This window comes from Ailuropoda melanoleuca, chromosome 7 (genome assembly GCF_002007445.2).
Source record: "Ailuropoda melanoleuca isolate Jingjing chromosome 7, ASM200744v2, whole genome shotgun sequence".
NCBI classification, from domain to species: Eukaryota; Metazoa; Chordata; class Mammalia; order Carnivora; family Ursidae; genus Ailuropoda; species Ailuropoda melanoleuca.
Genome location: NC_048224.1, coordinates 116,361,433 through 116,480,951, shown reverse-complemented (window position 1 = coordinate 116,480,951; position 119,519 = coordinate 116,361,433). Strand labels below are relative to the sequence as shown.

Sequence of the window (119,519 nt, the reverse complement as noted above, 5' to 3'; positions counted from 1 at the left end):
GGGGGGGTGTTGTCATTGCACACTGTTATACATACATATAACTTTTGATATATATGGTGAAATAAAAAAGAGCAGTACCTTTTAAATTTGAGTCTATTTAAAATTTTTGCCATCCATCTAGAAAACTGCTCAGTAAATGTCTCTTGAATATATAAATGGATGTAGAAACATAAGTTTGAGGAATAACATGAAGGCTACAGGTTTTTGTAAATATCATCTGCAAAGCTAAAAATAAAAACGACCTATCAGGGTCACCTGGGTGGTTCAGGTGGTTAAGCTACCGACGCTTGATCTCAGCTAAAATCTTGATCTCAGGGTTGTGAGTTCAAGTCCTATGTTGGGCTCCACGCTGGGTATGGAGCCTACTTTAAAAAAAAAAAAAAGGCCTATCAACCATACAGCTCAGGTGAAAAAAATAATAGAAAAGAACAAGTAATTGAGGCAACTTCTTTTTTATAGTAGTGTCTGAGTAATGATTTTTCTTTAATGAATTTTACCATGTCCTTGTCATATAATTATTATTTTTTTAAAGATTTTTAAAATTTATTTATGAGATAGAGACAGCCAGTGAGAGAGGGAACACAAGCAGGGGGAGTGGGAGAGGAAGAAGCAGGCTCCTAGCAGAGGAGCCTGATGTGGGGCTCGATCCCACAACGCCAGGATCATGCCCTGAGCCGAAGGCAGACGCTTAATCGCTGTGCCACCCAGGTNCAGGGGGAGTGGGAGAGGAAGAAGCAGGCTCCTAGCAGAGGAGCCTTATGTGGGGCTCGATCCCATAACGCCAGGATCATGCCCTGAGCCGAAGGTAGACGCTTAATCGCTGTGCCACCCAGACGCCTGTCATATAATTATTGAGTAAATAAAATATTCCAATCACTAAATGGTTCCAATTATTTTCTGTATGGGGACAGTCATTGTATGTTCTTTGGTACTGAAAATAGAAACCGTATTATATAGAGAGTATGATTTTTTTCCTTGGTTAATACATTTTACATTTTGTCACATTTGTTCAAAATATACTCTGTGGTTCTGAATTAGTATGTGTTAATATATATTATATACACACACAGCATACTATTACATTGTTTGAACACAACATTTAAAAGTCAACATTCTGAAAGCTGAAATAGAAGTCCTTATTTCTAGGACAAAATTGAGTACCTATAATCAAAAGTTTATAAACATTAATGTTCTACCACTGTCAATGAAAGCTGTCAATACAATAATGAGATTTAAAAATGAGAGATTAATGGATTTAGACACTAAACTATATAAAAATGACGAACTGTATATTAACCGACATATTTTTTAGCACATTCTACTGAAATGCCTGGAAAAGCCTATTAACAATGCACATTACACGATCGGATTTTTGTTAATGGCTACTATTTCAAATAAGCTTTTCACTTTTTATTATAATGCTACCTGAAGAGTAGATACTCTGAAATTGTGTCTAAGTTACTGGAAGAGATGAATTCCAGAGAAGCCAAAATAAAATTTATGAGGCAACCAGAAAAGATGGTCATTGAGAACAGATAATAAAAATGCCAAATCACCAATTTCCTCTTCTTCCTCCCCCTTCATTAGGTCTCCTGCATCTTTGTCTTTTCTCTTCCCAAGAGAACAAAAATTCCTTTAAAAACGGGTTTCATACTTCTTTTTATCTCCAGTATTTGCTTTAGAATGTAATAAAGTATAGGTACTGTACTAATGTTTATCTCTTCTGCTATTTATTAATCTTGGACCAGTTGATAAATATAAACTTGACAAATTCAGAAGGTATAAATTAGGATGTCTTTTACTTTCAGTAGATGGCTCAAGTTATTCACCTTCAAAAATCTTGTCCTATACTTTGCCTCAGTGATCCACTATTGTAATGTTTGTGTCTCACATTTTTTACTAACCGATAACTACACTGATATCAAATTCCAGTATCAACTATTCTATTCCATACAATTCCTTTTGTAAAGTATCCCCATTGCTAAAACTCTTCAACTCCCACAGGGTCTCCAATCCTGTGAGGCGGACACATTTTTAATTTCTGTACCACACAACCCTGCCATTTTCGTTATTCCCTAGTATAAATGAGTTCACAAACCATCAAATAATGAATCTATTGTATAATATTATCAACTCTTGTGTCTTACTTTCTTCCCACCTGACTCAGCAAAGTCCTTACCCTATTTACATTCAACTTTACCTACTTCATTGATGCACTAGAGAAGTTTCTCAAAGCTGAAGAAATTCGTACAGCCATGCAGAATGGATTCACTCTAAATTTTTAACTACAAATCTTAAATGGGAAGTATCTCTGTTCCCTGACTTCTACTACATTTCCCTTTTGAATTTATTATCCAATTTTTAAAGTATATCTTCCACATCGCCTCCTCTTCCTCGATTGTTTCTCTACCTTCACTCCATCCTGATTACCTTTTAAGTTCACACACACACACACAAAATCAATGAGAAGAGGATTTTCATTTCCATCTAAAACTATATCCAGCTACAACCACACACTCTGTCTTCCCTCTTGGATACAATGCATTTGTACTCAAAGGCACTGTTCAGGACATTATTCCCTTCCTTTATTAATTAATGTTCATTATTATTAATTATTATAATAATCCTCTATTATTAATGTTCATTTCTATGAGACAATTTTCATCAAAATAAAAAGCTGCTGGAAAACCTCTTCTTTATTAACAAAAAATCTATTTCTTTTATTATGGTATAGGAAAACACAAGTGTCATATTTATACTACTAAGCCCACTTATTATTATTCCTTGAATCTACTTCAAGAAGTCTTATATTGACGTCTCTACTGAAAATGTTCCCATTGAGCTTACAGATATAATTTATTTTGTCATGACAAATGGTCGTTAACTTTGTTGATTTCCAAGCAATGCTTGATGCAATTGATCTCAACTTCCTACTTGAAATACTATTCATCTAGATTCTGGGAAATCACAATTTCCTGATACTTATTTATTTTTTTACATAGCATGCTGCTCTTTTTAGGCTTCTTTGATGAATATGCTTGCTTTTTCCTACTTCAAGAGACTGAGAACCACAGAGCTCAGTTCTGGAAACTCTTCTCTTCCTTTCACTATGTCTACTGTCATTACCTAGGTAAACCAGAACACAACAGTGGATTTAAATTCCACTTCTAAATTGAACAGTCAGATTTTTTTGGTCAATCTTCAAACCAAAATTCTTTCAGAAATGCTAGAAAACCAAGCACGAATATCCAACTGTTTCCTTGAAATTTTTACATGGAGGTATAGCAGACATCTCAAGCATAACATACCCAAAATTAAATTTGTAATTTCTCTCAACTAAAACTTTTCCATTATCAATGTTCTCATTTCAGCTCTCATCATTAATTCCTCTCCCCCTAAAAATGTTTCATCTCTAGTTACTGATGAGACAAAAATTCTTAGTGTTAAGCTTGACTACTGATTTTTGGCTTACCCTCCATAACCAAGCTATAAGGATACAATAAATCCAGATTCTCACCACTTTTCACTACCTCTGTGACTACCACTCTCAAGCCACCCTCAACACTTTCCTGGAATACTCCTAAATAATCTATTTGTTCTCTTGCCACTTTTATCTACTCCTTTTCAACAATTCCTGCTTGAAACAGTATCAGTTCCTGTCAATTCCCTAAATAAAAAACCTCAATGGGCTCTCTTAGATTTTAAAGAAAATTTAAGTATCTAACATGGCTTACCATGATCTACACAGCCTGGTATTACATCTCTGATCTTTATTCTCATTTTAAGATGCTCAAGTTGTACTTGTTTCTTGTGAATCCTTGCACGTTCTAAGTATGCTCACAACTCAGGGTTATAAATTTTTTATTTCTTCTGGAAAGCTCCTTCCTATATACCTTTAATAACTGTATCCTTTTTTTCAGATGATGCCACAGAGAAGCCTTCTACATCACTATTTAAAATGTCATCCCTTTTCTATGTGCTTAATCTAATTTATGTTCTTTGCCTTCTTCATTGCTCTTATCTTTGCCTGGGCTTATATTTCATATTTACTTATTGCCAATGTCCTGAAACAGACTGTAAATTCCATGAAGGCAGAGAATTTATCTCCAGCACAGATAAAACTAGGCACATAGTAAATGCTCAACAAATACTCCTAATCAATGAATGAAAACTTGCTTTCATCTATGAAGAAAATTTTAAATTTATACAACTGGATTTTTTTTTGAAGTTCCATGGAAAGTTGGATTATGGCTTGTATTAGGGCTTGATAAAGGAAGTAAATTTACTATGAGCAATATTGAATAAAAGATTATCAAGATTAGAAGTTTGCAGTTATCAGAGCTGGTTGGTCAATTCTCTGTACATCCTCAGGACATCTGCATGTGCTCTTTCTGTGTGGGCTAATTTGGGTTTTCTCACAATATGGTGACTTCAGTGAAGTAGGACCTTTTCTTTTGTAAACTCAAGGTTCCAAAGCAAGAGGGCTAGTGAACCAGCAGAAATTGCATTACCTTTTATGACATAGCCTCAAAAAACATTTTCCTTCATTTCTCTAACATTCTGTTGGTTGCAAGTGAGTCACAGGCCAACCCAGGTACAAATGGGAAGAGAATTAGACTTCCCTATTGATGGGGCAATGGTAAAGTCACATTGCAGGAGACCATGGGACAAGAAGCATATTGTTGCACTAATCTTTTGAAAATATGACTTTCCACAATTCACCCTCTAGCCACAATAAGTCACATAACTTTCACATGCAATACACATTCATTCCGTTCCCCATGTCCCTCAAAGCCTTATCATCTTATGGAATCATAATAGAAAGTCTGGAAGTCATATTCATTTACAAGTCCAGATGAGCACACATTCCTCTGGTACAAGTCTTTCTATATCAGTCTTATTTAGAAGATCTGGGAGCTAAATAGACAAGCTATGTGTCTCCCCCCGCCATCTCATCCCCACTCCAAAACACTGAATAATGTCACAGGGTTGGGATAACCACTATAGACATTCCCATTCAAAAAGTGGGAAAAGGGAAGCTCAAAGTAGTCAATGTCCACAGCACCTCTCAAATTCAGCAGGACACATATTGCCAGTTTCTTAATTAAGGCTCAGTCCTATTCTTTGGCAATTTCTATCTGTGAATATTCGCATCTAGAATCTGCACTTTTTTTAAAAGATTTTATTTATTTATTTGACAGAGAGAGAGACAGCCAGTGAAAGAGAGAACACAAGCAGAGGGAGTGGGAGAGGAAGAAGCAGGCTCCCAGCAGAGGAGCCTGATGTGGGGCTCGATCCTGTAACGCCGGGATCATGCCCTGAGCCGAAGGCAGATGCTCAACAACTGAGCCACCCAGGCACCCCTAGAATCTGCACTTCTGATTCTACTTTGTGCTTTTCATAAGAAAACAGAGTTTGCAACTGAGTTGATTTTTTACTATGCTTCCTGCCATAAACATCTAGGAATCCAAAGGCCTCTTTTCATTTTGTATATTTTTTGTCATTTATAGTTATGACTGTAGGTAACTTCCACCAGGAAAAAAAATCTTAAAAATGTGTGGGTTTTTAAATAAATTGTATTAGAATGCATTCAATCAGAAAAAGGAAATACCCGAAATTCTGAGACAAATACTTCCCGAATTAAGGCTCTGGGTAACACTGATGTAGGATGATGTTTTTTAATTTCTTGTAATCCCCATTGTGTAAGAGAAAGGATCTTGAAGGAACACTTTTAAGGTCTACTGAAGGATTCTGGTCTATTTGAAAATGTTTGAGTCATTGGTTAAAATCTTTCTGAAACCTTAACAAAAGAATTTTACAATCCCACTCTGATTTTTATTTTTTGCACTAGGGCTCTTGCTTACTTTCAGAACTCTTTGCTGGCTGAAAAGATTGTTCTGAGCCCTTCACATTTCCTCCAAATTCACTCCAATGCAGAATAACTCATTCTTTAGTTATAAACTATCTTATTCATTTTTGTTATAAACTATCTCTAAGAAGTAGCTTCAACATTCTGCCTAGAAGTGTCCTTAGCAAGATCTTCAAGTCATTAGGTACATTTTACTATTTTCCATGTTAGCACAGGCAACAATTTAGCTGTGTTTTCTGGCCCTGTAACGTGGTCTCCTTTCTATAACCTCCCCAAAACAATTTCCTCATTCTTTTTTAATGCCTTACTGACCATGTCTTTAAGTCCTTTTAAACTTCTGCATTTACTCTGATGAAGGCCGTACCTCCTTCACCAATTAACTGTCTCCTCAATTAACTGTCTCCTCCAAGGCCTTCCAGCTTTGACCTAACAAGCAGCTCAAGAGCCAATGTCATATTTTTTAAGGTTGTTTTTAGGGTATGTAAAAACATACCCTTCCCTGTGATTAATTTAGATTTAAGAATGAGACCCAGCTCCTGCTAATGAACTGGAGATCTGCCAGTGGGATATACAAGAATTTTTTTTTTCAATTTTTAAACAGAAAAACAAAGTCATCGGATTTATTTTTCTGCTTACTATTTTAATGGAAAAATAAACTGGAACTAAAATATCCTCACTACATTTTGAAGGAAAATTGTCAAGTAAAAAGAGAAAAATAGTAAGTGTATCTGAATTCTTGATGATGTCTTTGAACTGCTTAATGAATCAATCTTGGAGTAACTGCACCTTGAGTGACTTGGATGAGCTGATGGATATTAAGAAGAAGCAAATCTCCTCTACTGCAGTCACACATCTCTGTACTACATGTATAAAAAAGGATAATAATTCCACACAAATAGGTCCTTCATGAGGAACAAAGAAGCTTATAGGAGCTTTCCTGTCAAATACTATCTGCTTAAAAGCTTATAATTCTCTTTATTTCCTCTAGGAAAAATTGGCTTTAAGTATAGGTTGAAGTTATTTAGATCTTCACATGGAATTTGGTCTACCCTGTGGGGACTATTCTTGGTGCCTCAGACTAAATAGTTTATGATTCATTCATATTCTATTAATAAATACTTAAATGCTTTAAAAAACGACATGACTTACAAACATACAAATCCTTTAATTGCTCTGTATGAATAGCTTAGGGATCATAAAATAACTTCAGAAAGTTGCAAAATATGGAAAGGCTTAAACATTAGGGAGTTTGGCCATTTATTGAACTGAGCAAAGTGCCCCCTTGAATAAAATAATCTAAAATTACCAAAAACAAGACTAAAAATTTGTTATTTATGTTAATTTCATCTTATTTGAAGAAAGTAAGGAAAGCAAGAAGGGGAGATAGACTGGGTACTTCTTATTTTTACTTCAAATCTTTTCAGTTCAGGACTGCAATGACAATCAGCTTTTCTCAGGTGACTACATTCTCACCAAGTTGTACCAGATAAGTTCTCACTTTCAGCCCCAGCTTTGCTAACACGTAAGTATGGAGTTAAACCCCCCGGTGCTGACCAATGTGATCATATGCCCTTGTATTACATTTCCATTCTCATCTTTTATATTATATAGACACACACAAATATACATGTATTTACATATAAATATACACATATGTATGTATACTTTATTTTACAGCAGTTTAAGGTTCACAGCAAAACTGAGTGGCAAGTACAGAGTTCCTCCATTCTCTTGAACCCACAGATGTGTAGCCTCCCCCACTATCAACATCTCCCACCACAGTGGTATATTTATTACAACTGATGAGGCTGCACTGATACATCATCACCCAAAGTCCATAGTTCATGTTCTGTTTCAGTCTTGGTGTCATATGTTCTATGTGTTTTGACAAATGTGTAATGACAGGTATCTACAATTAGAGAATATAGAGTATAGTCTCACTGCCCAAAAATCCACTGTGCTCCACCTCTGTGCTCCCTTCCCACTAGCTCCTAGCAACCACTGGTCTTTTGCTGTCTCCATAATTGTGCTTTTCCAGAAAGTCGTAGAGTTGGAATCATACAGGATGTAGCCTTTAAAGATATGCTTCTTTCACTTTGTAATAGATATTTAAGTTTCTTCCAAGTCTTTTCATGTCTTCATAACTGATTTTGAAAGCAAGACCCTCAGGGTAGAATTGTGGAACTGGATCACTCATTAGTTAGATAGCAATACCATTCATTGTTGATGGTAAGTAATGTAGTGGTCACTTCTGATACACAGAACATCACAATTACAACCATATTTCCTGGTGGCAGATTGAGATGAATTGCAGGAAGAGAGTGAAGCATATGCATTAGCATTACAGTTACTAAGACTTTCACTGGCTGTCCATCAGAAAGAGATAAGAGGGAAAGTGAAGCATTGGTTTATAGGGCAGCAGTAGCATATAATTCTGATAATTACATGGATTATGAGTTGATTGGCTTTCCATTCAAGACTCTAGAGACCATAAAATAAGTCCAGAATAGCTAATTGTCAATTCAAATAATTCTTTGAGAATCTGAATACTCTTATGACTGACCGCATGTAATAATACCCTTACCCCCTGCAGCTGTGGAGCAGATTACTGAAAATCAGGCCCAGGATTTAAATATGAGGTCAAATGACTACAAAGGTGCTTCAAGCACAGTGCCAACATTCTGCTTGTGCCCAAATCAGGGCTCTGAGTAGAAACCTAGCAGGACTCCAGGACGAGGGTAGCAACATTTGAATGGATGTAACTGAGAACCATGCACCTCCAGATTCCCATGACCTCTCTAGACCAAAAGAAATGTCTTTCACATCTTGCTAGCCATCATTTTCCTCAAACACTATTCTATCCATCAGCTTCTCGCAACTCAAGTAGCAGAGCACCTCAACTCAGATGGACCAGTTACTTGTCCCAGTATTTCTCTGACATCTTAGAGTTGGACACCTACAAACTAAGCATTGTAGAGATTTAATACCCCACTAGTCAACTCTTGACTTGTGAGAAAGGGAGTCAGTGAATAAAGGGTATGCTCAAAAATGCCCTCCCTCTTCCAGACTTTAGGTGGACTATTGTGAATTTCATTCTACAGGGCACCTTAAGAGATCCCAGATGGATTGAGCCCCAGCTATCCACACTGATGGACCAGCTTGATAACATACTCCTGTGTTGACTCACTCTGTCTAGTATTTTTTAGTCCTCTAATCCTGGCCCCCAGATTTTTCTAAATAAACAATATTATAAATGACTTTAGCTTAGGCTTTGAGTCTCTGGGGGAACCCAGGAATAGATGCAGACCAAATGTTCAAGGGAGTTTATAGTTTATTCAATCTATTAATAACAGGAATTAATTCACTATTCGAAAAAATGATACCTCATATTTATAAACCCAGAAATGTTTCTCTCTCTCTCTCTCTCTCTCTTTTTAACCATGGTCCATCTGTTTGGTGCTTGGCTTGTCAAATAAAAATTAGTTTCTTTAGTCTCTGGGCCCATACTTAATTACTACAGCATCTAGATAAACACTACGCCTGTCTGCTCAATAAGCAAAGCTTTGGGAGCTCTTCCTAATAAAGATGTCCTTTCCCCTATCAATTTAGATTGCAAACTGTTGCTGCAATAAAAATGATTCAGAAAAGAGTAACCCTGCTAGTTAAAAAAAAAAGGAAAAATGGGACATGGAGTAGAGGCAATGCTTTTATATCTCCAAGACAACAAAGACTGAATAAGGTCTAGTTTATTAAAGCAAGACAACTGATACTAAATCTCTGGTGTTCATAATTTTTAAAGAGCTACGTAGAAAATGTTGATATTTTTAATGCTTTCTTATTAGATATCTAAAATAACATAATATTACAAATTCTTAGTAAAATGTGAAGATTTGTAGCACAACAAATCTAATAACAGAATATTAACTGAATTGCATGATAACTTCTCCAACTTTTTATGGAACATTCCATTTCATTAATTCTACAAGTGAAACAGATGAATTATTTTAAAAATTCAAAAAACTATTGAAACAGAACCACTTGTCAAGTAAATAATTTTGCATAATCATTAAAATATGAGAAACAGTAAAAAGTGAAGAAAAAAATCAAGACTCAAATAATTCAGCATATAAACTCAAGTTATCATTGTCATATATTTAAAGGTATTTTAAGCCATATACGTCAGATTAATGTGATTCCAATAAAACAAGAACAAATTGAAGAATACCCTAATTAACAAATGCAACAAAAGCTCTACAGTTCTCTAGGCCCAAGAGGGCATTATCATTTACATAACGTGCGACTGAGTCAATAACAAGGGCCATTTTGATCTCTCAGAGAATGTGAAGAAAAATAAGGTAAAGGAAGGATATACAGGAAAATAGAAAAGAACAGCATCCATAAAACAGATTGTGCATTGATCATGGGAATTTCAATTACTGGGAAAATGTCTTGTGTAATAGCTCTGGAGTCAATAAAGTAGAATGCATAGTCTTAGGAGGAATGCTGGATGATTTTCACACACTGTTTATTATAAAACATCAACAGCAAAGTAAAAACAAGAACTCCTGAATAGAATTCTGCTGAACGAAATCATCATGAAATTCCTAGACTCTTGTGATCACTGAACTTTAAAATATTTTCAGTTTTTTATTGAAGTAGACAATGTCTGCTGTTTTTAATAAACTATGTAAACTATCACAGCTTATATTTCCTTGCCTTGTTACCCAGAAGTCTTCAAGTTCTGTTGTCTTTTAAAGTAAAAGTTGTTCTCATGCATCAAACTCAACAATTACAAATAAAATGACCCACACTTTTGGATAATTTTTTTCTCTGAATTAATTTCCTACAATTATCCTAAGCCTAAATAAGGTGATCATAATTCAAATATCTTTTTGATATCCACATTCTAGATAATTTCCGTATTTTTCTGCTTTAAAGTATATTCATATGACAAGTTTAACATAACCATTTTAAAAGAGAGATTGCTATTTAATGTAATTTAAATTTGAAAAAAAAAGGGACATACGTTTTATTCATGCTAAGTCTAAAACTAAGTATTTACTATGCATTAACGTTAGCTTTAAAATTAGAACTTTTCAAATAGCCACAGCTACTAACTTATTCAGGTCAAAACTATTTTGTGTGTATGAACAACTCTCATATACCTATGTATATAAATATACATTTCACGTTCTTTTCAGTGAAGAAAACGTAAAATTCTAATTTCCGTTATCTTGCTTTTCAAAATCAAACATCAACCTGAAATGTCTCAGCAATGTAAGCAAATATAAGTGGCAGAGATAATAATGATGATGATGATAAGAAGAAGAAGAGGTTAAACATAACTAAATTTTAAATAGTGGACTCTGATATAATAAAATTATATTTTATATATAAGAACATTTTTATGATTTTTTAAAAAGATTTATTTATTTAATTGAGAGAGACAGCATAGCAGGGAGGGGCAGAGGGAAAGGGAGAGAGAGAATCTTAAGGAGGCTCCATGCCCAGGGCAGAGCCTGACAAGGAGCTTGATCTCACAACCCTGAGATCACGACCTCAGTCAAAACCAAGAGTCACACACTTAACTGACTGCACCACCCAGATGCTAAAAGAACATTTTTATGATTCTTTACACAATAAACTAAAATTAAACTAACTGCAAAATTAATGAACTCAGTGAAAATCAAATTTCTTTTTTAACTGAATTACCCGATCATCTCAGTATAAATGACTGATCCCCAAATAAAAGTAAATTAATTATGATTACTATTGGTATTAAAATATACAGATGGAATTATACATTTGAACAGTGATTATTATATATAAAATTATATATGAACTACATTTTTGAATGCTAAGGGACATGTGCACTAACATTCCCTTATTCCTTTTTCGAACACTAATTTTGAGTAGAAAATAATGAACATTGTAGGAAACCCATTTTGACATTTTACTGACACTTTTTTAAAAAAAGATTTATTTATTTATATGAGAGAGAAAATGAGCACATAGGGGGAGAGAGAGAAGCAGATTCCCCACTGAGCAGGGAGCCCGACGAGGGACCTGAACCCAGAACCCAAGGATCATGACCTGAGCTAAAGGCAGACACTTAACCAACTGAGCAACCCAGGCACCCCTTACTGATACTTTTGCATACAGTATTCTAAACTCTGATATAAGGATTATAGTGAAGATTCAAAACAAAAATAATCAAACCAAACAAAAATTTAAAAAGAAAACTTAAGGTGAGATTTGATGAAATTCAAATATTGAGCTATTTTTTTTTAAAAAGTTAAATACGCAAACAAGTCTACACTGGACATTTTTGACTAAAAACTAAGTAGCATCTTTATAAATGGCATTTTTCTCTGAAGAAATACATTATACATTTTCCTGTAAGAAGGCACTTGAAGAGCATATGTTCCAAATAACTGAGCTCTTAAATCTGGCATGGCATCTGTTTCAGGCTCACTCAAGGAGGTAACAATTGAAGGGCTGCTTGGACTGAAATCTGTTGTCTTACTTACGAAGAACCTATCTAACTATGCAACCAAGAGACAAATGCATTAACATTCCCTTTTTGCTCTGTTTTCTCTTTGTTATTTTGCTTTTCTTGATTTTTCTTCCTCTTTGTCTATTTCCTCATTTTGGTAACTATTTTCTAGGATACATTTCCTTTACTTAATATAATATATAAACAAAATCACATCATCAAATGGCTGGCTTCTAATTCCTCTGGAATTCAGTCTAAGAATCTACCTTTCACGCCCTGTTGTGGAAGAAGAATGGTGGATATACAGAAACATGCAGAAATTCAAATAAAACAGACAAAAAAGAATCTAGAGAACATCATGAACCATGAAAGAAGACAACGAAGCCAGGAGGGTAAGAATTCTGAATGAGTGCTGAACCAATGTAAAGTTAAAATCTTCGGGACACATGGGTGACTCACTCGGTTAAGCGTCTGCCTTTGGCTCAGGTCATGATCCCAGGGTCCGGGATCAATAACGGCACTGGGCTCCCTGTTCAGCAGGGAGCCTGTATATTGTATACATCATATATATTGTGTGATGAATGGTTAAAGAAGTTATATACACACACACATATATATGATATATATACATCATATACATCATATATATCATATGTGTGTGTGTATGTATAATAGGATATACTCAGCCATAAAAAAGAATGGGACCCTGCTATTTGTGACAACATAGATGGACCTAGAGGGTATTATGCTAAGTGAAAATAATTTAGACAAAGACAAATACCATCTGATTTCACTTATATGTGAAATCTAAGAAAAAAAACAAACACCAACAAAAGAAAGCAGAAGCAGACCCATAAATATAGAGTACTGGTGGTTGCCAGGGGGAGGGATTTGGAGGTGAAGAGTGAATGGGAATGGGAGGTGCAGTTTTCAAAAAAAAGAAAAAAAAGGAAAAAAGAAAAAATTGTATATAAGATAATAGGACCATATTCATAGGGTTTTATGAGACTTCGATGAGATAACATGCAATAATTTTAATATTTTATTGACTGTATATTATGTGTCAGATGCTGTGTTGATAAATGTTTAACAAAAAGTTGTTTCAACTGTTGTCCCATCAGGAATCAAATGACAGTAAATCAAAAGACACAAGTTTGAAAATGACTGGAGTCTATCAGGCAAAAAATGCTAGAAAGAAAGCCCTTAACAACTCATCAAAAAGCAGAAGGATAGATAAACCAATAGAATAATCAAAGTACAGTGAGAATTCTGACAAAAGATCTGACAAAAGATCTCTTAATAATAGTATTAATAATGAGGAGAATAGTAAATATAATAATGCTGAAGATGATAATGATATAGCAAGAATAATGCACTCATTATTGCCTTGTATTGCAGTAGAGGACTTGAAATACTAAGGAAAATATAAGTGACTTGATTATATTAGCATAAAATGTCAGGACTTTAGAGACTTTCTTTGTATCTCAAGAAATACATAGGTAGAATTACTAAGAATACTTTGAATTTCTAGTACTAAAGGAGAAAAAAAATCTGCTTTAATAGTTATGAGTGGGAGGTACAGGAAGTATGTGTATGCTAGAAGGATAAACAGAATTCTGTATTAGGTACTTGTCATCCAGAATAATGATGAAAATCTAAAATAACCAGAACTCACTACAGTTTGATGACAAATCATTCATAATTATGACGGATCACCACTGAATGAGGTTCAGGTTGTATATTCTCCCTTCAAATATGGTACACAGAAGAAAATACTATTTTTCAGATGTAGTCATGTCATCAGACTAGAATTATTAGTTCAATTTTTCAAGATACTACTTTTTCATAAAAACTGCCTAAATTCATGTTCACATTACATTGTTGGCTCATAATGGAAATGAACGTCATTCTCCATGGAATTACTTAATCAAACTCCTTCAAGAATCACTATTAATTTTTCATCTATGATTTCATCTTGCACCATGCCCTCTACTATGTACTTAAAGAATGAACTTTTTCTTCTCTAGAAAAAGTGCTCCTAAAGAAATCTGAACATACATATTTTTATAATGCATCACAATTTATTATGATGTATTAGCATAAACAGCTAGGCTGTGCTCATTTTTGGTCAATTCCATGTACCTAGCTTGTAGTTCATGCTTACTGAACAACTGAATGTGTATTTATGTACTGACTCCAATTATCTAACAATTTAGTCAAGTAAAAATTCTTGTAGTAAAATATGCTCAACTTTTGAGAAAATACTAAATTAAGGTATAAGAAATTTTAGTTAAAGGGTGGCCTGGATGGCTCAGTTGTTTAAGCCCCTGACTCTTGGATTTGGTTCAGGTCGTGATCTCAGTGTCCTGAGACTGAGCCTGGAGTCTGGCTCTGAGCTGGGCACGGAACCTGCTTAAGATTCCCTCCCTCCCTCTCACACGCCCCCCCCCCCCCCCCCGTCACCACCAACCCTGTGTGCGGCACATATGCATTCTCCCTCTAAAAAAAAAAAGAAAGAAAGAAAAGAATTTTTAGTTGTATGAAACAGTATTTTATAAGGAAAGACTTATCTATCTTATATTTTACAGGAACACTAGGACTCACAAATACTGTCGAAATACTGACATCCATATGTGACATGTAATAAAACTGGATAGCTATCTTTTTAATATGGATTTGTTTGAGGAGTGGTATTTTTTAAATTTTTTTAAAGATTTTATTTATTGAGAGAGAGAACACAAGCAGGGGGAGCAGCAGAGGGAGAGGCAGAAGTAGATTCCCTGCTGAGCAGGGAGCCTGATGTGGAGCTTGATCCCAGGACCCTGAGACCACAACCTGAGCCAAAGGCAGACGCTTAGCTGACTGAGCCACCCTAGGCATCCTGAGGCGTTGCATTTTTAAATTGTATTTATTCAAATGTAGACATAATTTTGGTAATAAAAAAGCCTGAATTTTGAGGTACCCTATATTAAACTTTTGCCAAAAATTAATACTGCTAGTTATAATATAGTTATTTACCTTTAAACGTTGTTTAAAATACGACCCATTGTATAGAATATTAAGTTCATCTTTAAAAAAAAGGGGGTAATGTTTGCCTTGTTAGAATTTAGTGGCAGCAGAACTTGTTTGCATGTACCTTTAATTACTAATTTGATTTTTATTATTTAAACTCAGATCTCTGAATTTTTTTCCATGCAAGTTGAGTTTCGTTTATAAATTTTCATTACACATGATTACTTCTAGTTAACGTTTTCTTAATACGTTCTTGAACAATTTTGTAATACTGATGTACATTATATCCAAATAATTTGGCAAAACTTTAAAATACTTGGTTTTTTGATAATTTTATTACATAATTAAGAATTTCTTTTATAATTTTAAAAATGAAACTAATGACTCTGGAATTCCTATTCCTAAAACTAAAATAAAACATACCATTTTTCAGCCACAACTTGATCATATTCTTCTTTTCCCAGGCATTAAAAAACATGCCAAAAGTTCATGATTGATTACAAGTATTAACCTAGATTTGGTTCTCACATTATTGGCTGGAGGAGTGAACTGATTGACAGATGCAGTAATGCCATGTGAGTCTTCCTGTGGCAGCCATTCTAATGGAAGTAATGATTATATAAGCAAAAAACACCTGCCCTGACTGTTCAACGTTCACAATGTCCCCAGACGTTATAATTACTTGGAGCCTACAGGGACAGAATTTATAGATAATACTTTTGAAAGAGAAAAGTTTCCAAATTTCAAAAGGTTTGACCTTTGGTTTGGTGGAGGGGTCTTCTCTGTCCCTCAATAGTTACTCAATAAGCAAAACATGGCAGCTGAAAAGGAAAAAGACAGTCCAACTCAGTTACTCTTTCTTAACATGATTTAAAAAATCTCATCATTGAGTTCAGTGGAACATATGTGTCTTGCATGTTTAGGAAGATATAAAATCACCGAGTGCAACTGCCTATAATAACAGTAAGTATGGACTAACTAATATTTGATACATTCATCTGTGTTTCACTTATGTTTTCCCCCTTAGGTTATAAAGTAGTTTTAAAAAAGCAATTAAAATCTTGCAATATGGCTTACACTAAAAGAGGAGGGGGGATAAATAAAAAGTGGGCCAAGGAAATTTTTAAAATGCCAGTTATTGGGCTAATACATTAATAGCATTTCTAAGCTCATTTGCTAGAAAAATACAAAAATAACTGATCTTTAAAAGGATCAGTATAAATTAGTGAAAAAAAATCTGGTTTTTCAATTCAATCCATTATTTAACTATTTCAACAGATACTTGATTTGTTTTCCAGAAATACAAATAAACAGGGACATTTTCAAAGAAATATAGCCTAAGGTTTCCTACCAACAAATCCTAACTAGAATAAATGCTAAAGGATTGTGACTGAGTTGGGTACAAAGTGGTTCTGAGGTGGAAGGTTCTGTTCTCTGTCAAGAAAGAATGATCAAGTAACTGCTTTTAGATAAATATCAAAAAAATACTGACCATATGTATTAGTTTCTTAGGGCTGCCATGACAAAGGACCGCAAACTGGTTGACTTAAACCAACGGAAAATTATTCTTTTACAGTTCTGGAGGCCAGAAGGATAAAATCAAGAGGTTAGCAGGGGCACATTTCCTCTGAAGACCAGGGAAGCAAATTCCCTAGCCCTTTCTTAACTTCTGGTGGTTGCCAGCATCCTTGGTTTTCTCGGCTTGCAGCCGCATCATTGATGGCTACCTCCATCTTTACACAGCTGTCTTCCCTGAGTGTGTGACTGTGTGTATCTGTGTCTCATTAAGGACACCAGGTAGTTTAAGGACCACCCCAACCTGTGATGACCTCATCTTACCTAATTACACCTCCAAAGGGCCTATTTCCAAATGAGGTTGCATTCATAGATACCTATGTTTCTTTCTCTTTTAAATTTATTTCTTTTTCAGATAATATTTTCCAAGTAAAAGTTCAACTCCCATAAAACATGGCACAAGCTTACTTGGGCAAATTTACCATCCTCTTAGCGGTGCAGAATCTAAAATCTGATCTGTCAGGAAGGAAGACTGTTCCTTTACATTTACTAGTTTTATCAGAGCTAATATATATATAAATATAAAATAAGGGTGCAGAGTAATTATTGATGGGATGATTATACCTGCTGTTGGGACTGGATTCTCTGAGTGATACATTATTTACATGGAAGGCAAATGATAGTTATGAAAGGCTGTTTTATGATCATAAAATAAGAACAGGAAATATTTAGACAACAAAAACACCCCCTGTCTCTCTCTGCCTCTGCCCCTTTCTCTGACTTAGCCAGTCAAAAATCTCGAGGGATGTAGGTCATCTTCTCTAACCACTGACTCTTGGTAACACTGATTGATTCCATTTTCACATAGAATTTTGATATTCAATGTAGGATTTACATATTTAAATTGGAGACCTATGTATTCTCAGAATTGTTAAAAAGTATATGATAAAGTATATGGTATAAAGCCCATAAGCATCCATAAGCATAAATGGGGCCTAATAAAAACCTACTCTATCAATGTGAAATGGAGTTCAAAAAAATAGATATGTAATTTTTAAAAGTTTTTAGGAGAATTCACTGGAACTACTGGAAATGACTAGCATCTTCTATAGGACATACCAGTTTGTGTTTATTATCTTCATGCTTCAGGTACACACAGACATATATGCATATATACATGCCACATACATATGCATATATACATACGTATTATATACACATATATTTTCACACACACACGCTTACATTCCATTAAGATTTTGTTATAGAAACACACCACGTGGGGTACCTGGGTGGCATAGTCAGTTAAGCCTCTGCCTCCAGCTCAGGTCATGATCTCAGGCTCCTGGGACTGAGCCCCACGTTGAGCTCCCTGCTCGGTGGGAAGTCTGCTTCTCCCTCTCCCTCTACACTTCCCCCTGGCTCATGCTCTCTCTCTCTCACTTGCTTCTCTAAGTAAATAAATACAATATTAAAAAAAAAAACACATTTTTAGCAAACCCAGGAGTGTAAACACTACTTATCTCCATTTAAGACATTTTTTTTTAAAGATTTTATTTATTTATTTGACAGAGAGAGAGGCAGCCAGCAAGAGAAGGAACACAAGCAGGGGGAGTGGGAGAGGAAGAAGCAGGCTCCCAGCGGAGGAGCCTGACGTGGGACTCGATCCCAGAACTCTGGGATCATGGCCTGGGCCGAAGGCAGACGCTTAACGACTGAGCCACCCAGGCGCCCCATTTAAGACATGTTTTATATTAATATATTGAACTTCTCCAACATCCAAACCATTTGTTTACAATGTATGTAGGCACTTCACAGCTGGTCTTTGCAGGTCTTATTATTTAAGACAGGGTTTCTGAATGTGCTTTATTCAAATACTTTGTACTGTTCTGAATTCACTGCTAATGATGTAGAGTAGATATTTAAGGATAAATGTACTTGTTAAAAATACATACAGTTGTCGGAAGGTTGCATGCTCATGAGTACAGCTATGCTGGGTTATCCATACTAAATAAATCCAGAGATTGTCTAAAGAATATGTGCTGGTACTGTAGGGTATCATTCTCTTTTGATCTAAAATGCTGATTTGATTGTGGAAAAATCTTCAAAGAAAATAAAAAATTTTACCNTATATTTAAAGGTATTTTAAGCCATATACGTCAGATTAATGTGATTCCAATAAAACAAGAACAAATTGAAGAATACCCTAATTAACAAATGCAACAAAAGCTCTACAGTTCTCTAGGCCCAAGAGGGCATTATCATTTACATAACGTGCGACTGAGTCAATAACAAGGGCCATTTTGATCTCTCAGAGAATGTGAAGAAAAATAAGGTAAAGGAAGGATATACAGGAAAATAGAAAAGAACAGCATCCATAAAACAGATTGTGCATTGATCATGGGAATTTCAATTACTGGGAAAATGTCTTGTGTAATAGCTCTGGAGTCAATAAAGTAGAATGCATAGTCTTAGGAGGAATGCTGGATGATTTTCACACACTGTTTATTATAAAACATCAACAGCAAAGTAAAAACAAGAACTCCTGAATAGAATTCTGCTGAACGAAATCATCATGAAATTCCTAGACTCTTGTGATCACTGAACTTTAAAATATTTTCAGTTTTTTATTGAAGTAGACAATGTCTTCTGTTTTTAATAAACTATGTAAACTATCACAGCTTATATTTCCTTGCCTTGTTACCCAGAAGTCTTCAAGTTCTGTTGTCTTTTAAAGTAAAAGTTGTTCTCATGCATCAAACTCAACAATTACAAATAAAATGACCCACACTTTTGGATAATTTTTTTCTCTGAATTAATTTCCTACAATTATCCTAAGCCTAAATAAGGTGATCATAATTCAAATATCTTTTTGATATCCACATTCTAGATAATTTCCGTATTTTTCTGCTTTAAAGTATATTCATATGACAAGTTTAACATAACATTTTAAAAGAGAGATTGCTATTTAATGTAATTTAAATTTGAAAAAAAAAGGGACATACGTTTTATTCATGCTAAGTCTAAAACTAAGTATTTACTATGCATTAACGTTAGCTTTAAAATTAGAACTTTTCAAATAGCCACAGCTACTAACTTATTCAGGTCAAAACTATTTTGTGTGTATGAACAACTCTCATATACCTATGTATATAAATATACATTTCACGTTCTTTTCAGTGAAGAAAACGTAAAATTCTAATTTCCGTTATCTTGCTTTTCAAAATCAAACATCAACCTGAAATGTCTCAGCAATGTAAGCAAATATAAGTGGCAGAGATAATAATGATGATGATGATAAGAAGAAGAAGAGGTTAAACATAACTAAATTTTAAATAGTGGACTCTGATATAATAAAATTATATTTTATATATAAGAACATTTTTATGATTTTTTAAAAAGATTTATTTATTTAATTGAGAGAGACAGCATAGCAGGGAGGGGCAGAGGGAAAGGGAGAGAGAGAATCTTAAGGAGGCTCCATGCCCAGGGCAGAGCCTGACAAGGAGCTTGATCTCACAACCCTGAGATCACGACCTCAGTCAAAACCAAGAGTCACACACTTAACTGACTGCACCACCCAGATGCTAAAAGAACATTTTTATGATTCTTTACACAATAAACTAAAATTAAACTAACTGCAAAATTAATGAACTCAGTGAAAATCAAATTTCTTTTTTAACTGAATTACCCGATCATCTCAGTATAAATGACTGATCCCCAAATAAAAGTAAATTAATTATGATTACTATTGGTATTAAAATATACAGATGGAATTATACATTTGAACAGTGATTATTATATATAAAATTATATATGAACTACATTTTTGAATGCTAAGGGACATGTGCACTAACATTCCCTTATTCCTTTTTCGAACACTAATTTTGAGTAGAAAATAATGAACATTGTAGGAAACCCATTTTGACATTTTACTGACACTTTTTTAAAAAAAGATTTATTTATTTATATGAGAGAGAAAATGAGCACATAGGGGGAGAGAGAGAAGCAGATTCCCCACTGAGCAGGGAGCCCGACGAGGGACCTGAACCCAGAACCCAAGGATCATGACCTGAGCTAAAGGCAGACACTTAACCAACTGAGCAACCCAGGCACCCCTTACTGATACTTTTGCATACAGTATTCTAAACTCTGATATAAGGATTATAGTGAAGATTCAAAACAAAAATAATCAAACCAAACAAAAATTTAAAAAGAAAACTTAAGGTGAGATTTGATGAAATTCAAATATTGAGCTATTTTTTTTTAAAAAGTTAAATACGCAAACAAGTCTACACTGGACATTTTTGACTAAAAACTAAGTAGCATCTTTATAAATGGCATTTTTCTCTGAAGAAATACATTATACATTTTCCTGTAAGAAGGCACTTGAAGAGCATATGTTCCAAATAACTGAGCTCTTAAATCTGGCATGGCATCTGTTTCAGGCTCACTCAAGGAGGTAACAATTGAAGGGCTGCTTGGACTGAAATCTGTTGTCTTACTTACGAAGAACCTATCTAACTATGCAACCAAGAGACAAATGCATTAACATTCCCTTTTTGCTCTGTTTTCTCTTTGTTATTTTGCTTTTCTTGATTTTTCTTCCTCTTTGTCTATTTCCTCATTTTGGTAACTATTTTCTAGGATACATTTCCTTTACTTAATATAATATATAAACAAAATCACATCATCAAATGGCTGGCTTCTAATTCCTCTGGAATTCAGTCTAAGAATCTACCTTTCACGCCCTGTTGTGGAAGAAGAATGGTGGATATACAGAAACATGCAGAAATTCAAATAAAACAGACAAAAAAGAATCTAGAGAACATCATGAACCATGAAAGAAGACAACGAAGCCAGGAGGGTAAGAATTCTGAATGAGTGCTGAACCAATGTAAAGTTAAAATCTTCGGGACACATGGGTGACTCACTCGGTTAAGCGTCTGCCTTTGGCTCAGGTCATGATCCCAGGGTCCGGGATCAATAACGGCACTGGGCTCCCTGTTCAGCAGGGAGCCTGTATATTGTATACATCATATATATTGTGTGATGAATGGTTAAAGAAGTTATATACACACACACATATATATGATATATATACATCATATACATCATATATATCATATGTGTGTGTGTATGTATAATAGGATATACTCAGCCATAAAAAAGAATGGGACCCTGCTATTTGTGACAACATAGATGGACCTAGAGGGTATTATGCTAAGTGAAAATAATTTAGACAAAGACAAATACCATCTGATTTCACTTATATGTGAAATCTAAGAAAAAAAACAAACACCAACAAAAGAAAGCAGAAGCAGACCCATAAATATAGAGTACTGGTGGTTGCCAGGGGGAGGGATTTGGAGGTGAAGAGTGAATGGGAATGGGAGGTGCAGTTTTCAAAAAAAAGAAAAAAAAGGAAAAAAGAAAAAATTGTATATAAGATAATAGGACCATATTCATAGGGTTTTATGAGACTTCGATGAGATAACATGCAATAATTTTAATATTTTATTGACTGTATATTATGTGTCAGATGCTGTGTTGATAAATGTTTAACAAAAAGTTGTTTCAACTGTTGTCCCATCAGGAATCAAATGACAGTAAATCAAAAGACACAAGTTTGAAAATGACTGGAGTCTATCAGGCAAAAAATGCTAGAAAGAAAGCCCTTAACAACTCATCAAAAAGCAGAAGGATAGATAAACCAATAGAATAATCAAAGTACAGTGAGAATTCTGACAAAAGATCTGACAAAAGATCTCTTAATAATAGTATTAATAATGAGGAGAATAGTAAATATAATAATGCTGAAGATGATAATGATATAGCAAGAATAATGCACTCATTATTGCCTTGTATTGCAGTAGAGGACTTGAAATACTAAGGAAAATATAAGTGACTTGATTATATTAGCATAAAATGTCAGGACTTTAGAGACTTTCTTTGTATCTCAAGAAATACATAGGTAGAATTACTAAGAATACTTTGAATTTCTAGTACTAAAGGAGAAAAAAAATCTGCTTTAATAGTTATGAGTGGGAGGTACAGGAAGTATGTGTATGCTAGAAGGATAAACAGAATTCTGTATTAGGTACTTGTCATCCAGAATAATGATGAAAATCTAAAATAACCAGAACTCACTACAGTTTGATGACAAATCATTCATAATTATGACGGATCACCACTGAATGAGGTTCAGGTTGTATATTCTCCCTTCAAATATGGTACACAGAAGAAAATACTATTTTTCAGATGTAGTCATGTCATCAGACTAGAATTATTAGTTCAATTTTTCAAGATACTACTTTTTCATAAAAACTGCCTAAATTCATGTTCACATTACATTGTTGGCTCATAATGGAAATGAACGTCATTCTCCATGGAATTACTTAATCAAACTCCTTCAAGAATCACTATTAATTTTTCATCTATGATTTCATCTTGCACCATGCCCTCTACTATGTACTTAAAGAATGAACTTTTTCTTCTCTAGAAAAAGTGCTCCTAAAGAAATCTGAACATACATATTTTTATAATGCATCACAATTTATTATGATGTATTAGCATAAACAGCTAGGCTGTGCTCATTTTTGGTCAATTCCATGTACCTAGCTTGTAGTTCATGCTTACTGAACAACTGAATGTGTATTTATGTACTGACTCCAATTATCTAACAATTTAGTCAAGTAAAAATTCTTGTAGTAAAATATGCTCAACTTTTGAGAAAATACTAAATTAAGGTATAAGAAATTTTAGTTAAAGGGTGGCCTGGATGGCTCAGTTGTTTAAGCCCCTGACTCTTGGATTTGGTTCAGGTCGTGATCTCAGTGTCCTGAGACTGAGCCTGGAGTCTGGCTCTGAGCTGGGCACGGAACCTGCTTAAGATTCCCTCCCTCCCTCTCCCTCTGCCCAACACGCCGCCCCCCCCCCTCCCGTCACCACCAACCCTGTGTGCGGCACATATGCATTCTCCCTCTAAAAAAAAAAAGAAAGAAAGAAAAGAATTTTTAGTTGTATGAAACAGTATTTTATAAGGAAAGACTTATCTATCTTATATTTTACAGGAACACTAGGACTCACAAATACTGTCGAAATACTGACATCCATATGTGACATGTAATAAAACTGGATAGCTATCTTTTTAATATGGATTTGTTTGAGGAGTGGTATTTTTTAAATTTTTTTAAAGATTTTATTTATTGAGAGAGAGAACACAAGCAGGGGGAGCAGCAGAGGGAGAGGCAGAAGTAGATTCCCTGCTGAGCAGGGAGCCTGATGTGGAGCTTGATCCCAGGACCCTGAGACCACGACCTGAGCCAAAGGCAGACGCTTAGCTGACTGAGCCACCCTAGGCATCCTGAGGCGTTGCATTTTTAAATTGTATTTATTCAAATGTAGACATAATTTTGGTAATAAAAAAGCCTGAATTTTGAGGTACCCTATATTAAACTTTTGCCAAAAATTAATACTGCTAGTTATAATATAGTTATTTACCTTTAAACGTTGTTTAAAATACGACCCATTGTATAGAATATTAAGTTCATCTTTAAAAAAAAGGGGGTAATGTTTGCCTTGTTAGAATTTAGTGGCAGCAGAACTTGTTTGCATGTACCTTTAATTACTAATTTGATTTTTATTATTTAAACTCAGATCTCTGAATTTTTTTCCATGCAAGTTGAGTTTCGTTTATAAATTTTCATTACACATGATTACTTCTAGTTAACGTTTTCTTAATACGTTCTTGAACAATTTTGTAATACTGATGTACATTATATCCAAATAATTTGGCAAAATTTTAAAATACTTGGTTTTTTGATAATTTTATTACATAATTAAGAATTTCTTTTATAATTTTAAAAATGAAACTAATGACTCTGGAATTCCTATTCCTAAAACTAAAATAAAACATACCATTTTTCAGCCACAACTTGATCATATTCTTCTTTTCCCAGGCATTAAANTCCAGGCGCCCCTAGTTAACGTTTTCTTAATACGTTCTTGAACAATTTTGTAATACTGATGTACATTATATCCAAATAATTTGGCAAAACTTTAAAATACTTGGTTTTTTGATAANGGCAAAATTTTAAAATACTTGGTTTTTTGATAATTTTATTACATAATTAAGAATTTCTTTTATAATTTTAAAAATGAAACTAATGACTCTGGAATTCCTATTCCTAAAACTAAAATAAAACATACCATTTTTCAGCCACAACTTGATCATATTCTTCTTTTCCCAGGCATTAAAAAACATGCCAAAAGTTCATGATTGATTACAAGTCTTAACCTAGATTTGGTTCTCACATTATTAGCTGGAGGAGTGAACTGATTGACAGATGCAGTAATGCCATGTGAGTCTTCCTGTGGCAGCCATTCTAATGGAAGTAATGATTATATAAGCAAAAAACACCTGCCCTGACTGTTCAACGTTCACAATGTCCCCAGACGTTATAATTACTTGGAGCCTACAGGGACAGAATTTATAGATAATACTTTTGAAAGAGAAAAGTTTCCAAATTTCAAAAGGTTTAACCTTTGGTTTGGTGGAGGGGTCTTCTCTGTCCCTCAATAGTTACTCAATAAGCAAAACATGGCAGCTGAAAAGGAAAAAGACAGTCCAACTCAGTTACTCTTTCTTAACATGATTTAAAAAATCTCATCATTGAGTTCAGTGGAACATATGTGTCTTGCATGTTTAGGAAGATATAAAATCACCGAGTGCAACTGCCTATAATAACAGTAAGTATGGACTAACTAATATTTGATACATTCATCTGTGTTTCACTTATGTTTTCCCCCTTAGGTTATAAAGTAGTTTTAAAAAAGCAATTAAAATCTTGCAATATGGCTTACACTAAAAGAGGAGGGGGGATAAATAAAAAGTGGGCCAAGGAAATTTTTAAAATGCCAGTTATTGGACTAATACATTAATAGCATTTCTAAGCTCATTTGCTAGAAAAATACAAAAATAACTGATCTTTAAAAGGATCAGTATAAATTAGTGAAAAAAAATCTGGTTTTTCAATTCAATCCATTATTTAACTATTTCAACAGATACTTGATTTGTTTTCCAGAAATACAAATAAACAGGGACATTTTCAAAGAAATATAGCCTAAGGTTTCCTACCAACAAATCCTAACTAGAATAAATGCTAAAGGATTGTGACTGAGTTGGGTACAAAGTGGTTCTGAGGTGGAAGGTTCTGTTCTCTGTCAAGAAAGAATGATCAAGTAACTGCTTTTAGATAAATATCAAAAAAATACTGACCATATGTATTAGTTTCTTAGGGCTGCCATGACAAAGGACCGCAAACTGGTTGACTTAAACCAACGGAAAATTATTCTTTTACAGTTCTGGAGGCCAGAAGGATAAAATCAAGAGGTTAGCAGGGGCACATTTCCTCTGAAGACCAGGGAAGCAAATTCCCTAGCCCTTTCTTAACTTCTGGTGGTTGCCAGCATCCTTGGTTTTCTCGGCTTGCAGCCGCATCATTGATGGCTACCTCCATCTTTACACAGCTGTCTTCCCTGAGTGTGTGACTGTGTGTATCTGTGTCTCATTAAGGACACCAGGTAGTTTAAGGACCACCCCAACCTGTGATGACCTCATCTTACCTAATTACACCTCCAAAGGGCCTATTTCCAAATGAGGTTGCATTCATAGATACCTATGTTTCTTTCTCTTTTAAATTTATTTCTTTTTCAGATAATATTTTCCAAGTAAAAGTTCAACTCCCATAAAACATGGCACAAGCTTACTTGGGCAAATTTACCATCCTCTTAGCTGTGCAGAATCTAAAAGCTGATCTGTCAGGAAGGAAGACTGTTCCTTTACATTTACTAGTTTTATCAGAGCTAATATATATATAAATATAAAATAAGGGTGCAGAGTAATTATTGATGGGATGATTATACCTGCTGTTGGGACTGGATTCTCTGAGTGATACATTATTTACATGGAAGGCAAATGATAGTTATGAAAGGCTGTTTTATGATCATAAAATAAGAACAGGAAATATTTAGACAACAAAAACACCCCCTGTCTCTCTCTGCCTCTGCCCCTTTCTCTGACTTAGCCAGTCAAAAATCTCGAGGGATGTAGGTCATCTTCTCTAACCACTGACTCTTGGTAACACTGATTGATTCCATTTTCACATAGAATTTTGATATTCAATGTAGGATTTACATATTTAAATTGGAGACCTATGTATTCTCAGAATTGTTAAAAAGTACATGATAAAGTATATGGTATAAAGCCCATAAGCATCCATAAGCATAAATGGGGCCTAATAAAAACCTACTCTATCAATGTGAAATGGAGTTCAAAAAAATAGATATGTAATTTTTAAAAGTTTTTAGGAGAATTCACTGGAACTACTGGAAATGACTAGCATCTTCTATAGGACATACCAGTTTGTGTTTATTATCTTCATGCTTCAGGTACACACAGACATATATGCATATATACATGCCACATACATATGCATATATACATACGTATTATATACACATATATTTTCACACACACACACTTACATTCCATTAAGATTTTGTTATAGAAACACACCACGTGGGGTACCTGGGTGGCATAGTCGGTTAAGCCTCTGCCTCCAGCTCAGGTCATGATCTCAGGCTCCTGGGACTGAGCCCCACGTTGAGCTCCCTGCTCGGTGGGAAGTCTGCTTCTCCCTCTCCCTCTACACTTCCCCCTGGCTCATGCTCTCTCTCTCTCACTTGCTTCTCTAAGTAAATAAATACAATATTAAAAAAAAAAACACATTTTTAGCAAACCCAGGAGTGCAAACACTACTTATCTCCATTTAAGACATTTTTTTTAAAGATTTTATTTATTTATTTGACAGAGAGAGAGGCAGCCAGCAAGAGAAGGAACACAAGCAGGGGGAGTGGGAGAGGAAGAAGCAGGCTCCCAGCGAAGGAGCCTGATGTGGGACTCGATCCCAGAACTCTGGGATCATGGTCTGGGCCGAAGGCAGACGCTTAACGACTGAGCCACCCAGGCGCCCCATTTAAGACATGTTTTATATTAATATATTGAACTTCTCCAACATCCAAACCATTTGTTTACAATGTATGTAGGCACTTCACAGCTGGTCTTTGCAGGTCTTATTATTTAAGACAGGGTTTCTGAATGTGCTTTATTCAAATACTTTGTACTGTTCTGAATTCACTGCTAATGATGTAGAGTAGATATTTAAGGATAAATGTACTTGTTAAAAATACATACAGTTGTCGGAAGGTTGCATGCTCATGAGTACAGCTATGCTGNTCTGGGATCATGGCCTGGGCCGAAGGCAGACGCTTAACGACTGAGCCACCCAGGCGCCCCATTTAAGACATGTTTTATATTAATATATTGAACTTCTCCAACATCCAAACCATTTGTTTACAATGTATGTAGGCACTTCACAGCTGGTCTTTGCAGGTCTTATTATTTAAGACAGGGTTTCTGAATGTGCTTTATTCAAATACTTTGTACTGTTCTGAATTCACTGCTAATGATGTAGAGTAGATATTTAAGGATAAATGTACTTGTTAAAAATACATACAGTTGTCGGAAGGTTGCATGCTCATGAGTACAGCTATGCTGGGTTATCCATACTAAATAAATCCAGAGATTGTCTAAAGAATATGTGCTGGTACTGTAGGGTATCGTTCTCTTTTGATCTAAAATGCTGATTTGATTGTGGAAAAATCTTCAAAGAAAATAAAAAATTTTACTATCTCAACCTATATATTTTTTAAGCCCACCAGCAATGATAGTAATTACAAATACATACTTGGTATGTATAACAGACTGACGTTAAAGAGCATCCTCTAATTCAGTGAAGTTCTACATCATGGTATCAGATAATTACAAAAATTAATATTATCCTTGTGTGTCTTAGGAATTGGCTAGACTGACAACGAGAATATCAACAAAGTCTGTTGAGCCACTGTCTGGTTACAGTTGCATGAAAGATCTTGAGCCAAAACCAGCTAGTCAAGTCCTTTCTGAATCCCTAATGCATAAAAAACTATGATAAGAAACGAAATCATTGTGGTTGTTTTAAGTGATCTGTTACGCTGCTGTAGATAACTGGAATAAATCAGACCCAAACCCAGTATGGTAAATGCCGACTTCCACATTGTAAGATATCAGCCCATCTTCTTGTTGGTAGTATACTTTTTGAGTAAAATACCTGGTTGAAGGTAAAATGTTTTAAGAGTGCTCTGTCTTTCTCTGTCCTGCTGTCTCTCTCTCTCAGCCAAGGATGTATCGTTGAATTCAGGTTAAGACATGGGCATACCGTCCCTCCACTGTATTTTACTCATAAGTACAGTGGGAGTTAGATATTCGATATTAGTCACATTTATACATTGGTAAGTGGAGTTTGGAGTTGTTGATTAATTTAGAAGTGAAAAACAACATACCTCATATACGACTGCAATGGGAATCAAATTCACGGATCTCTTACTCAAAATACTGTGTTAGCGTTTTTAACGAAGTTTTTAGGATTTCTCAAATACTAGTCGTTTATACATCTTATATATTTTTGCCATGTTAAGTACCACTTGTGTTCTTATTTAATTAGTAATTTTCTTAATTGAATTACTTTAAAATTTTAGTCTTTTCTAAAACACATCAATGATATCACAAGTTTAATATATTTGTAATAAATGTTATTGGAAAGCAATTATAAACTTATGCTTCTAAATATAATTGAGTAATTAGTATCAGAATGGTGCCCCTGCTGTAAACCATAAAATTTGACAAATATATGAAGCAACTGTTCTTACGCATTACATGGCAAACAACAAAGAATTTAATTATTTAAAAAGGGAAATACATGAGGGAGCTCCACATTTTCCCTGGCTTCTGAGGGAAGTCTCCTTTCATCGCATAGGGAGATAAGAGTCAATGCAGAACGTGCAGCTCTCAGTGGGCTGAGGAAGCAGGCTTCAAAGTTCACTGCTACCCTGCAGGTGGATTTGTGGGCCAAGATCCTGGAGAAAAGAGAACTGGGCAGAGCAGGAAACAGACAATATTTGCGGAGGTTCACTGTGGATCCCCAGATAAAGGCTAAGCTGCATAATGGCTGCACGGCTGAGATGTGAATGAAGACACTCATTCAGGGTTTGAGATACAGGGAGGTGGAATGCTAACCAAGCCAGGTGACGCAGACCTCATTGATTTTTTTCGGTCATTCATCTGAGAGCCCAAAGAGGCCAAAATTTTGGAGTTTATTAACACAACCTGGGTAAAGAAACATGCCCTAGAACTAAGGCCAAAAATGAAATTTATCATTCCTTAAAAAAAAATCTTCATGTAAATAAATGAAACAAGTATGAAAGGCCAATAATATCTGTCAGTTATGTATCTGACTATTAAAACAAAATTCACCACACTTTAAATGGAGACAACATAGCTGGGACTTCCTATGACCCTACAACATACCACCCATCATGTCCAGCATACAACTAAAAGCTGTCAGGCATGAAATTTGTCAACTATTAAAAAAAATTACGACAGAATCAAAGATAACCCAAATTTTGCAATTTGCAAGAAACAATAAAAATAAATTAGCAATCAAGAATGTCAACAGATCTAGAAAATTATCAAATATATTTAAACTGGACAATACTAAATGAGCAACTGATTAAAGTAGAAATCACAAAGGAAGTTAAACTATGTTTTGTTAGTAGTTCCAATGATAGGAAAACATCAGAATTCGAGAGTTGCAGCTGGACAGTTCCTAAAATGAAATTACATAGTATAAGTGGTAACAACAGAGAAGGTGAAGAAGATTGAAAAGAAAAGAAAAAACAAAAGAAAAGGAGAAAGAGAAAGAGAAAGAGAAGGAGAAAGAGAAGGGAGAAGGCAGAAAGGAGGGAGAGGAAGGAGGAGGAGGAAGAGAAGAGGAGGAGGAAGACGAGGAGTGGGAGGACTGAAGGAAAGAGGGAAGGTGGAGGATATGAAGGGAGTAAAAACTACTGATTTTATTTCACCTAAAGAAGCTAGAAAGAGGGGCACCTGGGTGGCAGCGCTGTCAGTTAAGCATCTGATGTTTGGGACTCTTGGTTTTGGCTTAGGTTGTGACCTCAGGGTCCTGAGACTGAGCGTGACCCTCAAGCTCAGTGTGGAGTCTCCTTAAAAGACTTTCTGCCCTTCCCCTCACCTGCCCCCCCACAATAAATAAATAAATTTAAAAAACAAAAGAGGCTAGAAAGAGGAGAGAAAATTACACCCAAAGCAAGTAGAAGGAATGAAATTATAAGAGTAGAAACCCCCTGCCCCCCAAATCACGTAATAGAATTGTTGGAAAGACAGGTCAGTTGTTAAATTTCTTTTAAGAAAATTAGGCAAGAACAAAGGAAATATAATCTACCAGTATCAGGAAGGGGAGACAATCCTTTAGATTTTATAGATGCTAAAGAAAGAATAAGGTACTATTATAAACAACTTATGCTAGTGTAATGATAAATTAAATAAAATACACAAGCTCCTTTAAAAAACAGCCTAATGATGCTAATAAAAGAAGGGACAGAATGAGGTATACATTATATATATATATATATATATATATACAACCAATTTTAGATGAATAGATGCTCATTTCCACAAGATAACACTTTGTATGGTTTCACTGATGAATAATATCACAAATTTAAGAAAGCAATAACGTAAGCATTATGATTACATGACTTTGCTCATTTTATTCGAGTTAACGTGGTGCTTTACACTGCTGTTGTGGCTATTGTTCTGATTTTAGGTAACAGTGAATTTCTGGGATAAGCCCTGTTTTCTTATGAAGTATTACCCTTCTTTATTAACCACTGGATCCAATTTTCTCATAGTCTGTTGAAAGACTTCTGCATATATATTTTTCACGTATATTGGTCTGCTATTTTTTTCTTGTAAGTTCTTAATCATTTTAATTTACTTTATTTTTTTAAAGATTTTATTTACTTGCAGAGAGAGAAAGAGAGAGCACATGAGCACAAGTAGGCAGAGTGGCAGGCAGAGGGACAGGGAGAAGCAGGGAGCCAGAGGGGACTCGATCCCAGGGGATCAGGACTTAAGCCAAAGGCAGATACTTAATGGACTGAGCCACCCAGGCACCCCTGTAAGTTCTTTATCATTTTAATAATAGGGTTGATACTGGCCTGATATGACTCTCTAAAGGCCAGCTATGAAATAACTACTTCCATTATAAACAAATATTTTGGGTAATAAAGATATTCAATATAATGAGGTAAAATATACCTTAAATGAAGCAAGTAGTGTTTCAAATTCCTAGTTTTGCTAAAAACATAGGATTTCTTTCATGATAATATTTTAATAGAATGTGTGTGTGTGTGTGTGTGTTTGTGTGTATTTAGTTTTTGTTAGAACACTGATGTCAGCTAAATTGCAGATTTGTGTATTTGTCTAGTTCTTATGCTGGCTATGTAATTGACATTAGTGACAACTATAAAATGTAGCCTGAAAATAGCTGGTTTTCTTTTTCTGAAAGACCAAAGCCGCAGATACATTTATATTTACTTACTTGATATCCATATTAAGGTTATTCAAAGCAAATTTTTTAATTCAAATAACACTTGACATTAAAGAAATACAAAGAAGGTCATTCCTGTATATTGTACCCTAACAAGGACTATCATGTCTTCCATGCTGCGTGCATTTTTATCAACTTAATTCTGAAAATATCTCCTATATAAAATTATACAATTATCTATCAGATTAAATAAAGATTATTTTCCAGTTCCCATTTTAGTTCTCTTTGTGTGGTAGCAAATATTTCAAAAAATCTTCAAGTGAGATATTACTTGAATGTAGTTTTTACAGTTTAAAATACACAATTAACAATTCCAGCTGATACTAGTCATTGTACCAAAATCGAAATTGTTACAGTTGATAAAATCAAAGGCAATCGTAGTTGTGCATCATTTTACATGTTCCAAATACATATTTTGCTATATATAGATTCAAAATGAACAAGTATTGAGTGAAAATTTAATTTGCTGCATGATTAGAAAGGATTTTAAATAATGAATTTTTATAACTTTATTGTTTAATTATACTAAATTAACATAAAACCTCAGCAAGACTTAGGATGTGATAAAAATTTAGTAGCTGAAAGTTCTATAGATATAGGGCCTTTATTTTATTCCAGTAATTGATTGGCTGTAAGATTTTATTTCTATATGGAAGGCTTATAGTTGTACAGTGGCATATGAAAGAAAAATACATAAATACATATACGTACATATCTCTTGTCTATTTTTATGGATATACATACAAATTTTATATTTATACATACACATATATGCAGAGATATATGTATATATATAATTATGGATATGTGTATATACATATATATTATATATACATGCACATATATATGCAGATAAATACATATATGCAAATAAATACATATATTATATGTGCAGATATATGGATATATATATCCATATATATATATATCCGCTATCACATTTTATATCTCAGAACTTGAATACTATGTTTACACACACACAGGTAGGTAAAAAATACAGTGTGTGGGTTTGCATGGGTTTGCATGGGTTTATGCAGATGCATATATTCCCCCAGCTCTATCCACTAAGATGTACTAGAAGCAGTGAAACTGCAGTAGTGATGATCATGATGATCACGACTACCCATATCCTGGTTCCTAAATACCATTTCCAATGAGAAAAATCTGAGCTCTTTGAATAGCTAGTTGAGTTCAGTGCTGGTGGAAGCAAAGAAGGAACAACTTGAAANTGGGTTTATGCAGATGCATATATTCCCCCAGCTCTATCCACTAAGATGTACTAGAAGCAGTGAAACTGCAGTAGTGATGATCATGATGATCACGACTACCCATATCCTGGTTCCTAAATACCATTTCCAATGAGAAAAATCTGAGCTCTTTGAATAGCTAGTTGAGTTCAGTGCTGGTGGAAGCAAAGAAGGAACAACTTGAAAAACAGAAAAAATAGCATGGACTGTGATTATAACCCAAAGAAACAAATATTCATGAGTCTGTGCTGATGTATACAAACAAAAGAATAAAGATAAGAAACAACTCCTCCTTAGAGAAAAATTTCAATTAGTCAATAGAGAATGAAGAAGGGAAGTAGAAATTTACTGGTGGAGATGTCACATCAGAAATAACTGCTCTTGGGGCGCCTGGGTGGCACAGCGGTTAAGCGTCTGCCTTCGGCTCAGGGCGTGATCCCAGCGTTCTGGGATCGAGCCCCACATCAGGCTCCTCTGCTATGAGCCTGCTTCTTCCTCTCCCACTCCCCCTGCTTGTNATATCCACCTTCTACAAAAGAACTGATCAGTGCTTTGCTAATATATGTTATGAAAAATACACAAATCAAAGACTGAGTAATTGTCACAGATCAGAGGAGACTAAGGAGACATGGCAGTTCAATGGGGAATCGGGGTGAAGGGCTTATGGAATTCTCTAGTATTTTTGTCATCTACTTTTATATTAAATTATCAAAAACAGAAAGCCAAAAGAGTGAAATAAATGAAGAATTGCATGACAATAGTCTTTCTACAACCTTAAATCCTTAAACATGTTTTATTTTTTAAACAAATGTTTTAAAATATTTAAAAATCATGTTGTGACATAGAGAAAAAGATTATAACAGCTAACTTTTATTTTTTATAATTAAAACAACTATTTCTTAATATTACGTTAGGAACAGAAGAAGGACAAATTATTCTTAAATCAGAAGAAATTGTTTACCTAAACCATCCTATTGTTTTTAAATAAATAAATAAATAAATAAATAAATAAATGTCTTTAGTAGCTGTTTTCTGTCTGATTCCCTCATGTACCCTTCCATAATGTATTCTGCATGCTTCCTACAATGATGGGCATGTGGCCAAGGCAGGGTCAGAATAATTACTCAATATTCCTAACCATAAATAGAACAAAAAGAGTCTCTCACTGAAATAACTGGATCTGTTTCCTCTCAACTTTTTGGGCTCTAAGGCTATAAATCCAAATGACCTTGTAAAGCTGATGGGCTTTCTAGTATGAGTGTATGTGTGTGTGTGTATATATATATATAGAGAGAGAGAGAGAGAGAGAAAGAGAGAGAGGAGTGTGTCAGGCAAACAGAAGCAAATAAACACGAGACGCCAGCATTACATCTATTCCCTACTCTTTAACATTGGGAGGGTGGGGTGAAAAGTGGCTGGTATTGTAAGCCAATAAATTTCTCCTTTTTTCTCCTTCCCCTTTAAGCTAGTTTCTCTAATATTGAGTTAGATTTCTGTCCTTCGCCTATTCTATCCTAGTATCATGCCCATATATTATGTTCAGTTTAGTATGCTAAAACACTTGCTTGTAACAGCCTCAATCTCTGCCTAGTTTCCCAGAATTAAGAGTGCCCCTTTCACTTTCAAAGGTATCTTAGATGGATAAATTAATTATTATTTTCACAGAATATATGAAATATTGAATTATCTAGAATTTTGGAATCTTAAAATGGCAAGGGCATTTACAAAAGTTATCCTGATATATTTTGAAACTTGTGATTCTGGTGTGGTATCAAGCTTTGGACGGTGATGGTACTCCAGACACTTGAAGTTGTTCCAAATCACTATACTATGTTAACTTTCCCAGATCATTTTGGATATGCCAAGTTGTTATGCTCTGATTTAATTTCTAAATATACAGGAGGAGGCCATATTTCCAAGCTATGATATTGGTTTCCAATAACCTATGACTGGCCAGATTTTCAGGCTGTGATGATGCCATTTCCAAATACATTTAGGCATGCCAAAATTGTACACTCTGATTTAATTCCCAAATAGTTAAGAATATGCCAGACTCTTGGACTCTAAAGTCATTGTCAGAACAGTACATTTCTTGGGAGAGAAAAATCTCATATGAATAGAATACTTTAAAGTTTGTAGTCTTGTATCATTTATATATTTGCCTTTTTTCCCCCGAAGCAACTATTGTGTCTTTGTGTTTATTATTGACAATCTTTTTACCAATTCCAAAAGTAACAGTTTCAATTAACACAAGTGTTATTTTACCTAAGTTAATTATTAAGAAAATTTCAATAACCCTATTGTTTTTTACCTAATTATTAAGAAAATTTTAAATTAAAAAATTGCAAAATTAATCTATCATTTTCCGATCTCCTACCAAATTTGTTCTACTTTGTGACTTTTTAAATTCCTAGCAAGACCGGTACCACCCCTCCTTTCCAAAATTTTGTGTCAAGCCACTTGGCTTTTACAGAAGACCTACCTTATACCTGTTCTCACTAACTGAAGATTTTTACTTTTATGAAAAAAGCCATTACCATAGGTCTGAGAGATTAGATTTTTGTTTGACTTATTTTTTTTTTTTTGCTTGTTTGTTTCTATTATATCCTGGTTACTGCATTTATAATATTTTTTGGCTTCTACATAAGGAAAGATACTTATCCACAAATACAATTGATTTATTTTTGTCCTCTCATATCTTTATTTTAAATTATCTTAAATATCAATCCTTTTGCTCTTTTCTTACACATCTCAGGGAAATCTGTTGCTACTCTTCCACAAAATACTGTTTTTATTTTTTTTAGTGATGCACTTTTAAATTTAATTATATTAAACTCCCTCTCCAGATAAACTCACTCTACTAAAATGTAAGCCTTTTTGTCATCTTCCCTTATCTTACTCACTTTGTTTATTTAAGTTTGCTTTAGACCATTTCCTTATCAATTGGATCTGCTATTTTATCATCAGGTATTTGGGGTTTTAAGCTTTTGTTTTTTTTTTTCAATTATGCCAGGTCCACAACAGATTCTATTTTAAAAGTCCTTTTAAATTTTTCTTTTGCCTCTGATTACAAATATTTTTCAAATAAAAGCCCCAATTTCACCACAAGTTCAGTGTTGGACTCATACTGAAGAATGTTTTCATTTGTATGTCTTCATTGGAAAAGTGTCTGTTCATATCTTCTGCCCATTTTTTGATTTGATTATTTGGTTCTCGTGTATTAAGTTTGAGAAGTTCTCTGTAGATCTTGGATACCAGTCTTTTATCTAAAGAATGTTTACGAAGTTCCATCATTAAAAAGAAACTGGTCTCAGGGTGCCTGGGTGGCTCAGTCAGTTAAGCGTCTGCCTTTGGCTCAGGTCAGGACCCTGGAGTCCCAGGATTGAGCCCCACATCTGTCTCCCTGTTCAGCAGGGAGTCTGCTTCTCCCTCTTTCTTTGCCCCTCCCCCTGCTTTGCTCCTGCACACGTGCTCTCTCTCTCTCAAATAAATTTTTTTTTAAAAAACTTAAAAAAAAAAAGAAATTGTTCTCACCATTTAAAAAGAAGAAATCTATTTGGGCCTTGATGGCCCTCAATATCTAATAGATCCTTTATCAAAATTTAAAGCTGACAGGCTGGTAAGGATAAATGTATTACAATTTTCATCTTCTATCAATTAGACAGTAAGAATAGATGGATTAGATGACCTTAAACTAAGAATTACTTAATTTTTTCTTCCTTATGGTGTTTTTAAGGTATTATATTGGCATTTGTTATTTTTTATCTAGTTTTCATTTGAGTCTGGCTTCTGTTCAAGGTACTAATTGTGGCTGTGAGCTGCCTATTAGCTCTGTCAAGGAAGAGTTTTGTTCTTTTTCTTTTGGATATAGTTCCTACATAAACCAGGCCCAATCTCACGGTTTCTTTTTTTTTTTTTAAGTTTATTTTTATTAACTTTTGTTTTTCAATGTCTCTGCTTTTAATGTTGCAAATCTGTAGCAAGTAATGAGTATATAAATGCCAGGCCCCACAAGAGCCTCATCATTGGGTATTGACTCCATTACTTGGCCTTCCCAATAGGATTCAGTTGTTCAATGTTGTTTTACTTTCCAAAGTGGTCTCTTCTTAATCTTCAGCAATCCTTCCTTTTCCCAGAAGAGAGAAGCTTAAGTCCATCTTCTGAGCCCATCTGTCTTCAATCTAGTTTAATCGAACTATATCTTGAAGATTTTTCTCAAAGCTTCTGGCCTCTGGATGATTCCCTTCTCTAGCTTACATTCTCGTAATTTTTCCCCCCTTGTATTAGGTGTTTCAGGCATCTCAAATGCCTTAAAAAAAGGCATTTGTTATCTCCATGCCTTTTGAGAGACTGTCAACATTTCATTTTCAGAATGGATACTCCCTTACTTTCAGGAGGGTTAAAATGATTCAGCTAAGGGAACTGGTGGACCTCTGACTTAAGAGGAGCCAATCAGATGATCTTTTCCTGAAATTTGAAAAATTGGTTATGGATACTTTAAATAGCTCACTAAGAGCCTGAGATTTTACGGTGATATAAACTTGGGGGTTGACAGATGTGTTTAAGTCAAGCTTGGTCAATGTGCTTTGTCTGGCATGGGAGTAGGAGGGAACTGACACCCAGAAAGCAGCAATGAGGGGCCTTGATTTTTTTTTTTAAAGATTTTATTTCAGAGAGAGAGACAGAGAAAGAGAAAATGTGTGTGTGCACAAGTGTGTGTGGGGGGAGCAAAGGGAGAGGGAGCAGCAGACTCCCAGCTAGCAGGGAGTCCTATGCAGGGCTTGATCCCAGGACCCTGAGATCATGAGCTGAGCTGAAGGCAGACACTTAACCAAGTGAGCCACCCAGAGACCCCAAGGGGTGGGGGCTTGATTTTGAACTTTCTATTTCCTTGTTATGGTCTTGGGAGGGCCTGAAACTTCTCCTTGCTATTGAGACCTGAGAGATATTCTTTATCTGTAGACTATGTGGATTCTGTAGATAAAATTAACCAATCCTTATTAAAAATAAACAGGAATAGCTTGAACTAGGGAATTTAGATTTCTGGACTGAACTAAGGAATTAAAGTAAATATATGATGAAGTACCTAATTTGTAATAGAAGTAGTATCAACAGAAAGAGAAGAATGGTGAGATATTCAAACATGTCTTGGGAAAAAACCCAGGGATTTCTGATAGATTAATTTTAGGGGTTCAGCACATACAACAAAGAAATACTAGTAGTTTTTTTTTTTTAAGATTTTATTTATTTATCTGACAGAGAGAGAGAGAGAGAGCACAAGCAGGGGGAGCTGCAGAGGGAGAGGGAGAAGCAGGCTCCCCACTGAGCAGAGAGCCTGATGTGGGGCTCGATCCCAAAACCCTGGGATCATGACCTGAGCCAAAGGCAGATGCTTAACCGACTGAGCCACCCAGGCACCCATATTACTGACTTTAGCTTAAAACACTGAGTGGTTAGTGGGGCCATGTACTGTGATATAGTGGATGAGGCAAGACCAGATTGTGGTGATGATCGTACTTGTTTTTGACTAGGTTTAGTTTTATATGCTTGTTAGATCTCAGGCAGGGAGGCAAATGGATGAGTCCAGAGAGGTCATTACTAGAAATACTAATGTGGGAAAAATCAACGTATGGACAGAATGTACAACTTTAGGAATGGTTAAAATGTCCTAGAGAGAAGGTATATGCAGAATAGAGAGGCAGAAGCCCATGACTGAGTCATGCAGTAGAGCTCACGATGGATATAGACAGAGTGGTCACTGAGATAAGAGAAAAATAATGCAGAAAAGTGTGGTGTCATAGTAGCTGAAACACTAAAGTGTGTTAAGAAAGAAATTATGGCTTCCTGTGACAAATGCCTGAAAATACAGTGCCTAGAGGATAAGGACAGAGACGTGACTTACTTGGCAACACGAAGACTCTCGGTGACTTCTCTTTTGGCATTTAAGTGGAACTGAGAGTATTACACTGCAGGGAGGGATGTTTTTAAAGAAAACTTTTGATTTAAAGGAAATTAGACAAATGGCTAGATAACTGGAATATGATGGAGATTGAAGGCTTTTTAACTTAAATGCTAGACTATGTTTGCAGGCTGATGGTAATGATCAATAGAGAAAAATTCAACTTGATAATGTCACAGATCATGGATAAGTATGTAAGTAAAGTCAATGAGAATGAGAAGGATCTAATAATTCGGAGCATAATTATTGGTGGGGGGAACATCAAGTCCACTGCAATAGAGAAAATGTTGAGAATATGAGTACCGACATTGGTGGGCCAGTAGATGATTAATAAGAAGATGAGTGTTTAAATATTTTCAATAATAGGTAGTTAAGAGAAAGCATCAAAACCCAAACTTTCCTGAGTCTAAATCCCATCTGTTTTATTAAAATGTCATTCAACCTTTCAAGCATTTATTGACCATCTAGTATTTGGTGATCCCTGATGTAGTTGCTGAAGAAACAGAGTTGATCAAGTAAGAGAAGCCTTCAGCTCCCATGTATTTCATATTATATTATCATGGGACAATGAAGTATGGCAAAAAAAAAAAAAAAAAGCAGTGGGCATGTTGCAATGGATGGGGTAATCAGAAAAAAAAAGCTCTCTAATGGGAGTCATATCTGAACTAATACTTGAATAAATTGAGGAAGCCAAACATGAGAATATGTAGAAGAAAAGCATTCCTGGCAGAGGAAACAATAAATGAAATGAAGGCAATGACAAAATGCCATGCTTGAGAAACTGCAACCAAATGTTTAATAATAATAATTAAAAATACTGCTGTTATAAAATTAAAGGCTGTTGTAAAGATTAAATTCCATAACAGATGCAAAGTCCTTAGCAAATATCTGAAACACAGTAAACATTCAGTAAATAACAAGTACTACATTATTATTTTATCAACTCACATAGATGTTTTACTATGACTAGATAGCGTATCAAATAGAATGTGGGTTTTCTTTAAATTGTGAATATTTAGAGTTATATATTTATTACAAGAGTGTTAATATGCTTAAAATACTCTCAAAATCTGCTTTTGGAATTTCTTCCATAGTTTATAAAATACAAATATTTACATGCTATGCAATTTTTTCCTCTCTGTTCAAGATTAAACTCAGAAGTCAACTCCTGGAAAATATTTTGCTTATCTCCCTTCCCCAAATAAGAAACTCCATCTTTTTTTTTTCTGTTCTTCAAAAGTATTTCCATTTTAGAATTTCCTAACATTGCTATATTTATTGATTTTTCCATAATCTTGTGAGGACTTCTGGGGCATTTATTCCTTCAACAAGTAGTTACTAAGAATCAATGCTAGGCATCGTTTTAAGTATAGAGGAAGCAATAAGGAAGGCAGAGAAGGTCCCTGATTTTATTAGGCTCTTATTCTAGTTTTCAAGGTGATTAATAAATATCAAAGCAATTAACTAATTAAAATCAGTATCAAGTAGTGATATGTGCTACTACTAATAACAGCAAACTCTTCTAGTGCTTTACACTGTGCAAATGCTGTTCTAATTAAAAAATATATGAATTTAATTATCATGAAGGAATTAAGCAGGATAATGTAAGGTATGACTGAGAAGAGCTTCAGACATGGGGTAATGTTACCTAATCACACTTGAACTGCTGGTAAAAGACCACACAGAAGCATTAAATTTTGCAGAAGGTAGACAGGAAAGGAGGAAGGGAGGGAAGAAGAAAGGAAGAGACAAAGGGAGAAAAGAGACAGATGATGGGTTATAATGTCAAAGAAATTTACATATCCTGCATTGTAAGTAAGTAAAGGGAGGTCTAAAAACACAGGAAACTTTTTTGATCTCATGTTGTGGGAGAAGAGCTGTTAGCTAATCCTTCAGGAAGAATAGCCAGAGATTTATAAAATTAGTTTCCTTTTATTCCCAGGAAGTCCAGTGATAAAATTCATAGTAAGAAGATTCTTATTATCAGTTGCAGATCATGTGTATTTGAAGGACAATAATGCTAGTTTAAAACGTCTGCTACAACATTATATGAGAATGATTATGTTTGGCTGTAAGTGTCTGGCCCTGCCCTATTTGGAATATTATAAAGTTATTGGGCCATAAGAATTCAGAAACATCTCAAGAAGAGTCTCAACTAATAATATCCCCTCATAATTCCTCCGCAGTTGTCTGTGGGTGATTTGATGTCTATTCTCAGGGAAGAATTGATAGGAGACTAGCTTTTGGTTTATGAAATCATTTTAAAAGTTTCTTTCTCTGAGCCAAATTGGGAGTCAGTATTTGATTGAATTCAATTGCTTAAGGGTATAATATTTGCTGAAATAAAATCTTTCGATTCTGCTAGCTGTATGCCATGTGTCTTCCTTTAATTTTCTCCGGGACTTCAAAAGTGCAATAACTTCTAGGGAATGGCTCATGTTAATCTGTAACAGATCCCGCAACAGTTTGAGAGTCTCCAAATTCAGTAGGACATTAAGCATTTTCAAGAGTCCCTCGTCATCTCTCCCTTCTCCGCAAAGTATATTTCAAACTTTTACCATTCTCATCTAGCTCACTATCTCATCACCTGATTCTCTGAAGACCCAACCTCCCTCTTCATGTGGATAACAGAATTTATTAGAAGGATCCTTCTGAACTTTTTGCCTCCTTCTACTGTCAATCATCACATGTAAAAATCATCCTGTTTCCGCCCCAACCCCCCCGGCTGCTGTTTTGCCTTCTCTGTCATGGTCAGTACCTATGCTGAGGGGCCTGCATGTCTATTTTTCGCCTATATCCGTTATCTAGTCCTGTGTAACCAACTATACCAAAATTTAAGGCTTAAAACAACAACCATTTATTTCACTCATGATTTTGCAGGTCAGCAATTTGGGCTGGTCTCAGGTGGGCAGTTGTTCTTATCTAGGACCCATTATTCATACATCTGCTGTCAGCTAGAGGGTAATAGCTGGGGCTCGCTGGTTTATGATGTCTTGTCTGGGAAGGCTGGAATAGATGAGGCCTCTCTCATGTGCTATTCTCCAGCTGGCTTGTCTGGGCTTGTTCACAGGGCATCAGAGCTCCACAGGCAGCCAGACGGCAAGCTTGATGCACAAGCAATTTTCAAGGCTGTTCTCCCTCATGTTTGCTACTGTCGCTTTCGCCAAAGCAAACTTTAAAGACACCTATATTCAAGGGGTAAGAAAGATTCCATCTCTTAATAGGAGTTATAAAGTCACATTTCGAGATTAGAGATATAGGGAAAGGAAAAATATCTTCATAATTTATCACAATAGCCCACAACTTTCAGGGGCAAGATAAAGCCCAACTAGATAACCAGAGCAAACACAGTACAGAGAATTTCACCCCCTCATAAAGGTGGGCTTTGACTATCCGTTTAATTTGCTTAGTTTCAGAACATAGGGTATCGACTCTTTAGTCTATATTGGACATTTATCATAAAATTTATCAGTGGATTACTTATTTACTCTTTAGGAATTAAAAACTGTGTCTTACTCTCCCTGGCTTCTAGTAGAGTGCTGGATACAACGTAGACACTAAAGGTATATCATTTACATATTTATTCTTTATTGAGCAGTAAATGCAGTCTTGCTCTTTTATAATTACATCATATTTAAACAGTATTTTCAGCTCAATCTTCTATCCTACTTACATATTTCTCTCTGTGTGATCTTTTGTTATTTGTAAAATCAAGCTTCCTTCTCACAGGACAAGTAGTGGGAAGACTAAGGGTTTAAGGTTAAAACAGACCACTGTTCAAATGACAGATTGCATAAGCACCGGTTGTATGTGATCTTAGGAAACTACTTCTTTCTTAAGGATTATCTTTCACATGCATTAAGTAGGATAATCATCTGACACTTATTGTTCTGAAGATTAGAAGAATTTCGGAAATATTAATCTTAGGGATATAAAATGGTGACTCAGGAAGTTTGTAATAATGAAAACTTAAACCAAGAAGCTACAATATAAATGTCATTGATCTTGTTGGAACATTAAGTTACTTGAAGGTTTAGGTTTTAAATAATTTAATTAGTATTTTAAATTTTGTATAAATATATCATTATGTAACGTAGAATTGTCATGGATTTTTATATTAGATATGGTAATGTTGAGGTCACGTGCAACTGACTTCCTCAACACATCCTGAAGTATCCTACCTCTTTTCCCAAAAAAGGTTTTAGACAAAATGAAAAGCAGTGACATAAAGCAAATAGCAGTGTCTTATACAAAATAAAATCTATACCTGGATGCTATGACTACTTCCCACCATTAAGACTGTTAAAAATAGTGGTCCAGGGATTCCAGAAATGATAGTGCCATAAAACCTTTACCCACCTTAAACATTCAGTCCTTTAATTCCATAGCTACTGTGTTTCCTAAATATATGTTTGAAAGTTTTATAAAAGGATGAAGAGCCTAGTTCCAGAAAGTTGAAACATTTAAACTTCTTTATTTTGGTTACTACGAAAGTAAATGTTCTTTTCTTGGGAACACGCACACTTTGGAACTATTAACACTTTTCAGTTTTCTAGTCATGAGTCAGTTTCACTAGGAGTTCCAGCTATTCTTTTCACCTTTTTCCCAGGAAGAAGAAAGGAAACCACATATATATATATGGCTTTCCAAAGACTTTCCCCTTCCTCTTGGAACCCCTCAGTGTCACGGGAGCCAATGATCTTTAAATTTCTATACTGAGTCACACGGTTTGATGGTTTGGAATATCTGGTCTTGAAAGACATTGGGTTGGTTGTTAAAATACAAGTTTCAGTGGTTTCCCCTCTACTACTGAAACCAAATCTGTATGATTTAGACTTTGTGTATATTCAACCTGTTTCTTAGAGACTTTCGACAATAACATTTGGATGTCCAGCTCTACACAGATGGACTATCCAGCTTCTACAATACATGGGTCACAGCCAGCCTAGAGCTGCTATAATTAACAGACTGTGCGGCCAGGCAAGTCTGCCCAAGAAAAGCATTGTCCATTGCTCATGACCCACCCTGCTCAAGTTACTCCATTCTTGCCCATCCCGACTCCATTCACCCTACTTGCAATTTCTCTGAAGATACCGGTAGATAAGGTAGGAAGAGTGTTTGGTAAAGAAGCAGGTTCCGTGGTACTCATGTTCACCAACAGTCCTTAGAGGACCATGTCAGAAGAGACAAGGAAAATAGATGCACTGCCCAGGGTGATGTGGATACCTCAGATACTTCTGTCTCTTCAGCCCTTTCTGCCAGGTCCACTGAGGCCTGGACATTTCTGCCTGGAACAACTGATGATGAGGCATCACTGATATTTAGGTCAGAATAATCATTAGTCATTTGATGTATGAAATATTGGATTAAGCATAGGAAATATGCTCTGGGGAGTGTTAATAAATAATGTGAGAGCATGTGGGGTTGCATTAAATTTGAAGTTATTAAAATCAATATTATTCCTCAAATGGGAAAAGAAAGCATTTAAATTTGGGGTTCTTGCATATGCCATTAAGATGCAAGTCACATTATTTTGAAACTACATTCCAGAGGAGCTGAAAGATGGAGCTGAAAGACTAGATTCACCTCAAAGCCTTGTTCCTAAAATTTCAGCCTCATTTTGCCTAAGGACTCTGCTATGGAGCAAGAAGAGAGGAGTTCTACTAAACCACCCAGTGTATTGTGAGATCTTAGGTACGGCACCAGAATATCCAAAGCACTGAGTTATACCATTGTCTTGCATTTGTGTCAAGCCCCGAAAAAAACAGAGTGTAAATGAAAAGTGTCAAATCAAGGTACAGCATACATTATAATAAGCAATCAAAATTACCACAAGAGTTTCTTATAATAACAGCATTCATTTGTCATCAAATAATCTGAGGTTGCAACTGTGTTCATCAAAATTATGGTTACTCTTTGCCTTTTGGGCTTTAATAAAATGAAGAAAAATGAAGTTATTAAAGTCAGCTTCTAAAGTTACCACAGAGACACATTCTCAACCCAGGTCCATGTAGTTTTAATGACAATAATTTATTTATTATTAGCCCTCTCTAGGAAAATCAGTTTGTATGAACCAAGAAAAAAAGCTCCAATGCATTATCTTTACAGAGAAGTAGTTTATACTTATTATACTTGTCTCAAGGTTAATTCCTATAAAATTTATTTTTAGTAGTCATGTATAATTCTGTCCTTTTATTTCCTTGATCTAAACTAGCTCATAACAGCCTGGCATGATATTATTATATGATTGAAAGGTAATAATCAAGGCAAAGGTATCACATTTTCATGTTCTTCCCTCTTCTGATTTTAACAGTACAAAGAAAGGCAGGGAAAAAAGGGCCCTTAAATTATTTTGAAGTATCATTCTTACTGAATCTATACCATAAAATTCTAACAAATGAGTTACCTTTTAAAATAATCTAGCCCTACAGTAAATGTGTGGCTTTTCCAATTAAATTTGCATTTTCACAAAATAATATGCTCTTTTCAAAATTATTAGACTAAATATTTAGAGCAATAACATCCTTATAATTGTATATTCTGTGTTATGATGTTAATGAAATAGGTAATGAGTTAACTATGATATGCTAAGGACAGAGTCAAGAGTTGTGTACATGATAATATATAAGTCTGTTTACTAATACAAGAGGTGCTATACTGTCAGTCGGAGGCAGACTGTGGTAATTAACGGTAGATACTGTAATGCCTAGAATAGTCACTAAAATACGAACATGGCAAAACTCGAATCCAAGAAATTAGATAAAATGGAATTCTAAAATAAATAGTTGAGTCAAACAAAATGAGTCAAAAAAGAAAGAATAAAGTAACAAAGATTGTAGGGACCCAGTATACAACCAAGAAATACTGCAGACTTGAACATTACATGATGTACTAAGCATTTCAATAAAAGAAGATACCAGCCTAATAATAAAGCTATGTATTATCTACAGGAGACACACTCTGTATATATAACAACAAACAAGTTGAAAGTTGATGGATGAAAGAACTATACCAAACAAACACTATGCATAAAAAAGGCAGATAAAACAATATTATGAGACAATACAGATCTAAGACAAGTAGCATTATCAAAGATAGAGGAAGACTGTATAATAAGAAAATTAATTGATAGGGGCACCTGGGTGGCACAGCGGTTAAGCATCTGCCTTCAGCTCAGGGCGTGATCCCAGCGTTGTGCGATCGAGCCCCACATCAGGCTCCTCTGCTATGAGCCTGCTTCTTCCTCTCCCACTCCCCCTGCCTGTGTTTCCCTCTCTCGTTGGCTGTCACTCTCCCTGTCGAATAAATAAATAAAATCTTTAAAAAAAAAAAGAAAATTAATTGATAAAGAAGAGATAACTATCATAAATGGTGATGGGCCTAATTAACAAAGNCCCTGTCGAATAAATAAATAAAATCTTTAAAAAAAAAAAAGAAAATTAATTGATAAAGAAGAGATAACTATCATAAATGGTGATGGGCCTAATTAACAAAGCTTCAAATACTTTAAGTGTAATTGACAGACCAAATGAACATACAGAAAAAACAAACACCCATTTTATCTATTATTTTATCTATCTTGTATCTACATAAAAACTGGATTCATAATGAAAAACATTACTGAAAAGAACATGCCACACCATGATCAATTCATTGATGAATTCTATCAAACATTTAAAAGACTATTTAGAGAAGGAGCAAAATATTTATCAAGGCACTTTTAGAGGCCATCATTACCTTGATTCTGAAATCAGACAAAGAGAATTACAAATAGATTTTTGTTAATCTATTGACTGATCAATTGAAATCTATCCTGTGAATACAGATGCAAACATCCATAACAAAATATTAGATGATATAATCCAGGGCTATATAAAAAACCAAGTACATCATAAAGTAGATTATTTCAGAAGTGCAAATTTTTCACTATGAATTCATTCGATTTACTAGATTTAAAGAATAAACATGAGAGTCATATGATCATTACAATAAAGAAAAAGGACTGACTTCTTAGAAATAACCCAAATGAATATAAATTAAAGCAAAAAAGGTGGTGGGTATTTTACTATCAAAAGTAGGAATTTTATTCAATGAAGAACACCAAAAACAAAGAAAACAGATATGGAAAAGTTCTAGATTCCTAAGACAGACTAGTGGTTACTACTTGGAATAGACAATAAATTCCTAAGGATCAATAGGAAAGGAATAAAAAATCAAGTAGAAAACGAGCAGAGGCACACGTAAACAACCCACAGAATCAGAATGAAGAGATTCTGAAACTCACTAGTAATCTTAAATTTAAATAACACACGAAATACATTTATACACATAAGAATGGAAAAAAAGAAAGAGAAGAAAGTTCTACTTCCAAGGGGTGGTAAACAGGTGATCTGGAAACTATCAGGCACTGCTGACAAAGTATAAGCAGGTGCAGCACTTACAGGAAATGTGTTGGGAGTTCTTAGTAAAATTAATTAGTAAAATTAAGTGTTTCTTATGCCCATGATCCAGCAACTCCATTCGTGGCACTGGTGCCCAACTTTTAGAAATTCTTATGGGCAATTATAAAGGAAATGCATGAAGATGGTTATCAGAGACATGTATTTTTTAATTTATGTATATATACTGATTGATTCACTGAATCATTGATTGAATCATATGGACTTTAACATAAAGAGTGAATTAGGGAGGGAATATGTAAAACACAGTAGATGCAAATTTTGGAGTAATCATTATAGTTAGAAGAAATCAAAAATAATTATGCAAGGCAATATAGGTGGAACTTAAAAGTGTCATGTTGAATAGGAAAAAGTAACAAAAATGCTACACAAGATTTATAACATCGGACAAATACACAAAACAACATCCCACGGAATACAAGAGAATATATACATTTAAGGATATACATTAAACAGGTAGGGGGAAATGCCGGAGAGGGAAGAAGAGTAGAAACAGGGATCAGGGTGAAGGGCAACCAAATCAAAACAAACGCAACACTAAACCCAAAAGGAGCCTTTGGTAATCGAAATAACTTGATTAGGAACTGACTGATTAATAGAACTATGCAACAGATTTACTTGAAAAAGGGGAAAAAACCCTTAAATCACAAAAAATTTTAAACCTACTTTTCTAGGAGCATGTAAATCACAGCAATTAGCAATGAACTGAAATAAAAAAGCAAGTGAGGGTAACAGTGTGAACCCCTAAGACCTCCGTGGAATTCCCACTGATCCATGAGAATACCTTAAATATTTCATGTGACAGGAGAGCCCGGCATAAGAACGGAATTAGAGCCAGTCACAGTTCCTATATGTAACAGAGTTAATTATCATATGTAAATGATCTATATTTACCTATCATAAAAGTATTTCATCTGTAAGTGTCATATGGACAAAAATAAATATAAGTAGACGTGCTTAATATTTTCTTTTCAATTCCCCCAAAAGACTGTCTTGTATATTTGCTGGATGCACGGGCTCCTTTTTGAATATTCACATTAATAGATGCTTACAACATGGTAGAATATAAAAAGGTGAGTTTTACAGATTAAAAACTATTTTACATTTTCACAGTAGTAATTGACAGAAGGATCCAAACATGCTGGGTTTTTTTTTCCTTACCAAGACCCAAATGATATCTAATGCTTACACCAAGGTAGAAAAAAATTATATAACTACATAACTATTTGTGTTTTTTGTCTTTTACATTCATTAAATATATATCCATGTATAATGCATATATACATGTACATGTGTTTTCAGGGAAAAGCAATATAAAATAATATAAAGACTGAAAAAACTTGAGTGTATGTTAAGTTCTTCAAATTGCTAGTTTGTGACATTTTCCATATTGGTGAACTGCAATTTTGTCATGAATAAATTTGATCATGAATAATAATGATGATATCCCTCCCTCGGATAAAGAGTAGACGAGAACAGATTTCTGTGAGCATCTGATTTCTGATGGGTCTCAGGCAAGGATGATTCCGTGAACTTTTCAATTGCGTTAGTTAATAAATTCTTTGTCCCATATTCATTTTTCTTGGTTGTGATTTAAAACTGAGATTCCAGAATAATACGTAAAATCTTCCTTCATACTCAGAAATGTAAGCAACATTAAAAAAATTTTAAGCAACATATAAAAGTACTTTCAAACAATTTGCTGATAGAAGTTAACTGACTGAAATAGTCTACTTTCCATTTGAGGATTTCCTAAAATTAGAAAAACACTTTACTCCTCTACTCACATACTACTCCATTCTTTTCCAAGTGATAAAAGAAAAAATACTCATCAAGAGACAAACATCATTTAAGGGAGGAAAATGCTAACAATTTACAAAGGTAAATATTTTTGCCTTCTTTAATTCCAGATATTTACACAGAAATAATAAAGCCACCATCTGAAAGCCATGTGCCTTTAATGGACTCTAATTCACAAGGCTGCACACATATTTACTCTCTCTCTCTGTTTTAGATTTTATTTATTTTTTAAAAGATTTATTTATTTATTTAAGGGGGGTAGGAGGGCCAGAGGGAGAGGGAGAGAGAGAATCCTCAAGAAGGCTTCCCACTCAGCATGGAGTCAGAAGCAGGATTGATCCCAGGACCCTGAGATCATGACCTGAGCCGAAATTAAGAGTCAGCCGCTTAACTGACTGAGCCACCCAGGCGCCGCTCAGCTTTAGCTTTTAGATGAACGCCTTCAGATTTTCTAGTTATAGAATTGGAGAGCATTTCAGGTAGTGACCTACATTTTTCACATTTTCATACATTTAACTGTCTACACTAATTAAAACTTCATGTTCAACATTTGCCATATAGTTTTGTTTTTTAAAGCCAAGAATCATTTAGCATATCTTTAAAAATAAATAGTTTTCTACTGCCCCCAAAAGCATCACATTACCAATGAAAAACATGTATCAAAATGATTGTGTTTAGTAAGACTGTCTGAACCCCCTAGATGCATTTTCACTGCTAGCAAAGGAAATAAGACTATAACACACATTTTGATGTTCTGTAACCAATAACAGTATTTCTTGATTTGGTTCTTAAAAAAGGACAACTAAACAATACAAAATAAAAACTTATGTTCAAATACAGCTCAAAATTTCCTCAACCCACCTCAGACTGAACCATAACCTGATATCCTGAGCACCTATGAAGTAAAAGGGGAAAACAACTTTTCCTTTTGTTTTGAGAGAAGGGGGGCACAAGCCTTTTTACTTAATGTTCTTTGTAGTTATCCTTTGGCTGCTGAATGGCCTTTAACCTTCCAGCCTCCAAATGTCAGCTATTTCATGGAGTGGATTTTTAGCTTTCTGGTGTACTCTCTATTCCCCTCAGGCTTTCGTACTCTCTATTCCCCTCAGGCTTTCTTCATAACGTCATTTCCCGATGTGTGCTGTGCAAACTAAGGCAGAATTCCCGTGACAACTGCATAGCTCCTTCCCCTGATGATACACGAAGATTTTCTTGCTCCAGGTTTTTTGGTGAAGTTCTTGCAAGACAGTTCAGCCTGATACCCTCTACAACATCTTAAATATAATTCTTAATTCTTGAACTGTATACGGAGAAATGCAGTTTAAAAACTGTTTCTTTCTCTCTTCCAGCCATGTCATTGTCAGCTGTCCCAGCTAGCCTGTAACCTTTACAGGTCTCTAAGGGAGAAGTAGGCAGTCTCTTTTCTGTCCTACAAACTTCAGGACATAGGGCATGCTCCTTTATAACTCTCTGCTCTATCTTCGAGTCTGGAGGGAAGGCTTTGGAGGTTTACATCTGCGGAGTGTGGTGCAATTCTACAATCTTGCAAGAACCCCTCTGACTTTACAAATGGGTTCACTGGAGCCTTCTTCATTGATTCTGGGGGAGTAGAAAAGTATCACCTCCACCACAGAAGGGATGGAGAAATGCCCCAGAACTCCTAGGAATTACCCTCAAAGAACACCTTCTCTGACTAGTTTCTAGCTTTCTCTTAGATAGCCTAGAGAGAAAGATGGTTGGGACTGTCATTTATATCAACTAAAAACCTATTCCTCTACAAGTAATCAAATTCCTAAATAGCAGTCACTTTAAAGGTAGGTGATAATTTGAGTTTATTTTCTCATCTTGCAGGAACTCTGGTAAGTGGAGGAAAGGTCCCAATGAACACTTCATAATTCTTCCAAAGGGCTTTAGTTACAGCTGAGCTAAAATAATCCATTAAACAATGGTAAAGTTTCATGACCTGGAGCTTTGAAAAGGAACTATTTTCCAATTATTTTATTCAGTGTATGTTGGTCTAAGAACATATTAAGAACTAAAGATTTATACAATGTTATAATCTGCGGACAACCTTTGTATAGTAGAGAGAAATTTATGCTTGTGAATTTATTTCAATATGAAAGTGTAAAATTATAGACTGTAAAAAATTAAAGGAATGTACGAAAATACCAAATCATCAAATTATGTGTATCTTTGATTCATTCCTATTTTTTTCCCTTCACTGTGAGAAGCAGTAAAAGAAACTTCTTCACATCTTAAAAACTGAAAAATAGGACACCTTTTCAGAGAGAACCAAAATAAAAATGTCAGAGGACATCAACTTGATCATCAGCCTAGCTAGATTGTTTCTTATATCTGGGTCACATTTTAGGGCATGTAGTTGATTTCTTTATGATAGATAAATTTCTTGGTTTCTCTATGTACATACATTTTTAGAACCTAATGCTGCATCACCATGTGGCATCTATAACACTTCTCTATAAAATCTTCAGTACTTTTTCCAGTGGCAAAATATAAGGTTTATGCTACAACAAAAAGTGGTACAATACGTACATAAACCACAGGCTACTTTATATTTAAACGATTGTTTGCCTGCACTATTACCACTGTCTTTTCTTACTTTGCTTAGTTACGCATCAATATGTTTTGAATTTCAGTTTATGATGCCCTTCATTAAAAATACTATTTATAGGAAAGAAAAGATGCAGCGGAGAGTTAAATGATAATACACGTTCTGTGACAGAGCTTGGCATGCAGCGTGTTTATTAGGAGGGCTGTGGATCAACACTGTGGAAGGAGATGGAAAGGAGTAGAGGCAGACAGAGAGACACTGAGATGCAATTCAAGTACAAGAACAGCCTCTTCTAATCTCTTCTAATCCCGTGGAGAAACTCTGAAACCAGAATGCCTTTCAGGTTTGTCCAGAGGTAAGTCAACATGGCAAGGGCTCAGGGCGCCTGGGTGGCTCGGTCGTTAAGCGTCTGCGTTTGGCTCAGGTCATGATCCCAGGGTCCTGGCATCGAGTCCCGCATTGGGCTCCCTGCTCAGCGGGAAGCCTGCTTCTCCCTCTCCCACTCCCCTGCTTGTGTTCCCTCTCTCACTGTGTCTCTCTCTGTCAAATAAATAAAATCTTTAAAAGAACAAAAAACATGGCACGGGCTCTACACCACCAAACAAGAAGAGGCAGACTAAGCGCACTACCAGTGAGACAAATCCTGGAAGGACCAAGATGTAAAGGCTCTCAGCTGACAGCGTTCCCAAAAAGTTCACCTTGGAAGGAGCATCTAAGCTATGCATTTCAGGCGAAGGGACTAGGTTTATTATTTGATTAAGTTGGCAGCACATTCTTTCCTCCTGCTTTCAGTTTTTTGTTTGTTTTTTACACTGAAGTGTGTTTAGTGAAACAAGTTTAAGCTGGGGACCAAGGTTCAGCGAAACTAACAAAGAATGGTGAAGCACCTTGGCACCGTCATCAGTTGGAAGAATTATTACCTGGGGGTTAAAAGGACAATGTGAGAGGGTTATAGCTGCAATCAGAAGAGGGCATGTTGTCTTGGGTGAAAAACATGACCATCACCACTCAGCATATTGTCAGGGAGGGAGCTGTGGGAAGAGCTATAGTGACCTCTCTCTGCTCTGCCCTCTTTCCGGAGGAGCCAACTGAGTGAACCCAACAAAGATGAGGACAAGGGAGCCTGCTGATGTTGTCTTAGAATCTTCTTCCTGAAGCTCAGAGTTGCATGGCAAATGGTGGAACACACATTTGAAGTGGCAAATGGTGAACCCAGTGCACATCTCTCTTCCAAGAAATCCAAGATTCAGAATCTACCTCCGAATAGTCTCTGTGCCCATAACAAGTATGGGGCATGGGATAACAGAGGAGGGAGTCAATAACATATGGTCAATTAATGTTTAATCACTGGCTGGATAGCATGTCTTATTTTTATTTGTAAACACTGTGTGGGATTTGGTAGCCTAGTGGGTTTTCTCAAATATCCTAAGAATGTCCATAGTGTCACAAGATACTTTCAAAGGCCCCTCTGGAACACCAAGAAAAACCTTTTGCTTATCCCTCTACTGTCTAACCTCATCCACCTGAACTATACTAAGTATCAGTTTTTCCTTCAAAACAAAGATTATAAAGTAGAGGATTTATTAGACCTATGGAAGAACAACTTTCTCAAGTACTCAAAGAAAACACACAGGAAAAGAATCAACAGTGCAATGCTAGCAAACTTCTACAAATGAAACAGAGCCAAACTAAAATTAGAGGAAAAACTATACACTTACATCCAAAACTAATGAAATACTGTATGGTAACTAACATAACATCATAAAAAAAAAGAAACAAAAAACCCCACTATAGACTGCATTAAAGTTGACAATAAATTCAAATCCAGATAATTACTTTAAATATATAAGAAAAATCCTGGGGGCATAACGGAGGACTAATCATTATTATTACTACCGGCTACCATTTCTTGAGCGCTACATGCCACACCCTAAAATTAAGTGACTATATATACATATATATAGTCACACATAGGTATATATATATATATATACACACACACACATAATTTTATACAATTTTACATATTAAGTTATTCCTCAGAATCATGTTTGACTCGAAATACCCATTTTAGAAGTGAGAAAATTGAGGCATTGAGAGGTTAAATTGCCAATATTATCACATTTATTTGAATTGGAATGGAATATCTGGCTGGACAAATACAATTCACATTATATAAAACAATATATAGTTAGGTAACAAGTGGAAACATTTCATTCTCACTAATTGCTGCTGGTAGAACTGCCTTACTATGTGAGTGAATTACATACTTATTAAATTACCAACACTTTTTTTTCTTTCTTTTTTTGGATAAGCCTCATTGCTGGTTGGGTGGAAGAGAAAAGTGCAGTCCTATAGTCAATGCTGTACCATTCTGGGAAGACAGACCAGAGGAATGCATCAGGACCTCTGGTTGCAACCTCTGCTTGCATTATCATACACCTCACACATGTGGCCAGGAAAATAACAAAGGAGCAAGGGAAAAACTCATATTGTCTGGATAACTTTCTTGATCTCCTTTATGTGACTCCATAAACTGAGGCTTCTTAAGGTGCCACAATTTACTGAGTTGTCTTACAGTTTTAAGAGATTACTTTTAAATTTTATTTTTTCATGTTTAACCCAATATATAAACGATATGCTATTCTCACTAGTTAAATGACAAATACATATATTTCTCCTAGTCTTTTGAGTTTGGGACTTCCAAAGAAATAAAATCTAAAATGCTACACCACCAACAGAGAGTGCATGGAAGGCACACACCTAACTGCAAGGCTGAAGGGCCTAATGCACTTCTGAAGACCATCAGCAGTACAAACTTTACCAACTTCTCTCCTGTGCCTGTCTTTTTTGTGTGTGAATTGAGGTATAATTGCCACAGGTTATACTAGCTTCAGGTGTACAACATAACGATTCAATATTTGGATATGCTGCAAAATGACCACATTAAGTCTAGTTAACATCTGCCATCATACAGAGTTACAAAAGTCTTTTTTCCTGTGATGAGCACCCTTGAGATTTACTCTCTTAGCAACACTCAAATACGAATACAGTATCACTCACCACAGTCACCAGGCTATATATTACATTTCCAGGACAGGGTTTTGTTTATTGAGATTCCACATATGAGTGATACCCCGTATGTCTTTCTCTATCTGACTTATTTCACTTAGCACGAAGCCTCAAGATCCATCCATGTTGTTGGAAATGGCAAGATTTCATTGGAAGACACTTCTTGAATGACCTTGCTCTCGAATGTTTTACCTAAATTTGAAAATCCAATCATTATGTCTAATCCATACACCCAGCATGGGTTTCTTTACAAAATATTTATGAGAAGAATTAATATTTTTTTCACACAGGACTCTTAGCAGGCTTGAATATACATGCATTAATTCCATTTTTATTATGGGATTTCCATGGTCTAGAAGGTGAAAAAAAGCAGTATGATATCCACATTCATAAAGCCTGCATTCTTAGAATCAAGACATATTAACTAAGTCACATAAATAAACATAAATTATTAATTGTGACCGTGGCCATAAAGGTGGAATGTTATGAGGCCATATAATAATGGGAATTAACAAACCTAATCCATAAAGTCAATGAAGCCTTCCCTTTTAGAGGTGACTTGGTTGAGAAAATTGTTCATTCTTTATGTCAGTTTAACTCTGTTCCAATCGTATGGTCAGATTGGCAGGGATTTCAGTTTGGTAGGGCTGAGAGCTCTGGCTCCCTGAATTAACCCTTTAGTCAATGGGAATCCCAGAGCTATTCCTCTATGGGATTCTGTTACTTTAGAGAGGCACTTAACTGTGATATAGGGAAGGGTCTGTGCTTCTATTCAAGTCCTAAAACCTGTGTCCTTTCCTGTCTTAAATGTTCCTGTCTGAAGGGAAGCTTCTCCAAATTCTCATGATCCCTTAGTCTTCAAAACCTACAGCCTTCCTCATGAAAAATGTATTACTTGTCTCCCACATTCTCACGTTTTATTCAACAAAGGCCACTTAATTATACCCTGAGGACAATGGATGCCCAAGTTACTGTGCATATCACCACTTTTTCCCTGTGGGATGGAGGCAGGAAGGAGTGAGAAACTAAAAAGAAATTGCACTTCTAATCCTTTACCATCTTCCTTTCAGTTACTTGAAATAGTGAGAATAAAACATACATGGATATTTCAATAAATTATTTTGCCATAAATTCATTTGACATTAATCCTAAAAACATGTATCAGTGCTTACAATGTTTAAAAAATATCAAAAACAAAACAAAACAAAACCCAAGGCTACAACAAGGCAGAAGAATTTCTGTCCTGTTAGAGCTTCCATGTCAGGGAGACAGAAATCTGCGTCTTTTTGGAAATTAACCAAAAACAGAAACAACTTCCCCCATGTTGTTTATCAGAAATAATAAGTAGCATAATGATTAAATATTTTCCAAGGACATCTTTTAAAAGCCAATAACTTACCCACAACAGAATTAGAACTTGGCTTTTGTTTATTAAGTTATTTAGAGTTTAATTTATTTGACTTCTAATAGACTTTCTCCTTTGTTAGTCTTCCTTTTGTTATTAAAGCAATTAATTTCCTGCCTCTTCTATTTAGTTGTGTCCAAACTGCTCTCTCTTTTAAATATTTTGTTTTGTTTTTTAATTGGTTTCTTGATTCCCATCAGCTTTCAGGAAGTTCGTTTTAGTTACATTTATTTTCATGGAGGGGCAAAGGAAGCTTACTATAGAAACGGTCTTGAATTCGATTTTTAAAATCCAAATTATTTCTATTTTACATTTTTACTTTCCTTCTACTTCATGATCTTTGTATTCCTATTAAATTCCCTCTTCACTTTTTCTTCTCCGTTTTTGCTCTCTGATACTGATAACTTCTATTATTCACCACTTTCCCCAGAAAGAAGCAAATTAATGAAATTCTTCCCAGTCATTGCCTAGACCATCTTTGTCCATTTGTTAAAAAAACAATCAATCAGTTTTAAAACATAGTCAAGTAAGATGAGGCAAAAGTCACTGTGGCGGTATAAACCCTATTTGGATGGGCCTGAAATAACAGGTAATGAATGTGACTTTTTGTGAAGTAAATCTGTTTGAAATCACGATGTACCACAGAGCTAAAACTAGTTAGAAATTTATGAAGTTCTCACTACCGGTAAGAACCTGGAGGAATACAGACAGATCAAGCAACAATATAGGAAAAGGTAAAGCTTATGGAGTATTAGTAAATATTTTTGTGTATTAGGATCAGCACCTTTTAAAAAACAAAATACCTCTATCTCTGTCATGAGAACATTTACTCTACTGCATTGTAGTAGCTTATTTGCTTTTCTGTGTGTCTTATTAGACAGGAGCTCTGTAAGGACAGAGATATTTTATATTTTGTTTCCTTTTTAACCCCAATATGTTGCATATTTCCTGATACACTGCAGGCTTTCATTAAATTTTGATAAGATGAGGGATGATAATAGTGATAGTTGTGTCTTCGCCAGATGTAGCAAATAAAGTGCCATTTTAAGGGGGGGCGTAGGAAAATAACAAAGCGGACTTACAGTAATTATATCAAAGAGATAAATCAAAGTCTCTTCATAGACTATCATTTTGTCTGGTATCTGGGTTATACAAGTCTTACAGTGTAGTGGGACTGACAGCCTTCTCTAAACTTCCGCCTAAGTATGGGTAACCTGAGGATGACTGGTCACTGGTCAGTTTCCATCCTGGAGAACAGAATTAGGGGAGGCTCCCCATAGGAATCTGCATTTCCAATGAAAACATCTGAGACAGAAATCTCAAAGTCAGGAAAAAAAATAGAAAATAAAAATAAACATTTTTTGCCATGAAAATATAGCACTGTATTGTTAACATCTGGTCTAAATTACAATATACGTTAAGTTGGCATGTTCCGGACTGGAAAAGCAAAATCCATACTAAAGAAAGACAGAGAAGGACACACAGGTATCTAGATTAGAAACACGTATTCACAATTCTAGAGGGGCCATCTTACCACAACTGAACACCTCAGAAACCAGTGTAACTTTAGTTTGTTCTTGCCTTCACCTGGAGAGGTTTGAACTGTAGGAGAGGAGAAAGATAGGTCCAAAACAGCATTTGAATAACAAAGTGAGTTCTGTTTCCTTTCTAATCGCAACATGAAGAAGTCACAGTGGCTCTGTGCCTTGTTTTTGTTATAGTAACACCTATCCCAGTAGTATCAACTTCAAGAGCTCGAAACCAGGATTCTGTTCTTGATTCTGTCAGAGGAAGGAGAACTTGCAAAAAGTAAAAGGAATCAAATGGCCTGCATCTCTGAATGTGATCCTGCTTCGGGCGAGATAACAGGAGGAAAGCTGACATCTGTGATGAAAGTCCAGTGAACAAAGGCTCTCATGAGTGTGATTTATGGTAGCTGAGACTGTTATGGTGCCTGTCCTCATTCAGTCACACAACTGGGATGAGAAAGCCTTACTTTCTCTTAAAGTTTTTGGAGAGAAAAACAACAACAACAAAGTTTGAGAGAACAAATATTGCTATCAACTGTTACAGTGAGTTTCCTTAGTTGGGCAATGAATGGGGACTTCATATCAAATATTTAGAGTCACATCAAATGTGAGAGGAAATACACTCTTTCTTGTGGCTCGGTCAATTACTCACTTGGTCTTTTAGGCAGCCAGCCTGCCTGCAAAAAGGAATCCTTTGTTTTATTCTCCCCCATGTAGGAAGGGATGCTCGCCCCAGTAGGCCAAGGCTTGTGATGGTTCAGTTATGGCTGTGGTGGGAATGAAAACGTGGGGGATGGAGGATGGGCGAGATGTAGAGATCCTACTTGACTAAGGACAGAGTTGCTGACTTGACTTTACACTGCTATCCTGTGGAGACAGAGTGAGCATGCATTCCTTGAATAGAGGATAGCCTCATTACTTCTCAAATACATTTTTCCTATTTGAAGTTTAAATAGGATTTCAGTTATTCACTCAAGAATTTTTGAACACCTTGTGCCTGGATATATATAATTTGGTATCTTCTGAAACTCTACTAAGAGCTATTCCTAATGTGGTTGATTACATCTTTATTTTCTGTACTCAAGTTTTATAAAGCAATTTTTTATTACTTTTAGTAGAGAATAAATGGTTATTCTTTTAAATATCACCTGTCTAAACCTCATCTACTTGGCCTCACATCATATTTTTAATAAGTAATCATTTTATGATAGTTTGGTTATATTCTTTTCAGTACCTTTTAAAAAAAATAACCATCCTTAGGAGAAAAGATGGAGAGCACCAAGATACATGATTTGGATAGGTTTTGGATAGAATCATTACTTGGAAAACGAACTATATTTTATGACAAAGCTTAAGGAAAAAAAATCAAAAAGCCTTAAAAAGAAGTTAGATCCTCAGATAGACTACAGATTTTTACTTACACAATCAGAAGCAAAATTGTGCTACATTTACTATATAAGTTTTAAGCATATGTAACTACCATATCTATCTAATTTCTTTACAGAATTGAATAATTTCTAAGTTTTAACTAAGCATGTTTACTCGTGACATCAACATGAAGGCAATCAGTATCCTTGCTATATCTATGTAAAATACCAGGCATACATACAAATAATGTAAATTTATTCAGCATTGTTCATTTTTTTATCTTGCACTGTCATCCGAGAATGGGTCTATTTCATACGGTATCTTGAGATATTGGGACAGGAGCTCCAGAATAGAGCCCTCCTCCATATAAATATGTTTATTATATCTAGTATTCAAAAATCAAGGCTTTTTCTTATTACTCGATGAATGTCATTATTAACATATTTCATACTTATGAATTCAGATGTATTATACGTATGAAATATGACTTTTAAAAGTGTCTGTATACAGTTAAAGCTTTTGAACCTCATTAAATAAATCATCTCTTTTGATTAAATAAAACATACTTTAAGAAAATGTATTTCATTTATTCTTGCTTGGAATCCCTCTAACTCACCAACAGTCATTTTTGTGTTTGAAGTTTCCCACCAAGAATATTGCCAGAAGAAAAAAATAAAGGCAGACTTAACCTCACCCATGTTTTTCAATAATTCCAGTATCAGTTTCTTTTTAAAAATGAACTAGAAACTTTGATTTTATGCAAAAATAAACCATATTAAGAAGAGGGATGCTAATATCTCTCTGTCCTTTATTCAGTTTAATAATGTTTTATATTAGAGAACTCTGAAAATCTATGAACTGTCTTTATTTGCAAGTTCATTGGTTCTGTCACAGATGGAACAGATCATCGTTGTTTGTGCCTGTGTCCAGGGTGCTGATGCAGGATCTTAACTAAGAGTTCAGTGCCAGCTTTTTTCCAGTCAGCTTGCTAAGCTGCATATGTCTGAATTGTACTGGTTGGACAGTTCTGAATGTTCAAGCTGTAAACCCTTAAGGCAGGGATTATTTCCATGGAAAACTGCGTAACACAGTAAGCTTTACCAGCACAAAGCAATCAATATCAGAATGCCCTAAAATGGAAACCAGCTTGGTTTGTGCACATCACACACAAAGAAGCAAATATACCCCAATGCATTTTGTCTATTCATCTTTTTGTACCTCTTTATTCCTTCAGCTTCTCATACAGAGAAGATATTTAAAGCGCATTTCATTGTCTGATGTAAATTCTGGTCAGACGTGGGGCATGGTTATAAATCGAGTACAAATTAACCTTTATTTTTAGGTTGCCCCAGAGTATATTGTTGTGTCCAAAAAAACTACACAGAAAAACAAAGGACAGCTGAGTAATTATTGGCTAATTAAATACTTTCTTATTCTCATCACACTATGTGTGAGTCCAGAGTTCCTGGGAGATAGCCAATTATGACACATTTTCAAGTCTAGGAATTATGACAAAATGACATTACATGCAAATCTGAGGGAAACACGGTTCAGCATTAATGCAATATGTGCTATGTCAATGCCATAATGTTTTAGTATAGCTTTGCAATGAGTTCGCTGAAAAAGCAAGTGAAAGTATGTATTTATAAATCTCTTCCTGGGAATGACTTTAAAATATACTCTTATTACAGAACCTATTGTTATCTTTTTCAATGAACTGAACTCCAGTCTACAGATGGAGAGGTATAGACTTTCATTATTTACAAAAGAGAAAGAAACCTAAAAGCCTTGTCACCATTGTGTTGGTTGTTTCGTTTCACCTATGTGTTTCTATGGCCCTTCCCCTCATTAATGCTGACACTATATTACCAAAAGGGGCAATGGTAAGGCTGCCACAGCCAGAGGTTTGTTTTTATTCTCTGAGCTTTTTGCTTGAGGTTGTAATTTTTCCATTAATCTTTACATAGGTAGCATCTGTTCATGCCTATCTTTCACTGCCCGTGTTCTAGGTGTTCAGGTGAATCAGAGAAAGTGATGTAACAGTATCTTACTTCCTCTCTGAATCAGCAAATTTTCAGTTCTCAATTGGTATTTTCAAATTCCTGAGGTTCTAAAAAAATGCTAAATTAATATACAGTATTAGATACAAGTCTTAGCAGCTTAGAATTAGAATACTAAGTCTATCCCCTTTAATATATTTGCATAATGGTTTTTATGAAAATCTCTTCCATTCACATTCCTTGTAGCAGGGCATATGAAAAGCAAACCAAACAAGTGTCTTCACAAATTGATGATAAGTATGGCCCATAATCCATTGCCCGCAATGGTGTTGGTCTACTCAATACAGCACAAGTCATTATTGGATAAATAAGCAGTGAAAGCACCTACCCTTAGAATTTAGCTTCTATCCCCAGTGAAACCAGCTCTTGTGCCAACATGAGCTGACCACGTTTGGTAAACTTAGGAAAACGAGTGGTATGATGTGCATTTCATCTTTACTTGGAAGAGAAATCACATTCTAATGATATCCCTTTTCTATCCTGGAAAGAATGCAATTGTTTTTGTATTCTTTTAAAATTATAAAAGCATATTATATGCTTTACACAGTACTGGTGATATCTGAAGGATAACAGATGTTAAAAATTAAATGTAGGAAATAGGCATCATGTCTTAAAATTTAGTTGCAGAAATAAATGGAAATTATATTAACTTGCTCTAATCTTTTCAGAAAATCTCACAATTTCATTTTTATTTGAACTACATAAAACACAGTATTTTCATTAATGTGGATTGATATTTTATTTCGTGTAGCTAGATAGTTTCTCAGTATCTTCTGCCACGCATACAAGATTTCTTCAAATCCGTATCTGGTCCTTTCTCCACCCCTGCCTTACCAGGATTGGGAAAGATTCTCTGAGCCTGTTGCTTCCACTCAATATTCACCAGCGCACACTGTCATCTCAGAGCCAGAGACTGTGCCGGCTGAGTCTCTATCACTTAATTTAACCAGCTGATAGGATAAAATTGAGAAAGATAAACAGCAATGACCCAAAAAATAGGTTGAGTCAAAACACGCATAAGGAGCACCTGCGTGGCTCAGTCGGTTAAGCATCTGACTCTTGATTTCTGCTCAGCTCATGCTCTCAGGATTACGAGACGGAGCCCAACATCAGGCTCCATGTTCAGTAGGGAGTCTGCATGAGACTCTCTCTCTCTCCCTTTCCCCCATGCACTCTCCCTCAAATTAAATAAATCTTAAAAAAAAATCAAACAAACAAAAACGCATAATGGATGCCATTAAAATATTTGAAATTAGTAAACTATTTTGCAATCTCTTCTTCCATTCCAGTGTCTACTATTACTGACATTATATAGATACCAGTTTACCTCATGGTAAAAACCATCAGATACCTATGATTTGGGGGATACATCCACCTAGCTATGGTGTTTATTTTTATAAAATGATATTTTGAGAACTATATTATTAACATATGTAAATATTGTTGCCAGAAAACCAACCACACGATGGAAGATTTGCAGCATTCATTAAAAATGAGCTATGAACCAGATTATAAAAAGAATTAACTCTATACTTAAAATAATAGTGATAAAGAAAAATTTTAAATAATGAAGATTATAAAGATGATTTTTTTTAGGAGGGTGGAGAGGGAGAAAGAGAATCTTAAGCAGGTTCCATGCCCAGCGTGGAGATCATGACCTGAGCCAATATCAAGAGTTGTATGCTTAACCCACGGAGCCACCCAGGCACCCCAAGATGTTCATGTTTTTATAAACAAACATTTTTAAGACTCCATAAAATTTATGGATGGAACAGAGGAGTAACTGCCCCAACACCAGCAACTTTCAAATTGACTTAATGATGGGGATACAAAATAAGGAACAAGAGATGCGAAATTCAGAAAGCATCTGATTTAGATCCAAAGACCATGACCAAATATTTCAGAAGTTAGAGACAAGTAGAGCAGTGAAAGTTATTGGTCCAGACACAGTTCCCACTATGCCACATAGCACGCTTGTCAAGAGATGAAATGATTACTCAGAGTCCAATAATTTGGAACAAAGAGAGGCCCAAAGGGGCTGCACTGCCAGGCACGGCAAGAAGTGCAGGCTCCCAGCTGAAGCCCCGAGCCCGGGTGGACTCTTGGCTTTATTATTTTATTATCGTAGAATGTAAAGTATGCGGAAGCAAGGAGGGAAAAACAACTCAAGAAAGCAATCACGTGAGGGGCAGCAGGGAACTGTATAGTGACTATTAACACGGGTCGTAGTGAGGCATTAACTAGGGGGCTACAAGGGCTGAAGAACTGAGCTCAGCAGGCGGAGCTATCTTATCCACCGTCATTGCTGCATACAGCATGTACTGTTCTCAGCATGGATCGATGGCAGGAATAACTGGCTTTTGCCACATGCATAGAGCTGCTGCCATTTACGCGTGTTCCTGTTCTTACTGTCTCTTTTACCCGCTGAGGTCTTGTTCTCCCACACCACTACCTGTCAAATTCAAACAAAATTTATATCTTCCTTTTGAGCAATTCCACTAACTTTACTTAAAATTTCTGAGTTTTCAAAAATGTACCAAATGCTGTGTGTTTATATGATATCGATACATTTTTTCCTCCTGCATGTAATTCCTTACATAATTATGTTTGGCACAGTATTTTCAATAAAGGAGGGCTCTTCCATTAAATCCAGGATGAGCCATTTCTGAAGCTAAGTGGGAAATGTTTACTTCATTCTCCTCCATTCTCATCCTTCATTTTAAGGATGGACCCATAACACAATTCTAATCTTCAATATTAAGAAGTCTTTTTATCTGAAGATTGCTGCACCCAAAAGAGAGGCAGGTAAAAAACAAAACAAAAACAAAAAACCCTACTCTTTCTGTCTGTGTTGAATTCAGCAGTGTTGGGATTATTTAATGCTGTGACCTCTTTTGACCATGAGGCAATAAGGTTAAAGACAAAAAGCCAACAGGCAAGAATAGAAGAGCAGGATGAAATAAAGAACATCACAACATATTGTCACCAATAGCAGGACTTCCTTGTTTTTTATAGCTGAATCATATTAGGTGATAACTATTCATTAAATGAATAAGTAAATTTGACACTTCCAGAATTGTAGTACATAAATTATTACATACTGTTCTATGTAGAAACCTTTTCTAATTTGGCAGATTATAACAAACTATATGTGGATTGAATAAAACGCTATAAAGTAATTAATCTTGTCAAAATATATAAGAAGTAGGTCAACATGAGGCTTTCAGTTTGATGTCTGTATTATCTTTCTTTCTTGAGGCTTACTGTATACATGGTGCTTTAAAGCATTCCTAGAAGCTAGCAGTATAGAAAACAATATGAACATGTCCTTTCTACAAGTGTAAAACCCATGTGGGTTTTGTTTCAAGAGCAGGCAAAATGAAACATTACAATTTTGTTACAACAGTGATCTTTTTTTGACATGTGCATTAAAATTGGGATCATTATCACTTCATATGAAACCATTTTAACTATTTATACTTATTCAGTTTATTAAATAAACTTTCCCAAATTAAAAAGTATGGACATTGTATGTGTGTATGTGTGAAAAGAGGTCTCAGGGGAAAATGAAAAAAAACGAACCTTAATTCTATGTTTCAACAATCATACTTTCATGAAAAAGTTTTGTAGAACTTTTACAATTTCTAGTATAAAATTACGAAAATTAATAATGGGCTACTTTTATTCAAGGAAAATTTTTTCTTATCTATATGTTTAACAAAAATGAAGTGTTCAACTGGGATAACTATCAAAATCATATTTTTCTTTAACACTACGAATCTTTTAAATTCATTATGTTCTATTTCTTAAAAGCAAAGAAATTTTGAAATGTCTCAATGCTATCACAATAGTTTAGTGAACTTGAGTTTCTTTGAGCAACAGTTTACTCACCTGTAAAACAGGTTGGTAAAATTTATTAGGTCTATGTGAGTGAGTATCAAATAAGACTGTGCATGATACTTTTTTGTTGTTTTTTTAAATTCAGTTTTTTAAATCCAGTACAGTTAACATACAGCATTGTATTAGTTTCAGGTGTACACTTTTATTTTATTTTATTTTATTTTTTTAGAGAGAAAGAAAGGGGACAGGGGCAGAGGGAAAGAAAAAATCCCAAGCAGGCACCACACTCGGTGTGGAGCCCAACATGGGGCTCCATCTCACAACCCCAAGATAATGACTTGAGCTGAAAGGAAGAGTTGGACACTTAACCAACTGAGCCACTCAGGGGCCCCAGGTGTATGCGTTTAAACCAAAGGTTGAAAGATGACAGGATATATCCAAATGATTGTACGGGAAAAAATGAAGAAATAGACATTTTAGTTACAGAATAGAGCTGTGCAAAAAAGTTGAGGTAGAGCAATAACATATTTGGAAAACAAAACAAAATGGTCAGTGTATTAAGAATGTAAGTGTTGTGTTTAGAAAAGCAAATGGAAAGATGAGCAGATCCCAGTTTATGAAAGAACTTGATTTTCACTCAAATGAGCTTTGACTTGCTATAAAATTTATTTTAAAAGGTTAATAACAGTTTGACTTTTTCTCCAAAGAGCTATTTCCACAAGTGCTCTTTTCAATTTCAAATACATTTTTTTAGTTAATTCTCAAAAATGCTAACCTAAGCTGAAGGATAGAAGAGTTAGAATACAATTGAATTAGGGAGTGTTTCTGGACAGCAGGAAGATCAACCCTGAATCCACTAACAACAAGAACAACACAGGGACATGCGAGAAAGAGATGAAGAAATTGCACAGCCAGCCTTGCCTGAGACTGTGTGAAAATGAACACTGAATAGCAATAAGGGAGGTAAGACAGTAGGACACTCAGATGTTATTCTTGGAATTTGGGTTCACGAAATGAGGCTGAGAATTAGGTTTACAAAAATAGGCACAGCTTAAAACTGGATTTGATTTTCTTATACTAACTGAAAAAACCCACAATTATATATTAATAATGTAACAAACCTTTCATATATATGGACACACACACACACATCTTCCTGGGGTTATGTCCCAATAAACACACTGTAAGTTGAAAATTCCATGAGTTAAAAATGCATTTAATATACTTCATCTACTGAATACCAAAGCTTAGCCTACCACAAATGTGCTCAGAACACTTACATTAGCCTACGGTTAGTCACAATCACCTCACACAAAGCCTATTTTATAATAAAGTGTTGAATATCTCATTAATTATTAAACATTGTACTGAAAATGAAAACTGGAATGGCTGTATGGGTACAGAACGGTTCTAAGGATACCAGTTGTTCACCCTCGTGATCGTGTGGCTACCACGAGCTGTGGCTCTCTGCCACTGCCCAACGTCCCAAGAGAGGATCTACCACATATTGTCAGCCTGGGAAAAGATCAAAATTCAAAACTGAAATATGGTTTTTACTGAATGCATATCGCTTTTGCACAATCATAAAGTTAAAAAAATTGTAGGCTGTACAATCATAAGTCAGGGGCTGTCTGTATATATCCATAAATTAAGTCTTATATTAATAAATATAAGATTTTGAGTTATATGCAATCATCTTGATTTTTTTAGACAACTGAGTGTCTACTAAAGGGAATTTCTGAGGGTTAAAATTCATTTTAATCCGTTTTCACAGCTCCCCCATTTTTTTCCTTCTGAAAGAGACATCAAATCCTTATAGCCCTGATAGCTGCAAATTTTAGCCAAGTCCCTTAAACATTTTATTTCCTCTTTTAAATTTAGAAAATTTCTCTGGCAGCTGCTTTAAAGTCTTAGCTATCTTGCATGTCTTTCCCCAAAGTTGCCATTGTGAAAACACTTGTTCAGATAACAAAGTAGTCAAGAATATTTTCTTTATTCTTATTTTTCTTCTATTTTGGCTTTATTTTTTCTCTACTAGAAACTCAGAGTTACTAAATGGTGGTGATATATTCCACAGATGTAAAACGATTTTGATGACACTGAACTACGTGTATTTCCTGACACAAAAAGCAAACTATAAAATTAAATTTCAAGGACCATTCCAGAGATATTGATGTAATCTATTTATGACATAGGGACAAGAGTTCAAAGCATTTTAAACCATTTATTGCTACAGTAAATTGTAGTTGACTGCAGAGGACTAAGCTCAGACTATTAGAAAAATAGCTAGAATAATCTTTAAATGATATTCCTATTAGATGGCATAGTACTTGATACTTGTACTTAGCTTTTCTGTTTTTCATTATTTTTCTCCCAGAAGTTACAGGTTTTATATTTCACTTCTTTGGAAAAATTAGTAGAACAGGAAAAATAGTAAGACACAGAAATGCATATTTTCTTTATTTCTCCATTTAGGTGGTAAAACATTTAAAATCTTTTAAGTTATTCTTCTTCAGAACTGCTGATGTTGCCTGTGGTTGGGGTGGACCAGTGTGTGTGTGTTTGAGGGCGGTGGAGTTGTATGCAGCTATCATTTGTTTAGGGACTTGTCCAAACTACTTTTGCAAGGACTGCATTCCTTATTTCTATGGTCACTTAAGTCTTTTTTTTTTTAATATTTTTTATTTATTTATTTGACAGAGATAGAGACAGCCAACAAGAGAGGGAACACAAGCAGGGAGAGTGGGAGAGGAAGAAGCAGGCTCATAGTGGAGGAGCCTGGTGGGGCTCGATCCCATAACGCCAGGATCACGCCCTGAGCCGAAGGCAGATGCCCAACCGCTGTGCCACCCAGGTGCCCCTATGGTCACTTAAGTCTTGGTCCCATTATCTTTGCAATCAGCCAGTGACCTGAGAAACTGCCTTGAATACAGAACAACAGCTAGCCCCTGTACTGGTTCCTCAGAGAACCAGCAGGCAAATCAAAATACACCCCACCCACCTGAATCCTTGGAGAACAAAGCTCTTATGCCCAACTGGCACCAGCAAGCCACACCGGGTACAGGAACCAGGAATTTGATCTATCAATCCCAGAGCTGCCTGTCACAGGACTGGAGGAAGGGAGACGGTAGCTGCTATGCAAATGCAAAATCCGGCAAAATTTCCAACATTTTGAACCTTTTTTTTTTTTCATTTAGCATCCCTCTCTATGCTGTCAGTGGTCAACTTTACTCTGGAGTTCCGTGATATTTGATTCTCATGGTTCTTGATAAATCCCAGATTTTTCTGTTGCCAGGACTGATTTCTAAAACTTTCTACTCTGAAATCTTTAATGAGGGCATTCCTGTTGTAAAGATACATTTTAATGGCATGTCTAATCTCTTTTACAGGTACAATTTGATTTTCCTTATTAATTTTCTCTACAGGCAATTCAAAAAATATTTAGTTTTATTTTCAGTGTTTAATTCTGTTATACTAATTACATATTTAACATTTTCACTGCAAAAAATTATTCATGCTGTTATTCACTTTTCAGTTCCTTATCATATATATAATATATATTTAAAATCTACATGTTTCTTCCAGTTTTAATAAGATATAAATCATATTTAACATCATGTAAATTTAAGACATACAAGGTGATAATTTGGTATACTTAATATTGCAAAATGATTACAAAAATAGGGTGAACACCTCCATCACCTCACATAATTACAACTTGTTTGGAGTGGTGAAACATTTAAAATCCACCCTCTTGGTAGGTAACTTTCAAGTATAAAACACAGTATTATTTTTTCTCAAATTATTTAAGTTCTGATTAGTTAACATACAGTGTAATATTGGTTTCAGGAGTAGAGTTTAGTGATTCATCACTTACATATAACACTGTGCTCAACACAGCATAAAATACAGTAATACAGTATTATTTACCACAGTCACCACGCAGTATATCAGATACCCAGAGTTTATCTTATAATTAGAAGTTTGTACCCTTTGACCAACATCTCATTGTCCAAACCTACATCCCCCAGAAACCACCACTGTACTGTTTCTATGAATTCAGCTTTTTTAGATTCCACATATGAGATCATACAGCATTTGTCTTTCTCTGTCTGACTTATTTCACTTAGCATAATGCTTTTGCAATATATCCATGTTGTCACAAATGGCAAAATTTCCTTCTTCTTCATGGCTAAATAATATCCTATTGTTAAATATCCTATCTCTTCTTTTCCATTCATCTGTCAAAAACATTTAGGTTACATAAATATCTTGGCTATTACAAATAATGCTGCAAAGAATATAGAAGTGCAGATATCTCTTTAAGATCTGGATTTCATTTTTTTTTTTGGATAAATAACCAGAGATGGGATTGATATTACTGAATTGTTTTCTTGTGTTTTCTCATAGCTCAATGAGTTTCCTTAAAACAACTATTTTGAATTCTTTATTGACTAAATCACAAATGTCCATGTCTTTGAGTTTGGTTACTGTAAGATTATTGTAATCTTTTGCTGATTTCAAGTTTCCTTGATTTTTCATGTTCCCTGAAGTTCCTCCAGTCTCTACTATCTGACTTCAGAAGAAAAACATCTTCCATTGATCAGCTGGTGATTCTAATGCTTTTCTCCGACCTTCTATGGATCAACCTACGCCACACTTGCTCTCTCTTACGGCAGAATTCCTTCTCATGATTCTGCAATTAACTAGGCTGGGTGTTGACAGCCTCCTTCCTTTTTCCCCCAAGGGCAGTAATAATACTCAAGCTGTGGTCTCTCTCTGGTCTGCAGATTCAGGATGGCTTTCTCCAAGTGCTCACTAGCCATCTGCCAAATCTTGCGCTTTCTGCCATCGTGAGTACACACAGGGAGCTGTAAGGTGTGGAAGTGTATGGTTGAGGCACGAGGAGTGCTGGATGTTCCTATGAGGCATCTGGGGAATTCACAGGTGAGATGTCCCAGAAGCTCATGTGCAGCCCTCCTGATGGAGTCCCTAATGCAGTCAGTAGGATCCGTATCCCTTTGACACATTCTGTTCCAAGCCCTGGTTGCTGTTTTCCCAACTGTTCACCAATCATGCGTTATGCACTCATGACTGGGTACTCTGAATGGGGTGAGAGAGCAAAAGTCCTTTCGGCAGTATCCCACACAGCTAAGGAAGCTGGGCATTCACTCACATCCTGTCATGTTCTCCCATGGGTATCTCTGGGCACTAAGCTGTGTTGCCTTGGAGGCTGGGTGACTGGTAAAGACAAGCTGTTTTTAACCCTCTCCAATGATTCCAATCTCAGATTTTTTAGCTCCAACAATGAACTAAACCTTCTCCACTGGACTACTGTACTTCAAAACAATCTCTTGACCATGGGTAACTACATAAGTCAGTGTTCTCCAGGGGCTCTGAGACTATAGCCAGAAGGGGACAGAGCTGGTTCATGGGCCACTTCAGGGTCTACAGCCTGGACCAAAGTCTCTACACCCATTATCCAATGCATGGGTGGGCAAAACTTCTCCTGGGTCCCCTGGCACATGATGCAAAATCCTACAGCTCTTAAAAAGGCACTTTTATCTATGTGGATGCTAAATTGTAGCTGAGATAGGCATATGAGTGAGAGAAACTTTACTCACCCAGATCACTAATGTCCCTCCCTAACCGTATTTTTCCATGAAATTTTTTCATACAGTTTTATTATCCACAAGAAAAAACTAAGCAATATTGTTCAATTCTCAAAAAAATTAAAACAGCCTATCTATTAATCATAATGATTATAATCTTTGACTGTATTATCGTCTTTGTCCTTAAGGAGCTTGTAATCTGATTGCAAGAACAAATGTAACATCATGGGAAGTCCTAGCCACAGCAATTACACAACAAAAAGAAATAAAAGGCATCCAAATAAGTGAAGAAGAAGTAAAACTTTCACTGTTTTCAGATGACATGATACTATATAGAGAAAAGCCTAAAGATTCCACCAAAAAAATACCTACTAGAACTGATAAATGAATTTAGGAAAGTCACCAGATATAAAATCAATGTACAGAAATCTGTTGCATTCATATATACTAACAACGAAGTAATAGTGTAATTAAGAAATAATCCTATTTACAATTGCACCCAAAATAATAATATATCTAGGAATAAACTTAACCAAAGAGGTGAAAGACCTATATTCTGAAAACTATAAAATACTGATGAAAGAAACCGAAGATGATACAAAGAAATGTAAAGATATTCCATGCTTGTGGGCTAGAAGAACAAATACTGCTAAAATGTCTATACCACCCAAAGCAATCTACAGATTTAACGCAACCATTATTAAAATACCAACACATTTTTCACAGAACCAGAAAAAATAATCCTAACATTTGTATGGGACCACAAAAGATATTCAATAGCCAAACTATCTTAAAAAGAAAAACAAAACTGGAGGTATCACAATTCCAGACTTCAAGTTATATTACAAAGCAGTAGTGATAAAAACAGACACGTGTGTCAATAGAACAGATCAGAAAACTGAGAAATAAACCCACAATTATACGGTCAATTAATCTTCAACAAAGGAGGAAAGAATATATAATGAGAAAAAGACTGTCTCTTCAACAAATGGTGTTGAGAGAATTGGACAGCCACATGCAAAAGAATGAAACTGGACCACTTTCTTTCACCATACACAAAAATTAACTCAAAATGGGTTCAAGATCTAAACGTGAACCCAAAACCATAAAAATCCTTGAAGAGAGCATAGGCAGAAATTCCCCTGACATCAACTGTAGCAACATTTTTCTGGATATGTCTCCTGAGGTAAGGGAAATACAAGCAAAAATAAACTATTGGGACTACATCAAAACAAAAAGTTTTTGCACAGTGAAAGAAATAATCAACAAAACTAAAAGGCAACCTACTGATGGGAGAACATATTTGTGCAAATGAGATATCTGATAAAGGGTTAGAATCCAGAATATATAAAGAACTGATACAACTCAATACCCAGAAAACAATAATCCAATTTAAAAATGGGCAGAAGACATGAATAGACATTTCTCTAAAGAAGACATACAGTTGGCCAACAGACACATGAACAAGTGTTCACCATCACCGATCATTAGGGAAATGCAAGCCAAAACTATAATGAGGTATTACCATATACCTGTCAGAACAGCTACAATCAAAAACACAAGAAACAAGTGTTGGCAAGGATATGGAGAAAAATGAACCATCTTTCACTAGTGGTGGGAATACAAACTGGTACAGCCATTGTGGAAAACAGTGTGGAGGTTCCTCAAGAAATTAAAAATAGACCCACCCTACAATCCAGCAATTGCACTGGGTATTTACCCCCCCCAAAAAAAATACCCCACTAATTTGAAGGGATACATGCAGCCTATGCCTATTGCAACATTATTTACAATAGCCAAACTATGGAAGCAGCCCATATGTCCATTCACAGATGAATGGATACATGTGGTATATAACATATACAATGAAATATTATTCTGCCATAAAAAAGAATGAAATCTTGCCATTTGCAACAACATGCACAGAGCTAGTGAGTATACGCTACACAAAATAAGTCAGCCAGAGAGACAAATACTATATGATCTCACTCATATGTGGCATTTAAGAAATAAAACATATGAAAAAAAGAAATAATACATGAGCAAAGGGAAAAAAAAAGGAGAGAGACAAACTAAAAAAACCATACTCTAAACCATAGAGAATAAACTGACGGTTACCAGAGGGGAGGTGGGTGGGATGACAGGAAAAAGAAAAAAACAAAACAAAACAAACAAACGAAAACCCCCACAAGAATTGGTAATTTAAAGGAATATTTAGCTGTGTTTTTTTTTTAATTTTGGTAATGATGATCATTTTATACCTGTATAAAATAAACTAAATTCATGGAAAAGGAATCAAACAAATTCACTTCATTTATATGTAGACTTTTCCCAAAAAATACATAATTAAGAAAATTAAATTTTACCCCTTGTAACTATCTTTAAGAAAAAGTTATAATCTAGTGAAATGTTGAGTCACACAAATGAAAAATTATCACTTTTGTCTCAAAAGCTGAAATTAGGTGATATATGACCAAACAGCAAAATTGAACAGTAAAGTGCACAGAAAAAACTGCAAAAATCAATTGTGTTATAGATTGCAGTTATCAGCTATATACTCCTTTCTTAAACTATTTTAAAGTGAGTAGTAAATTCACTGCAAATTGCATCAAATTTGACCTTGCTTTTGAAGTTGACAGCATTAGCACTTGAATTTCTAGAACAAAAATAGTTGAAAAGAATAAAAATGTTCCCTTTCTGGGAGTTCTTTAGTGCCTTAGAACTAAATTCCTACAATTTTGAAAGCAAATGAGTTAATACTCCATTATATTAGCTTTTTTTTAAACATTTTTATTTCTTATCTATTAAGGTCGACAAAGTGTAAACTTTGATGTCATCTTGCAAATATAAATAACTATTAGTTTTGCAATGATTTCTGGGTAGTAATCTGTATAAAACAGACCTATGTAAAACAATCTGGTAGAGATCTTTAGGTTTTAGCTATGGGTCTTTGCAAGCAGTTTAGGCAACAAAGATAAACTGAGATTTCTTTCAAATTAGATAGTAAAACAAACAGCAAAACAGTACAATCTGTCCTAATCACCTGAAATGCAAAAGAAAAACACAGGTATCTATACTGTAATCTAAGTACACATGCTTTTTATGTCTCATTACATTCTTAAAGTAGACTGGCCCATCCAAATGCAGAGATGTTGAGGACACCAAAATACAGTGGAGACACCTAAAAGTTTCTGCTTCCAATCAGGTGAAGAACTAGAATTAATGTAAACTTCATATCCAGGTTGTTAATAAATTTGTCACATGGTCATACTCTATTTTCTTGGATTCCATACCACAACTTTCTGAAACAATGAGTAAATAAAAAAAAAAAAATTTTCCCTTGGTTTAGAAAAGCAAAGAACAGCTATTATCCCTAGCCCAGAGAACTGAAATAGAGCTCCTGCTTATCTTAGAGAGGAAACTGTTATAATAGGTACAAATTTAAGAAAACTATCCAGATATTGCCTACAGTATAATTTTTCAACTTAATGTCTTCATAGGCCTAAAAATAATTTAAAAATTCTACTCGTGATAAAAGATAAACATTGATGAGATTATTTATGTACAACATTAAATTCTCTATTTCTAAAAAAAGTAAAGAAAGAAAACCACTGTCGAATAAATCCAAGATTAAAATAAATTATTTTTAAAGGTAATCATATTTGAATATTGAAAACTATTACAAAGTTAGCAAATTAAAATTATTCCCTAGAGTTATTCACCAGTAAGTATTCACTAGTTTTTTGTTTACTATATGCTTAACATTGTGAGAGTTTTTGTAAAGCAGAAGAGAAATATAATTACTAGTTGCTGATCAAATAAATCTCACAATGCATACTGAATATGCAAAAATGAATGAACAGTCTTAGGGCAAACAAATATATGTTGATATCAAAGTTTGTTATATACACTTTAACTAAAAAAATATAATGTTTGTGTTCTCCATAAATAATTATAATTTATTAATTTATAAAGAGGTATCCAGAATTGAAGGTGCTCAAACTTTCAATTCTGGTAAAAAGGTAGATGTTAGAAAGCACTGTTGCTTCAAACTTAATAATAAAAAGCTTGATTAACTATGAAATTATAGTTTTGTAATCCCACAAAAAGACAAGAAGTACCAAATTCTGGCATAACACAAGCCCATCACAGAAGACAAGACTCATCCCTCACAGAGTGAAAATAAAAAGACAAAACTATCACTAATGGCCATAAAGAGAAACAAGACAGAATTTGAGTGAGCCCTTAACGGCAATATATAAGACACAAGCCTTCAACACGTGTATGGGTTGGTATACAGAAGGCTGAGAGCAGAGAAGATTTGAGAAAGAGTTCCCTAAAACACTTGGTGCCTTCCTTAACCCAGGCTGAAAGTGGTGTGAGACTGTTGAAAGTTGGGACATTGCAGATATTCACTGAATACCCTGCTGCACCCCACTGAAGGTTAATAGGGGGACAACATGGAAGACAAATTGTACATAGTGAGTATAACCAGGAATTGGACTTGAGGGGAAAGAAAATTTCCTGGTGCTAGAAAACATTGGCAAACAAGCTATAAAGCTGGAAAAACACTCAAATGTTTCAGAACACTGGGAAACTGGCTGTAAAACTTAAAGAATTCTGTGGATCTCTCTGTAGCAAAAGTTTTGATCCCAACATCAAAATATTTGAAGACAATGGACGGTGACCTGAAAATACTAAATATGTCACAAATCTCAACCCTATTTAATTAAATATTATATTGATTCAGTTCTTCACACAATTTTCTTTTTTTTTTTAATTTTATTTTATTATATTGTGTTAATCACCATACAGTACATCCCCAGATTCCGATGTAAAGTTTGATGCTTCATTAGTTGCGTATAACACCCAGTGCACCATGCAATACGTGCCCTCCCTACTACCCATCACCAGGCTATCCCCTTCCCCCACCCCCTCCCCTCTGAAGTCCTCAGTTTGCCTCTCACAGTCCATAGTCTCTCATGTTTCATTCCCCCCTCTGATTACCCCCCTTTTCTTTATCCCTTTCTTCCCCTACCGATCCTCCTAGTTCTTATGTTCCATAGATGAGAGAAATCATATGATAATTGTCTTTCTCTGCTTGACTTATTTCACTTAGCATTATCTCCTCCAGTGCCGTCCATGTTGCAGCAAATGTTGAGAATTCGTTCTTTCTGATAGCTGAGTAATATTCCATTGTATATATGGACCACAGCTTCTTAATCCAGTCATCTGTTGAAGGGCATCTCGGCTCCTTCCATGATTTGGCTATTGTGGACAATGCAGCTATGAACATTGGGGTGCATATGGCCCTTCTCTTTACTACGTCTGTATCTTTGGGGTAAACACCCAGTAGTGCAATGGCTGGGTCATAGGGTAGTTCAATTTTTAACTTTTTAAGGGACCTCCACACTGTTTTCCAGAGTGGCTGTACCAACTTGCATTCCCACCAACAATGTAGGAGGGATCCCCTTTCTCCACATCCTCTCCAACAATTGTTGTTTCTTGCCTTGTCTATCTTTGCCATTCTAACTGGCGTAAGGTGGTATCTCAGTGTGGTTTTGATTTGAATTTCCCTGATGGCTAATGATTTTGAACATTTTTTCATGTGTCTGTTAGCCATTTGTATGTCTTCATTGGAAAAGTGTCTGTTCATATCTTCTGCCCATTTTATGATTTGTTTATTTGTTTCTCGTGTATTGAGTTTGAGAAGTTCTTTGTAGATCTTGGATACCAGTCCTTTATCTGTGGTGTCCTTTGCAAATATATTCTCCCATTCCGTGGGCTGTCTCTTAGTTTTTTTGACTGTTTCCTTGGCTGTGCAGAAGCTCTTTATCCTGATAAAGTCCCATAAGTTCATTTTATCTTTTATTTCTCTTGCCTTTGGAGATGTGTCGTGAAAAAGGTTGCTCTGGCCGATGTCATAGAAGTTGTTGCCTATGTTCTCCTCTAGAATTTTGATGGATTCCTGTCTCACATTGAGGTCTTTCATCCATTTGGAGTTTATTTTTGTGTATGGTGTGAGAGAGTGGTCAAGTTTCATTCTTTTGCATGTAGCTGTCCAATTTTCCCAGCACCATTTATTGAAGAGACTGTCTTTTTTCCACCGGATGTTTTTTCCTGCTTTATCAAAGATTAGTTGCCCAAAGAGCCGAGGGTCCATTTCTGGGTTCTCTATTCTGTTCCATTGGTCGATGTGTCTGTTTTTGTGCCAGTACCATGCTGTCTTTGTGATCACAGCTTTGTAGTACAGCTCGAAATCCGGCATTGTGATGCCCCCAGCTTTGTTTTTCCTTTTCAACAGTTCCTTGGAGATTCGGGGCCTTTTCTGGTTCCATACAAATTTAAGGACTATTTGTTCCAGTTCTTTGAAAAATGTCCTCGGTATTTTGATCGGGATAGCATTGAAAGTGTAGATTGCTCTGGGTAGTATGGACATTTTAACTATGTTAATTCTTCCAATCCATGAGCATGGAATATTTTTCCATCTTTTTATGTCTTCCTCAATATCTTTCAAAAGTGATCTATAGTTTCTAGCATATAGGTCCTTTACGTCTCTGGTTAAGTTAATTCAGGTAACGCATGGTTTTTGGTGTTATTGTAAATGGGATGGATTCCCTAATTTCTCTTTCTTCAGTCTCGTTATTCGTTCACACAATTTTCTTGACAGGGAAACAGACTGTACCCTTTGCTGGGGTAAATACTCTTTATTTGAACCTCTACTGTAATTTTAAATAAAATACCATGTATACAATAAAAAATTATAAGACACACATCAAAGCAAGTAATTATAAACTATGTACGAGAATGGAAATAGTAAATAGAAGAAACTGAAAGATGACTTTACTGTTGGAATTTTCAGACAGGGAACTAAACTGTTATAAAATGTTTTAAAATGAAGTAGAAAAAGTAAATAAATAGCACATGTAACTAATGATGAATTTCAGCAGAAAGGTGAGATACATAGAAAAAGCAAAAGCTAGAAAAGGACAGTATCAGATATGAAGTATTTTTGCAATGGGCTTAAGAACAGATTAGATTCACAGGATAAATAATCAATAACATGAAAGTATGGTGACAGAATTTATCCAAACAAAACCAAAAAAGACAAAAATGATGGTGAGGGAGGAGAAGGAATATAAATTTAGTATCTTTTACTCCTGATCTAACGAAAAACAAGCACAACTTTTAAAAAATTCTGCTCTTCAATAGTTCCCTTAGAAGAGACAAACCTCAAAAAAGTTTATTTTCACATAACTACATTTAAAAACTGAAATTGGAGATTATTTTTTCTTAAAAGTGAAAAATCATTGGTCTTAAATACTTAGTTTACAATCTTCCAATACAGAATTCTGTTTTCCTTTTTATCATGGAATTCTTATTATAATTCATTTCATGTCCTTAAAGAAATATAACTAATAATTGCTAATTACTTAGTCTAGACAAATATATTTCTGTTATTTTGAGGAAATAAGTCATAGATCCCAATATGATACATTCCATTTCTCTTTAGGATAATTTTAAAGATATTATTTTATCCTTTTACTTTTAGCCAGTTTATTTGCTTAAATGTATGAAATATGCCATTACCTTCCTGTTTTATACTCAAAGAAAATTATAATAATGATTGGTAGTAAAGATCTCATGAAGTAACTGTAGACTTAATATATGTTATTCAAGAAATATCTAACAATGTCATCTACTTATTTCCTTTCAAATGCATCATGTTTCAAAATCAGAAAAGTAATGCATCATCTTTTTTTTTTTTTTTTTGGCCAAGTTACTGTGAATAAAACAAAGGGTTTTCCATGGTTTATCCAAAGGTATCTGTGAAGGTGACAGATTAGTGTAATATTATTCAAACAAATTTCTCCCATACTTCTGTTACTGCTGACAGTGTGTAAAGTTCTACATAGACTTCAATGCCATCTATATATTCAAATCAGTAGGAAAGGTTAAGTTTTGTAGAAAAGTCTAATATTTAAAGACATTTCAACACTATCTTCATATATAAAATCTGCATATAATCCCTTAAAAATATACTTTTTTATAAATTGTATGCAAAGTATAATTAAATTATAAGTATGATGATATAAAAGTATGAAAGTTATTCTCTACCCAGTGGAATTCCTTTTCCTTACCCTGATAAGGGACTTAGTAAGGTTTGAAAATAGATGTTTCTCTATGATTAATTATTTGGTGGTCAGAAACTCTCTTTCACAAAATGAACATCCTCTAGGGAATAAAAATAGCAGAACCCAAAGAAAATTATGTCAAGATTTTTTAAGAAGTACAACATAAATATAGATATTTATGGTTTGTTTATTTTTGTCAACCATCCGGCAATGTTCCAAAATAACTTTCATATTTTTCTTTTCAATTCCCTTTTTCTTCTTTTAGGTCACTTTTCTGTATTCATATTTTCTTTGGTTTTGCTCCAGGATTTTGTAAACACCTTATGGTACACAAAATTTAAGGTGTTTTGAATGTGTAAAAACCACCTCATAATAAAAGCTAACATTAAATTAGTGTATACTATATGAAAGGCATTATTCAGCTGTTCTGTAGGTATTAAATATTTTAATCCAATAAATGTATTCCAGAGTAATCATAGCTCCATTTTATAGGTTAAAAAAAATCGAAAAAAAATTGGAGTTCAAAGAATTTAACACATTCTTCATGGTTACTCTACTACTGAGTGACAGAGTCAGAATTTGAATTTCACTGTATGTGATTCTAAAGTCTTTTGGGGGAAAAAAAAAAAACGTTTTAAAACTGACTAACATAGGAGGATTCTGGGAAGATTACAGAGTAGGAAGCGCCAGGACTGTCTCCTCATCTAGACAATAATTGCACTGGAAGAATCTGTCTGATGTAACTATTTTGGAACTCTGAAGCCTACTGAAGACTTGCAAGTATTAGAGGAAGGCTTAAAGGGCAAATTGTAGTTAATTTCTGTCAATTTTAGCCCTTAGATTTGCAGCAGCTTCCATTTCCTATCTCCCAGCCCAATGGCAGGAAGTTGTGCACATTACTGGAGCAAAAAAAGACCCTGTTCTCCAAATATTAAGGATCTGTGCTTTGATCACTGTTTATAGTTTCTGACTTTAGGAATGCAAAGAGGTATGTGGCCATTGTTATTGTACCTTCCCCAAATTGTTGCAAACGCCCCCCCACCCCCACCCCCGGGGCTGAAGTGATTTTCCAGATGATTTAAAAGCTTTTAAATCCTCACTTTTCATTTTTCTCTTTTTCCCCTTTCAGGAGCCAGACTTTAAAGACTAGGGTATTCAAAAGCAACTGCATACAAGGGTAACATTGGAATGTCATTACACATGCCCAGGGAAAGTTGCAGGCTTTGAAAATATCAACTAAATTAATAACTCTTAGTCAAATTGATCAAGGCTAAAAGAGAAGAAACACAAATTATCGATATCATGATGTACACAGATTAAATCACTACAGATTTTACAGATATTAAAATAGTAAGGGAATGTTATGGACCACCGTATAGGAGTAAATTTAATAGTTTAGAGAAAATGGACAAACTTCCTAAAAGACAAAAATTGCAAAAGCTCATTCAAGAAGAAACAGATTAAATAAGTAGCCTGGTACCTAGTAACGAAATTAAATTTATAGTTTAAAATTTTCCCAAGAAGAAAACTTCAGGCCCGGATGGCTTCACTAACGAATACCCTAAACATTAAAAAGAACTACTAAATTACTGTATATAAAAACTAAGTCAAAATAGATCATAGACCACATGGAAAACCTCAAAGTTTACAATGCTTAGACAAAAATAAGTGAAAACCATTGTGAAGTTGGGCTAGGCACATATTTCTTAATCTGACACTAAAAACACATTCATTAAAAAAATATAGATAAATCGTATTTCATTAAAATTTAAAACCACTGTTCTTTAAATGACACTGCTCTCATAATGAAAAGACAAGGAAAATTGGAAGAACTTACTTGTAAATCATATATCTGATATGAGATGGGATTTCAGAATTTAAAAATAAAAACAAAAACAAAAGAAACTCTCACAGCTCAATAAGAGAAGGAAAAACCGCTCAATTTACAAAGAATGGACAAAAGATTCAAACAGGTATTTAATCTAAAAAGTTATATGGACAATTAATAAGAAAATGAGCATATTCTCAACACAAATAATTGTTAGGAATATCCAAACTCAACAATGAAATGCTACTACATACCTCTTGGAATGACTACAATTAAGAAGAGTAAACATATAAAAAAGAAAAAGTGCCGGTTAGTAGCAGCAGCTGCAATCATTATATACTGCTGGGAAGAATATAAAATGGAGAAACCATTTTGGAAAGCATTTCTTTAAGTTAAGCATGCACCTGTTATTCTGCTCCTATTCCAAGTATAAATAAAAGTATATGTCAAAGCAAGTACTTTCACTCAAGTGTTTTATATGTAATAGTCAAAAATGGAAAACACCACAAATATGTGTCAACTTGGAAAGAGATGAACACTGTCTATCTTTACAGTGGAACACTATTCATCAAAGACAGGAATGAACAGTTATAAAATAAGTGAATCACCACTACTTTTGCTGAAAGAAGCTAGTACCCCTGCCCCCATATCATATCTCCTGTATCATTCCACTTATATAAAATTATACAAAATATGAGCTAATTTACAGTAGTAAAAAGCAGATCAGTAGTTGACTGGGGATGGAAGCAGGGCAAAGAGAGGTGGGAGGATGTGCATGTAAAGGAATAAAAGGAAACTTCTAAGGGATGGGTCATTACCTTGATTGTGGTGATGTTTTCATAAATGAATACATACGCCAGATCCTTTCAAACTGTATAAACATGTGCAGCTTATTGTGTATCAATTTACCTCAATAAAACTGTTAAAATTTTAAAACAAGTTATATGCATATGAATGGAAGTGACATAACTGGCATATACTACTCCATCAAAGTACCCATTCTACTCTCAATTAAAGATGTTCAGGGGCATCTGAGTGGTTCATTCAATTAAGCATCCCACTCTTGCTTTCGGTTTAGGTCATGATCTCAGGGTTGTAAGATCAAGCCCTGCATTGGGCTCCACTCTGGGCATGGAGCCTGCTTAACATTTTCTCTCTCTCCCTCTCCCTGTGTCCTCCACCCCGCATCCCACTTGCACTCTCTCTCTCTCTCAAAAAAAAGGTCATGTTCTTCTATAAAGATGTTTCCTATAAAAAAGCAATGATGTATGATAAAATGAGATCTGCTATTGGAATACAAAAATATAAATTCTAGTTCTAATCTGACAATATTTGGTGGGAGACCCTGAATCAGTAACTTTATGTTTTTCCAATACCCTTTTTAAAATTTGAGCATAGAGCTATTTAGTATTTTTATACAATTTATGACTGTAATCATGTAGATGTCTGCCATGTATTGGTATGAATTTTATCATTTACAAATATAGTATAAAAATTTTCATTTTCAGTGTCTCTCTATATTCAATCCAGATCGTGTGTGTGTGTGTATATACATACACACACACAAATATGTCATTATATATAATATAAATGATAACAGTGAATATTACATTATCCTTATAATTTTCTTTAAATGAAACTAATGATAGCAAGCATGAATGATTTCTAGTTATCATGAAAATGTTTAAAAATAGCAACTAATTATTTATTTTTCAGTTTTCTTGTGTTTTTTTCTTTAGCTACATTCTTGGCAGCTGTGCATGGAATATTAGCCAGGTACTTTAAATTTAGTTATAAAACAAAATCACATTTCCACATCTTCACAAGAGACAGAAAGAGACAAACTAAAGCACATGGCTAGCACTGAAAACTTTTTTCATATTAAAACTGAAAGTATCTAAAAGATAATTATTTTAGAACCGTTTTTTAATTTTTAAAGATTTTATTTATTTATTTCAGAGAGAGAGAAAGCAAGTGCATGAGCAGGGAGAAGAGGGAGCGGGAGAGGGAGAAGCAAACTCCTCTCTGAGGAGGGAGTCCCACGTGGGGCTTGATCCCAGAACCTCAGGATCATGACCCAAGCTGAAGGCAGACGCTTCACCAACTGAGCCACCCAGGTGTCCCAGAACCATTTTTTTCTTTTTCTAATTTCATATTGACTGGCACTGTTTTATGAAAGGAGATTTTATCCCTTCAGTTTTATCTGGACATGGCCAAAGTTTTTGTCTGTTTATCTTACTATTCATAGTGAATCATATCCAAATGAGATGACAATGACATCCTTTTGGACTACTCTCAGAAAATGATAATTCATACTAGTTTAACATCAACTTTCTTATTGGTCATTTAGAAAGAAAAAGAGAGACAAATCTTTGTCATAGGTGATCTATAAAGGTTAGAATATTTAGAATTATATCCCATTAAAGTGTATTTTCAACTCAATTTTGTAATGTGTCATATAAAGATGTGAAAGATTGTTGGAAAATTCTATTTTGAACGTGGAATGTTATAACTCAAATGTCAAATTAACTTACACTGAGAAATGTATTTCTCCATGAGATTAAATGTACTTAACTATTTGATCCTGTTTGATCCTTACTACCTTACTTTGACATTTTGGCCTAATGCAGTGGATGGACACTTTAGGAACAGAACATGTATATAGATACTCATATTTTTGAGAAACATAAGACATAGCTAAATCAAATGAAAGATCTTAAAAAAAAACTACTTTTATTCCAAGAACATGTAAAAATATGTCAACTAACATAACTTATAGCTTGATTTATAATTTAATAAAAATATAGATTAGTAATTAAAAATAATAATAAAGAGAGTAAACTTCTTAGGCTTTCTAGAGTTTTTAAAATAAATTCACTGACACACATTGTATTTTTCCATTATAGGGCATGATGAGTTTAGAATATAACTGAACTTTATCATCATTTTTTAAAAAAATTATTTTCTAAGAAATAAAATGACTAACATTTTAGTCATATTTTAAAAATCTATGTATTTAAAAATAGAAGCCCATTGCATTTGTATAAAGCAACATTCCCTAATAAAGTCTGAAACCAAACTTAGAAATCCTTCCATTCTAAGTATGTCCATAAATCACTGAACAAACCAATTTGGGGGGAAAAAAAAAAGTAATGTAATTTCACAACTCTGCCTTGCCAAAGCCAGTTAAAATAATCATAAACCTTGAATATATATGATTTTCCACCTGCAGAAGTTATATTTTAACATTAGGCTAGAAGTCAGAAATAAAAATTATATTTAATTATAATATATACTTACATATTTATAAAAAGATATTTTACCCCAATCACATGCATTTATTTACTTTTACCTTGTATATGAAAGACCAAGCCACCAGCTTTTATTAGTTTCATTCCATATCATTTTTTTTTTAAGATTTTATTTAATTCATTTATTTATTTGACAGAGAGAGAGACAGCCAGCAAGAGAGGGAACACAAGCAGGGGAAGTGGGAAAGAAGCAGGCTCCCAGCGGAGAAGCCCGATGTGGGGCTCAATCCCAGAACGCTGGGATCACGCCCTGAGCCGAAGGCAGATGCTTAACGACTGAGCCACCCACCCCGATTCCATATCATTTTTATTTCATTTTTTTAATTAATTTTTTAAAAGATTTTATTTATTTATTTGACAGAGAGAGTACAAGCAGGGGGAGCGGCAGATGGAGTGGGAGAAGCATGGACCCTGGGATCATGACCTGAGTCCAAGCAGAAGCTTAACCAACTGAGCCACCCAGGTGCCCCCCATATCATTTTTAAATGATAGTGTTAAGTAAAGCTATCTAAGTGATAAAGTCTATTATAACAGTGTCTATTTTCAAATTGTTCTATATNATAACAGTGTCTATTTTCAAAGTGTTCTATATTCTTATGCAGGAAAAACATTATATAGATCATACATATGATATATATACATGACAGATATGACTCTCTCTCTATATATATATATATAGTCACCAAAATTTAGGATTTCTATTTTTCATTTCTGAGAATATTATTCTAGAATTTTCTCATACATAAGCAAAATTTGTTATAACAGCATATACTAACCATTACTGAACTTTGATGTGCACATAGTACCTTCAAGTATTGAAATGCCAACAACTCTTGGCCAAACTATAGTCATGAACATAATTAAGACCCAGCTCATGGTGCTCACCTCTGAAGAGTTTTCCCTGAATCCCCACCCAGCAAAACTTCGGCTAAACCTCCTCTGCAGCACTCCATGAACTTGAGCTCACACCAACGATCCAATCACCACCTATAACTCTTGAGGATACCTTCAGACCACGTTATTCCGTCTGCCATGTAATCAGCTTGTGGATGGGATTGTTTATGATATGGTAATGTCTTCCCACAGCTTCCCTCAGTGCTTGTTGCAGGCTGGTGTTCAATAAATATCTGATGAAGTAATACTGCATGTGCTAACTAAGGAATCTAATAATTAAAATTAACAGTTTTCCTAAGGACTGTAAGAAATCCAAAGCAGTTCCATAGGCTCGAAAAGAAAAAGTAAAGTTTTTGAAACTAAAGTGATAGTTGCCAAATGTAATGTTTCAAACAGCTGATTACAGCCGTTCTTAATTAAGCAAAACCCCCCTTATTAATTCCATTTCACATCTGGATATTTAAGCACATAATCTAGCAATGAGTAATTTGTTTTTGTTTGTATTTTTCTTTTATAAAACTTTTAGGTATTATTTCTTGTGACATATAGGTTTATTCTTGCTTTAACTTGACAGCTAGTTACCTAAGATTAGGGTTAATCTTTGTGACTGAGAAGTTATTACATAAGTGCTGACCTACTAGACAATGGCATATTGGACAAAGTCAGGCATGAACAAATTATGTCAAATAAATGTATGTATCTAAAAATGTGAAGAGTCCACATAATTCAAGACAAAAAAGATCAAGTTTCTGTAGTTGTTTGTTTATAGAGACTAAAGTATACTTAAAAGAGTGATAGTATCGTCCTTTCTAAACTAAAATGTAATTTCCAGTTTTCTGCTTTGCAATGGTGTGGATTCTGTATGAATTTGACATACATTAATTTCTTCAAAAATCTTGATTGTATAATATGTCAGATACTCTTACGACTTCTTCAAGTTAAATATGAGGAGACACGCGCTTTACCCTTCAGAAACTCAGCTGTGCAGTAACATGCAAGTTAAAAATCACCTGCCATACTGATGTTCTTACTGAATTTCGCAAGCCCTGCAATGAATTATATAATAAGAGCTTCATGGAGTTGTACAAAGTCTCATGCCTGCAAAATATCTGGAATGGAAATAAAGAGCGAACTCGTCTCCCATTTCTGCTTTATATCCCTACAGATTTCTAGTTTTAAAGATTATTTCTCATATCTGTACCACATTCTATAGACCACCAACTTTAATCATACTACAATTTGATTTACTAATACTTAACTATCATCATGCAAGTACCATGTACATAAATATCAGCATTTAAAAATATAAAAAAGCAGAACATCAGCTAAACAGTCTTCTATGTTGTACTATATTCCATAGCATTCTTGATTCAAAAAAAGAAAACTATTCACCAGCCATGTAATAAGATTTTTCAGCTGAGGCGCAGCCTTGTTTTTACAGTTTTGGATTTTAAATTATTTGGAAACAGTTACAAGTGGTATTGCTTTGTAGGCTCATTTTAGTTCAAAGTTAGAGTTTATTAGGTCATAACAAGTTTTCTATGATTCTTATGCAGAATTTACACCTAAAATGTCATGGAGAAACTGTTCAAAATATTTTCACTTGTGCCTTTGGGTAACACTACTGTTAGCAAACACCACTGCACATGCCCAGCATTAACAGTAAAGATTAATAAGGGCTCACAGCCTGGCCGTCACTTTTGTAATAATTCACAAGTAACAACAACTCAGAAGCAGTACACAGAGGCTACAGGTAATTTTGTTGTTGTTGTTTAAATCTCAAAGAATAAAAAAAACCCTCTACAAGTTACATATATGATTTCTTTCAGAGGTCACTTTTTCTAATATTAGAATTTTAAGTAACATAGTTATTTTCTTTGAACACAATACACTCTCCTCTTATCAGGAGTAACAGAGCAGGTATTATATAAAAGGCAGGGAAAGAGCAATAGCTCCTTTCAGAAGGCATGACCAAATCCAAAAGAGCAGACAGAAGTTATGTCCACTGTTTTCAAAAAAAGAAAATAGTTTGAATCTACAGATTTCAAAGAAAAAAAAAAGAGGAAAAGAATAGAAAGAAAAAAAAAACCCTCTGTGCACCTCATTAGCACCAATGAACATCACTGCATGACCATAACTCATGTTAATATTTGTTGATATGACCTTGAGCCATCATGAAAAAACATATGATGTTTAATTTATTCTACTAAGGGAGGCAGAACTGTCTCTACTTTTAAAAATATGTCACTAAAATATTTCACCTGGTATTTTTTTCAAATTTTTAGCACATCAAAAGAAAAAAAAATCAGTCATCTATAAAAATTACTTTTGCAGAGCATTTCATTTTGTCATAATCTCAGGTAAGTAGTATATTTGATTCTTTCATCAGGCACACAGAGAACACGTCTCCTCAACACTGTGATGAGACACAATTGCCCTCTACATATTTCTTGAATTGTATGCTTGATTAAGTTTTAAGATCTGCACTAAACAGTTAATACACCCATCTAATCAACTTACTGCCGTTTTTAGTGGCCATGGTAATGACAGTGTCTGAAGACTATCCATAGTGAGTTCAAATATGAATTTCACCTTTCTCCTAGATGAGATCTATTAACAAGGAGCAGAAATATACTCCTTAATATGGCCATTGAATAGGAATAATGTTCTTCATTACTCCTCAATATTCTTATGTATTTCATTGATAGCAAGGACTCACATATTTGTGAGTTCTCTTAATGAATGCATACACATTCGATATTTTGCTTAAATATCTACCATTATTTGCAATTTCCCCCCAATACAACCCCAATAAGTAGCATACACTCATTGTCATGGTGCAAGTATACATTCTATATCTTTTATGAAATGGTTACATTTTGTAGTTGTACCACATTCTAATTCTCAAGAGATTTTTTTGGCATATGTTTATTTAATTTTATTTCATTTTATAGAAATAACTTTTGTTGTGTATAGTGTCATTTGTAAGTGTCATAGTTTACTACCCACTGAATCACCTATCTGTGACCGTGGATTTTTATTCATTTCTGGTACTTCAAAAACAATGTACAAAAGACAGATTAATAGTAAGTTCAAGAAATAATATAACTAGGAGAACTTTCGGTAAATACGAACACATGACAACGCCGAGCTAAGTAGAGGAGAAGAAAACCCGGAACAGGACAATGAGATCTCCATTTGTGAGAACAACATGAGACCAGTGAACTGGCAGGTTTTGGTTCCGTGGTAAGGCGCACAGAAGTCACCACTGCGCCCCAATAAGTGAAAAGTTGAACAAAATGATCCACTAACAATTCTTCCTGGATTCATAAGAGAGGGGAGGGCATCGTGCAAACTGCTGTCCGTAAGACTGGAAAGATAGGTGGACACAGGGAGTCAAGTCTTACCTGAAAGAAGAATCAGGGGTAGAAACTGTTACAGGAACCAGCACCTGGAAGGAAAACGCCAACCGTAATCACTGTATTGCTGGAGGCTCCGTGAGGACAACTGTGAGAGTTAAAAACTCCAGGGGGACTCAATCAAAGAAAAACTGTCACCATACTGTGAGACTCACCTCCAGGACATTGGCCAGACTCCCACAGTACAGACATGAGGGGGGAGGGCGGAAATCCCCGTGTACCCCCTTCGGTGGGGGGAGGGGAGAAAGAACTGCCTCTCTCCTTCTTAACAAGGTCTGCCCTCAGGGGAAAGCAGTCCACCACCGGAGCCTAATCCGCTGTGTATTATTAGGGTCAAATTGACCTGGGGGAAGGGAAATAAATACTCAACTCTGGCCTGCTTTTGCCTTCCACCTAGAAGAAGAAAAATACCTAACTCTAGCTCATTCTAGCCACCCTGTCTCGCCTAAGGGGTAGAAAGAACTGAGAACCTCTTGTGAAGTTCACAGTCCAGAAACACAGCCTCTTTAAACGGCTGACTCTTAATAATGGGACTAAGAACAAGTTCCCTCCCCCCACCCCCACATTACTAATGGGCTATTTGCAGAGGCTCCTTTTACTCAGTACATCGTGTCCCGCTATCAAAAAATTGTAAGGCATATCATAAGACAGAAAACACAGTTTGAAGAGACAGAGCAAGCATCAGAACCAGACATGTCAGCGATGTTAAAATTAGCAGACTGGGAGTTTAAAATACCTATGATTGATATGCCAAGGGATCTGATGCATAAAGGAGATAGCATACAAGAACAGATGGGCAATGTAAGAAGAGAAATGGAAAGCCTAAGAAAATACTGAAAGTACTAGAGATAAAAAACACTGTAACAGAAATGAACAATGCCTTTGATGGGCTGACTGGTAGACTGGACATGGCTGAGGAATTTCTGAGCAAGGGGATACACCATTAGAAGCCTTGAAAACTGAAAGCAAAGAAAACAAAGACTGAAAAAAAACAAAACAAAACAAAAACCATAACAGAATATCCGAGGACTATGGGACAATTACAAAGGGGTAAACATGAGTGTAATGGCAAAATAAATTGGCAAAAATGAGCCATCGCTAAGAGGGAAACCAGAATATGGAGTCATGAAGATCAGAAGAGTATGAGGTAAGTACGCAAGCAAAACTGCCGGTGGTGACAAGAGGTCAGTCAGAATAAGCCAAAAAGGCAGCCATTAGAAAAAATGACAAAGATCATATTAATGTCCTGAAGAAGTTTATTTTGGAAAAGCAGTGAGCAGAAAGGTCAGATTACAGTGGGTTGAAAACTGGTTCGAAGAGAGGAAATGCTGGCACCCAGTGTAGGCCCATATATCAGCCAAGATATAGTTGATTTTCCCTGAGCATTTTTTCCACCTGAAAGGATTTATTTTGTACTACCATAATTACACATTGAGGGGCTTTAAAGAAGTGTGTGCAAGGGTGAAACTAACTCTTACTACTGAGGCAGATATTTAATTACCTTCTCTCATTTCACACTAAACTAAAAAAAAATTTAGTTTTGGAAGTTGAAAACCATCAATACCACAAAATTTCTGGGTCCCCTCTATGACTCTTTTTCTCTGCTTGAAGAAAAACCAATTTGTTTTCTGAGATATCTTATTTGAATTATCTTATTAAATACAGCTTCCAGAAACCAACATATGATAACACTCTTTCTCTTTTAGGTATTTATGAGGTCTATGCTGAGTTATCTCAGTCAATAGTTTTATTAGTGTTGTACTACTGCCTAATGTGCAGCATCATGAATCCATCCTCTAAAACAATTTCCTTGAGGTCTGCATGCTGGTATTTAACCCAGTGCCATATATGTACTCATTTCTTATTACACCATTCTGTTCCCATGAATAACTTTCTTTTTCTTTTTTTTAAAGATTTTATTTATTTGACAGAGAGAGACAGCGAGAAAGGGAACACAAGCAAGGGGAGTGTGAGAGGGAGAAGCAGGCTTCCCTTGGAGCAGGGAGCCCGATGCGCGGGGTTTGACCCTGGGATCATGACCTGAGCCAAAGGCAGACGCTTAATGACTGAGCCACCCAGGAGCACCCCCGTGAATAAATTTCTGTACCAAGTCATGTATATTAGATTGTTCAGGAGTAACAAGCAGACTCAAACATCTCAGTCACGTAGAAAAAAATGTTTATTGAGGATTCATGCTAATAATGACTACACTATCTTCATAGACATGCCTAAAAGAGAAAGCAAAAGATCAAGTAAAGTTGGAAGGGAGTAAGATATGAACAAAATCTTACCCTTTAGAGAACACTTTTACTTGGCTATTTTTATTCAAGATGGGGATTTTATTTGTTTAAGAAGGAAAATATGTGAAGATGTTTAGATGCTGATAAGCAGGAATGTGGTAACAGAGAGAGAAGAAAGTATCAGTGGAAATAAACCACTGAGAGTTTGAGAAGAGTAAAAGCCATCTATTCTAATGGAACAACCCCTTCAACTGCAGGTTATGGAGGGAGACAAGATACACGCAAATACACTAAGTTTGTAATGTTTTTGGGAAAAAGAAAGGAAAGTATATATGAGAGTTTGTTTTTTGTTTTATTTTGTTTTGTTTTTCTGCGACTAATCAAGATAATCAATCTCCTGAGAATAAAGAAAAGGACCAGTCTTTGGGTGAGAGTTTTAAGGACAGAAAAATCTGAAATTATGGAAGAAAATAACTATGCTAAACAAAAGAGGCTGGCCATTAACTGTACAGAACTTTATATTAGAAACCAAAAGTAATGGGGAGGAATAAATAATTTTGTGGTTGATTTCCTTCTGAACTCCTAAGGAGCTGTACCTAACATTATTGACCTTGGAATGTAGTCACGGGAAGCAAAGGAATGTGATATTGGACAATGCAGAAATTACATTGAAGAGCATCAAAGCATGGGATATTCCAAGATGTAATAATAAGAATGATGGGTTTACCAAACATGCTGGAAAAGTGACTGATGGAAGTCAAATAATAAAATATTTGAATTTTTGTTCTACTGTATATTTGAATTTATGATTTCTAAGTTGGCTAAAGTAAAAGCAAACATTCTTTTCTATTTGATAATTTAAATTCTATAATAGCTGCAAAATATAGGCTGCCACTATGTTAGGAAAGGGTCATTAAAACTATGCAATCAATAAGCATTACTTCAGCACCATAGTTGTAAACTAGGAGCCCACTCCTCTTTCTCTCTTATTCTGTTATGATGTATATTTTATTTTTCTCTATTAAAGCCACTTTGATACACTTTACTGTTAAATACTATTTAATAGATGCAAAATGTTTCTTCTTACCAAATAAAATTTCCATAATATAATAAATTTTCTTCTTGGCTAGTTAATAAATGAATTTTAACTTTTTTCACATGAACTAAATGCATGAAATTCATATCTGAAAAAATACATTTCAAGAAATGAAAATAAAAATTCTCTTTCTTTGATGGCATGTTAGTAAGCTCTTTTGAAGAAAAATATAGGCACTGAATATTTCTACCAAAATTCTGATGCTATTGTGACTCAGAAAATACATTGGTTTTATTTTGGAAATATAGATGATGTTCACTAAAACCATTTTAACGCCCACAATACACTATATTATATTAGTGCACTGTTGTGATATCAGTATTGAAAAACATGCATACATTGATATTTGCCTTTTGAGAATTCTTTTTAAAAATGTGATTGTATGTGTTAAGTTTATGTAATACATTTACCATCACAGGGCTACAGTTTCCTAACTTGGGAAAAATTTGTTAATAAATTTATATTGGCAAATAGTTATTAAACTTCAAAAAAAATTATGCTGGCCATCTTCTGTTTATCCTCTCATATTCACTCTAGATGCTTCTCTCTGCTCACTGTCTAGGGAAACTGACCTAAATAAGCTGTATCAAAAGTTTTCTTTGTCCTTTGTCTTCTTGGTTTGATTAAAGGTAAATCTGCTGAGAGTAGAGAAAGGAAGTAAGAGTGAATGCAGAGTACTCTCTTATCTTTCTCCTGCAGGATCACCTTGCTTTGACTGTGTCCCTCATTGGAAGGTTATTACTTATCCCACTGAAGGTTCTCTCCCTTGGGGTTTGGTAACAACCTTCTCCCTCTCTTTGGGAGAATTAAATCTCTGTTAATGTTAATCTCCAGGCTAATGCCTTATCCCTATGTTTCTTCCAAGCCTTGCTTTTTCCCCTGAAATAGTGCCCTTTATTATACCCTTTTCAAGTTATGCCAATTTGAATGTGTCAACAATTTCCACCTGGGAAGCTAACTAATACAAGGATGTACTTTCCAAGATAATTATACTAATTTGTTCTATATTGCAAAAATGTGCTATAGTAATATTAGATAATCAATTTTCTGAACATATGAAAACAAAGACATATTCAAATTTCATTATTTTTTACAATATAATTTTCATTTTCCCCTTAGGCACTTATGAGATTCAGTACATTCTCATTTAAACTTTAGTACTGAGTCACTAGTGCTTAGACACATATAAGTAAATGTATAATGAACTTGAACTACATCAATAACAGTGAAACTTTCTAAAAAGGAAATATGTTAAGAATGATTTACTTGGAAGAATATATGATAGTCAAATGATCTTTTAACAGGTTAAATTTGGGTCATAAAAAATTTCCCACTTGTATTATTTTTCTCTAAAACCTACTCCCTTTCCTATTAATACTATCAACTGAATAATCAAAACTGGAAATAAGGGTATGAACCTAGAAAACTTCTTGTTCAGTTCTCTGAATCCATTTTCTCACTAAGATCTAAGTTGTGAACACCTTAACATTTCTCTTATATGTACCTTTATACCCACCATGACTACCAGTGGGCCAAGCTCTCACCATCTCCCAAATGAAATATTACATTAATCTTAATTATGTTCCTGTCATGCAACAGAATAAATGTTGAAATTAGTGAATTGGCTATCTTCATATAGCTCCTTCTGAGCCATGACTAGAAAGAGGTGAGGTATTTATACCTATGGACTTCGGAGGTGAGAATTAACAGTCAGTGAAATGACCATACAGTGGGAATGCACCTTGCATACTGAAGGAACAGGGGAGAGTCCAGTGTGTGACTACTGATTGCATAACAGAGAGGAGAGTAGATGGCATACCCCACCACTTAAGGGCACACATGAATTTACACTTACCACTTCCACCAAATTCTACTGAGTATAACTTATTCACATGCTTAAAGAATAGGCTAAATTTAGGCCACTGTAGTCTTTATCTGAATTGTCATTTACCGAGATACAATGCTTTTACTATGGACACACTGAACAACAGAGGTCACAATCTCTTATCAGAATATTTATCTGGAAATAAAGAGTTTCTATCACAACTTGTGTGTTTATGTGTGAGAGAGAGACAAAGATAGGGATAGAGACAGAGATGGATTTTACATTAAGTTTGCATTCATGTGCTGTAGTTGAAGTCACAGAAGTAGGGGATAACTGCCAACTCATCTGTCAGTATTTGTCTAGGATTCACTACATCAGTGATTGTGTATGTTCTAAATAACACAACATGATAACTGATTTATTACATAATATTATATTAAATCTTGAGAAATTAAAGCACAACTTTTGGAAATCATTTTAGAAAATCACATCTGACATCAAAATCATTTCAGAAAATGCTAGCTGACAAAATAAGTGAGACTGTACACAAGTAGCTATACACGATATTGTATTTTAAAAGTATGGAATAGTTCAGGTGCCTGGGTGGCTCAATCAGTTAAGTGTCTGCCTTCAGCTCAGGTCATGATCCCAGGGTCCTGGGATCAAGTCCCACATCAGGCTCCCTGCTCTGCAGGGAGTCGTCTTATCCCTCTGCCCCTCCTCCCACTCATTCTCTCAATTTCTCCCTCAAATAAATAAAAATCTTTAAAAAAAAATAAAAGTATGGAATAGTTCCTTTATTTACTTTTCATGAGTCAGCCTTTACTTCATGATAATGAACTGTATGTGGTTTATGTTTTAGGGAAAGGTCAATGGGAGAAACTTAGGCAAAATCTCAATGATATATACATTTCAAACATTTAAAATAACTATATTTTAAAGCTTTGAGACAATAATCTCAAAAAGAATGAAGGTATATTAATTTAGTTTTTACTGCATAACAAACCACACCAAATTTGGTGGCTCTAAAAATGAACTTTTATGATTATAATTAAGCCTACAAGCCCAATAAGCTAAACTGATGATTGTAGCCATTCTTCTGGCTTCAACTGTGCTCATTCACACATTAGGGTTAAGACGGCAAGGATATTGCAGGCTGGCTGATCTACAATGGCATCACTCCAGGTGTGGAAGTTGGCTGGCTGTCAGCCTGTTAGTCTTGTTCTCATGGCATGGTATATATCCTAGGGAGCAGTATAAAATATTCGAGGCCTCTAAAGCCTAGACTTACATGACTCATTGATATTCTATCACTTTGGACTCATCATATTGGTCAAAGTAAACCATAAGGTTATCCAGATTCATCTGCTGTGGAAAATTCCATTTATTATAACTATGATGTCAAATGGCATGGGGCAGGAGATACAGGGAGGGGGACAATTTCAGAAACCAATTTATCATGCTCTGCGCCCCATGGTCCCCACAAGTCATGTTTTCTCACACTTGCAAAGTACACTATGTTTACCTCAAGAGTATCTAAGGAGACATCCAATCATGGCGTCAAGTTCAAAATCAAGAATCTTAAGATCTACATCAGTAAAGATGGAATTATTCAGATACATCATTTCTTGACCTGGGGACCTATGATTTAAAAAGACAATTGATCTGTCAGCCAACACACCCAAGACACAGTGATGAGACAGAGACAGGATAACCACAACAGATATTCATTTATCATGGAGGAGAATGAGGGCATGAGCCAGTCACTCTGGATCCATAGAAACTCTGAAATACACTCGAGCATATATTGCAGGTTAGTCTGTCACACCAGTGAGAGTGCTACATGAATAGACCTATTTTCTGCCTCCTGAATGTGTCTTACCAGTCCACTGACTTAAGGATTCTTGATTTTTCCTTGTGGTTTATTCTTTTTTTTTTTCCAAAAATAATTTTAAGACAATCTCTTTCATGTCTCTAATTCTCTAATTCTTGGGCATCAAAATCAAGCTAATTGAAGAGTTTAGTATTAAAATAAGTAGAAATTTATCATCTATAGAAATCTGTAACCAGATTGGCCTATATCTGAACTAAGTATAAAAAAATGCTTAACATTCATCTTAACACTGGCATGTAAAATTTATGTAAACTCAACAAAAAATAATTTTAAATGGTTTTCATTGCTAGAACTAATGGGTTATAGACAAAATGATATGACACTGAGATGTATGACTCTGTTTTGACAGTACAACACTCTATCCGGAGAGTTCTGGAGCACCATATACTCAATATCATAGTGATGGTTTTAATTTATAGTTTCATCATTTCAAGTTTTGAATGGAAGCATATCAGCAAAGAGGAATGAATGTTGATTTAGTATTGTTGCAGATCCTTTGGATATTGTTTGCTGCCCTCGTTAGTTACTTTTGAAAAAATTGCTTATGCAAAAAGATAGCCTTCTCAAGTTGGTGTCTATTCATGGAAAGTTAGGGACGAAGACACCTTTTTATAGTCTAAATAATTTCCAGTCCCTTTTAGCCCTAGTGGAGGCTGGACTCTAAACCATCAAAACTCATTTAATAAATCTGTGGGCTTCCTATGTGTCTGATTAATTAATTCCATTTGATATAAGTTAATTCCATTTGATAAAAGCAAAACCCACATAGAGCAAGCCCAAGAATTCTGAGAGTTCTCTAGCTCTCAAACTAGATTAACGTACGGCAAGTAATGACTACAATGTAGCTATAACTATCTGAAATGTTCAGGTGTAAAGATTCATAGTTAGGGGTACCTGGCTGGCTCAATCAGTGGAGCATGCGACTCTTGATCTCTGTGTTGTAGATTCTAGCCCCACGTTGGGTGTAGAAATTACTTAAAAAATAAAGTCTTAAAAAAAACAAGATTCATAGTTATAATTATCTGATTTGAGAGATGGTTAATCTTTTCAAAATAACTCTCCCACTGAAAAACTAGAAAAACTAAAAATTTTAAAAATATATATATAATTTTAAAGTTTCCAAAAAACATTGAAGACAAAAAAAACTTGTGTAGGAAGAAGCTGGAAAGCAGTCAAAGATGTGGACCTTTTATTTGTTACTACTTGCACCTCAAGGCATTTGAAAACTGGAAAGTGGTAGCTAAGGGACTAAAAGACAGAGCTTTTGATAAACTATGGAGGCTTAGGCAAAAGCCTTCACTTCGATGGATATCAAAAAAGAGTCCAAGGAAGCACCCTGGATTTTTCAGTTCAGACAAATTAGGAGTAAGATTGAACTGAAAATTTAATAGCTACCCCAAAGTCTGAAATCCAGATTAAATAATTTATAACCTGATTGGTGTTAGGCGTTTTGTTCCTCCTTAGCTCCTCAGCAGAAACAAAAAAAAGTTCTTCTTGGATGTAGAAAACAGTATCCTATGCCCTAAAAGTTTTTGTATAATTATGTATTTGTGTCCAGCATTGAATCAGAAAACAACAACATCAACAAGCAAATGTACAAGAATTGACTAAAAAAAAAGAGAACAAGTAAACAGAAACAGATGAAATGTATTTAAAATATTCTGATCCAGATATTAGCTATCAAACAAGAACTTTGAAATAATTGTCTTTAATATATTCAGCAGATTAAATGAGAATGTAGGGAATTGTAAGAGATAACCGAAAACTATGAAATAATCAAGCAGAATTTATAGAAGTGAAAAAAAAATTCAGATTCCAGTTGATGGGATTATCAGTTGGTTAGATAGCCACCTTTACCACTGCATAAAGGATGATGAAAGAAATAAGACATGGCTGGTGACATGCAAGAAAATGAAGACTTTCTCCACACTCTTACATTCCACTAAAAGCAGACTAGCCTTCAGTTTACTGGAATGTACTGCATCATCCTTCCGTTTAAGCAGGATGGTAGAAACTTGTCAGCAAGATAGAGATAGTGCTTGCCACCTCCATCACTAAATACTTACATTTCAATACTATTTAACTTGTGTATTTTGATGTATCTATTTCTTCCTTAATTTAACAAACTTTATTTGTAACCTCATATGATAAGTATCTAGGATTAACATTAACAAATCTAGAATGATGTGCCTGGATTTCAAAACATAGGCTATGGAGACTTGGATGTGCTTTACTTTGAATTCTGCAATGTAACATTAAAATGATTTAAAAATATACTCATGAAATTCTAAATTAGAAATTCATGTTTGTAATCTCATTTTAAACATAAAATATTGATAAATCACATACAGACTATATATAAGATGTTAGAAATTGTTTTATAGAGGGAAAATAGTCATACCTCTCTATTTCATACTAAGTAGGGATTAATAATAAATGTATAAATACATGACTAATATCAGCCCATCTCAGTGAATGATTTATTAATATTCTCATTATAAGGGCAAATTAAATTTGGGTGGATGTAGCACACAGCAATTCATTCTGAAAGAAGAATGAATAAATCAATATTGATGGAACAGAAGGATCAGAATGATGACTATTGGGAGATAAACCTAAAAAGAACAGAGGAAGTTATTTACAAAGAGTCCAGAATGTCACACTAAGGAGTAATTTTGTCTGACTAAATCCTATGTATCCTTTCTCAATTTTGATGTCACTATTTTCAAGAAATAATTAATTGATTATCCCTAGCCCCAGATATGACTTCTAAAACTTGGGTTTCTAACTAACTCAAAGTTAAGTAACTCAAAATTTCATTTACAATTTTTTCCATATCACCAGCCCTATTTATTATGCTTTAAACCTGTAAGTCATTGTTTGTATCCACCCTGTTTATTCCAATGTTTCACACTAATAACCCAAAGTCACTGCTATTACCACCTTCATTTATTCTCCAGATTCAGTATATTTCAGATCTAGTCTATTAATTCTCCTTCTTCCAAAATATATTTATTTACTTGTCTCTATTTCTGTTTTGCTCCCCAAAACTCTAGTCCGCACTATGATTGTTCACGTTATGTTAATACACTCCTTTCTCTTCTCCCTGTTTTCACAATCAACTTCTCTGCTTTCCCAGCATGATGTACTTAAGTATCCATCCAAATGTTTTGCTCCCATATTGACACCCTTTGGTGAATTTCCATGCACTTAAAATTCTTATCATGGCCTAAAACACTGGTTATGATCAGGGTCCTGATCATGTCTCCAATCTTATTTCTTCCATTACTTTTTAAAATTTGTTTTCCACCTACCCCTATACTCCCTAGACCAACTTCCATACATTATGCTCTTCAGATAATTTAGGATTTAGGTTAACAACCTAGTTTATATCTTTATATACTTCCCCCCATATTTCTGTCAATCTCTTCTCTCTCCCTCTCTGTCTCTGCCTCTTTATGTCTATGTGTATGTGTGTATATACATTTATTATTCTTTCACCCGAATCTGTCTGAGATATATAGGTCTATTATGTTCTGATAGCTGTCTTTTTTTTTCATTAATTATGCTAGGCACTTATGTACCTCACATGGCATAAAACTGTATGCCTCCTTTCAGTTCTTCAAAAATTACATTTTAAAAATAGTTACTTATTTTTAAAGGTTTCTAGAGGGTAAAAATAGCTAATCTGTAAATGAGTAGTAATCTCACTTATAGCAGATATTTTTCCAATGACACCAGATTCTAGAAAACACTAGAAATTATGAGGAAATATTAACTTAGTAATTTATTATGTTAATTTAATAGCATGGCTTATTATCAACTAAAATCGAGAGCAATAATAAAATATAACTTTAGACATGCGAGGATTCAGATATTTTTCTTTATTCTCACTTTCTTATGAACTTTATTAAGAGCCAGAATGAAAATGAAAACTACGCAAAGTTCATGGTAAACTGCTCCTCCCAAAAAAAGACAACCCAAGACATGAACTAAGCATAATGCCTAATGAAAGTAAGAGCTGAGAGTTGAGAGTTATGCACCAGACATGTACATGTTCTATACAGAACATGTATAGGAATATATATGTTCAAATTTCAGAAAAAGCCACTGGGACCCAGAAAGCTTTAATTTTAGAATATGAGTGGATTAGTGTCCTGGATAGAATTATTAAGGATGGCAGAAGTCCCAGAAGACACTCCCTTCTGTAAAGCATTGAGAAATACATAAGTGAAAAGATTGCTCTCATCTTTCTGTGGTTGTTCTCAACTCTAAGCCAGGTAGGGAATATTGCCATTGAAGGGGTTCCTTGGTTTCAGTGGGGAATATGGGATCCTGGGTTAGCAGAGAAAAAGTGCCATTGTTAATTTCCAAGGACAAGGTGAAAACATCAACATAAAGGTGGCAGGAACATACCCATCTCAGAAGGTCTTGGCCAGTATATATCTTATGCAATGGTAAATTGATTAAAGTGTCCAAAGCAGATGGAGGACCAGAGGACTGCTTGATCACTATAATGAGAAAGTCCTATGTCTGGTAGCCAAAAACTTTATAATATTTGCCATAAAAGAGGGCCATGAACTCTTGTCCAGTTTACAGATCTAAGACAATTTGCAAATCCTTGATCTAAGGAGTGCCCATAAAGGATTATGCACATTAGGCATATCATTAATCATCTTTAAGTCTTTTCCATACTGACCTCAAGCCATTACCTCTGGTGTTACCGTAACCCTTTGCGGTCATATTCCCCTGGTGCTTCAAAGTGGGCGATCTGCTGTCAGCAAGCCTCCCCGCTGTGGAAGACTTCCTTCAGGAACGACTTGGGCATCTTTGCAGTAAGTTCCAAGCCTCCACATGGAGGCTTTCTTTTTCTTAGACAACTGTGTTGTTACTATCTACTGATTGACTCCTAACTGGTGCAGTGGACTCATTTTATGTTCCATATGTTTAACACTCTTGAAATGAAAAGCTTAGGGATGAATAAACAATGTAACTGAAATACAGCAAGTACCTGGTGTGTACTGATGTCTGGGTACATCAAACTGGCTCAGTTTCACATAGCATTGAATCTCTGGCAAAAATACACTGGTTGATAGAGATGCAAATGAAGCATGCACATATATGAACTTTAAAATACTTTCCTCAACATGGATTCTATGAGAGCTGTGATTTCACATTATGATGAGCATAGGAGTGGGTAATGAAATTATTCGGGTCTTATAGAAATTAATAATTTCATTATTTTGGCTCATTTTTCCCATATACATGCAGCCTCTGATTAAATAAGTAAGTAGAAGTCTTTTTTATCCATATAATCATGATGATTTCTTTCTCCATATAACCCCCAATTCGATCATGTATCTACAGAAATGCATTGTATTAGCCGATATCTTCTACCCATTAAAACTATGGTTACATTATATCCATCTACACCACTGAGCAGATTAGGAGGAAACAAATGACAAAATTTATATTAAATTCTCCAAGAATATGTTTATTAAAATATATATTAATACATATATTAAAAAGCTCCTTTTTAATGTAAATGGATATGGAGATATTTTAAATAAAATTTAAGGAAAAGCCAGAAACTACTGAAACCAGTGCAAAAAGAAATAGAAGACTGATTAAGCATGTAACACGTAGAAATTGACCCAGCCAGCTATTCCATTCCAAGGTATGTACCTAAGAATGCTGAAAATAGGTCTGCACAAAAATTTATATAAAAATGTTCATAACAACAGTATTACTGCCAAAAAGTTGAAATAATTCAAATATCTATGTATTGATAAAAGATAAATAAAATATAGTATATCCATACAAAGAATATTTTTCTGACATAAAAAGAGAGTTCTGATACATTCCATCACATAAATTAACCTTAAAGATGTTAAGTATAAGAAGCGAGAAACAAATGACCACATATTGTATTATTCCATTTTTAGGGAATATACAGAATAGGCAAATTCATAGAGACAGAAAGTAGGTTAGTGGTTGCCAGGGATCACAGAAAGGGTGGCCTGGGCAGTTATTAATGGGTAATAGACAGGATATTTTGGAATTAGATAGCAGTGATAGTTGCACAGCTGTGTAATAGTCTAAAAACAACAACAAAAAAAACCACAACACTGTACATTCAGTGCACTTTTTTTTTTTTTTAAGAGAGACAATGTGTGCACAAGTGGTGGGGAGGGCTAGGAGGGGAGAGAGTGAGAAAATCTCAAGCAGACTCCACACCTAGTGTGTAGCCCAAAGTGGGGCTTGCTCTCACGACTCTGAGATCCTGATCTGAGTTGAAATCAAGAGTTGGACAATTAACCAACTGAGTCAACCAGGTGCTCCCTGAATGTACACTTTCAAAGAATAAATTTTATAGTGTATGAATTACATATAAGTTTAAAATTATTTCAAAAATCAGGAAAAAAAATTTAACTATAACTATTCTTCAAAATTGGAATCTTAAATTTACTTCTTCCTTATAAGAATCTTTTAGATACATTTTCCTCCATTTTCCAAGTAATAAGCAAATGGTTTCTATGTTTTTGCAAGCTTACACAGCTAGGAAATGTTAAAGCAAGGTTTTAAATCTGGGCAATTGGACTTCACTTCCCTGTGAGTGTGATCCCTAATCACATGGGTATGAGCAGCTCCTCACTTAAGCATATCTAATAAACGTTGTGTGGGTGTGGGTCTTTATTAACAATACTTCTATCACCTTTCTCAAAATTTCCTTATGCCTCCTTTTCAGCACCAATCATATTTAACATGATCCAGGAAGCCGTATTCAAATCCAAAGAAATAAATTATTTTTTTTCACCTGCAAACTCAATATACTTCCTATTTGGAAATTAATCATAAATATTTTTAAATCATGAATATTTTTAAATAACCATCTATAAAAACTTAATATTTTAGATATATTGGCAAGTCTTGGGGCAATTTGTGGTCAATGACATTTTTTTGGGTCACTTTTAACTTTGAATACATGCATGACTGGTAGCAAATATAACACCCTATTAAATAAGCTCTTATAAGAAAAACTTTTAACACAGGTTTTGCCATGGAAATGAATGATAACTGAAAGTACACTTTCCTTCCTTTATGTCATTTAGTTAAGAAATAGCAGCCGTTTCATAGAAGTAGCTGTGATAGGAAAGGAATTTCTCCTCTGAACCAGGTTTGATTTCCCATCCTAATATGCATGGTATAGCTTGTAAGCCATTAGTATATAGTTTAAAGTCAAAGTCCATTAGAATTTTAGATGGATATTATAGGGATTAAAATGTTGCTGTAAGAACAGATGCATCATACCCTCTGAATCAATGCTGTGTATCTGAACTCATTGCATTTGCCAAACTCATCGTACAATTTGGCACATTTAATACTAATAAAAATGGAAATCCTCTACAGAACTCTAAAGCTTTCACTAATCTTTACACTTTCAGCACTTGACCTATGGTTTGATATTCAATCAATAATTACTAGCACCCATTTATGGCTGAACAACACAAGCAGTATTATTCCTTTCTCCATTATCACTACTTCAAATCGAAAGAAGGACATTTAAAAATATCTGCCATGCACATCATGAAAATAATGAACAGAAAAGCATTTTCTTCGTTTTCCTTTTAAGAAACAAAAATCATATATATATAGACTTGGACGTCATTTTTAAAGTAATTCTGTCACCTTGAAATCTACATTCTCTAAGTTTTCAGAGAAACTATGTGACATACTGTCGAACAAAATATTTGCCCTTCATGTGAAATTCAATAGCAGAAAGAGCATAATAATAAAATAATGCAACAAAATGTGATTTCTTCTAACAGAAATTTCCAAGTTTGTTTTAATGAGAGTTTAAATTGTAGTCTAAGTTAAAATTTATTTTATTATTATTGTAAGTAATCCTTTATATTTACCTACTTGTGAACAATTGTCTTTGTTCGTCACTTGTTTCAATATATTCAGGTTGTGATCTGGTGTAATTATTTCCTTTCAGCTTCAAAAATTTATTTTAGAATATATTGTAGTGCAGGTATGCTGGTGATAATTCCTTCAATATTTACTTACTTACCGATTATGTCTTCAAATGGCAGGACAACTGGAATTTATAAATTATATTGTTTCCCTTTATTAATTTTTTACTTACATATTTTTCCTTATCTAAATTATTACTATGGAAGTTGCAATATATAATCTTGTATTATATAAATCTAGTATAAATTAATACATTAACCACTAGCAGATAATGCAAGGACTTAGAAAATCTTAGTCAGCTACCAAATACATATTTTGACTTAATATAAGCCTTTGCTTTTAAAAATATAACAACAATGGGGAATAAAATAGGAGTCAGACTCTTATATGAGCAAATAAGAACAAAACCTCTAACCCAGTTGACTGCTTAATACATGCCATGAGAAGAAAGAAAATAATAAATATGAAGGGAAGGAAAAATGGTCAAACTCAGAAAGGAAATGGCAAAATAGTAAGAGAAAAGTAATTATGACACAGGAAAAATAAAAGCTAAGGAATGGTAAGAAAAAATAATATATCTTATCTCTGTTATAAAAATATTTCATATTCTATCTATATTCAGTTATTTACCTGGAAAATGACACAGATATTAGGCTTATATATAAACAGAAATACATTTTCATTATATACATAAACAAAAGCCTTTATATTTATATTTATGTGGTAGCATTCATAGTATGATTTTCCTAAGAATGCAAAAAATGTGATCAACATAAAACTTATGTAAGCTAAGTTATATGAAAAATCCATCCCTCAAAAAAAAAGAAAAATTCAGCTCAAATTTTAGAAGATGTAATCCTAAATTAAGATATGGAATAACAGATGAAGTAGAAATCACCAAAAACTCTATAGTATCTTAAAAGGGTACTACAATAGTCCATTCAAATCTCAAAGTAGGTTTAAAAAAAAAAGTTGAAATATATTTGTAAAATGAAAAAGAAACATACCGTACTGTATGGTATGAGTACCATACATACATATGTACAAAAGTACATACTGTACTTTTCTAAAATAGTTTGAAGTGCTCCTTTATTGAAACTTTATTTTGTAACTTTCTGATGTAATAAAGAGGAGGGTTTATCTCATCTTTGTGATACAACTTCCAAAAATACAAATTGCAACTCAGAACAAAAAGCATGAGGGTTTCTGTTATTACACCATGTGGGCTAATAGTCAAGGGAATCAGTGATCATACTATTTTCCTCTTTAGATACCCTCTCCTATATCATAAGGGTTGGAAGCCTCGAATATACATTTCACAGAATCTTTTCAGGAAGAATTTCTGTTCAGAATTTGATCACGCAGGGACCATGTATTTTTGTTTTGTTTTGAAATCATAACTCTCAATATTACTTAGAGTTATGCTTACAAAATAAATGGCCTATAAATAATATGTCTTGCCGTCACTTTCCCCATTAGATTCATGGTGATAATAATATTTAGCCTGTCTGCCTTGCAGCATTGTTAAATTTAAGTAAGATGCATGTGATATACTTTCTCAACTGGTAACCATGATGAAAATATGTCAGACTTATTCACTGAGAAGTCCCTTTTTGAAAGTGAGTTTATTGATATTGGAAAACTACAGCAGGAAAAAAAAGTGAATTTAAAGTGAATTTTCTCTTGAATTAGTATAAAGATATTCAATATCCTCTGCTATGAACACAGGCCAAAAAGAATATATTATTAGTGTATTTTTGAGGGACAAGTCAAAATAGCATCTCTGGTGTTATTACCTGAAAAAGTCATAATTTTTCATGAGATATAATGACAAAAATGATGTTAACTACATAGTCTAAAGGCAAGGAAGGCAGAGTGTCCAAAATGTGATCTCTTTAACTGCCTTCAACACAAGCATCTAAGGCTAAGCCACTCTCATCTCTTGACATGTGCAATTGTAATAGTTTTTGTTTAAATGTATGTATCATGAGTGCTAATCTATGTTGTATTTTTCAAATATACTGTTTTTCTTTGTTTGTTTTGTCTAATAAAGTTTAAACATTAATATATTCAACTATCATTTACTTTTTAATTTGTTCATTTTTATTGAGATATAATTTATATGTAATATTTTATTTTCATTATATTGTTACAACATAGTGATTCAATATTTGCATATATTGTATATATTTTGTAAGTTGGCTTTTCATTGTTAATGGTTTGTTGATGGTTTCCTATGAATTATTTTAGAAAAGACTGAACCAAAACTATCAAATGAAAAATATTAACAATCCCAAATCCACTGAAGCAATTAGAATTTTTAAATAAATTATCCCAAAATAACAACTCTAGACACAGATGTCCTCTCCAGTGAATCCACCGAAACATTAAAAAAAGGGGGGCGGGGGATAGAGAAGATGTAGTGTGTGTGTAATTCTATGATAGACTATTACTCAGCTATAAAAAAGAAAGAATGGAATCTTACCATTTGTGACAACATGGATGGAACTAGAGGGTATCATGCTAAGTAAAATAAGTCAGAGAAATCACAAATACCATATGATTTCACTTATATGTGGAATCTGAAAAACAAAACAAATGAACAAACAAACAACACAAACAGACTCTTAAATACAGAGGACAAACTGATGGTTGCCAGAGGGGAGGTGGGTAGGGGGGATGGGCAAAATAGGTGAAGGGCATTAAGAGGTATAAACTTCCAGATTAAATTTAAAAAACTCAACTTTATGCAAATACCTAGAAAATTAAAAATGTAAAACAACTTCCCACATTGTAACACAGCAGTACTACCTTGAAGCAAAGACCTGAAAAAATATATGTGTGGCATATATTTTATAGGTATATAATCTCCTTATACAGCAGAAATTTCTGCTTTCCAGTTGAGTTCCCTACTTCTCCTTACTCAACAGTTGTTAGGGAGAATTGCTCTATATCAAGAGTATAATGTTTTCACTGGGGCTCTCCAGAATCTTGTATGACATGTCAGCCCAGTCTATCATCAAAAGTTTGGCTGGGACTTGTCCTCTGAGCATAAACTGTCCTTTTTTTGGTGCTAGTCTTGCTCATTTGGTGGGCCACATCCCAAATTTAGCTACTGGCTTTAAGAATGGAGCATCCCATCTCCTGATTAATCTATGAAGTGTTTATCAACTGGAGTTTATTTCTCTTATATTTCCTTGCATCTAGGATTGTTGATGGTTTTAAAGGAAAGTATGATTTTTAAGATTAATCCAATGATTTACTATTACAGAGGAAGTGAAAATATTTCATGTTCTTCTATATGCTAATCAAAGATGATCTCTCCAAATCCATTTTTAACATTCTGAATTTACTTTCTTTTAAGTTATTAAATGGAGGAAAATAAGCAAGTCATCAAAAGAAAACTTACCAATACCATACTGTTTTGATTACTGTAACTCTGTAGTATAATGTGAAATCCGGATTGTGATACTTCCAACTGTGTTCTTTTTTTGAGATTGCTTTTGCTATTTTAGGTCTTTTGTGGTTCCATACAAATTTTAGGATTCTTTGTCCCGGTTCTGTGAAAAATGTGTGATATATCAAAATACTGAATCACAATGATGTACACCCAAAACGACTAAGATATTGTATGTTGATATTTTAATAAAAAAGGAAAAAAAAAGCTTACCAAGTGTTTAACTGAATTTCTCCCAAAAAATATTCAAATAATAGGACTACAATAAATTATACATTTTGGTGAATTTATAATTTGGGAAGAATGAACAAATAATACCTAAAAATATTTCTTGCTCCATAACAAACTGAAAATAACATGAAAAGCTTTTAAGATTTTGTTTTGTTTTTCTCTACAGCTTGTTTGGAGATGGCAATGATGTTTAAGGAAAAAAAAAAGTCTTTTCAGAAGTACCAGAGCAATTATTATTTCCTGACTGTGTTGACAATATAATCCATGGGATTTTTTTGGAAAAAGTGCTAGTATAACTGAAAAATAATATGTAAATTTTTTTTTTTGTTTAAAACATTGCTCTTTCAGATGCATAGCTCAGTCACAAGATATTTTGCTGTTACAATCATGGTGAGGGAAGCTTTAAAGTGTGAACAATATGCTGTCCTTGGCTCAAGGGAATCCGCCTCCCTGTAAAGTGAAAATGGGATATGGGAATTGAGTTCTGTTGCCAGAACTTCCAGCACTCTCTGGGGAGCCTCTTCTTTTGGAGCAATACATTTAATTTCCACCTGCAGAGAGGGGCCTTTAACCTTCTCCAGCAGGAGATCTAGGTTCACACCCCTTTTCTTCCCAGGATAAAATGTATTAAGGCTGGGCCAACTACCTAATCATGTGCCTTGGTTGCCCTAAAGCATACAAAGTCAAAGGAATTTTCTTACTAGATTCACAATGAGGTTTCAAGGAGAAAAGAAGCATATTTGCTTTGATAGAGATATTTAATCACTTTATAATACAAGGTATGAGTGAGGAACTTAAGTATTCCAGTTGTTTTTTATCATACCCTGCCTCGTATTTTCCCTCCAAATGTTTATCAGATGAATTATATGGACCTGTGCTCATGACCTTTAATGACGTTGAGAGACATCCAAAGTAGCAAGGTAAATCATTCTGCTTATAGGAATCAGCTACGGAGCAAAGATGTAGGTGTATATTTTGCTCTAAAGTCACCATTCTATCATGTCCTTCCTAACTTAAAAAATCAGTAGTTGCCCCTCAATGCCATCAGATCAGAGCAAGGAATCTTTAACTTATTATTTTAAGACCATTAAGGAAGAAACCCCTGAACTATTTTCCACATTGTCTACTAATGCATAATGCTATTAAATGGCCATCTTATTAAAATTAGAACCGATAGTTACTCATGCACATAATTTCATCTAAAAGACATGTCTTCCCATATTCTAAAACTGTACTTCTTCTGGGAAGTTTCCATTAACTACCTCACTCTATGTCATTTTAGATTTATCCTGAACTTTATGGTACTTAATCAAGTCTCTTTTTTTTCTTTCCTTGTTTTGTTATTTAAATATCTTTTGTATATGCACTTAACACACACATACACAGCTTTGTGAATCTACAGTAAAGAAGCAGGGTGTATTTTATTCCAGTAGTAAATGCATTTTAAAATTATTAAACTATTTTTTTACCAAGATTTTAGATACATTTTTAAATCCTAATTGTCACAATCATAGATAATTGCATCTCATTCTTTGTTTTTTTTTTTTTTTTTAAGATTTTATTTATTTATTTGACAGAGAGAGAGCCAGCGAGAGAGGGAAACACAAGCAGGGGGAGTGGGAGAGGAAGAAGCAGGCTCCCAGCGGAGCAGGGAGCCAGATCCCAGGACCCTGAGATCATGCCCTGAGCTGAAGGCAGAAGCTTAAGACTGAGCCACCCAGCCGCCCAGGCATCTCATTCTTTGAATAAGGAAATCAAAACTTGGAAAGCTGATAGGCCTGCTGCATAGATATTTAAATGTCAGAACCAGGATTCTAGATAGGTCCATCAAATTCCCAAACCTTTTTCTCTCCATCTTCATTGTAGTCCAGCCCATTTTTTCCCTCAGCTGTATTTTTTGTCATCTGTGTCTTCAATGGCTTCTGCATAAGTTCAATACGATAGGATATACATAGCATATACCTACATGGATGTTCCATAAATATTTGTAGAGTGATGACTGTATTCATGTTGGGTTTTTCCAAACATCCTAGAGGGAATTAAAGAGAAAAATCCAAACTGCAGATTATCAAATTTATGTGGACACTTATGTTATCCTTTTCTTATGTTGAGCAAAAATAGGAAAAACCAAATCTGGGAGTAAATAATGTAGAAAATGAACTAACTCGTCTAATGTACAGAACACAGTTCGAAGATAATCTTCAACTGACTGGGTGCCATCTGAATACAAGACCACTGAGGAAGGAATAATGTATAACTACTACTAGACAATATTTAGGATTACAGGAAAATGAATATTCATTGATTCTTTCCAGCAGGCTTCCCAGCATGATATGAGTTGGATGATTAAATGCATCTTTCAGCTGACAAAACATACGGGAACTGTAGCAGATGGAAATTGTAGAGATAAGCCAGAAAGAGAAGGCCAATAGGCTACCTTCAAGTAAAATCAGACTATGGCATTATCTTGGTGAATTTTTGTGTTCCATGAGGGCAGAGATTCTTGCGTTTCTTTTTTTTTTTTCATGCACCTATCCTATGCTCCTTAAATAGCACCCGGAATAACTGCATTAGTGAATTTACTGGGTTCAAAATTAACCACTGAGAATCAATCATTCCAAGTTTAAGAGTTTAAAAGTTTAAAAATCATGTTAACCAAATTAAATTTTATTTTATAAAAAAGTCAGTAATTAACATAGGAACCACGATACACATGACTGCAGATACAGTGAATTCTCCCCTAGGTAGCCCTCCTTAGGTGGGGTTCCAATTCTTTTGTAAGTATGACTTTATGTGAATGACAATCAGAGCCATTGGCAAATAGGCTACATCAATTAAATGTTTAATGGTTCAGAACTAAAATGGCATAATGTAATCAATTCCACAAAAAATATGGACTGAACTACTGAACGGAATACTAAGCATCCATCAGCTACAGTGTTCTTTCTCTTTGGGGAGAGTTTGAAAGTATATTCACTTTCATGATTCTGTTCTTGCATAAATCCACATCAGCCCCACATTCTTTTCTAATTGACTCCATGTTTCTTTTAGAAATGTTAATATATTTTGTCAGCTCGAGACTTGCATGGTGGTTTGGTATATTTAACTGAATTTGTTAGGCAGTTGAAATTTTAGTCATTATTTAATACAACCACCTTATTTTTCTCCAATATACAAACTTTTATTAAGATTATTATTTTATTTTGCAGATAACAGAATTGAAAAAAAGTGGAAAACTTCAAGCAGAAAATGCAGTGATAACATATCAGAAATTAACCAGTATATACATATTGAATGGATGGGATATGTATTCAAAATTTAAGAGAAATGGACAAGACTATGTATTAGAATATGCATATGCTCATTATTATGAGAAAATGACACTCAAGCAAACTCATTTAAAAAATCCTAAAGAGCTGGGGTGTCTGGGTGGCTCAGTCAGTTAGTTAAGTGTCTGAATTTGGCTCAGGTCATGATCTCAGGGTCCTGGGATCTAGCCCCCAACCGGCTCCCTGCTCAGCTCAGGGGAGAGTATACTTCTCTCTCTCCCTCTGCCCCTCCGCTTATCCCTCCTCCTGCCCCGCCCTCCTTCTCTCTTTCTCTCTCTCTCTCTCATATAAATAAATAACATCTTAAAAAAATGGTAGAGAGTATTTAATGGGGTTTTTTAATGGAATACAATTATAATATTACTAAGCTTTGTTGTAATGGTGAAGAATCCTCCAAATTTCAGTGGCTTAAAATGAGTATGTAATTATCACTCACACAGTATATACCTGTGGGTTGGCTGCAGTTGCTGGGCTTCAAGCTAAGACTCTTTCAGGCTGCAGTTTTGCTCCATTTGGGGTATGACTGGCATGTCTCTTTATTCCAGAACACAGGAAAAGAAGTAGCACCTGTACAGTACATGAATATTCTGCAGGAAAGTGAAAGATAAGAGCTGATTTAAGCATGTAATACTTAACAGTGTCTGTGGGTGTTGTATAACCATGTTTGCTCACATTGGCCAAAACTAGTCACGTGGTCAGTCTAAAGTTAGTAGAATTGGGAATTATACTCTATCTCCAGAAGGCATTGCAAATCACCTGCCCCAGGAGTTATGTATCCTCTCAATTCTCTTACAAGGAAGGAGAATGTGAATCATGAATAATAACCTACCACAGATATATTATGACATATATATTAAACCATTTTTTAAAAATTATTTCTTTTTTTAATTTAAATTCAATTAACTAACATATAATGTATTATTTGTTTCAGGGTACAGGGCTGTGATTCATTAGTCTTATTAATACCCAGTGCTCAACACAACACATACCCTCCCCAATGTCCAACACTCAGTTACCACACCCCTCCAACCTCCTCCCCTCCAGCAACCCTGATTTGTTTCCTATGATCAAGAGTCTCTTATGGTTTGTCTCCCGCACTGGTTTTGTCTTGTTTCATTTTTTCCTCTCTTCCCCTATGATCCTCTGCCTTGTTTCTTAAATTCCACATATCAGTGAGATCATATGATAATTGTCTTTCTCTGATTGACTTATTTCACTTGGCATAATAATCTCTAATTCCATCCACATCATTGCAAATGGCAAGATTTCATTTTTTGATGGCTGCATAATATTCCATTGTATATGGAGTTTTCTTCATCCATTCCTCTGTCGATGGACATCAGGGCTCTTTCCATAGTTTGGCTATTGTGGACATTGCTGCTATAAATATGGGGTGCAGGTGCCCCTTTGGATCACTACAATTGTATCTTTGGGGTAAATACCCAGTAGTGCACCTGCTGGGTCATAGGGTAGCTCTATTTTCAACTTTTCGAGGAAACTCCATACTATTTTCCAGAGTGGCTGCGCCAGCCTGCATTTTCACCAACAGTGTAGGAGGGTTCCCCTTTCTCCACATTCTTGCCAACATCTGTTGCTTCCTGACTTGTTAATTTTAGCCATTCTGACTGGTGTGAGGTGGTATCTCAATGTGGTTTTGATTTGTATTTCCCTGATGCTGAGTGACTTTGAGTACTTTTTCATGTGTCGGTTGGCCATTTGGATGTCTTCTTTGGAGAAATGTCTGTTCATGTCTTCTGCCCATTTCTTGACTGGATTATTTGTTCTTTGGGTGTTGAGTTTGATAAGTTCTTTATAGATTTTCGATACTAGCCCTTTTATCTGATATGTCATTTGCAAACATCTCCCATTCTGTTGGTTGTCTGGTTTTGTCAACTGTTTCCTTTGCTGTGCAAAGCTTTTTATCTTAATCAAGTCCCAATAGTTCATTTTTGCCTTTGTTTCCCTTGCCTTTGGAGATGTGTCTAGCAAGGAGTTACTGCAGCCGAGGTCTAAGAGGTTGCTGCCTATATTCTCCTTTAGGATTTTGAAGGATTCCTGTCTCACATGTAGGTCTTTCATCCATTTTGAGTCTATTTTTGTGTATGGTCCAGTTTCATTCTTCTGAATGTGGCTGTCCAATGACATGTACATTAAACCATTTTAAGTTAAAACATACCAAGTGACTGAATTTATATCCATGACAAGATCTATGGAGATTTATTAATAACATATAACTTTGCTAGGGATTTTCTGCTATTTTGTATGAACGAAGTTGTATGTAGTTGTTTTAAGTAAAATGCTTAGAGAAATGATTTAGATTTATTCGTGGTTATATTTTATCAAAAAAATAGGTATCCTTTTGTATGTAATCGAAAGGCAATTGCCTAGGAGCTTGAAGTGTAGGATTGAATCAGACATTTACCACAGGCTGACTGGAAAGAATAAAGAAAGGTCTTGACTTTCCTTTAGCTTTCTGTAAAAAGTGATTTCCCAACTCACATACTCTCAATGGTATGTTGTATAATCCCTAAATTATATAAATATTATTAATTTGTAGATACACCTTTTTACCAAATTCCAAAAGCAACCTCCAAAAATCACTTATAAAATCAATCTCTGGATTTAATGCCTACTTCAGTTTGGAGAAGTTTAAGATGTCTGTGTCTAATTATAATCATATATGTATATATAAAGAAAAAGCATATATAAGGAAAATATAAATATATATAAAGAAAAGAAAAGAAATGGATGCTTAGACAGGTCTCTCTCATTCATAAATAGTCATTACAGAGGTCACAGCTCCTCAATTCCTGCCTCACCAAGTTCATCTTTGTAAATTTGACTTCTGAGACAAGAAAAGGTCACTCCATTCTGTGGATGTACTATAATTTAACCCATCAGACGCCCATTGATGGAAACTTGAATCCTTTCACATCCATTCCTATTACAGGTATTGTTGCAGTGACTAGCCTTGTGCCCTCATTTTGCACAATGTGTTTGGTGTAGATTCTTAGAAGTGAGGTTGCTAGGTCAGATGGCAAATTTGCAAGATACTGCCAAATTTCTCTCCATTATGGTAGTATTCTGCATCTTTATTAGTAGTGAATGAATAAAATTATTTTCTTAAGCCCCTCTCAAGCACATACTGTCACATGTTTGGATTTGTTTAAATCTAATAAGTAAAAAAAAAAATACTCCAGTTTTTTTCATTTTCTGATTAGATGCCAGTTTAGCATCTTTTCACGTGCTTAAGACCCACTTACATGTCTTTTTTCCCTGAACTCTTTATGCATATCTTTAGCCCCCTTTTACAGAGTTGTTGAGCTTTTTCTACTCTATTGTTTAGAATACTTTTATATATTAGTCTCCTTTGGAAGATAGGAATTTGGACACTGTTACAGAATTTGAATCTGCGTTGGGCCTGAAACAGCTCACAGGACTGAAGGTTTAGTCTTTTAATGCAGGTGCAGTTCTGAACTTATCTACTAACATTTTGCTTCTGGGATTGTGAGAAACGATGAACCCTATCTTGCTGGTACCTTTGCCATGGGCTTCCTCCCAGCCCATGATAAATATTCAGCCTCCTACTTTTCGTCAGCAGCTCTCTGGTCATACACCACCTTCTGCCTCCTCCCGAGGGAACCACTCAAGTCTGACTGCTCCCCCTTTCTGAGGACGGCAGCAGCAGCTCTGAGGTACCCCAACTTTTTCTTCTCTTCAAGCACCTGCAGGCAGGGTCATCCCCTCATACTGCACTTGTGCCATTATTGTTTATTTGTGTTCTGCTTTTGCCTGGAGTATTTTTGCAGATGTTTTTCATTTGTTTATCTTGTCTTCTATGGCTTCTGGACTATAAATCACAGCTGGGAAAGACTTCCTACTCTAAGGTTATACCGGAGTTTATTCGTGTTTTCTTCTGGTACATCTAGAACGTCACTTGGACATCAAACTTTTGATTCAGTTATAGTTTGTATCAATGTATTTTTGATGTACTTTTTTCTTCATTTATGATACAGTTGTCTTTTTCTTTCGTAACTTTCTTAGGTTTTGATAGCTCCAATTTCACATGATGGTCTTACAGACCACCTCCTGTGTTTCAGTACTTTGGCACTTTCTGTTTTCTTCTTTCTTTAAAATCGTAAATACTTAAATATATTTTTAGTTGATGTTGTAATATTATACTATACTTTTCACCAACAATGTGACACAACAGTTAAACTTGTTCATCCTTTTTCTTAATGCATTGACATTAAGTAGATTCCCGGGCAGCAATAATAGGATTGATCCAGACGGCTGTCCAAGCTTCCTGAGTTAAAGATTTCCTTTTTGTTTCTGCAAAGGACTTAAAAAAAATATATATATATATATAAATATAATGTATTTTATATATAAATATATATGTGTATATTTTATATATTACTTTATATATTAATACATATTGTATATATAAAATACATATAAATACACACACACACACATATAATCAATCTCTGGCTCTCAGAAATTTCCTAAAAGAAATCTTGTACTAATAGTCCTGGATTTCCTACATCTCACAGCTTTTGCCTTACACGATACGCCTTCATTTATAGAGGTTCTATTTGTTGAAACTGCTATCTTTGGGAAGTAATCCTCACTCCAATTTCTAAGTCGTCTCTCTCTGTTTCTTTAGAAATTCTCCTATGTTCAATACTGGTTCTAATTCCAATGCTTATCTTCTGGTAGGACCCTCTCTTTCTGGAAGTCAATATGGTAATATCTGTAATAATATGCCCTGATAATGCAAATTATAATATAATGCAATGAGAAAGTAGCTCCTGTTCTCTGTTAAAACTTATTCTTAATTGGAGGTAAAATAACATTTGATCTCCTCTCAGGTAAGCTGGAAGATAAATATGGCAGACAGACTGAGAAGCCATGGGGCAATTGGTGTCGTCCCATCTCAAGATGATAAGTAGAGGGTTGAGTAGCCATAATCCCAGTGTTTCCCTTCCCTAATTTTAACCCAGCTTGGATATACAGAATGGATATCAACTAAATGGAAATATTTCTGGAATAATAAGTAATCTGGAATTTTCTTCATTGATATCCAAACCAGACTAGAGAGTTGCCATCACAAGACTCCAGAAGCTAAATATAGCAATTGGATTTGAATTGCATGGCCCAGGCTCTGGAACTCCCATCCAGTCACTGTGTAGTCTCATCTTAGTCACTGCATTAATCTCATAGTAATGGAGCTGAGCATTATGTGTGATTAAATGTTTTGTGTCTCATTGGTTTAGGTATTACCACATCTCTAGCAATTTCTAGGCCTCCTGTATTGATCCCTGCTCACTTCCTGGCACATTTCCATGGATCTATCTATGCCATGGCTTGCTGTGGACCCCTGATTTTGGCAACATTTGAACACAACTTCTTGCCTATGGATTTTTTTTTTTCCCTGATACTAGTTTTCTTGAAAATGCAGGATGTGAATCTGTTGGTAGCTGTGGCTATTGTTCTTATTATTCTATATGATTACCTGCATGTTCACACCAGAACTGGAATTTCGCTTGGAGATTTGGAAAAAAGATACTTTAAATTCTCTGAATATAATTTCTTATCTCTAAAGTTAGGAAGCTCAAGCTTCATAAAATACAATTTAAGATTCACTAGTAGATTCTCATAAGATTCAATAGTAGAAGCAGTTCATCTAAATAATTTTTATTCATTTTACATTCTTCCTTTCTAGAGAATAGTAATTTTTTATCTATTTCTCCAAAGTTCACTATTGGAATAGATATTAAAAATTATACATACTTTAGTTCGAAAAAAGCATAAAGGAAACGGTATTACCTTTGACCTTGTGAATAACAAAGCTGAACGTACATAAGTGGCTTAACAAAAAAATATTCAATGTAGATTCATTTATGCACAGTAAAGAAACTTATGAAGGTATCTAATATAGATATACTTTGACAATGTTCGCAAACAATAGTATTTTATCTTTGAAGAAGGATGTAATTATTGTATAAAGTGTTACATTGATCCCAAGCACTTTTTCAATGATGAACATGCTTGGATTGAAGAATAAGATAAGATTAAATATTTTTTGTTCCGCTTTGACTCACACTTGTTCTTCTCAAGTTAAACCTAATTTTAGTTGGCAGGCTCCTAGCTATTAGTGTGTCATCTACTGTGACCATTTCCATCATGATATGCGGAGGTCATTTGTATGATATTTGACTCTATTGATTCTAAAGTTATAAAATTCAACACCACATGTACTCTTCACAGTCCACGATAAAAATGGAATTTGGGACTCCTGATGTGTGGCAGAGGGCAGCTAAAAAAAAAAAAAAAAGAAAGAAAGAAAGAAAAAGAAATATGCCATCCTAGGAAATAAATGTTTATAGAGAGATATCACGTTTGAACTCACACTGGTAGGAGGAAGAGAAACGGATTAAGACTAAAAAGTAACAAAATGAAAAGAACATGAGAACTAAGTAAAATTGAAAAACAGAAGAAATATGAAATTAATGTGGGTGTAAAAAAAGGAAAAAAATGTATCATCAGCAAGGGAAGAATGTCATTGACAGCTTCAAAGGAAACCTGGGGGGAAAAATCATATGAATTGTGAATTTGTGTAGTGGCCATTTCTCATGTCTTCTAGCCACCTGGTACCTTTCCTACATACTTCCTGTGCTTGAGAATCTTCTCTTCTGAGTGTTAGATACCCAAGATAGAAATCAGAAAACGTACTTGCCCAGTGTGATTGCCTTTTTGATGTGTCAACTCAGGGAAGCTATCATCCCTAGTTACCCGAACACTAATCTAGGTATTGCTGTGAAGGTATTTTGTAGATGTAATTAAATCCCATAGTTAGTTTACTTTAAGTAAGAGAGAGGATCCTAGATAATTCGTGTGGCCTTATTCAATCCATAAGGTCTAAAAGCAGATCTGAGGCTTACTTGAAGAAGGAAATTCTACCTGTGAACAGCTGCTTAAACTTGTACTCTAGAGTTTTAGCCTATACTCTGTAGCATCCTTTAGATTTTGGACTCTCCCTACCAGCCCTCACAACCTTGCAAGCCAATTCCTTGTAATAGGTCTCTCTTCTTATTTCAGTTTTGGAGTACCTTGTGATGCAGCAATACTGTCCCCATTTAAGAAAAGTGCTGTCTAAATTTCCTCATAGATTGACTGTCTTCGGACACCCAGGCATAAAAAATAATTGAAGAGCATTCTCTCATAAAACACTTNTTGAAGAGTATTCTCTCATAAAACACTTTGGGTTTGGAAATTTACATCCGAGTAGAACTGTAGAAAAAACAGATACTTTTATTGGGCTGTCCAAGGGGGGAAGAAAAGCATCCCTCTTAGGACAAGAGCATTCTCTCATAAAACACTTTGGGTTTGGAAATTTACATCCGAGTAGAACTGTAGAAAAAACAGATACTTTTATTGGGCTGTCCAAGGGGGAAAAAAAGCATCCCTCTTAGGATAATTGCCCACCTATTACTACTGTTAAAAAATTAGAAATAATTATCCTCCACACAAATAGTACTCAGGCAAGGATAAACTCAATTAATAAGGAGTTTCAGAAAAGCTTATTGTTCCTAAGACTTGGTTTCTAAGGTATGTGGCCTTTGGGTTTCTAGATCTACCATTCTTAGCAACATACACCCAGGTTAGCCTTTTTGGGTGTCACGTACAGTAATTTTTAATCTAATGTTGGTGAAAGAATTCTTTAAGAATATAGAATCTTTCCCCTGATAAATACAAAGTGCAACAGTGAGTTTACAAATTCCCTGATCATTTTGGAAAAAATCTCCTACCTAATAATTGTGCATAAACTTGAGTAATTCTGGTAGAATCTAAGTTATATATATATATATATATATATATTATATATATATATAATATATATATAATACACATATATAACATGTTTATATGTGTGTATATATATACACACATACATATATGTAACTATATATATAACTATATATATAACTATATAACTATTCCTTGATGAACATTTAGGTTTTTCTAAACCTTGGCTTTTGTCAATAATGCTACAAAGAACATAAACATGCAGATATCTCTTCAAAATCCTGTTTTTCATTTCCTTTGAATATATATCCAGAGTGAGATTCCTGAATGCTGTTTTCCATTATGGCTGCGCCAGTTAAGATTCATACCGATAGTGCACAAGGGTTCCCACTTGTTTATTTTCTGCTTCTGTTTCCTTTGCTTTTGTTCTCAAATCTAAAACATCAAGTACTTTATGTTTAAAGTCCCTACATTTTCTGTCAGAAGTTTTATGGTTTCAAATTTTAAATTCAAGTCTTTGATCTATTTTGAGTTGATTTTTGTATATGGTGTAAGACAGATGTCCCCTTTCATTCTTTTAAATGTGGCTACCCAGTTTCCCTAACAACATTCATTGACGGTCTCTTCATTCCCCCCATTTTATATTCCCCCTTTTATATTCTTGATTCCCTTGTTGAAAATTAATTA

At 34.8% G+C, this 119,519-nt stretch overlaps 1 long non-coding RNA gene across 1 annotated transcript; it reads right to left on the bottom strand.

Annotated features, from left to right (window-relative positions):
• Window positions 1-42,801: 42,801 nt before the first annotated feature.
• LOC117803132 lies at window positions 42,802-89,257 on the bottom strand. The gene is made up of 3 exons (XR_004626811.1): window positions 89,127-89,257; window positions 88,960-89,003; window positions 42,802-42,852 (listed from the first exon to the last, which is right to left on the bottom strand). It is a non-coding gene; the product is annotated as an uncharacterized LOC117803132 (long non-coding RNA).
• Window positions 89,258-119,519: the final 30,262 nt, after the last annotated feature.